The sequence below is a fragment of the Chaetodon auriga genome, chromosome 4, assembly GCF_051107435.1.
Source record: "Chaetodon auriga isolate fChaAug3 chromosome 4, fChaAug3.hap1, whole genome shotgun sequence".
Taxonomy (NCBI): Eukaryota; Metazoa; Chordata; class Actinopteri; order Chaetodontiformes; family Chaetodontidae; genus Chaetodon; species Chaetodon auriga.
The window spans coordinates 1350603-1459997 of NC_135077.1; the positions used below are offsets into that span (position 1 = coordinate 1350603).

The 109395-nt window shown below is 45.7% G+C and overlaps 4 protein-coding genes across 6 annotated transcripts in view; 1 reads left to right on the plus strand and 3 right to left on the minus strand.

Moving 5' to 3' along the window:
- rnf24 (ring finger protein 24) overlaps positions 1–954 on the minus strand; it is a 25605-nt gene extending 24651 nt beyond the window's left edge. For all 3 annotated transcript variants that reach the window (XR_013077086.1, XM_076728411.1, XM_076728412.1), the window contains exon 1: positions 501–954. The gene's annotated coding sequence lies outside the window, so the exon portion shown is untranslated. The remainder of the gene's footprint in view (positions 1–500) is intronic.
- A 14735-nt stretch (positions 955–15689) lies between these two features.
- On the plus strand, positions 15690–29977 carry smox (spermine oxidase). The gene is made up of 7 exons (XM_076729005.1): positions 15690–15811; positions 20859–21093; positions 22277–22503; positions 24035–24208; positions 25493–26225; positions 27261–27421; positions 29415–29977. Exons 2-7 carry the CDS (start codon positions 20886–20888, stop codon positions 29565–29567), a joined length of 1656 nt encoding a protein of 551 aa, XP_076585120.1. The 5' UTR covers positions 15690–15811; positions 20859–20885; the 3' UTR covers positions 29568–29977.
- A 7073-nt stretch (positions 29978–37050) lies between these two features.
- On the minus strand, positions 37051–83455 carry fbxo41 (F-box protein 41). The gene is made up of 14 exons (XM_076727994.1): positions 83323–83455; positions 72208–72974; positions 71025–71254; positions 57162–57369; positions 51315–51388; positions 47483–47871; positions 44591–44826; positions 44381–44496; positions 43721–43873; positions 43469–43564; positions 43253–43371; positions 42730–42888; positions 42505–42620; positions 37051–41077 (listed from the first exon to the last, which is right to left on the minus strand). Exons 2-14 carry the CDS (start codon positions 72754–72756, stop codon positions 41015–41017), a joined length of 2508 nt encoding a protein of 835 aa, XP_076584109.1. The 5' UTR covers positions 72757–72974; positions 83323–83455; the 3' UTR covers positions 37051–41014.
- Positions 83456–99065: 15610 nt separating this feature from the next.
- LOC143318856 (uncharacterized) lies at positions 99066–102487 on the minus strand. Its single transcript, XM_076727349.1, has 2 exons — positions 102116–102487; positions 99066–101859 (listed from the first exon to the last, which is right to left on the minus strand). Exons 1-2 carry the CDS (start codon positions 102270–102272, stop codon positions 100529–100531), a joined length of 1488 nt encoding a protein of 495 aa, XP_076583464.1. The 5' UTR covers positions 102273–102487; the 3' UTR covers positions 99066–100528.
- Positions 102488–109395: the final 6908 nt, after the last annotated feature.

The following is a 109395-nucleotide window of genomic DNA, read 5'->3' on the forward strand; positions in this document are numbered from 1 at the left end:
GCGATCGTCACGGTGATAGGACATCCCCGAGCCGCTGACTGCCGGACACTTCATGAGAGACAACCTCAATGGTTTCACACGACATGAATGCGAGCTGGCATCTTGGTGTTGAGGCACATTAGTTGGTGGTGCGGTTGTAGCTCCTCACAGGGCGGCAGATAACTGGGCGTAGGCTCGCTAACGTTAGCTAACTAGCAGCGTTAACGGCTAACCTTAGCTACACAGGACACAGCGTTACTTCACGTTATCGCTGAGCATCCTCAGACCAGATTAACTACGACAAATACGGTTAAATAGCGTCAACTCGGGGCAAAAACAGCAGCACATCCCGCTGAAAAGTCTTCCTGATATTACATAATGACTCTCATGCTAAACTAGTTAACGTTTAAGTGCTACAAACTGGAAATATGACATCGCTCGATGCCAAGTTCAGCACCGTGAACACAACAGTTAACGGCTAGCAGCTAACGTTAAGGGGTTAAAAAGGACCGTCCACTCACCAGCGACTCCCTCTGCCCCGTCAGTAGCTGTGACCTTCTGCTGTGTCTTTCTTCACAAACTCGGGGTGCTGGGAGGCTTTAAAGGGCGACAAACCGTCTCAAACTGTAAGCGAAGACAAAAAGTGCCTTATCTGAACACAGCCGAGCCGCTGCCGCAGAACGACCTCATCCCACAGCCCCCCGCCCGCGATGTTGGTGATGGTGGCGGTTGTGGTCAACGGGAACCTCGCTGGGAAACAGAGGCAAAAAACACGGCGATGTGTCAGGACTGTGGTGGATGAACGCAGCCTTGTCGCTGGTAGGGAGGGGGGGGTCCCGCGATGGGCTTCCTGGTCGTGATTTCCCACAAAAATCTGGCTCGGTAACGCTCGCTCGCAGCAGGGCTCGATCCCACCTCCTCCCTGTCCGCTCGGCACACACAGACCGATGCGTTCAATGCCGCTGGAGGTTTTGAGGACAGCGTGTACGAGGGGAGTGATGCTGGGAGAGAGGGAGGGGATGCTGCACATGGTCACGTAGCTTATTGCGAGGGATCCTGAAAAATAATGGTTCAAGTTGGAACCAATGCTGGTTCTTCAGCGGCGATGGGATGGAACCAGTTTATTCACCAGTCTCCCATTTGTCTCCAACAAAACTGCATAAATAACAATATGAAAGTGGGATGTATGCAGTTTTCCACAGAAAAATTAAGAGTTTTTAAAGAAGAAGGAAATACCATTGGCTAGAATATCACATATGATGATAATAATAAAATGTATTATTAAAGTAAATTTACTGCACTTGAGCTGCAGAGGACCAAACAGCCTACAGGCTACACTTAATTAGCTGCAGCATGTTTTTGACATTTTCTGTTGGTTTGTAGTTTGCTGTAATTTGGTGGAAGTTCTCTTCTTCGAGTTAAGGTAGCACCACGGTGGAAAAACACTATTGCAAGTAAAAGTACAGAAGCATTAGCTGCAAAATGTACTTAAAGGACCAAGAGTACTCATTACTGAGTGGTATATAGTTATTTAATTAGTTCATTAAGACTCATACATTCATGTGGATGCAGAATGTTATTGTTGTAACTGGTTGAGGTGGAGCTTTTAACTGCTTCATATGCTGTTGGTTTGTGTAATCTGATCCAAAAAACACATGAAAGCAAATGCTTATAAACCACTCACTAATTCATGATCCACAGATGCCCTTTAAATGTGGCTAACTGGAAAGTGAAATTGCAACTAAAGAGGTGTTAATAGTGAAAGTAGCTTAGATGTCACTCCTTTTAAGGACCATGTGAGGGTTAAAAATGCGCCGATCCGTGTTCTTTTAGGCACCAAGATAAAGATGAGTTTCTTCACATTAAGATCCACCAGTGGTTCTAAACTGAACTTTTATTTTTGAGGGTGGTTGTTGGGATAGCAGCAGTTTATTCATGCCTGCCTGCTGTAGTGAGCTGTGTGCTGCTGGTATTTCTCAATGACGACGACGATGATTCCTGCCTCTTTCAGTAAGAGGTGATGAAGCTGAGAAAGTCACACGAGGAGATAAAAACTCAGAGCTGCTCATGAAATGCTTTTGCATGCGATGGCTATTTTCAGGGTGCTGTGATTTTGTCAGTTACTGCTCAATGAAGGCAGTTTCCATTTGTTCTGAAAACAACAGTCTGAACTGAGATTGTTTCGGTCGGCAGTTTAGACTAATTTGTCATTTCCTTTTCCACTTTGGGACTAAAGCAGACGGTTTGAAGCTGCACATTCACCCCACAAAGCCTTTCTCCTAAACGAGGAGCATTCAGTGACTCTTCAGATTGGTAGAAAAACTATTGATTTTGTCCCAGTATCTCAGAGGTCAGGTATAAATTGCAATAAAACACTTATTAGTCAGTGTTTTAAAAGCCGTGATTCCAAACAAAAAGCTGCTGAGGAGTAGATCCACTGTATTCTACTCTGACATTAAGCCTCAAACAGCTCTCAGAAGTCCCAGATGAGAGGTGCACCTCCATCCAGAGGCCCATCAGGTGACATCTTGCCCTCATATATTACCTCTAGATTATCTTAGATTATCTTCATCCACTGAGTCCAAATTCAATTGAGCATCCAAACATGAAAATTTATGTCATCTTTGACAAACTGGAGGTGGACGAATCTGCTGTACATCACCATGAAGACCTCTTCTATGTGCAGTGTCATTTATCAGCTCATGGGTAACAAGATAAGCACAAACAGGCAGGAAGCTGAGAGAGGCAAGCTCACCGCTGATTTATCAACCGAGTGCTGCTCTCGTCTGGGCTGACGCTTCACTCTCCAGAAGTCAGGTAGGTCTGACATCGACATTTACACTGATGCATTTTATCAGTAAGTCTTAAAACGCTGAGCATGACAGATCTGTATTCACTCTGAATCATATTCCAGGTCTTGTTATCTGGTCATTCACGGGAAATCTTCTTGTCAGTTCTAACACATCTCGTTAAAATCACAAATGTCTGTAAAATAAGATAATCCTGTGCATCCTGTCACAAAGGCCAGGGTTTCCACACATCACCAGCAGCCCGGCGCCGACGTTTGAACATGTCGTTTTCCGTAGAAACGTTCAGTCAGCCTTCACATGGTTCCACATGATGTCAGCCACACTACTGGTTTTTATGACATCAAACATTTTCTCAGGAAGCTCACTGCCAACACACACACACACACACACACACACACACACACACAGGTTTCAGCACTTCCTCCTAAGAAATATGAATACCGTATCCAGGAAGCCACACTTTGGCCACCCAGCCCGGCACTTCACTTCCTTTGAAAGCAGTGGAGGAGCACGACCATTCCCCAGTGCACATCACTATGAACGCATGTCAATGAGGTGCAAATGACAGGGCCGCTTTGTGAGATGGGCGCAGAGTGGGAGTGCCATGTGACACCCCTGAATGGGCTGCCGGGGGTTGTCCGGGGGGGAAGGATGGCAGCATCCACAAAGGCCCATTGAAGGATGGCAGACTAGGTACAAGACTGGCACTGGTCCTCCTTCCCTTCCATGGGATGGCAGGAGGAGGCTGCTGCTTGGTACTGACTGAATGGAAGGATTATTTCAGAAGAATTGGAGAGAGGAGGTTTATTATCACCATGTTACACTTCCTTCAGTCTGCCGCTGCCATTATGTCCACTTCTGCACATACACTGCTGTCTTGTGTGAGTCTGTCCAGAATAGGCTGTTGTGTTTTCAGTAACACAGAAACATCATGAAGCGGCACAAAACGACACTTCTTACCCTGACAAATACTGTCATCTAATGAAGGTCAGACGGAGCAAAACTGATGACAGCGAGCGTTTTCACCAGCGCTTTCTATCGATCCCTAAAATGACAGCAGCGGAATCAGAATAAGTGTCGGCAGCTCCAACACTTTTCCCTCATGGGATCAAATAAGAATAGTTGTGTATTCACAGTTCTTTCAAGAACAATATGACATTTTCTCCATGAACCTTCATGGTCAGCCTAATGGGTTTGCACAGACTTTTAGGAGGAGAAGCTGTTAATTACAGTTAACACAGACTAATGTGTATCTGTCCACAGAGATGATTAGTGGTGGTTCAGGTTTACACCAGAGACTGATGACGAGTGAAAGCATTTGAAGTTTTAACTTCAGGAAATCAAATATTTTCACCAGCCTGTGTCCGATCCAGTCTGTACTCTTCGGAAAACAACAGCTTGAATTCAGAAGACGACTCATATTTCAGCAGCACTGTGTTCAGTTTACTCCTCAGGAGCGCTTACTGTAACAGCACTATAACCCAATCAGCTACCACAATACTGATCAATAGAAGAGATTATGCAATATACATCTATTAGCTATGATTGCCTTTACACACACACACACACACACACACACGCACGCACACACACACACACACACACACACACACACACACACACACACACACACACACTTCAGTGACATCCTCTTGTTTTTTGTGTAAGCTACTAAAACAAGATGACAAACCTAAAACATGTCTCTCATTTCCAGACATTAGACATATTTCATAGACCTCCTGTACTGTGTGATGAGAGACATAAGAAATGGTACCGTTTAATATCTGGACGGTGCATTCGCGCAATGGCACATTATTGCACTAATATCTATTTGCTCCCCTCTAGTGGTGATCATCGTGCATTACACCTTCAGAACACTCAGACAGGAGGACAAGATGATATAAAACACGAACAGTCTGTTAATGAGAAACCTTAAGACCTGATGATTAGTGGGCAGAAACGCTGCATTAGGTTTGAGTAGATGTTTACATCTGTACCTCAGATGTGTGTAGGAAGGTTTACATCATATTAATGTGGTATATTTCCAACAACACACCATTTAAAGAGCTGGAAATAGCTATAAAAGTTAGGTTTCATCTATAAAAGTTGTATTTTTGTTTCCTTCATGCCAAATAATTTCTTATATTATCATCTTTACCAAATCGGCTCCGTGTGTTTTGTTTTACAGTTAAGTTCCTATTTCATCTGTGCAGTTATCTGTTGAATAGCCGTGTGCTGCAGGGGGTGATCACACCTCGAGATCACTCCATTAGATGTTCTGGATTCCAGCACAGGCGCTGAGCTGGCCTGTGGAGGGCAGAGTGGAGCGTCTCTAGGCTGCTGTGGCGTCTCTGAGGAGACCTACTTCAGAGCTTTTACTGTATTACACATGACATGATTATGTTACAGCTGCTGAACCAGTGTGTTTGTGTCCAGGACTGTTCAAAATAGCATCTGAGCTTTGAGAATTTTTACTGGAGCAAGTAAAGGTACAGTGATGAAGGCTGATTCTGAAATGTCATTGTCTTTAAAAGCATGAAGAGTTTTAGGTCTCTGGTCTTCCTTTGAGTGCTGAGCCCATCACACCTCTCAGGTCCTCGGACCTGTTTGCTTCTAGAGGACTACAACAAAACATCAAGAGGTGAAACAAACTCGCCAATGACATGTCAGAAGTAAACCTGCTGCATGTTTTAGGATCACACAGAAGACACACATAGGCTGCGTGTCACTGACTTATCTGTGTTGCGATAAACAGAGCATTATTCTGCTGGTCGGTTATCAGACGCTTCACTCATGCTTCACCATCAGCGGCTCTCTGATGTGATGGACATACTGACGCACCTGAATGGCTTCCAGCTAACAACAAACAAATCCCGTTGGGCCAACGCTCCGTGCTAATCTGAAGCTAACTGAGCAGAGGGCAGTGAATAATGATGGTAAACTCAGAACGCTGAGCTTATTGAGCTTTTTCAGATTCACTGCAGGGACGTTAGGCTCCACACAGTGAATGCATATCACCCTCAACTACTTTGGCCTTTTCTTATATCATATGGGCAATCTTTATAATCACTTTAACAACATTGTGCTGGTTATTAAGTAATTTTAACACAGTCAGCATTCTCAGCTACAGATCAGCCACATACAGACTTTGTTCAGTGTTTACAAGCCTGCCAGCCTGGACTGAAGACGAGAGCGTCGTCCTCCAGTATGTGGCAGTGTCCTGCAGCCGGCGTGACATTTAGAATCAGCGAGGTTGTGCGGCTGCAGTGAATGTTTTGTAACAGGAGAGGTCCACGGTCACATGCCTCCCACTGAGACACACACATATCAGAGCGGCCTGTGATGAGGCGGCATATCCAGTGACAAACACAGGCGAGGTGGAGAAAGGAGCGCGTTTGCTGACCTCACATGGAGCCCAGCAGCAAATGACAAGCCGGTGAACAAAGTGGAGCGTTTAGCATGTAAAGGGCCAGATATTTGCTCGGGAGTTGGTAGAGACCAAAAACAGAGCTAGACAGACCTAATATTATATTATATTGATCAGTCGTCCAGAAACACGACTCAAATGAATGATAACGTTGCTCCGTATTTGCTGGATAACATGTTCATCACATAGACTTCATAAGGTGACAGCATGTCAGTGTTGTGTTTACAGTCAACGCTGATGGCCAGTGAAATGAATTCATGGTGCTTTAAATAATATTAGCAGGTTTTACTGACCTCAGGTCTGTAACATCCTGCTTTTCTTTGTCTGGGCTTTGGAGGTGTTGTCTGCACCTTGTCTAACTGCAGAAGGGCGCTGGTCTCTCATCCCTTTCCTGGACGTCTAAAATAACCTCCACATGTGCACAGGTCAGGTCAGAGGGTTATCGCTCACCTCGCGTTTGTGTCCTCACTGCAGGACCACCGGATGAGACACCCCAAAGGGACAATAATGTAATTATCATGCATCTTTTTTTTTCTTTTGTTCCTCCGGCCGTTGATAAGACAGGAAGCTGATATCATTATTTATCATCCTGCACCTCCCTCTTCATGTCTATCTTTGTCTGCTTCCTACCCACTAAAAGCTCAACGTTCATCTGTGGCCTCTTTTTCCTTTGCTGCTTCTATTTGAAGTCCTAACTCATCATACTTTCCCCTGTTAGCTGAGGAAATCAAGATGAGATTGAAATGAGGGGTGGGAGGGAGTCGACATGCTGCCGAGGCAGATCTAAGTATAATACAGTGTGCAGTGATTAGTGGGCAGTGAATACAGTGGGCAGTGAATACAGTGCGCAGCGAATACAGTGCGCAGCGAATACAGTGCGCAGTGAATACAATGCGCAGCGAATACAGTGCGCAGCGAATACAGTGCGCAGTGAATACAGTGCGCAGTGAATAAAGTGTGCAGTGAATACAGTGCACAGAGAATACAGCACGCAGTGAATACAGCGCGCAGGTAAACTTTGTCTATCAGCCAAGAGGAAGTTCAGTTTTTTACATTACTGTATTTAATATCCTGTTTATGAATGACATGATTCTTAACACAACTTGATGAAGACCTTCGTCCCTTTTGTGTTTAAAAGACGTCTGCTTCCTGGATTCTTGTCATCACTGTGATGTTGCCAGGCAACCAGCAGAGACTCAAGGAGGTCAGTGCACCCGGTGAAGAAATGCAGGAAGGAGGATTTTGTTACCTTTGGACAGAGCCAGGCTAGCTGTTTCCCTCCGTTTCCAGTGTTTGTGCTAAGCTAAGCTAGCTGGCAGCTGGCGGTAGCTTCATCGTTACTGTACAGTGTTATTGATACATTTCAAATAATGTTGAGCTGTTCCTTTAAAACTTGCATTTCAGTTCCTGTATAAACACTTCTGCAAAGAAAGAAAACAACGTTTTCCAGCCTGTGTAGTTTTAAAGCAGTGGTGGTGAACGTCTGGCCCGTGGGCCACATACAGCCCGTGAGACCGGCTGATCCTGGCCCATGAGGCAGTTCAGAAATACAAACATGCAGTTACTGTTTTCAGTGATAAAGGAAAAGAGCATTACATAGAAATCAAGTAGCGTTGATATTGCGTCCGTGCATCATGGAGACAACAAGCTAATCCGAACGAGCTGCAGGACAAATGTGCGGCTTTGGCTGAGACTGTGTGCTCAACAAGCAGCTTTCACATCCTGACAGGGACAGAGGTCTGCAGGCAAGCTTTGTGGTGAGCGAGCTAATGGCTACCAAGCTGAAACCTCATTCAGAAGGAGACTGTGAAGGAGCGCCTTGTTGTTGCTGCTGTGGAGCTGTTAGTACCAGACAAAGTCAAACTGTTCCAGAGTCCGTTTGTCTGGAATAATTCAGAGAGATAGTTGTGAGCAGCTCTTACAAAGACTCTGTTCTGCTCAAGACTGACTGACCCAAACCTGGAAAACCGGCTGAGAAAAGCATCGTCGTCGTCATCACGTCCATCTGATGTTAGAGGCTTCGCGAAAGAGACGCAGGTCCAGCCAACACACAGGTTAGCGTGATACGAGAGTTCATTTGTTTAGTATAGCCCATGAAGGATGTTAATCAGCAACTTTTCCGCTCAAGTTTCCTCCAGTTTTGAAATCATAAAGAAAACAGTTTTAATTATTTCCCCGACAGTAGCTGAAGCCCAGCGAGCGCACATGGAGAAGACAAACGTTCAAACATAATGCTGCTGCTGAGAGCTAAAAATAACATTTGTTGACTGGGATGAAAACCAAAAGGGTTGGACTTGAAGCGTCTCCTCTTTCTTCAGCATTTTTCTTTGTCCTGCTGGCAAATGTGCTTCCTCCATCAGACCAGACAGCACTAGTTTAACAAAATGTGCAAGAAGGGTTTCAACCTGTTCCGCTGATTCAGACACAGAAGTGGAAATGGACCAAGGCATCGAATATGCTGAGAGACACAAACACCCGACAGACAGACGAGACACTGACAAAGTGAACGAGTTTCAGTGATGATTGGTTTATTGATTGGATTTAGCCGTAAGTTTTTATGGTGGAACGTCCCTGAAAAGCTTAAAGACAAACAAAATGAAGAAAAGCTGGAAAAAGAAACTCATGCTCATGAGATGAAACAAAAGCAGGAACGAGTCTGTTACGAATAATAAGCAAAGAATCAAATTAGGACAACTCATTGAATTCTAAAGAATTAAATAAGGAACATCTTATTTTCTTTAGTTGTTGATTAATAACATTCAAATACATTTTCTATTTCTACTGTAGATTATAAAGACAGAAAGAGTCTCTTTGCAAAACGTATGAATTCGTTTTTTCTTCTCTTACCATTAACGCGTTCGATTGATCGTCTGTTTAATCAATTTGGATTTTCAGACTGATTCTGTTCCTTCAGACAGACACACACAAAGGTTTGTCGCTGAAATGAGGAAGTCGTCCTCCTTGTCTTGGAGGCAAAGACACTACTTGTCCTGCTAAATGAAGACATGAAATTGTAATTCACTGTTTCTCCCTCAAACTCCTTTTGTCTTATTCTCACACTGAAATCCCAGAAGAGATTTGCGTGTGTGCTGTGTAGACTCTTATAATCCTCCAGCTTGTGAGCCTTGTTATTCTCTTTGAAAGGGTGCAGCAATGTCTCTGAAACCACAGAGGAAATACAGTTTCTCAAACTGATCTTTATTTCTAAATATTTCTGGAAGTGTGATTTTTTGCTCGCTTGAGTTTGTCTTGCAATGATATTTGGGTGGAAAAGCAGATTTAGTCATTCATACAGACAATCTGCCCCCGTCACTGTTTGAATTAGCACAGGAGGACGTCTGACGGACGAGTGTCAAAGCGTGCGTGGACGTCACATTCATGCTAACAGTCAGTGTAAAGTACTGAGAACTGAGCGGTGGAGGCTGCTGTTGAGCTTTTTCTTTTTCACTAAAACATTTCAGAGCAGCAGCACAACGAGTCCAACTATTCACTCATAAACACAAGTCATATGATCCTCATACCAACAGCAATACATTTTATCCTCTTTTTTAATACAAGAAACAGAATTAAAAGGAAGGAGAATGTTTTCTGTGACTGTGTATGCACATTGTTACCACACAGCCTTACTTAAGATAAGCAGCTTTGTCCTTTGGGTCATTCTGTGAGAAAGGCAGCTTACTGGTTAACATGAGTGACCGAGGGAGCAGAGGAGGAGGAGGAGGAGGTGGGCAGCATCAGTTTCAGTGAAGGGGGAAGGATTTGGCCGAAACACTTTGTGACAGGGCTCCTTGTTACACTACAACAACAGAAAACTCAGACCTCTGGCCAAGACCTGTTGCGCAACCGGTGGTGTGATAGTGTACACAAAAGGGAGTGAAATAGAGGAAGGGGCAACAGGGACGAGGGGAGAAGGGAGCGAAGATAGTATCTGGGAGCGATAGTGAAATCCCTCGGGCGAGTGTTTGTTTTCTGTTTTCTTGAACTCAGCTACCTCACTTCCTCGCTGGTGATGAAATTCCTTCATATGTGACCGAGCTCAGATGTGGTTTCCATCCAGTGAAGCATCGACCTCCACATCAGGGAGGGCCTTTGGTGTGCTGTGAGGAATATACAATGAGTGACTTATCGTTAACATTTAACACTTTAATGGCTTACGTGTAAGTGACACAACAGCTTAGATTTTATTTAACAGCAAGAAAGACGCTGCTGAAGCCGTTCATGTAGTTTTCACTTAAACTGCTGATGGTAAAAGCTCATAATTCTAAACACTGAGTGGACATGTCCTCACAATAAACCTTACAGATAGTGAGTATTTTTATGCTGTTGCAAAGTTTTTAGACTCAAATTATAATAAATAAGACAACTTTCATATCGACACAAAACTGACCAAGACTTATCATGTCCTGTTAGCTTAGCGCACAGTGGGAGCTTCCAAAGACAAAGAGTGCATCATTAATTAAAGGGGCTATAATCAATATTTTTCTCAGAACAATGCACAAAATGATAACTTGAAAGTGGTCACTCGTAGTGATTTTGCTGTTTTCAGTGTAAAAGCCCCCAAATCCACTGAGCACTGCCCGTCCAGCACCGAGCGGTGGACAGGAACAGTTAGCTACTAGCTGGTGAAGATAATGGAGCATTTAGAAGTTACATAGCCAAATGTTTCCCTCGGGGTTTGGTAGAGACCAAAGAACAAAAGAAAGTGAATGTTGGATGTAAAATTCAGCCTGCGACTGAAACAACTCATGGAGCTAACGCTAGCCTACTTAGCTGGCTAGCTACAGCGGATAAAGGCAACAAAAGGCTAACTAAGGAGGGGCGGGGCTTAGCAACCAGTCAGTTAGACACACAACCTCAAACCTGTCTGATAACCATGACCTGGAGGGCTGAGAGGCTTCACACAGGAGGCCTGAATCGAGGGAACTGAACTTGGTTAGAAAGTGGAAAATGTTTCGCCTGCCATCCAGGGTGCTTCTTCAGTCCTGTCTTCAAGTTTCTACAACCTTAATATTTTCCAAATCTTGGCTAACGCACAGTTTCCAGCCCTTTGGAGAACAAGTGTCTGGGTTAGGGTGAAATCTGCCAGATCTGTTCTGACAACATGAAATTCAATTTGCAAAGGTTTTTAATTTGCTCCAGACAACATGTTTTCCTCTCGCATGAGTACGAATGCTCGCTGTCCAAAACGTCCTTCACTGAACTCTGCAGCTGACTCCCTGAAGCTCAAATGGATGTTCTTTCCCACTCACAGAGGACCTTGAAGTCTGACCAAAGTGAGTTACACTATAACAATAAACCTGCCATTACTGAGTGCGCTCTGATTGGTCCGTCACAGCGGTGGTGGAGGTAATGAGTCACCCTGCAGCATTCATGCAGGTCGCTGGTTGCTGGGGGATGGCTCGGGATCATGAAAGGCAGTTGCGGCCAGCTGACTGACTCCCCTCTTCACTGAGGTCCTTTGCATGTTCCATCTGACCCATCAATGAAAAGCCACTTTCTTCCCCCTCTGTGGTGCGTGGCTGTGCAGGAGAGCGAAAGGGAGGTGGGGAAGCACCGGACAATGCACCAACCCAACGCTGGCCAGACTCACAATGTGAGGTCTCTGTGCCGTGATGGACCAACAAACAGAGAGGCCTTTCTCATGGTCCAACTGCTCCACCAATCCCACGCCAGCATTCCTCCTGCAGACTAATTATGCAGCGGACACATGCATATTCACGTGCTAATCACGTCACCTCCGCTGGGAAACCCTGTGAAGTAGTTAAGATAGCAAAGGAACATGTGATCCCAGTGGACCAATACATAGAGAGGACACAACTGTCTTGTGATTGCATAATCCTGTCAATAAAAGACTGAGGCTGATTGTTTAATCAGTGTTGATGCATCTTGTTTCCTGCTGTGTGAGAACAGTATGGATCCATCTCATGTCTAAACAGTAATCTTATTAATATAAAAACACATCTTATTGCAGGAAAGTGTCAAATACGCAAACATATATATGATTTAAACATCTTGCTCTGCACTGTAACAGTTTACTCTCCTTGTTAATTCAGTTATGTTTTATTTTAACTATATTTCTTCGTCTTTTTTAATCCTATCTATGCTCTGTTTATTTTGCCTGATGTCTCTTTTACATCTTGTCTCAGTGTCTTTTCGTGTCCCACGAAAAGCACTCGACTGCTTTGTCTTGACATACAAAGTTATAGCCCACCAATTAATGTCGTGAACGTCAAACATGAGCGTAGAAAACTAAACCGTGGTATACGTTACTGATAGAAGTATTTAAGAGCGTGTTTTTGTGTTTGTTTTGTAGACATGTGTAGACACAGTTCATTCACTTGGATGAGCTCTAACAGCGGCTGCTGCAGTCGTTCCTACGCTGACAGCTGACCGTTTCACGTTTATTCCAAGCAACAGCTAAACTGAAGGTTTCTAGGGAAGCGGTGCAGTCTGCAATAAAGAGAGGAACTAACCAATGCAAGAATGATGATCAAGCTGACCTAAAGTAACCCTGAACACAGTAGCATCAGCACATCAGCACACGTATGCTGAAAATACAAAACCACTTGAACGAATCATAAATGAGCAGCAGAAGAATGAAAACTGCGGCCTCGCTCGGAGAGCCTGAACTTCGACATGAGCCAAACAATATTTGAGTTTTGCAGATAAGAAGTGGAAGAAAAGTGTTGTTTGACAGCGAATCAAACTTTAGATTCCACATCTAGAGTCTGAGTTCTCGTATGAGAAGACGCTGCTCGAGCAGTTCATTGACATGCATTAAACCTACAGTCAGTGGAGGTGGAGGAAGAGTGAGGGATGAGGACGCTTCATCTCTTTTAGTTGGTGACTTGTACGACATGAATGACCAACAGATTAAAGAGAATTAGTTCTCGGTGCTGCAGACTTTTCTCGCTGAACAGCCTTTTCCAACAGGACAGTGATGTGAAATAGGTCAAGTACTCAAGTTACGCTCAGTCATTTCCAAAGCTTGACTTTTACGATTGACAGATGTCCAACAGACGACTCTTAAACGAGGTTCGAGGTCCAGAGGAGATGCTTTCAGTTTGTTCAGAGTTAATCAGGTCAGATTAAAAGCTGAGGTGCGATCAGTGTGTTCGTCAGCAGACAGAGTCGAGGACTTTGTACTTCCTTGAAACTGTAGAGTATCATTTCATAATCCACGTGAAACAGTGACTGGAAATAACTTCAGAACCTGATACACTGAGACCACAGAGCAGGTTTGTCCAGGCCTACACCCTGAAGAGGAAGAAGAGGTTTTTCTATCGTTTATCTGTTCGATGTAAATTTGATCTCCCTGTAAGATTCTCTAAAGGCTGCTTCAAAGAACAGCCAGGATTTTAAGTAAAATTGTATTAATAGTGTTTTCATTTAAGTTGAAATATTGGCCAAAACAGTCAAATTCAAAGCTACAATAACTGATTTCTTTTGTTTTGTTGTGCTCACCCTCAGTTTGATGGTTTGTGTAAAGGTCTTTATTTTCTGAAACACCTTGTGCCATTTTCTGCTGATTATTCAAACGATTGTCTGACAAACATCCTTCTTTTAACAAAGCACAGACAAAAGCACAGAACAGGAAGGGAGGCAACCTGCAAGATGAACTTAAGCAATTATTGGCCCATACACGACATCCCGATGACATCCGAGAGGTGCGCCGCACCAGTGAATCACCCACGCGACTTCCTGTTGATTTATGGGTTCAGACCTGTAGACAAAACAGCTGGGGATGGCCTTTCGGGAAAGTTAAAGGGTCAACTCACCAAAACAAACGGCGCCTGCTTCCTGAGGGATTTCCTGCCCAACAGCATGAAACAAATCCACACAGGCACCATCATCCATTTCCAACACAGCGCCGTGTCATTGAGAAGACACCGTAAACACCGCTTTTCATCAGCCGCCATCTAAACAACTCCGAGTGTTTGCTGATTAATATATTGTTTGTTTTCATTAAGATTTTTCTGCTGTTTGGGTCGATGTGAGGTCGAGGCCGAGTCTGGGTCACAAGGACGGCTAAGGTCCCACCCAGCAGGACAGTGTCTACCGTGGTCTGTGAAATACGATGCCTCGCTATAGGTTCGGGAACCTCCAGCCTCCGGACACGACACCGTTTGATCCAGCTGCGGAGCCACGAATACAAAAACGCAATAACTTGTTTTCAGCGATAAATAACATAATAGCTGACTAACAGTGGTCCTTGAACGCAACACGCACATAGAGGTTGATATTACTTCAGTGCGTCATGGCGACTGTCCACAAAACAAAAGTACATGCAGAGTGTGGCGTTCCTGAGTTGCTCCTCCATCCTCCTCCCTCCCCCTCCATCCTCCTCCCTCCCCCTCCATCCTCCTCCATCCTCCTCCGTCCTCCTCCATCCTCCTCCCTCCCCCTCCATCCTCCTCCATCCTCCTCCGTCCTCCTCCCTCCTCCTCCGTCCTCCTCCTATACCTGAAGTACTCGATCTTTTACTTCAGTAAAAGCAGTAGTATTCCTGCATTCAAAATTTTACCTCAGCAGGTGCAACAGTCTGAGCATCAAAACACACTCAGAGTCCCCAAAGTAGAAGTACTCGTTATGTTGAACGGCCCGTTTCAGAATAATGTCCATGACAGTATTGGATTACTATTACATACGTTACATTACTGCGTTCATCACTTCTTGTGTTTTCCCTGGGGATCAATAAAGTTTTATTTTACACTATCATAACATTTCATCTATTATGTTTTGTGTTATGTATCAGAATTCACAGAGTAACTAAAGCTGTCTGTCTGAAGTCCTGCACTCAAACTGTTACTTAACTAAAAATACAAAAAGTATTAGCATCAAACTGTACATAAAGTAAAAGTACATATTACGCAGAATGTCCGATTTCAGAATAAAGTAAATTAAGCCCTAATTACTGGGTGATAAATAGTGAGTTAACATCCATTAAGTGTTGCAGCTGATAAAAGAGAAGCTGGTTTCAGCTGATTACTGAGTAATCTAAAAAAAAAAAAAAACCCAAAAAACCCCAAAAACATTAGTTTATATTTTGTATTAATAATCCAAATCTGCAAAGTAATCAGTAACTTAAGTTAGAAATAAATGTAGTGAATTAAGAAGTCGGTAGAGTAAAAACATGAAGTAGAATAAAATGCAGATACTCAAGTAAAATACAAGTACCTCAAGACTGCACAATATGTACACGTATACATGTACACGTATACAGTAAATGTACAGCGTGCTTTGACAGGGATGATGAAGGAGAAAGTGTGCAGCCTTTTTAACTGATGACATGTATGATTTTCATATAGACTGGGTGTTTCTTTATCCAGCGCACAGGGTGTGTGTGTGTGTGTGTGTGTGTGTGTGTGTGTGTGTGTGTGTGTGTGTGTGTGTGACAGCAGGCTTACTCAGTGGAGGGCTGGTCTTTGTCGTCATCCCCGCTCATATTTAATTAATGAGGAGGCAGCGGCCACGGAAAAACTGGCTGCTTCTGGTTTCCAGGCATAAATACAAAGCGGAGCCGGTCTGAGGGGAAAACGGCACAAAGGGACGCGGAGCACTCTGAGGTTTTACAGCTGAAGACCAGGAGAGTCAGGTAAGCTGCTGCCCCGCCGGATCACACTGAGCCGGTCCGGCGGTCGTCGCGGGCGGGTGATGTTCGGTGCGGTGGTGGGAAGTGTTGACCGCGCTGTATCGGTGCGTGTCGGTGGGAATCCGGTGAGATCAGCTCGTGAAGTGTGATTATCAGCGCGGCTCCATGAAAACAAACGTCAGCCAGCTGTTTGTGGCGATAAGACAAGTCAACGCGGCACGAAAACAACGTGAGACCGCAGCGCGTCAGATGCGACTTCCACTGATGTGCTGTCGGTCTGTGCCTGTGTGTGTGTGTGTGTGTGTGTGTGCGTGTGCGCGCGCGCGTACGTAACGGGACAAAGTGGATTTCTGTGTTCTCGCTTGATTTGTCCGCTTCGAAACGCGTCCAGGTGTTGTCTCGTCTCGGTCGCACGCCGCGCCTCACAGGTGAGTCGTCCGCGCGCGCAGTCAACTTGTTCGCTTTGTTTCAAACTGCTGCCACTTTGGCATCACAGCTTATACGTGGCAGCAAAGCTTCTATACAGCGCAGCTGTGCAGCCTGCAGCGCGCGGGGTGACGGACAGGATCTTCACCTCCTGAGCTTCTGCCTTCAGTCGCATCTCCTCTGCTCAAACTTTCATTTTCAGTCTTCATTCGTCTTTTGGCACCACTTTCAACTAATCCACCACTTCTAAAGTTCTAACTAGTAGACATATTAGTGATTAATCAATCAGTCTCTGATGCTTTATAGATCAGTTATGATCTCTTACTATAAAAAAGGCTGGAAAAAGTCCTTTAGCTGGAGCTAAACAAAGGTCATTAATAAATGCTTTTTGAGTCACAGAGTCTGATGTGAACCAGTCTGTCAGTCAGAAATAGATTTTGGTCCAATGACGTGTCCAACCAGAGTTTGTCCAATCTGCCTCATTAACTCCAAATATAACAAAGTGGTACCCATACTTTACACACCGAGGCTCTCAAGGATGTGGGGTTTCTGTTACAGAATATATACTTAAAGTAAAGTAATCTTCGTTTCTTTTATTTCTCTTTGTTCTGTGTTTTCTCTGCCATCATTCGCCTGCCGTCACACTTCTGATTGGCTGCATCGAGCTTGTTCTCTGTGTCTTTGGGAATCCTCAGGCCACTCTTTAACTGCACCAGGGGAACGTCCAGCGTGGTGTACGGTAGCACAGCGGTGTGTGTGGTGTGTGTGTGTGTGTGTGTGTGTGTGTGTGTGTGTGTGTGTGTGTGCGTCTCCACTCCATCATTTCAGCTTGGGAAAGCCAGAGCTGGGAGAGACGTGTGGAATGTCTGGCCCTCGGCACGAAGCCGATTTGTAGGGATATAGAAATGTTTGCTGCGATGCTAATGCTCACATGGGACTGAAGCAGGAAATGCAGATGTGAGTGTGGACACAGCTGGAAAAGAAATGTCCACAAATAAAGGAGAGAGCGAGGAGGAGAGGCGGGAGCTCGGGCTCAGTAATGGAAGATATTCCTGCTCTTGAGAAGGCCACTGGCAGACACTCTGTACTGTAGATTGCCATTTCTAGGTCAGTGGTAGCCCCCTCCCTCCCTCCCTCCCTCCCTCCCTCCCTCCTCCTCACTCCACCCCATCCTGAGCCGCCTATCCACCCAAGGCCAGCCCACACGTTAATCTGCGGTGGTGGTGTAAAGCGTGGAGTGGTGGCATGTGGCGACTGTATTAACCAGCTGTGCAATTACAAGCAACCAGGGAAGGATGCACGTCCTGCAGAGAGGCCGGCGGTCAGACACTGTCTGTCGATCAGATTCTACTCAACTCTCACCTTTTTACAGAATCAGGTGAATTCTGCTCTGAGGTGGGCTTTGTTTTATAGGTCAAGCCCGACATTAACAGATTAATCTGAAAAGCTCTCGGAGGGAGTCGTCCCATTAAAAGGATGTGAAATGTCACAGCTTAAACGTTTCCTCCATTTCCTGCACTGACTGAATTTGGCTTTGTAAAACAAACAGTAAAAGCTTAAATCTGTTTAGTCATCCTGTTTCTGGAAGCGGGGACGGGGATTTGGACACGACCTCACCTACTCCAGTGCACACAGAGAAGGGACGTACTGTAGTCTGAAGAGGTCAAAGCTGCAGCAGCACTTGGACATAAAGAAGACATTACAAACACACCTCAGTGGGTTTTATGTTTGTCCCCTTTCGATTGTTCTGTTTCTGAAAGATTTTTTGTCTGTAAATGTTTCTCCCAAATAGATTTCATCTCCAGGATAACACCTCGTTATTTCTACTCAGAGAAATGTGTCCGCGGCTGTTCTGACATTTGGCCTCGTCTGTAACAGTGCCTGCATGTGACTGACGCTGACGTGTGTTTGCTGCTGGTGGAAACATCTGTGTAACACTAACAGCTGGCTCCTGAAGGAAACACCGTCACACCACACAGATTTACATTTTGTACATTATCGTAATTATATAACTCCACAGAAAGTACGTAGCCTCTCATCAGAGGTGACCTGATGCGCTGCAGGATATAAAACTATGACTATTCATGTACTAATAGATGTACAATTGATCAAACATGGACGATGAACCTGATGAGATGTGCTCAGAGTTCACGTTGGACAGCGAGCGGGAACACGAGCTGCAGCTTTTAACTAAACACAACAGACAGAATATTTCACAGAAAACAGAAGAATGTGTTCGACCACCGCATCCTCCTGTGACCCTCCTCTCCACACAGTATGAAAGAGCAGCAGTCAGAGTACTGAAAGCCCTGAAATCACCCACTAAAAATAACTGTAATTCATACCATTTATTCTTCAACTAGCTGCTCATGAAGCACTGCAGGAAATAAACATGTGAGCCTCGATTCAAGACCACCAACTCAGTTAACCACCAATTAACAGCAGCCCAACAATCAGAGAAAGGCCCTTTGATGGACGCATTGTGTGACACTGCAAACAGGATTTATTGTCTGGTCTCTGTTATTTCAGGAGCTTCTTCTGTTTATATTGTTAGAAAAATAAAAAGCTGAAGCACCATCACTCAGTGTCTCCCTTTACTTCTCTCTGGAGCTCATGAATGAGTCTGTCCACGTTGACGCTGCACCGACGTCTCAGGTGGAAGTGAGCTTTAAGGCAGAGCCTTCATGAGACGAGTTTCAGGGAAGGAGATGGAAGTGACACTGAAACTTGGCTTTTTGTGGCTCTTACAGAGATGTAATTCAGTGTAATTCTGTGGTTTAGCAATGAGGTGTTGGGAAGTCTCCTAGAATTCTACAGTATGTGTGAGTGTGAGTGTACCCAAACCACAGCAGGATTAAGACAATAGAAACCACAAACACAGACAGCAGAGCTGAGACTCAGACAGACATACATTGTTTCCTCATATATATATTTTCACATATTCTAATTGAAACTCCCCATCAGTAGATCTTTGCCACGTCTGACCCACATTCAGTCCCAGGGTCGTCAGATCAGATGTGGTGTGTTGACCCGTCCAGATTAGCAGTCCTAATCCACATCTGAGTCTGAAACAGGATCTTCTAGAGGCTCGCTGTGTGGCTGGTTGCTTCCTCTCTGACTGTCTTTGTCAGCTCCTGTTGATCATGTGACTCCTCCAGCTGAGCGGTCAAGATCGACAACTTGCTGACGAGGCGGTTTCTCCAAAGATGAACCAAAGTTCAAACCAAGTGAACTTCTCTGACACGGCTCCGGCCAATCAGAGGATCTCATATGTGGAGAAAACAGGCCGATTTCAGATGGAGCTCTCTGTTAAGACAACATACATCCTCCATTCGGTTAACAGAGATGTCTTCTGACTCGACTCCCACTGTCTCACAGCTGTCCATACATTCACTGCAAGCAGCCTTTTGTGCTGGAACAACAGGGTCGCTTGTCTTTTGTGGTATTCTCCTCTCTGAATGTTAGTGTCCCTGAGTAATTTCGGCATAATTCGAGAAGTCTGGTTTTTGTTTGTGTGTAGTCTGTTCCCTGACGGCAGTAACAGGGTCGTGTCAGGCCCTCTGATTCAGCTTTATGATCAATAAACAGAGTCGTACCGCAGCATGTGCAGGAGGTACTCATGCCATGGAAAAAGACTTTAAATTAAGATAATCTGTCACAAATACAGCTGTAAATGTGGGTTATATGAGGGGAATGCTGATAACATATCAGCTGTGCAGGCAGCACTTCATTAGAAACAAGACGACTGAGCTCCAAAGAGGTCAAAGTATCTGTGCATTGGTCATTTTTTAAAGGACGTGTCCAGTCAAATGATCAAAAAAAGCATTTTTTTCACTTGTCTCGCGTGGTATCAAGTCATGGCAAGTTCTGAGATTTCTGCCTCTGAGATTTCTGCCTCTACCCCAGAACAATGGAGGTAAAGGGGATTAAGTTTGTGGGGCTCACAGCACTGAAATACTCCATTTAAACATTTAAACAGTATTTTCTCTGGAGCTTGTTCATGCAGCAGATTATCTTGCTCTCACAGGATATGGACAAGATCATTGCTATCACAAAATAGATCTAATATCACAAGTAATTATCACGTAAATAAAATATAACACATACAGGCATCCCAGGCAGTACGTTGATTCCCACTGGTGGGATATTATCGAACAAAATGTGTATCTTGTGGGTACAAGACTGAAAAAACAAGATCTTTCAGGACTTCTGTAGTTTGTGAACAGAATATTGTTTATTTCTCATTTCAGTGCTGTTCAAAAAATCCTTCATATTGAGTTTGATATTCATTAAAATCTTGACAGCCTTTGCCAACCAAAGGCGAACAGTCTGTGATCAGCAGGAGCGATCAGTCGCTGAAAATACCCAGTGGGGATGTGATACAGCAGCACATCGGAGGTAACATACCAGTGACTGGCATGCAACCCCGTATGACCCAGACAGCAGTGTTTGCACTCAGGAGTTAGCTACAAGGTGTATACAGAATATAGATTTCTTCAAGGTATGCTCTACGTCATTTATCGAGCAGAAAACCTTCTGTTTGAGCGTCTGTCGCCTGCTGACTCAGTGTTATAACGGTGTCATTTTTAACTTCTTCCGGTCCTTCTCTTCACTTTGTCCTCAGACTTAATCGAAGAGGAGCTTGGACGGCATGCAAAGTTGTGAAATTTCCTCAGACAGCACTGATGATCCTCTTAGTAGCGGCCTACGTACTCATCGGCAGCCTCGAATAGTAGTGATTGGTGCTGGCTTGGCCGGCCTTGCTGCAACTAAGATCCTACTGAAAAACGGCTTCACGGATGTCACTGTCCTAGAGGCATCAGACCACGTCGGCGGGAGAGTTCAAAGTGTGAAGCACGGTGAGAGGACGCACTTCTGTTTGCCTGTTCCTGGTTTAGAGAGGCCATGTTCTGCTCATTTTCAGCTCATACTTTTATTTTAGGTGCCTGCTAGAGTGTGTTTGCATGCTTTCATGTTCAAAAAACACATTTAAAGTCACAGCTCCACACATTAGAAACCATGCTCGTGTTTTTTCCTGTGGAAGCTTAGATGAGACCATCAATACCTCTGTGAATGCTAAATATGAGGCTGTGGCTAGCCTAGCTTAGCATAAAGACTGGAAGCAGGGGGAAACAGCTAGCCTCCAGGAAGTCCCTGTTAGCTAATTAATGACTCCCTGTAGAGCTACAGGTCACACAGCCTCTGTTTTTTGTGCAGATTAAACAAATGAGACATAACGTATTAATCAGATTAACTTTGAGGTGCAGAAACAGTGTCATCTAATCCGTAAGAGGCCTCTTTAATATTACACTGCATCTTAAAAAATGGTCCAATCAACTAGCCGTACACTCACGTAATCACCTTTGTCTCCTTATATAACCTAAATGAATCAGCTGCGTGTCTTTTTCCAAGAGACATCATGATTCTTTTCACTTGATCTGCTTGAACAAACACTGGTAGATTTCCCCAACAGAGTCTCTGAACTGCAGGTCTCACTCCAGAGAAAGTTGCCCTCCTCTGATTCCCATCATGCCAAATTCTTTCAACTGGCAAGAACAAACAAGCGCAGCATCTGCTCATGGCATGTGTGCATAACAGCGGTCACATGTAAAAACACACTCATCATACACTGTTGAATTTAAACCCATATGTCAGGACACGGATGGTCGCGCCTGTTATGTAAATGACGTGTTTGTGCTTAGATGTTGCTTTAACCGCGGCTGTTATGTAATCATAGGAGCGTTTAGCCAATTCTGTCTTTGCATTGGCCCAATTTATTATATAAATGAATGAATGAATGTGGAAACATATGCAGTGCATGAGGCCATCATCCTCAGGAAAATATTAGATTAATGGTACCCCAGTGGGCTCCATGTTAATTGAGCTGACCTCCTTCTTGAAGTGTGTGGTTATCTAACTCTCCAGTGTGATGGCGCCTTGACAAAGCAGACTCATGTTCAGTTCACTCAGAGCCGTGCAGCAGAGACGCTTTGTGTCAAACTCAAGCTGATCTGTGTTGTGTTTTTTCATTTTATTTTGTAGGAAAAGCAACTTTGGAGCTTGGAGCCACCTGGATCCATGGTGCCAATGGGAACCCAGTGTACCACCTGGCAGAGGACAACGGGCTGCTGGAGCACACCACCGACGAGGAGCGGAGCGTGGGACGCATCAGCCTGTACGCCAAGAATGGGGTGGCTCATTACCAGACCAACGGCGGGAAGAGGATCCCCAAAGACCTGGTGGAGGAGTTCAGTGACCTGTACAACGAGGTGAGGGGACACAGGTGACCACAGGTACACGTGTGACTTCACACCTGCACGCAGAAATGGATTAATGCATAGAGAGGAGCTCAGCCTGTCTAACATCAAACATTAAGATGTGTATGAAAGCTCTATGGAGCAGACACAGATACCAGGGCTGAGTCTTCATCTAGATGCTGAACTGTGTATAAAATGATGCACACGTACATCTAGAATGTTTCCATTTACCTGAATGCTGCAGCCTTGATGTGAACAATTGAATAAAGAGTATATAAGACAGTGTCAGTCAGAGTAGATAAGGATGATTTTAACAGCCTTAAAGCTGCTTAAAGGAAGGAAAAGGAGAGAACTTGATGTTGAGGTGCGTTATGAACTATCTCTTCAGCCATCAAAGTGTCTGAACATGCTGAGCGTCACTCAGAATGTCCACTTCTGTTCTCGGCTCTTTGCTCTGCTGTTGGAGCGACGTTGCTGCAGCATAAGTAGGTCACTGGAAACGCAGTGACAGAGGGAAGGTATCCACCATGTTTTCTTTTCATTAACCTTTGTACATCTGCGTTTTCGACGTGGCCTCAGGGTCCACATGACGCCCCCCTGTGATAAACATCCTTCAGGGAATTTCACACCTTCAGAGGACAGGGTGAGGTTCAGCATCCTGAAGACTGGAGATATTCTTGCTTTTGCTGCATTTAGCAGCCACGACAGTCATCTTCCTCCAGTGCTCTGGCAGTCTTTGTCTTCATTGTGCTTTCTTTGTATGCTGTGTAGATTTTGAAGCTCTCTGAGACAAACTTGTATCTTTGGGAGTCTGAATAAAATGCAGGCGTGGAGAGTGGAAGCCTCCATCTCCAGGACGTGTTTTTCAGTAGCTTATGTAACCAGGAGAGAAGATGAATGAGGCCGCGCTTCCAGGTCACCTCACCTTTATCCTTCTCTTTGATGTCATTCAGCGCCGACTGATGCGCTGCAGAGCGACGACGAGCACGTTAGCTCCCTCGTGTCCCGTCTGATGACACTGATGATCTTCATCATTTAAAGATGAGCTGGGTTCATCTAACTTTAACTGCAGCTGCTATGGAGCGTTAGCTTCATCAGATCTACACTGATTTTCATTTTCTGTTTCACTGAAATGTTTTTTTTTTTCATTGAATTCTTTGGTCATTTGGAAGAATTAAAAATGAACTGATTTTCTGACAACCGTCTAACTGCTCAGGTGATTCCATGCATTATCAACAGATGTGTTCAGCTGAGGCTCCACTGAAGCAAACACACTGCTGAGACTGAACACAGTAATTATTCTGCATGTTGTAAGTCAGATGTTGGGATTTTAGTCCAACTGCATGAAGTGAAAGTCCAGATTCTTACAGTTTATGTCTGACCTGATGGATGTTAATACTTCACTGGTGCTGTTTTGACCATTTTCACCATCTGAACCAATCGAGCACTGACCTGATCCTCCCTGAACTGGACTAAACAGGCTCCTTCCTCATTCCTCTTCCTCCTGATTGTCCTGCATCTCTGACCTTTCGCCCTCTCTCAGGTGTACGAGCTGACTCAGGAGTTCTTCCAGAATGGGAAGCCCGTTTGCGCCGAGAGCCAGAACAGCGTTGGCGTCTTTACTCGGGACGTGGTGCGCAAGAAGATCATGTTGGATCCTGATGATCCTGAGAGCACCAAGAAGCTCAAACTGTCCATGCTTCAACAGTACCTCAAGGTCTGTGTGTGTGTGTGTGTGTGTGTGTGTGTGTGTGTGTGTGTGTGTGTTTTCCTGTCAATTTACAGCAACGCTACGGCTACAGCAACTCTCCTCCTAACGTCCACACTGTAAGGACTGATTCACTGCTGGTGTTTGGCTGAGGCCCTGAGCTAACACAGGCTGATAATCAGTGAAAAAAATTCAGAAATGATCAAATCAGAAATCATGAAAATGTACTTTTGTTATAAACCTAAAAATCCTTTGGAATAAGATTGCACATATTGGCCTAATCTGCATGTATGCTGGCACAAATAACTTCAGTTAATTAGACAATAATCAATCATTGTCAATTAATCTCTTGACTTTTTTCTTTCTTTTTAGTCTTTTAGTTTATAAAATGTCAGAGAAGTTAGTTGGATGATGTCTTGTGTCTTAACGGTACATATGAAGCCACAGCCAGTAACTTATTAGCGTAGCTTAGCACAAAGACTGGAAACGGAGGGAAACAGTTAGCCTGGCTCAGTCGAACGGCTACAAAATCTGCCTAGCAGCACCTCTAGAAACCTTCTGATTAACATGTTATATCTAGTTTATTTAATCAGTTCTTTGCTGGTCACCTCACAACTGATCAGAGCAACAAAGCACATTTTCCCAAAATGTCCCAAAAGCATTTCTTTGAATGATTAATCTGTGATTGACGAATGAATTCATCATCAAGTCATTTTGGCAGAAATCACTCCATGTGTACAGTAAAGAAAACTAACTGAAAGGAATCAACAGAACGTGAGAGTTCGACCTTCCACACTGGAGCTTATGTTTTCCTTTCTTTTTGTCTGTTTGTCTGGAGGACGTCATAAAATCTCGCTCTTTGTGATGATTGTAGGCATGAAAACAAACAGTCCGCGGCCATTCAGTGCGTTCATGTCAGTGCTCTGTCAGTGCTGTAATCACTGGAGCTGCCATACGCTGCTGCCCACACACAAAGACACAGCACATGTTGTGAAATGCAGCACGGTGTCACGTTAGCCACCAGGTAACCACGCTGGCTCGCTCTTTAATAAGGAACATACTAACCAGTAGGTGTAGTGTGAATAGAGCATGTGTGTGCAAACATCCCAGCATATTTAAACCTGTTTAATCACGCTGATTTGTTCAGAACGAAACTGTAAAGATGAGTTGGTGACATTCCTACAGCATGAATTCGATGGGTGTAGAGAGGTGATTCAGAGTGCTGGATTTGGGATTAATGTTGTGGAGGTGGAAATGCAGCTGACTCTGTGCTCGTATGTTCTCGTGTTTCAGGTGGAGAGCTGTGAAAGCAGCTCTCCCAGTATGGACGAGGTGTCTCTGAGTGAGTTTGGCGAGTGGACGGAGATCCCTGGTGCACACTATGTCATTCCTGAAGGTTTCATGAAGGTCGTGCAGCTCCTGGCCCAGGACATCCCCTCCCGCACCATCTGCCTTAGCAAACCGGTCCGCTGCATCCACTGGAACTACTCAGCCCGGCACCGGGAGGTGATCGCCAAGAGCGGCGACAACAACCACAACGAAAACAACGACGGTTGCCAACCTCACGAGGACCCTCTGATCCTGGGCCACCCCATCTACGTCGAGTGCGAGGACGAGGAGTGGATCCCGGCCGACCACGTGATCGTGACCGCCTCCCTGGGCGTCCTGAAGGAGCACCACGAGACCATGTTCTCCCCGTCTCTGCCCGAGGACAAAGTGCTCGCCATCGAGAAGCTGGGCATCAGCACCACTGATAAGATATTCTTAGAGTTCGAGGAGCCCTTCTGGAGCCCGGAGTGCAACAGCATCCAGTTTGTGTGGGAGGACGAGGCTCAGCTAGAGCAGCTGGTCTACCCCGAGGAGCTGTGGTACAAGAAGATCTGCAGCTTCGACGTCCTGTACCCGCCCGAGCGCTACGGCTACATGCTGAGCGGCTGGATCTGCGGGCAGGAGGCGCTGTACATGGAGCGCTGCGATGACGAAACGGTGGCTGAGACCTGCACGGAGCTGCTGAGGCGCTTCACAGGTCAGGACGCGCTCATACGAGGAGATCATTTAATCATTATCTAACAAAAGGAGATCTCGACTTTGAGATCTTCTTTGAAAAGATAAGACCTCCTTTAGAAGTCTGATTTCTGATTTCTGTAGATTTTTACCACAGGCTGTCTTCAGCTCCATTCTAGTTAAGCTTTCACAAAGAATCAGTAATCTAAAACCAACACAGTATCCGTGGAATGCTGAGCGAGTCAGCGCAGTGACTCATACGAACCATGACTCGGGCTGGGTCATCCGTTTAGCTTCAGCTCTTACGTAAACAGAGTTTTTCATAACAAAAAGCTTGACAGATAATACAGCTGAATGACTCAGGTGGTTTGTGTGTCCACTGAGGAGCAGCTAACCGCCGCTAAAGACCCAAACGCTGAGCATTGGGCCTGAGAGACCAGGTGAACAGCCTTTCTGACCAATCCTCGCCAAACAATGACACAGGTGCTGTGTTTCCTCTGAAGCTCAGTCAGCGCTGCTGCTGCTCGTTATCTAAAACTCACCACTTCTTGTGTAACGGAGAAGTCCTCCCTGGACACAAGAGGACACAGCTGCCTGGGGGTGACAGCATTAAGTGCAAAAGGTTTGATGGCTGGAGGTTGACTCACCGCTTGGCAGCAGATTAGGGATGTGCACACAGAAATGGCTCAGATTATTACTCGGTGAAGTGATTGCCTCAGAAATAGGTCACAGAACAGGAACAGTGACTGTCACTGCGTGATGAGGTCAGTGGACTTCCTATAGACACAGACTGTAAATCACACACATGTACACACACACATGTACACACCACACGCTCTGCTCATTTAGGTCAGTGTGGTATAATCCGCTCAGCTGTTGCTTAATTACATATAGACTCGCTGGTGCCTCTCTGCTCACGAAAGGTCACGAGTTGATGAGCGTTGGCAGATCGGATGTCCCAGTGAAAGGCCTGGACTCACAGCCTCCATAGTTTTAACTGGTTTGATCTGTGCTCGACTGTCATGACGTTCCTCCGTCTCCGTCCGTCTGTCCACAGGGAACCCTGACATTCCAAAGCCCTGGCGCATCCTGCGCTCCTCGTGGGGCAGTAACCCCTACATCCGAGGCTCCTACTCCTTCACCAGGGTGGGATCCAGCGGCGAGGACTGCGAGAGGCTGGCCATGCCGCTGCCTTATGCCAACAGCACCAAGGCTTCGGTAAGACAACCACAGGACAGCACGGGGGGGGGGGACACGATAACTAAACATCTCTGCTGTATAATAAAATTTAATAGCCCTGAAAATAATTACTTAATGATGTCAGACTGTCATAAAAGTGTCTATAGTGCAACCTGATTCCAAAAAGTTGGCACGCTGTGAGAAACGTAAATGAAAACAAAATCAATCATTAACAATGAGTTTCCTGAAGTGTCTCTGAGTTCATGTGTTCATGGACTCAGAGACACTGAGTCAGGTGTTTCTTCATCATCTTCATCAGTCAGGTGTTCCACATCTCTCCCAGTGTCTGAAACGTGCTGCTGCATCACATCCACAATAAGACAGCAGCACACCACCACTGACCTGACCTCAGCCACAAAAAACACACATTCATGGGACTTAGTAACACACACACACACACACACACACACACACACACACACACACACGATATAGACAATAAACGAAAGCTAACGAAACACATGAAGTCTAAACACAACACAAAGTTCCAGCCTCTCAGTCAGACCAGAACCTTCTGGAGCAGGTTCAGGAGCTTTTAAGCACTTCAGTCCAGAGTCAGGTGCACCTCATTCAGCAATCAGACGTAGCACACCTGGGCAGGGCTGGAGAGGACAGCAGAGGAAAAGGGACAAACAGCACAGGAAACACACGCCATGACTTTTACAGAACATTTGATATATTGTCTCTGTGACGCTCTTACTGAGCGTGTGTCCAAAAGGATTAAAAATCATCACATTATTTATGTTTTACACAGTGTCTCAGTGTTTTCTGGGGTTGTACTTTGGCCACAGTTAGTAGAGCTGGTACTGCATTATTTTGTTGTGTGTTTCTGTTATTTTGTCCACCACACCGTGTCACAATCAGGCTGATTGCCAAGTGAGTTTTCACATGTAAGGGATTTGCCTCGGTGTCTGGTGCATAACAACAAACACTGAAAGAGGAGAGAAAAGCAAAGCTGAAGTACTGCAAAGATCAAGAGTCAGAAATTTAAAACAGGAAGATTTAAAGAAGTAAAAAAATATTAAAATATGTGAAGTTCTGTTTTAGAATGAGAAGAGCTGCAGAGTGTTGAGTGAAAACACTGCGAGCATTAAGGACAAACTTCTGTCCCAGCAAATAGAAATAATGTAAAAACTGAAAGTCAATCCCAAATAATCTTGTGTAATTTTAGAGCTGTGCAGTTTTCTGGTAATTTCCAGAGATGTTTACTGGAAAGAGCAATTCTGTGCAAACTCCACTGCGAGACAGTTCTGCCGGCTGTGGTTGAATTTCCTCGGAAAAGCAGCTCCATCAAACCTGTGTTGAATTTTCTGCTTGCCTGTAGACAAAATTCACATTTTGTTCCTGCTGTGTACTAAAAGTCAGAACTGTCTTCATTTTTCCTATAATTACTATCAAATGACAAAGTTCACTGTGGAAACATTTCTGAAGGATTTCTGGTCACATTTGAGCTCCTTCGTAGGAGAGCTGAGGAGAGGAAGGGACCTGTGGATTGGACCTTCGTGGCAGCCTGAATGTAAAAGCCAGTGTTTTCAGCGGCTGCACATTCGGTTGTTTACAATCACTGCACGCTCTCTGAGAGCATCTGGCCAATGCGGCGGTGTCATCACGACCGTGTCACCTCGCCGAGAACACACAGCTGGTGTCAGGAGGGTTATGAAGGCTGAGTCCAGGCCAGAAGTCTAGACCGTGAAACCTGATGCGCTCTGGGTGAAGGGGGTAAGAGGGCGGCGGGGGGTTGGTTTGTGTGCTCACTTGACACTGCTGAAGGAACAGCATGACCCCTCCGCCGAGGCCCTGTCAGCCCTCAGGAAAGAGCCCGGAGCCTCCTGCATGAGGAGCGCTAACGAGGGGGTCTGATGGAAATAGAAAGGAGGTCAAAGAGGCCAAAAACGTGCAGAGATGACAACAATGGATCACATGTTCAGTCTGCCTTTCTCCTCTAAAACTCCTCTCTGCTTGCCCCCCCCAGCCTCTACAGGTCCTGTTTGCCGGAGAGGCCACCCACCGAAAATACTATTCCACTACCCATGGTGCTTTGCTGTCCGGACAGAGAGAGGCCGCTCGCCTGACAGAGATGTACCAGGACTTGCACAGAGCTGAAACCACAAAGCCTAATATGTAAAATAAAGGAAACCTCTGACTAGTGAAAAAGAGAAACTGTTTATGCGTTTTAAGATTTTTATCTTGATGATTAAGTTATACTTAAAAGCGTAGCTCGGGCATTATTACACTGATAACAAATGGAGTATCGTTTCTATCGTACTGTAGATTCAAATCATGCTAAATTTTATTTCAGATGTACTGTTCAACAGTTGCCAATGGTGCCAATGGTCATTTCTTGTCTTTATCATTCTGTCATGATGTTTTTTTTATTTTGAAATCAGTAATTTAATGTTTATAATAACAGCATCTGTAATTTAACTTGTTTTTGTAAGTGCCTTCTGTACGTAACGTTATGTTATTTCAAAAATAATGGAAACACTAAATAAAAAATGAGAAAGTTTTAACAAAATAAAAGTTATTTCATCATCTAACAAGACAAGTTTCGTCTTCCTCATTCACTGAAATATCAGACACAGTGGGAGGAGCCTTCACATATCTCCTCTTCATCCACTCTTCATATTTTCCAGGACAGCACCGCAGGCCGGAGTCGTTTCCATACATCACCGTTCTGGTATCCTTTTAAATCTATGAGAGCGAAGCAGAAAGTCAGCGCACATGGAAAGAGAAGAAGAGGCTCCAGAGCCACAGCGCTGTGCCAAAGGGACAGATGGTGTCAGAACAGACCTCAACCCAGTCCTCGCTTCTGTTGGACAACAGTGTTAATCCTCTCCTTCAGCGACGGACACGATCAGGCTGAAAAGAACGAGGAAAGTTTTAATTAGCAGCAGAAAAAAGGCCAATTAGTTTTAAAATCCGGTTGTTTCAGTCCTTCCAATTAAATGGTGAGAACAAACTGAGTGTTCACAGCACTTTCCTCACATTAAGAGGACACGTGACTCTTTACCTGTTCTTAGTGAGCATGTTTTGGTCTCTCCATCCCATAATGCCTCTGTGAATCCACAAGAAGCATCAGTTCACTTCCTCCCGTCACATGTCAAAAGAGTCCATTTTCAGGACACCTGGACACCTGGACAGCTGGGCTCTGATTGGATGTCTGTTACTGACTGAGGCTGTGATGAAACGTGTTCGCTGCCTGTCAGCCTGCTGCCTCCTCACTTCCAAATACACACTCAGTGTACACCCCAGATCAAAGCAGCTAATGGAAATGACCGTGAGGATCGTGCAGATGGAGGGCAGGAAGTGATTTTCTGCATAGGAAGCACTTGAACACACTCCAAATGTTTATGTTCTACGCCATTAAAGGTCGCTCAGATCGATCAAACCGAGAAACCACAAGGAGCTTTTATTGAGTACCAAATGTTGTTGTTGCTGTTGTTAAAATGCAAGAAATTGACTGAAAACGCCAGAAAAAATGTCTTGTTAACTGTCTGTGGTCGGATAATGTTGGAAATGGTTGAACATTAACTATTGTTTTAAATCTATGATGGATTTAAAGTCACAGCTACAAGCAGCAGGACAAACACTTTGTTAAATTAGCGTTAACGGTTTCACATGAGACAGATGGACGTAAATAACGCACTCTGTCTTGTTCAGAGACCATCCTCGTCTTTAGAGGCGTTTCATTGGACCTTAGCGAGCCGTTAACGTAGCAAACGACCATAACGTCAACGTTCAGCACCGCGGCGCTGAACGTTTGCTGCTCGTTAATCCACAGGACGATCAAAACTATGAACCGTCAAAAACCAAACCACAGTCATCTGGAGCACTTTGGTACCGAGGTCGTGGATCAACCGCTAATAGAAAGTCGTTTGCCTCCAAACTTTAGTTTTCTCGAGCAGAACGACGTCTGAATGAGCAGATAGTTGTTTTATCTGCTGACTCAACAGCAGCAAAACCTTCAGCTCAGCTAAAAAATGGCTCCTCTTCATGACGTAAGAGTCACATCCAACACATGATCTGATTTTCTGTTCGCACCTTTCTCTCATCATTTCATCTAAACTAGCTCAGTCAGGTTTCACTTCCTGCCCTCCATCTGAGTTTAACATCATGTGACTGCAAACGACCGATACCCCACTCTGCTACTGCATCAAAGTGCAACTTGGCAGTTTAATGTAGAAGTGAGATATTTCTCTCCCAGATGTTTTGCAGTGCAAGAAGGAAGTAGCAGAAAATGGAAATACTCAACAAGTACCTCAAAACTACACTTAAGTACAATGCTTGAGTAAATGCAGTGACTGTCGCTCCACCACTGGAAAGCGTCCAGTGTGGCTTCAGTCAGACACCTTAATGGAATCGAGCCTTTGTCGAACTGTTCGGAGCGTCGTGGTTTTGTTTCTCTGGAGTCACAAAACGATCTTTCACATTTATTTTGAAGCCAACATTTTCACTAAAACCAGGAAATCACTGAAGCACTTTGAGGATTGAGAAGATGCACCTCATGTGATGTTCGTGTCCTCGGGGAAACAGCTGAAGTGCAGTGAGATGACCAAACAATTCAAAGCCAAAGAGACAGAACTGAGAGTTTTTCTGGATCTCAGCTTGTTGCCAGCTATAAATATCACAGAGCATCAGATACTTGGTGGATGAGAAGGAACAGAAAGGCCAAAGATTCAGTGTGAGAATGAGAGGCATCCAAAAACTGAATGCCAGCACGTCGAGGCAGCGCCAACACACTTTATTTTACTCATCTTCTGTAAAAAAAATCCACCGACAAAGAGACAAGCAGTGCTTTCTCTCTGATTTTGTGTTGAGCATGTTTGGAAAATGAAGCCTGACACACTTACTTTTCTCATGTGGGTTTGTATCTGCAGACCTGCACCTGTGAAAGTAACGATCGCAAAGATTGTCATTAAATGAAAGTCTGTTGAGTCACTGTCTGTCACTGACTGAGGTATCACAATGGTGACTGAGCCTGCGGGCCACTGGTCAAAGTACTGCAATATTTATATTTATATATTTGCAGTATTTATCTGAAGATTCTAAGAAAAAAGGCTGTTCCTGCTAATGCAAACCAAACATTTCCTGCTGCTGCAGCTTCACATTAAAAGTATTTAACTGGTGAAACACGAGTTGACTTCTGTCACAGGAAATGTTTGTCAGTGAGACGCTGACCGCTGTCGTTCATCAAAGATGCATCTACAAAATGAAACAATGTCCATTTTCAGCATATTTTCTGACAACAGATCAGTTTGAAGTATGAGCTGTTGGATGAAGAGCTGCAGGCTGCACACCTCCACCTTCACCGCGTGCAGCCTAAAATCAGATGAGCCAGGACGGAAATGTGAAGGACCACAGCTTTAACGAGCAGCCGCATCAGCCACCATCAAACCGAAGATCAGACACCTGCTGCAGATCAAACAGGAAACACGTGACAGAGTTCAACAGCAGCACAAACGCTGACCTCCATCATTCTTCAACATCAGGACATCAAGCTTCATGAAAGTCTGTGCAGAACTCATCCCAGCTGCAGCGTGAGCAGAGGTCTAATCAGCCACAGGTGAAAACACCTGTGTGGGTCTGCAGGACCTCCAAGCACATGTGTATCTGACACAATGAATCAATTACTGTGCATTCAACTGGACGGTAAAACACGAGGAGCACGACATGGAGCAGGTTAAGGAGACATTCATAAATGTATGTCAAACTGTTTTAAAATATCTGTATTTAGATACTTTATTCATCCCCAAGGGACATCAAATACAGTGAAGACTCTGAACACATGAGATCAGTATCAGACTTGCCCGTCATATCATGACCTGGATGACTGAGAGCCTTCACAAACAGACGTTAACAGAAATATTTGACTGTACAAATAAACTTACTCAACACGTCTGTCGTGTTTCAGCTGCTTGTTGAGAGCTTCAGCTCCTCATCCTCGAAGTGCCAAAAACAGGAGAGTCTGCCAACAGCTTCAGAGCTCATGTTACAGCTCAGGAGGATCTGCAGCTTCAGCAGAGGTTCCCTCATGCGCTCCGAGGACAGACATGAACACAGCGGTGTCTCCTTAGGACAGGACAGCGTTAACGCTCATTAATGGACAATTAGCTGGAGGAAAAACACATCAAACACACAGTTCAAATCCAGCAGACATCAAACAACACAAACATCCACTTTGAGTCCAACACTGACTCTGAATCCTGTGTTTGTCTCACTCTGCTGCATGTTTGTCCTCTTTACCAGCTGGTCCTCCAGCGTCTTCTGCCATTTAGTGTCTGGTGGATTATCACTGTGGTGGACTTTTTTTTTTTGCTCAGATCATCGGCATCAAGCTGCTGCTGCTGCTGCTGCTGCTGCTGCAAAAGAAACAGGATTGTCCTGTATTTACGAGCCAAAGAATCAGAACACTAACACAAAAAGCAGCACTATTAGTTTCCAGTTCCACCTTAACACTGGAGTCACTGTTGATATGAAGAGGAGCTGTAGAACATTTTCTTTAAGAGAGCTTAGAAATCAGCAGGGCTGGGGGTTGCTGTGCGGTGTGATTATGCATGCAAGGCTTTAAAAGTGCTTTCTGTGTGCAGTGTCCTCACCCTCCTCCTTCATTCAGACAGTTGGAAAGCAGGAAGGGAAACACGGGGACAAAGTTCTGGCAGGAGTCCCGGTCCGGCCGGGGAACACGAGAGGCTCCAGAGGACTTAACCATTCACATACAGCCGTCAGCAGAAGGTAAAGTCATCTGCTGTTTCTCCGGTGGAGTCAAACAGACGGAGCACAACGCAGTGATTTAAGGTATTTCTTTAAAGATAAATCCGGACTTGATCCTCGTCAGTTTATAAAACTTCTCATCAGAAAGTTGCACTCAAACGACCTGCGAAGACGTTAAAAACCTGAAGTACACTTATACAAAGTCCATGATACAGATTACAGGAGATATTAATATAAGTAACTCATCTAACTAATCATTTACACTTTACACATGAATCAATAATTTACTGTATTTTTCTGTTTCCCCAAATGAAAGAAACAAGCAAACAATCAAACTTAACTGTGGTCGTCTCTTTTCAGAAGGACTATTTGTTGAGATGAGTTCTGTGAAAAGAGTTTCTGTTATGAATTGCTTTTTATGTCATTTTTACAAATACATCTAAAGATATTTGTAGTTTTTTTACAGATATTTGTGGATTTTGGCAGATATGTAAATATCTGTCCAGCAGCACCCTGGACGTGAGCGCCAGAACAAACAAAGAGAAAACAGGTCACCTTGACAACCTGGTGTTTCGCATCACTGCTCTTATTATTTGAGCGCCGCGTCCTCCATTATTGTCCTTTGCTCTCAGGTGAGACTGAACACTCCGCGCTGCCGTGACGGAGCGAAACAAACCAACAGGATGGAAAGACAGACTGTAACACAGACGACGGAGGAAATTTCCATCATGTGAAGATATAAAGTTTACATTGTTTCTGTGGTGTGCGCCTTCAAAGTGTCTGTGCATACTTTTCATTATTGTGAACATTATTTTAACGTGTAAAGCTGCATTAATCAGTATCTGGCCACTAGAGGGCAGACTCCAAAACACGCCACAGGCACACAGCTCTGACGTTTGTGTACTAGCTTGTTACGGCTAACATGTTAGCAAACGATGTCTGAGTAACAAATCCACTGTTATAATGCCGCTCAAGCAGTTTTTCACTTTGCTTTTAACGTGTGCGCATCAACCACTTGCTAACTTTGCTGTTAGCCGTCTTGTGCTAAGCAGCTATCATAAAGTGAATTTAGCAGTAATGTCACGTCTGCCTGCAGTTGTTGATGGAAAATGGCGAGAAGACACAAAATAGACCTTTTTTAAGCCATATAGGTCAAACCCTAAAGCCATGCTGACCAATCAGAAGGATGAATAAAAGCTATCATCGGTAGGTTACCTGCAGCTAGAGGTCTGATCCTACTGTGCAGGCATGATCCACCTTCACCACAGCAGACCAGGTTGGACCGGGTCTCCTCCAAAACCAGCAACACTGGTGGCAGGATCTGTTGGACTGTGTAGGAACGAGCTCTGTAGAGCATTCTGACGCCTCTGTTCCTCAATAAAAAGTGGAAGAGTAACTGTTCATTTATGTGTGAGCATGCAGAAAGTCCTGTTAGCATAGTTAGCAGCATTTTGGTCACGTCCACCATTGCTCAGAATCACCTGATCACACACATCACTGTTTTCCCTGACCACAGGCAAGTCCTGGTACCGTGTGTGTGTGTGTGTGTGTGTGTGTGGACGAGGCGTGTCCTGGTACCGTGTGTGTGTGTGTGTGTGTGTGTGTGTGTGTGTGTGTGTGTGTGTGGACGAGGCGTGTCCTGGTACCGTGTGTGTGTGTGTGTGTGTGTGTGTGTGTGTGTGTGTGTGTGTGTGTGTGTGGACGAGGCGTGTCCTGGTACCGTGTGTGTGTGTGTGTGTGTGTGTGTGTGTGGACGAGGCGTGTCCTGGTACCGTGTGTGTGTGTGTGTGTGTGTGTGTGTGTGTGTGTGTGGACGAGGCGTGTCCTGGTACCGTGTGTGTGTGTGTGTGTGTGGACGAGGCGTGTCCTGGTACCGTGTGTGTGTGTGTGTGTGTGTGTGGACGAGGCGTGTCCTGGTACCGTGTGTGTGTGTGTGTGTGGACGAGGCGTGTCCTGGTACCGTGTGTGTGTGTGTGTGTGTGGACGAGGCGTGTCCTGGTACCGTGTGTGTGTGTGTGTGTGTGTGTGGACGAGGTGTGTCCTGGTACCGTGTGTGTGTGTGTGTGTGTGTGTGTGTGTGTGTGTGTGTGTGTGTGTGTGGGCGAGGCGTGTCCTGGTATCGTGTGTGTGTGTGTGTGTGTGGACGAGGTGTGTCCTGGTACCGTGTGTGTGTGTGTGTGTGTGTGTGTGTGTGTGTGTGTGTGGACGAGGCGTGTCCTGGTACCGTGTGTGTGTGGACGAGGCGTGTCCTGGTACCGTGTGTGTGTGTGTGTGGCCTCACGGCTTCCTGGAACACTGATGGACCTGATTCATCGTTAAGGAAGTTTGTGTCACCTGTGCTTTTCCTGCTAACACAAGTCAACATGTCTGACATGGAAAAACAACAGCAGGCTGGATGTCGTCGGCTCGTTTGTGACTAAAGCCGATGGAGTGGGTGCTTCAGTGTACAGCTGTACATACAGAGGCTTAATCAAAGAAACACTTTCCGACCTCCCTGTAGTTCTCTCATAGAGACAGTTTTGGTCTTACTTGCTTCTTTCTCTGAGATTTCTGCTGCCGCCCAAATACAGCGGAGGTGAATTAAATCTCATTTGTGGTGCTTACAGCATTCACAGCTTCACTGCATTCAGCTGCAGTGTGTAGGCTTCCTTTGTCCACATGTGATGTTTTTGGCCTTGTTGAACCTGAGCATTAGCACTGTGTCATGAGTGCAGAGGCTTCCTCAGAAGGTGCCGCACTGAAAAGAAATCAATTCAACGGCAGCATTTCTTTGAAGACACAAAGTCAGACCAGACGGACGTCAGTGTGAGCCGCTGCCACTGGAAAAAAAAAACTGAATGTGACCCTTTAAACATGATCTACAATTCTTTCTGAAAAGCGGTGGAAAGCACGACAAATACAATTTAAAGCAATTTTATTGATGACAACAAATGAGTGAAAATGAGTAGCAAAACATCTGCGTCTATTGCAGTCATCGTACAAGGCTGATCATCTTCTGGGAAAGTTTTTTCAGCAACAGAACCCAACACGGATGAAGTTCATGGATCAACTGACGTGTCAGTCGACGGCAGTCGAAGATGAAAAAGTACAAAGACAAACTGCACACTTAATTGCCCAGATAAGTGTTGAGGTAATGTGTAAAATACTATTCAGATGAATGGGCAGAGTACAATCATTCATACATAAAATATGTACAGAGAGGTACATGAACACTCAGACACCATTTTCAATTGCACAATGTGGTACATGGAGTAACTGCAACAGAGGAGGAGTAAAACTTAAAAAATCAGATCAAGAAATAAACACGTGAATGAAGAAGCACCTCGGTGTCTCTGCGATGCTTCAGCTTCGGAATGAAATAAATAAATGAGAAATGATTCTGCTTCGTATTTGGAGATGTGAGAATCATTAATCTGCATTTTCAGAGCACACAAGCTCTGCAACATCTTCAGCAGGTCCATTTTCACAACAAAGCCAATGTGCTGTTGGTATGAAGCTGAAATCCACAGTAACAATGCAAATCAAGCAAAGAGGAACAGATTCAAAGGTGAGCATAAGGTCATACTGGCAACGGACCGAAAAAGCACTTCAATGTAGTTGAATCAGTTTCAAACTTTGACTTCCCGACCGATGAGACACGAGAGATGGTGTTAGAGGAAAGAGGCTAACTGTTCACTCACAGAAGTTCATGTGTTCATCGCTGTTTTTCCAAAATTTTCTTTCCACCAAACCGAACATGTAAGCGAACAGATGGTTTCGCGCCACGACAGAAAACGCCGCCAGGCACAGAAACCGGCGCCGTCTCTGACGCGACCGACGACCGATGGGCCGATAAAAGTGTTCAGGAAAAAAAGTGCATCATATTTTGTCAAATACTGAGAGATAGCTGAACATTAAAAACAACACTCTTATAATAAACATCTGAAATATCTTTTTTTTTCTCACTAGTGCAACAACAGACTGGATCAAAGAAAGAGAAACGTTATTAACCTGCAGGCAATCAAAGCTCTTTAAACATCTAATAAGTTTCTTGTCACAGTAGCAGAACAGTTAAGAAGGCAACTTAATGATTGATGCTCGAACACAAACATGCCAACATTATACACATCGCTCTTTTTATAGAAATAAATAGCTGAATTATCATCTTTATCCTCTTCTTAAATAATTTCCATCTCTATATGACTCTGATGCACATTTAATATAAAGTATCTAATACACAACTGCAATTTCAACACTACTGTTATACATAATATAATTCTCTATATTTATCTTTCATTCAGCTTTGGAGAGAAAATGCTTACAGAATGAAGACTGTAAACTTCCACTGTTTGCACTCAGAAGTATAACCTTAATATTATAGAACATCAACTGTTGGCCTTTTTTTCTCCGTTTTGTTTTTCTATAAACAGTATGTACAGAGTTTAGCTGATAGCGAAGGCAGGATTGTCTAAAACTCAAAATCGACAAGTGCTTTGTGTTTTCTCTATTGTGTCAGTTTTACACCTTTCCCACAAACACGTTTCCCTCGATGAAAGCGAGCGGACGAGCGGCGGACGGTAATAATAATCTGTGCTGGAAGAACATGGAGAAACGGACGCCCACAGCTGTTCTCACACGTGACCTGGAACATCACCACGGCGAGATGCAGCTGCACAAATCCTCAGAAACACTTTTTGATAATGAAGCAGAGACCGAAAGCAGCAGCTCAGCTCTCCTCAGGTTCAGAATCAAAGAGGCCACGTGGCCAACGCCCGCCCGCCATTCCTGCAAACGGTCGCACGCTCCGCCCGCCAATGCTAAGGTGTGCTGCAGAGCGAGAGCGAGGCGCTCTGTGAGAAACGAGGCGTTCAGGCACAAACCTGTGAAGCAACCTGCAGACGTGATGTTCTGCCCGACGTGGGAATCATTTTTCAACCTGTTTCAAAACGGTGTGCACGATTCCTTTGAATCAATAACAGATTGTAAGCGTCTGACAGAGCTGCTGTTTAAAGGGGCGCTCCACTCATTTAGCATTTGCACTTTCATAACATTTGAGTCTGATTGAAAGAAAAACTGATGCGGCAGAGGCAGACAAAGCCTGACTTTTGGTCCCTACTCTGGGTCAAACTCCAAAAATTACCCTTCTTATATTCGTCTTTTCTGTTGACCCTCTGCAGCTTCGTCAGTGCATCTTAACACGTTTTTCACCAGCTTCTGATGCAGGTTTCTGTGCATAAATTTGTCGCGTCTGAGCCGAGATAAGCCTGATAACATCAGGAGGGTTGTTTCATTGACAAAGCTCCTCCTGAGCTACAGATTGAACATTAAACAGCTGAGCGGACCTCCTTTTGAACCACGAACTGGCCTCCCCTTCGAGCTCTCTGCAGCACAGAGAAGTGTGCAGCACGTACCGCCACAGTTAAGTATTGCTACTCATACTTCTTGAGAATTTCTGCAGCGTGTCCTAAACTAAACTGTAGCCGTGAGCTGCACCAGATCAAACTCCTAATTTGAAGGTGATGCTGAAGAACTGACCCCTTGGCTGCAGCACAGTGAAGGTGAAGCGTGTTTCATGCTGCAAAGAGGACAAAGTGTTGTGTCACACCAGCTGGCTGTTGGCTGTGCAAGTGCTTGAACAAACCAGCAGAGGGAGCCAGAGGACGTCAGCTGAGAAATAGAACTAAGGCTTGTTCAACACTGCTAGCGGGGATGGCACCGTTTAGTGTGGTAAATATGGAACTCACATGATACATACACACTGTCACACCTGTATTCACCTGGAGACCCTCAGTAGGAGCTGCTGCCACTCAAATCAAACTCCACTCAGTTAAGTTGCTTTAGATTTGAAGAGATTAAACGTCCGTCTCTCGCAGACCCTCCTCCCTCATTAATGGCACATTGGAGAAAACGCTCACTGGAATGAGGACAGACTGTTACAAACGGCACCAGAAACGCATTACGGATCATCGTCCGCCTGGAGACACCACAACCATCGAAAACACTGAGTCCAGGTGTGTGACACGTTGCTGTTGGCACGAGGAAGCAGAGGACGGTGGAGGAGGCTAAATGCATCGCTGCCATGCAGTGGCGAGAAGACTGTCAAGGTCTGTGTGTCACAGGAAGTGCTGTCCTTGCCGTCTCGGCTGCGCCTGGAGCTGGTGCAGCATGTGTCTGCTCTGGGTGGAAGCAGTAAGTGTTCAGCGTTGTGCAGGACAGGCGGGATGAAAAGCGTGTATTCAACCCTTCGCTTTCACGCTCACGCATACATAAAGCTCCTGTCTCAAAACTCTTAACCTTGCACTTCTGTGGAAAGTACGTATGCTCTATAATGTGCTGCTGCCCACGAGCCGTTGGGTGCTGAAGGCAGTCTCAAGTATGTGTCAAGCATTATGTGCATTCAGACAGTTAAATACAGCGCTGTCACCTGGCTCCAGGCTTTTCATGAAAAGAATCTGGCTCTGTGCGACGACACGGTCCATTTTTAGGTTGAAAGCAAAAGACGACTGAGAGAGCGGAATCTGACAGTTCTGTCGGGTTATTTGAGTCTGTAAAGTTTAAGAAAGGCCCTTCATGTGAGAGAGAGAGAGCCGCTGTTTGTCCAAATCAGCCTCCTGACTGGTTTTCAGTCATAACCAGCATGGAGGAGCTATTGGTTTCCCCTTACTGGAGCAGTGGATGAGTTTTTTTCTGTTTGAAGGTTGTTCTAGTGGAGTATGCACATCGAGCCTCGGCCCTGGTTCATCATGGCGATCTTCTGTTGTTTCTGTCGGTGCTGCAGACGCGTTCAACCCCATCGAGTGGGCTCAAAACAGCTGGGTCTTTTTGATTGACTGGAGCCAAGATGGCGTCTCTCCAAGACTCGAAGAATCTGCACAAAAGATGTTAGCAGAGGCTGTCGGCTTTCACGTGGAGGATTTTGGAGAAGCCGGGTCTCTTCTTCAGAGCCTGAAACAAAAAGGCAGGAGGGGAAATCAGACTCTCGTTTTCTCAAAGACAACGTCTACGATTCGTCTTTTATACATCCAATCAAAATGCTGCTTTTCCCCCGTCGTCTTCATGCCTTTAAGTGTTCTTCCATTAACGGTGTGTGTGTACAACGCCTGATGTATGAAAGCTATGAAAAACTGTAGGGCGCTGAGGTGCAGCGGGTGAAGGACGACTGTCACGCTTCACAAGCTTCACCTCTGCAGAACTGGCTTCAAAACACGGACGACTCAACACGACGGGAGAACTTTGGCTGCCTTCTCACAGCAAACTTAAAGAGGGAGGGATAAAAATAAACCACGGCTGTGCGCGGCTTTTGGAGAGGTTACCTAACTGCTGTGAGCAACCCCACCATCTTGAGTGTAATAACCAAGACGAACACACTGTAAACTGACTCATAGAAGCAAAACATAAATAAAACCTGGGATTTCACAGCTTTTCTATCTGTGTTTGTGTGCGGTCAGCTATAACAATGACCCGAGCCTCGCACAGCAAGCCTCCGCTCCAGTGAGTTAGCACCAGCGCATCCACAACCAGCCATCACCGGGACTTCAAGGATTGACTCATGCTTTAAATACTGTGTAGCTGAGATATAAATAGATGCATTTTATCCTCTGAACAACTATTGGCCAAGCTGTTAGTCATGTGCTTACAGTGGTGCAAAACTCCAAGGATGCGTTGGCTCAGAAAAAGAAACCACAAGAGAAAAACAGAATAACAGAAAGAGGCCTCCAATGAAACCAAGTCTTTAACCTTGTTAACATGCCCATGTGGTGTTTTTTATTAGCTACAAGACACATCATGAGTCAAATGTGCGGCCTGCACCACGGCTGAGCCTTCCTACCTTTGATCAGCAGTGGACCAATGACAGTCTCACAAACAGACAGAGTTCTGTACATAACGAAGGAACCAATCCCGTCAATGGAGCGAGGCGTGTCAGAGGAGAAGCAGGTGAAGCTACAGATCTGTGCTTTGAAAGCTGAGTTTCAGTATTTTCAGAGTGATGGCAGAGATTTCCATTCACTCTGGGGACACAGCGAGGACGAGCCAGCGTGTTGGACAGTTTGTTTTTCTCCTGTTTTCTGCTTAGTTCTGTCCAAACAAATCTGCAGCGTGATAGATAATGTTAGCCAACGTTAGCCGGCCAAGCTACATGATTACACGATGTTTAATGCTGACGGGACATTTTATACAGCTCGGGGGTGCTGATGAGGAAAGTTGGAGGGCTGGGTGGAGACGGAGGCGGAGGCTGCTTAGATCCATAGTTACTACATGAAGGCAAAGGTGGAGAGTTACATCTGAGCCGATGTGACGGGATTTTTGTCATGGAAAAACTTCTAAATATGACATTTTGATGAGTTACAGACGGGCTGTAACAGAGCTGTTACCTGTAGCTTGTTAACCATCTCATCAAACAGTTTCCTGGCTTCAGGACTGTTGGGGTCCTCAAAGTAGTCTTCGATACCGATCTGAACCACGATGGACTTCAGGTTGCGGCAAACACCTGCATGAGTGGAATTTAGGCAGCGTTAATGACCTGAGAGTCAACAGGAAGTCCTCGTAAAAACGTCGTCTTGGCCCGCTGCAGTCAGCGCAGCAGCGCTCACACTCACTGTTGAAGTGGAGCAGGGCTTTGGGCGTCACCGGTGTGGAGGTAAGCACCAGCATCTCCAGACCTTTCAGGCCCTCTCTGCAAACCTCTGCTGCCACCTCCTGGTTGATCTCGCTCACATGATCCAACTCCAGCACCTGCAGGCGCATGCAGTTCCTCGCTGGGGTTGACGGGGAGTGAATGGAGGTCAGGGATGCAGGGATGAGGAAGATGAGGAAGATGAGCATGGGAGCGTCGAGATGACAGCAGCAAAGGTTACACTTCTACAGAAATACATGGATCGGTTTACGTAAGCACGAAGAAAACGCTGGTTAAATGCGGCATCTGTGCTGCGAGTTTATGTCCTGATGTGACACGAAAGTTTTTTAATCATCTAACCGCCGTCTTTCTGCTCATATGACTGCAGTCAGGAATAAAAATGCAGCATGACGATCTGTGAATGCTTCATAAATATCATGAATAATACATTTTCCTGCTGTGGCCAAAATCACAGAGAGGAATTAACACATCTCAAAAATACTTACCTAGAGAGGCCAGGCCCTGAATGCCACATCCAGCCCCCCCCACACCGAGAGCGCGGAGGTGTGGCCAACACCGTCCAATCGTCTGCAGGCATCGGTTACTGAAGCGAGCAGGTTGTTGGCTGAAAGAGACAAATTATAGTCCATGAGCGTTGAGATCATAACAGAACATCTGGCATTAATCCAGCTTTACTGAGGCACAGTCTCTGTGTCTCTTACCATGGGTGTAGTGGCGCCACCTGTAGGGAGATGATGTCTCTACAACCTGCGCCGAGGGCCCAGATCACCTCCTGGCCAACTGGGTCTGTGGCACTCCTATAAGAGCGCACACAATTAGTGTTTCTATGACGTACACGTGATGCTGTGTGTGCAGCGTACAGCTGCACGATGCATTAAAGCAAAGACCCCTGGGTAAAATATGTGCATGATACAGTGGACAGGGAGGTGTGGGACGTGGGCGTCGCGGCGTACCTGTAGGTTACTGCCTGCAGAGCTCTGCAGTAGCAGCTGGCCAGCCAGAGGGAACGGTCGGTCAGCAGGTTGGGGCAGTGCGAAATCTTCAGTATCAGCAGGTTACTTCCTGTGGCCTTTAACAACGCCTCCAGACCTTCCTCCAGACAGCCACTTAGATGGAGACATAGCGGAAGGTCAACAAAAAAGAAAGGCAGACGGAGCAGAGGAAATTATTTTCTCCTGCCCTTCAGAGCAGCACTTCTACCATTTGTAGCACATAACAAAATGTTCCTGCACTGTTTGCAGCGATATATGCAGCAGCAGCGCGGCTGAGCTCTGCGTGCAGTCTGAGAGCAGCTTCCAGCGCTAATGTGCTCACCGTCAGACACAAACCACTCACATTAGTCCTACTTGTCTTCTTCAGGAAATGAAAATTGATACTGTGCACGCTGATCACAATCAAACAGCATGAAGATGTCATCATTCAGTCACTGCGCTCCTCTTGGTGGCTTCCACTCATCAATCACTGTTTGAGTCATGAAGGACGCAGCTCAGGTCAACAGTTTGCTGACGGAGGCAGAAAACACACACGATCCTCCAGAGACACTGTGTGTGTGTGTGTGTGTGTGTGTGTGTGTGTGTGTGTGTGTGTGTGTGTGCGTGTGCATGCGTGCTCACCGTGTGCTTTTCAGGTAGTCCTCCTTGGTTTCCTTCTTTCCTCGCTGTCTTGGTTTGAGGTTTTGCAGGATGAGGGAGTGCGTCTGAGTGCACCACTGAGACAGTATGCTCAGGAACTGAGGGACAGACATGGAGACAAACATGAAGACAACACGCATCGGACGCTACCGACCGCTGGCTGCGTACAGCGTCTAAACGTTCACCGTGCACCTTGGAAGAAATGCGAGCGTTCTCCAGGAGGACTCTGGTCCACACGGCCGGGTGACGGGCCACGAACTTCCAGTCGCGGCAGACCTCGGCGGCTCTCAGCAGGGTTTTGGTGTCCAGGTAGGTGAAGATACAGAAGAGAGCCGCGCGCATCTTCAGGATCTCCGGACTGATCACCTCGTTGGATTTGGACGGGCTCTTTTCGTGGCGGCATGGCTTGTAGACGCCGTCAGACCGACCTGTGGGGAGAAGAGCTGTCCTTTAACCCTTTCACACAGTGAGGGGGGGTCCAAGGTGAAACAAAGGGGCTAAGTCTGATCCTCAGAGCTTCTATATGGATAATACAGCTCCAGGATATTCTGCCTCCATTGAAGATCAGAAGTTCCTTCTAAAAATCATCACAATGACAGAGTGGACTCTTGACACAGATATTCACACTTTTCACAGCTTTCATGATGTCAGGACTGCATTTCATTCCCTTCTGACTGTTGAAAGACACCAGATCTTCATCAGGACTTTCATTTCCTCACATTTGTTGTATTTTTAATCCGACTCAGACTCAAACTGAGCAGAACACCCAGAAGCTCCTCAGCTGTGCCCCCGAATCCGCGTGTTTTTAGAACTGATTTAAGATCCTGCTCATTACTTTTACTCCGTGATTGATTACTCGTACTTCAAGTACTTCATGGTCTGGCCCCAGATTATACCTCTGAGGTGCTTTCTAATTATCACCTGCGTGCAGCCTGAGATCCTCGGGGAGGAACTTCCTGGTTGTGTCTGAAGCTTTTAGCACAGACTAAAGAGATTTCTGTTTTTTTTTTTATTATTATTATTTTAGTCCTTTTTCCTGATTTTGTTCTTGTTCTTTAAAATACATTTTTACTGTTTGATTGTTTTCATTACTTCTTAGTTTTGTTATCATTGATCAGCTGCTCCATAAATAACCTTTACCCTCTTTATCAATATATAAGCTGTGAACGTACATTTGGACTGAAGTTCACCTTATTTTACTTCTATAACTGAAGTAAATAAAAGTAAATGACCTTTAATATATTCTGTCACATGGTGGCGCCAACCTTCAACAAGACGCTAATTGAGACGACACTTTTTTTCTTCTTTCCATCTTTTCATGCTCTCTGTGGCGCTCTGTTGGCTGATACCACGCGTCCAATCCGAGCTCGTCTCAGTCCTCCCTGCGAGATTGCTCCTCGATGACTCATTTCATCTTTGGCCTTGGAAGGCGTCTGCTCGAAACCATCAGGGCTATGAACCATTACTTACACTCTCACTCGCTCTTCCTCTCTCTCTCTCTCTCTCACACACACACCACCTACGCTCAAGACTGCCAAATGAACTAAAAAAGCCGAGCTGTGTGCTTGCAGATACGTACCATCTGATCAAACCTGGCAGAGACTCTCCCAATAAGGAGGCCTACGTCACAGCGGAGGAGCGCCAGTAGCATGTTGAGCGCGACATGAGAAAAACCTCCGAGCTAACGGCCGTTATAGCAGTGGTGCTAATTTGTCATAGGGCTCTGGCCCAGTTTGGCTCCTTCCCATGATGCCTTGTTCCACCTGGTGTGTAAAAGAAACCCCACGTCAGGTGGAGAGAGCTGGAGGGCGGCAGCAGCGACTTTAAGGATCTTGGCAGGGTGGGAAGTTAACAGAGAGATGTACAATCTGTGGTTGGCGGTCTGACTTGGCTCCGTCGCAGAAGCAAAGCTTAGCATGAGACGAGGAGCTGAGATGATGCAGCAGGCAAACACAAATATGCTCGATGTCGACCAAACACGCAGTCACACAGAGACGAAGTACAGCGACGTACGACTCGGTTTACTCATCATCCACAGCAGACAGTCTGCAGACAAACACCGTAACGTGAAAAAGATTTATAACGGTGATCATACCAGGCTGCACGGACACGCCCTGAATCACACCTTCACCTCGACTGATGGTCAGAGAAGGACTTTCAAATCTAAGTCAAAAACCTCTGCTGTTCGTTCATTTCTTTCCTTCTATTATTAGATTATTATTTTTGTTTCTTAATTTACTGTTATTTTAATCTAATGTTGCTGTAGTTTAGTTCATTTGATTCTCCATCTTTAATAATTTCGACTGTATTAGCAGTTAGCAATGTTGCAGACGAGTGAACCTCTTACGTAAATAAAAAAAACCCATCGTATCATTAAGAATTAGATAATTAAAACAATAATAAAATTCAAACTGTGCCGTACGTTCACATGCAGTTTATCATTATGAAAACACATTTGGCTCTTTCATTTACTCCACTGTGATCACAGCGAGCTCAGTTATGTGCATCGTTCTGTGCTCATGGAAATGTTGGTGAAATTAAATGGATTATCTTTGCTGCTGGTTATTATGAGCTCAAAGCTGCTGTTCTGTTTGTGTCACTGCACCGACGAGCATCTCAAACCATTCTCACTTTTTGGATGGAGTGAATTTGTGCTGACTGACCTTTTCTTAGGCAGCTGATGATACTGCTAATTGGCATTTAGACTAACAAAGTTACTGAGTTACAGGTCAGAACATACAGATGTTTGAGTCAGAGGGCTGTGAAGCCGAGGACACAGGTGAGGAAAAACCTCCAGAGAAACATCTGATTCATTACGTCATCTCTCATGAAGCGTTGACACGGCTGTGTCACACACTGCAGCTGAACGTGCCGATCCTCAGAATGATCCTGCAGAAGGAGCCCGGTGACACAGCTCCGCCAACTTTACAGCGACTGCAGCTCAACCTGACCCAGATCCACATCAGGCACTGCTCCCCTGGGACTCATTTCAGGCCTTTATTCTGTGAATCCTGGCTCCCGTGTGTCAGAGCTGCAGGTCGGATGAGTGACATCTCTAAGAATACCTTCCCAGAGAGCCCTTACCTGTGCTGGGGCGGTATCCTGCCCGGCCGTGGTGCGGGTAGGGGGCGGCAGACTGCTGGACCTCGGCCACGGCTCTCCTCTCCTGTTCCCACATCTCCACCTCGGACTCGGTGGTCCGGGATCCCACGTCTGACACGTCTCCTTCCTCGCCTTCGGTGCTGTTCCTGTAAGGTCGCCGCTGCCAGTTCTGGATGGCCTGTTTACGGAGACCCCAGTTCCTCGATCCGCCGCCGCCACATCCGGGGGAGCGCTCGTAACCCCCCTCGCCCAGCCGGCACTGCATGTGATAGTACTGAGCCTCGGGACACTCCTCCATGGGATGCATCTCCACGCTGTCGCTGTCGTAACCTCCAGAGCCCTGCGAGACGGACTTGATCCGGCCTGACGCTCTGCAGCAAAAGAGAAGTTTTCCATAAACGACCACTGACAGATTACTTTTAAAAAGATGTGTTAGGTAGGAAGTTACAGCTGGTTAGCTTAGCTTAGCACAAAGACTGGAACAGGGGGAAACAGCTAGCCTGCACTTTTAAAACTCATTAGTTCCCATGTGAAAGACAGAAGTGTAAATATGACAGACTGTGCTTTTATCAGGGCTATTTAAAGAACTATTAGTCAGACAGGAAACAGAGCTGCTCTGAAACTTTGGAAACCAGTTTCACACTTGTTTTCTTCTCTCTCTCGATACGTAACGTGTTAATTAGTCATCTGTAGTTTATTTGTATAGCACCTCTTAACACGGCAATTCAACGTGTGTTACATAACACACAAAAGGCATTAAGACAAGATATAAAAGCCAGATGGATTTTAAAAGAGTAAAAGCAAACTGAAGATAAAAATAACGCAGATTAAACAGAAGAAAAGTCTTGTTATTATGCAGCACAACAAATGAATAAATAGTCCCAAATTTAATTGAATAATATGCAGTTTGTTTCACATTTGTGGTACATAAGAGCTCATCAGAGTCAGCCAGTGTTAATGCTAAGCTAAGCTAAGCTAAGCTAAGCTAAGGTAAGCTGAGCTAGTGAAACTCTATCTGACAAACAGATAAGAAAGCAGTAACGAGCGTCTCTCTGCTCCTTTAATGCACCATCAGCTCTGCTTTAACACGCAACATATCACAATCAGGCCAGAAGTGGGTGTTGAGGGGCTCCTGTGGTCTGCTGGAGTTATTTTTAATTGAGGAAAAACTGCACAGCCTCATGAAGATCACTTTCTGATTGTGTTGTGTCATTAATGCCACTCACACTTTTACCTCTTCACTGTTTCTCATACATTTACACCACAGCCGTCGCTGCGCTGACAATCAGACTTTATCTTTTTAATACTGATGATCATGTTTTCAGAGAGCTGAACGCTGTTTAATGGAAGATATTCCACTCGGCCCTCTAAACACACACAGTCCACCTGCTCTGAATCCTCAGGTGAGCCGTGCGTCTGCTGATTATTGGTTTCTGTACAGACTTCAGTCTTTTCAGCGCAGAGAAACATGCAGGTTCACTGAGGACAGCAGCAGAGTTGAATTCACCTCTGAAAGCCAGATGAAGCCAGTTTGCTGCTGTACGACTGACGGTGAACGAGGGCAGCTCTGCTACATGTGCACTTAACATAAGCTCCCAGCCAATACAAATAATGAGCAGTTACAAATATCAGCCTCTCAGAAAGTAGGACATTTCTCTCTGCTTTCTGCATTTCCTGCTTCTCTGCACTCCCTCCTCTTCCTCACAGCGGTCTGATGAGTGGAAGCATCTGCACAGTCCATCATTTTAGGAGCAAAATGAAAGAGAATGACAGATGATGCTGCAGGTAGCGTTCATCACTGCTGAGGAGGACGAGGAGGACGAGGAGGAAGCACAGAAGACCAGATTAGTGTTACGCCGCACATGTGAGCTGAGACGATGGAAAACCAAAACAGGGCTTTGTGTTCGTGGTTTCAACAACCTGAACTGGGTCAACGACACGACTGTGATTCATCACGCTCTCATGAGCTGGTTGTGAAGCAGTAACCTGATAAAAACTCATCAATAACAAGATTTCATCTCCAAGACGTGATGATATGAATTCATCCCAATCAGAGGAAGCTCATAGTTAACAGCTGCTGGTTAATGATTTCAGAGGATGAATCCAGAACGCAAAGCAGCATCAGAGAGTAAATAAACAACCCTGATCCCAAAAAGATCTCCTACTACACACAATCAGCTGTTTACCTGTGGAACGACCCAAACAGGTGTTTTTGGAGCGTTCCACATCTTTCCCAGTCTGAGAAACGTGCTGCTGCATCAGATTCACAATGAGCAGATTTTTACAGAAATCAGTGAAGTGATGAGGAAAAACATGAAATACACTGACTTTGAGCTGTTCTCAGGTCAGTTTTTTGGATTTAAATCAGCTCATTAAAGAGTGAAAGACACACGCTCAGTCCTGTTTCTGTTTGGATGAAACCAGCATGAAAAAGCGTCTTTACGCCTTTAAGAATCACAGTGATGATTTCCATTTCCATTAGAAGCTTTTAGGAAGGTTTTTTCTGCTGTTTGGAACCGAATGAGATCATAAACGAAACAGATTCACACAAGAGGAAAAGTCTCATATTTGGATGAGATATCAACACTGTGCCAATTTCTACGACACATGAAATACATAAAATATGAAATTAGTGACCATTACAGAAATAATCGATGTAAAAAAGAGCAACCTTTGAAGGAATTTGGCCTGAAACACACATTTAGACTCCTGATTGTTGCATAAATATCTGCTGACGTCAGCATCAATAAATCACTGAAACTGCTGCACGTTTGAGATTCTGACCTTCATGACACGCAGTGATGAAAATATTTTGATCGCTGATGACGAGATATTAATAACCAGAAGACAGAAGGCTCGTCGGGCCAGTGTGTGTGTGTGTGTGTGTGTGTGTGTGTGTGTGTGTGTGTGTGGACGGGCCTGATGAGTTCTGCGTGACGTCACGTCAGGAAACGCGTTCACACACCAACTGGGAGTGACGGTCGTGTTAGTCACTGCGGCTCAGCGTGTCTGAAGCCTCCAGCAGAGACCCAGAGATCCTTCAGTCTCACCTCACGCAGACGTCCGACCTGAACGTCACTGCGTCCGCTGAACGCCACACCGTCCAACACTGGACCAAACCACCTGCAGGACATCTGCTTTGAAGTGCTGCAGGGCTGCAAGCAATGATCACTTTCATACCAATCGATCGTTTATTCAATAATAATCACAAAATAGTGAAAAGGAGCCATCAGAAGCTCTCTGAGTCTGTAACAAAATAAATTCAATTTACTGTGAGAAAACAATGAGGAAAGCAGCAAATCCTTTCATTTGAAAGCAAATGTTCCGCAATGTTCTTTGATAAAAACTCAAAAAAGGTTGAGGACTGTTTCTCTGGATTTTTAATTTCAGCTGATGTGGTAAGGACAGACTCATAGGACAGGTTGTAACGCGGTCCGTCCTCTGTGTCTTAGTGGTTTTCTGGGGAGCTGTGAGGCGCTCAGGCCAGCGGTGGACGGTGGTTCAAAGCTCTGGGCTCCTGAGCTGCTGGAGGTCGGACAGATTGTGTTTCACGACTTCAGGTACGAAAGATGAGGAGCACCAAATTCACATGACAGTGAAGAGCCACAGAAAAGCAGCTTCCTGTCCAGGTAAAGAAACACAGGACGGACGGACAGACTGTCCTCCTCTAAGATAAAAGGATTCTGAACTGACGCACTCGTAATGCGGCAGTTAAAAGCTCATGTTTTCCTCTCTTTACCTCCGGAGGGTCGTGGACGTGAACCATAACCCTCCTGACGGTTTACATTTCAGAGGAGTGAAATCATCGACTTACCCCGTGCTGGGGGAGGAACGGCGGTCTGACACTTGGTACATGCCTCGTGTGCTCCCAGAGAGGCTGGAGTTCCTCTGCAGAGACACAAACATGCAAAGAGAAGAGTTATGAGCGACGTGACTGAGGACCGCCGAGCTTCCTTTGACATGTCCTCTGCCATCAGTTGGTTCCACATGAGACGTGTGAGGAAACACTCATTTTCTAAAATACACAAAACTAAAGCCTGAAACACAGTACTTCATTTTAAAGCAGCTGTCACGCTAAGCTAGCTCTGCTTCAGATATGAAACGGGCACAGAAGGCTGTTTAACAAATCAGCACTGAGCACAGTCAATAAGAAGGAGCCTACAGTATTTTGCTGTTATCGTGGGAAACGTGTCTGCGTGCATTTCACACTAAAGCTGCAGCAGCTCTGATGACAACAACAACAACAACACGAGAGATTTTCAAACTGAAGACGCTTTAATGTCTGCTTTAGCTTTACTGCCGACCTCACTGCAGCCGGCAGATTTGAGCATCCGGGCACAAATCAAGGACATCAGCAGACAAATCTTCCCCCGACAGTCAGAATAAATGACGATCAGTCAGAGACGACAGGCAAGAAGACGCCTGATCAGATTATTGGGATAATGTTGTCCTGAGGGTGGCACCAAAGAAAAGCCCGAGAGGTGAAAGTGAAAAGGAAAGTGTTCATTAATCGAATGAGTTCTTCTTATTCTATTCTACTAACACATCTTTCATCCTTATAAGTGAACATTTTGGACATATAAAGTGATGTTACAAGACTTTAATGGAAATCCAGTGACAGATATCTTGTCCAGTGACCCTTTGACCTCTTTGTGGTCTGATGTCAGTAGAAATCATCATGTGGGGCCACGAACAACCACAACAAACAGCACAGAAATCCTTACAGATCGATTTCATGAGTCCACAGTTCAGAATCTGTCCTCAGGGTGGCAGGACAGGAAGGGGTCTCAAACATAGAGGGCTCACCCTCTGTGGAGCGAGAAAACACACCGGAGCCAAACTACAGGAGGTCAGTACGGTGGCCCTGAGGGGTCAACACAAGAAAACACAAGCAAAGAAGAAGAAGAAACGAAGCAAGGACAGAAAACGCAGGAGACACAGACACGAGCTGCAAGCAGCTAAGACGAAAACGAAGCTAGAAAGTGATGAACAAACCCGACAACTGACAGGAGACAGCAGAGAGACGCGTGGGCGAAGGGAAAACAGGCGGGGAGAGGAGCACCGAGGCCGGCGGCCATCCGAGTTTCAGAGGGGTGTCACGGCCAGACGGGCTGCAGCTCCGCCCTGGATGTCACACATTCATCAAAAACTGCAGCAGCTGCGAGTTTGATAATATTTCAATTAACTGTTCAGCATGAAAACGTTCTTCTGGCCAGAAGACATCTCGGTCTTGTTGGACGGACAGATATTTCCATCTCTGGAGCGTCTCACTCTGACACACTCAAACCGCCAGCATCTCTCTGCCTCTGAAAATATTTGGCTGTAGCTCCGAAAGCAGGTGAGAATCAAGTGTGCTCGTCTGTGGGTGTGCAGCCTGACTCTCACTCTCTGTGCCTGAGAGCTAAATCCTCCCAGTCACTCTTTCATACAGCACTCCAGGCTGCATGTGCACTGAAGTATGCTGTGTCTGTGTGTGTGTGTGTGTGTGTGTGTGTGTGTGTGTGTGTGTGTGTGTGTGTGTGTGTGTGTGTGTGTGTGAAGCAGTGCCAGGTGGAACTCTGTGTACCAGACGTGCCACAGAGGGAAAACGTGCACAAACACAGACGCCGTCACTCCCTCTCTCTCTTTCTTTCTCCTCGGCTTCTTCTACTCGCTCAGCTTGTTTCTGGCCTCGTTCCAGTGAAAATGGACCACGGAGGAAACAGGAAAAACACCATTCATGGCTCTCATTCCCGGCCAGCCTGCAGTGACGGCACAACGGGGACAAATCTCCCAGAAATGGAGGGAAGAGAGCGCGCTCATCGGAAACTAAGACTCCAGTCTGGTGGTTTAAGATTGGTGCTAACTGGAGTTAAAAGGCCAAACGTGTATGAATTAAAGCTATCATCACGGTGCACACTCTGTGCTTCGGCTTGATTGAACTGCAGACGGAGCAGGAAACCAGTCATCCATCCCGTCTCTCGCTGTCAGTCCCAAAAACCTCTGCGGCTCTGAAACCCGTCCCCTAGGACACGAGGGCGACCTCGCTGATGCCGTGACAGAAAGACGGAGAGCGAGGTCGTGAGGGGGCGCGGCGGCTGGCTGACATCTCCGGGCTTCCCTTGACGGTGTAACACGGTGCCAACCAGCGTGTGATTCCACACTTGTACTTGTCAGGTCGATTATTCACAGTCCTACGAAGCTGCACGAGAACACAGACGTGAAGCCGAACGACGCTCAAACCCACTGAGAGTTTCTGAGTTCAGGCGGCGGCGGTTTACAGCCCAGATCCCACAAAGTCTGGACGCTGTGAGGAAACAAAACAAAAACAGGATCAATCATTTGCAGACAAACAGTTTTCTGAAGTGAGTCCATGTGTTCATCTCCTTCATCCTTCATGTGTTCACAAAGTGGTGATCCACTGAGCCTTTCCAGGACGCCCCTTTCATACCCAATCATGATCCTCTCACCTGTGACCAATCAGCCTGTTTACCTGTGGAATGTTCCAGGTGTTTTTGGAGCGTTCCACATCTTTCAGTCTGTGAAACGTGTTGCTGCATCAGATTCACAGTAAGAGATATTTACAGAAATCAATGAAGCTGATGAGGAAGAACATCAAATATATTGACTTTGACTGTTCTCAGGTCAGTTTGTGTCAGAGAGGATCAGATCAGACGATCGCTGCCTTATTTAAGTTCTGCACAGCGTCCTCACTGTTCTGGAATCAGCTTCAGAGGAAAAAGCGTATTTCTTCATCATTTCGCAGCAGGTTCCTCACAGCATCAGAAAAGAGGGATCAGCTGAATTATTCACGACACTGAGCGACACTGACTGACGGTGATCTGAGGAGGACGTTTTTACGGAGAATCTCTCCAATGGCTGAAAATGAAGCAGCTCGTTTGTCACGGCCGATCGGAGCCTCATCACATCTGATTCAACATCATGTCTTCAGCAAGAGCAGGAGCTGGTTTCCATGGCAGCACACGGATTTGAGCGTTAGAACAGGTCGCCTCTGTTTCCAAGAGGTGTTGGATAATAATTTGAATAAGTGACATTTTTCAGAGGAGAAAGTGTCTGCTCGTGCATTTTTAGCACTGAGTAAAAAGGCCACGCTGGAGAGCCGGAGACAAAGAGCTGCTCTCCGGTTTCCGGAGCACCAGGCGCCGTTTGATGCCAGCGACTGCGGTCAGGACGCCGTCCGCTGCAGAGCTTCAGTGTTCCCACATTCTGAAGGAATCAAGACTCCAGTTTCACTCCAAGGAGAAGTCATGACACACGGTGCTGCGGCGCGTGAGCGTCACGTGATTACACAACAAAATGCTGTGGATTCGCTCACTACATGGCCAAAAGTTTGTGGACACCCGTGTCACTTATGTACTGCTGGTCTGGAGCTGGTTTTCATGGTTTGGGCTCTTTAAGCGGCGTTTCCACCAAATCCTTGAACCTTGTACCCACATGTACCCAAACCCTGCATCTGTTTGGTGTTTCCAGCGCAGCGTCGTGATGCACGCGGCCCGTTAGCACGGCTTTGCCTGACCTCATTCATCTGGGAAACAACAGACGTGTGCTGAAGCATTTCTTTAACTAACTCACCTGTTCTGTACACCTCTTGCCTGACTGAAAACATCCTGCTCACCTTTTGTTCTGCTTTACTTTACTGCCACTCGCTATGCACACGCTACAACAAGAACACAGCGGAGGACAGTGCACGTTTTGTGTTCTGTCTTCTCTGTATGTGGTCGTTTATTACAAGGAGACGAGCTTTGTTTGAGGAAAGGCTGCAGGCAGCGACACGAGAGACTGCTGAGAGTTGAGGAAGTCTACATCAGAGCGCAGACGACACTGGACGCCGTCCTAACATGTAATGAAATGAACTGAACTGGTCTGCTGGTGGAAAGATCCTTCACTTTTCAAACATGACAGAGTCCAGTAGACAAATTAATTTCCCATTCTGGGGTAGAAGAACTTGACTGGTCTGCAAATAAAGGCTGACCTCGACCCCGTCGGCACATTTCAGACGCAACTGGAGTCAAATCCTGTCGAGCCAAATCGACGTGCCATCTCACTGAAGCTCTAAAAGTCCTTCTCAGGTGAGATACAGCAACTATTAATGACCAGCAAAAGGATGTGGGTGTCCACATACTTTAGGCCAGGAAGCGTTTTCAGCCAGTTTATCTAAGTTTGAGAGAATGAGTATTAAAATATCACGTTAGAAATCTGCTGAGCTCAATGAGAGAAACGCAGATTCTTTGCTCTAAAACCTCTGAGTCCAACACGCTTTAGAAACATGACTGTACAATCATTAAGTTCGCATTTCACATCCGAGCCTCGTAACTTTAAGTCACTGTTTAATTTGAAAACACTTGAGCGAGGTTTTAATTAAAGCCACGCTAATGCAGTCAACGAGAAGGTAATGACTGACTGATTCCTGGAACAGGAGGCACAACAAATGAGCTAAATGCCTCAAAGACCTCAAGCACACGCTGACAGAAACACTCCCTGATCTTCTGCTCTGCTGACAAACCCTGAGCTCGTGGGTTTAATCTCAAACCTCAGCTCAAACACGAAGCCATGGTTCACTTTGCCTCATCCAATCGCACAGCCTCGCCTCGTCCTGCACGTGTTTAGGTTTCCAGGTGATTCTAGTTTATTGAATTTCAGCTGTATGAAAACAGGAGGAAGTCCTCGACAGACATGCTCTTTATCTCCGATGAAGAGTCGACTTGTTTCTGGATCTTAAAGTCTATTAAGGGTTTGACCTGCGGTGCCTTACGGGGACATTGTTCAGTATATAATCGATGCTTATGAACTATTCAAAGCAAAAAGCTGCTGTGTCGAGGACTGTCAGCAGCAGGAAAAAGCACTCTGAGCAGGCTTGAAGTGGAGTCTTGGTGTTCAAACAAAAACTCCAAATACTTCTGAGAGAAGTGTTGAAATAATGTTCAGTTACTGTGACAAACAAATCTGTCGTCTAATTTATTATAACAAAGAAAACGGGTCAAAAACTGCTCACATGATCTGAAAAGTATGTTTTTATATCCTTTTATCTCTCTCATGGCGTTTTATGCAGTTCAACGTGATCAGGATCGATTAAAACGATGTGGCAGATGTCGTTACGTACGTTCAGCTGACGAGTTCGAGTATTACACTTCGTCGCTGACCAATCAAATCACAAGAAACACGCTGCGTAGCAGACCTGAACGATGTGACAGCCTGGCCAGGCTTCCAGCTTCTCGGTGCACTGCTGGACTAACTGCAGATCTACAGAGACCGCCTGAACCTGCACACGTTTGTAGTGTGCACAGTATCACAAAGGATGATGTTATTATGGTCTGTATCTTCGTTTCATACTTAAAACTGCTGCAGCTTGTTCATGTGAAACCAGTCACCTCACAGTATGACGAACAGCTGGTTCCCTGAACGCCCCAGTAAACAATCAACAGTGCAGAGCACAGAGCGTTCTTCACGGCACCCCTCAGATGAGAGTTACGCTACGTGGCCAAAAGTATGTGGACACCCAACACTGCACTGTGCTGTAAGTCAGTGTTGAACATCTCGTTCCAAATCCACGGGCATGAACCTGCTGCTGCAGCCGCCTCCGCTCCCTCTGGTTTCTGATGTCATGAGTTCTTCCACAGTAACCTGTGACCCGGCGAGAAGGCGCCGGTCACGGTATCCTCACCTGGCGTCCGTTGCCCTTTGAGGCCTGCAGGCTGCAGCGTCCCAGGCTGCCGTTGGGCGTGGTGCCGCAGCTGCTGATGATCTGCAGCTGCTTTTCAGCGCGGTCCGCTCGGTCCAGCAGCTCCTCGATGAACTGCTGCAGCCGCACTTTGGCGTTGGCTTCACGTGCCGCCGTCTCCTGGAGGAACTGGTCGATCTGGGCAACTTCCCTGCGGGCAGAGAGAGGAACGGCAACGTTAACGCTTCTAGCTTATTTGTACATCCGACAAAGCTGACAAAGTGTTAAAGAAATGGTCCTGATGTGACTGCAGGACTCTCATTCTGCCCTTTTTGCATGGCGACAGCGCACACAGAGGGCTGCTGACAGAGATAAATATGCTATACAAACACAAAGGGAGAGAGAGAGGAGAGGAACAGAGGGTGAGAGAGCAGCTGGATATTTATACAAGCGCAGGCACAGCAGGCCAAGTTCCCATCATTTTAAGGGACAGCGTGTTACTCAGATGCAGAAGCAAACAAACCAGGAATTCAGACAGTCAGCGTTCAGTGTTCGCGCCGTCTGCAGCCTGCTCGGCACACACACAGCGTTTCCAGCGTTCCCCGCCGTGATTTCCTTCAGTGTCATCTGATCCGATCGTCTGCTGATGGAAAGTCCTGAACATTGGCACGTGATTAGTCAGATCACATTAAGACAATGAGTTTAAGCTGGGATTATGAATTATATAAGCAGTCCCTGATGTCAATCAGCGTCTCTGCATTGATGGGAACTGGCTTTGACTTGGTCAAATTATCCTGAAGGAAAAAGTTCGACCAAAAAAGGAAGTCATTAGCGATCGTCGTTCTGAAAGCTGCCACAATGAAAAAACACAGAAAGTCAAAGAGACGCAGAGAAATTTCAGCTGACTAAGACTCGTCTCGTCTGTCCTCACTCGCTCTGCTCATCCTTTAAACCTGCACCGGCCCTCTACTGGCCACTGGGGGGCAGCAGAAACAAGTTGTGAACACATTACTGACATATTGTTTCTTAAAGGCAAAACCTTTCTTCATTAAAAGCTCTGAAACTGTTTCCACCTATGTTACATATTCTGTTGTGCACATTTTGTTCAAACCCAGAGAAATCTGTCATATTATTCACGGTTTCATTGGTTCGCCTGTCAGTGGCATCATATCACCTTCCAGGGAAACACGTGAAACAGGAAGTCTATGAACGCCTGTGAACGTGATTTCCACATGATTCACGTCAGATAGAATTTCACTGGCGATGCTGGTTTAACAATGAGGACAACAACTCCCATGATCCCCTGCTGCCTCGCAGTGTCATTAAGCTACATGTTCTGTTCCTGTTTTGATCGAGGGCGGCAGAAATCATCCAGCAGCAGCAGAGCAGCGTTAGCATTCGTTCGTTTGTGGCCACCTGATTAACTGAAGGCCAATCTTCACCCTCCTTTCAGCTCTGTTTCTGCTCTCTACCTCCTCCCGAGGGAAATATGTGGCTCTTCAGCTGCTTAATGCTCCACTGTGTTCAGCAGCTCGTCCCTCCCTGTCTCTGCCTGCCGAGCAGGCCGAGCACGGTGGGTTTTTAGAGCCTTTTCGCTGTAAACAGCTGCCTGCTGTGGCTGAAAACGACGCGATGAGATCGGCGAGAGCGAAGCGGAACAGTTAAACAGTGAGCTGAAACTTGCTGAGGGGAGCTGCAGCTTCAGGTGAAAAATGACTGTCATTATGTGAGAGCTTCGACTGCTTCGGTACGACCTGCAGTCCAGAACTCACAGACGTTCGCTCGGCCTGATGAATGAGAGCAGCCTTACATCTGAGGATCTGGAACGAGCTTTTCGGCTTGATACAGACTCACAGCTAATTGATTATCCAAACCGACTGACAAATTAACATCCAAACCTTTTCGTACCTGAATGTCTCACCCCCACCCGGCCAAACATCCCCATCCTCCTCCCACAGAACTTTTTCTTGCAGAGCTGTCCCCTCATGGGACTCCTATAATCCCCCGAAGCTGCAGACATCTTCCAGGCCTGCTCTGTTTTTTCTTTATGTCTCTGTTTGTGTCCTCGCAAACATCCTGAGCCTCCGCTGTCTGAACGACGCAGCCAGGAGAGCTTAACAAGACAATTCAGGCATCTGACCTTGACGAAGCCAAAGGAGCCATTAAAAGGTTCAGACCGTCACCGCAGGCAGGGGATGGGGACATAAAATCTGCGTCCTTCCAGCTTAAATAGGTTTGTCCTCATGAAATAAAGCAAGCTGCTCATCAGGACGGATACTTTATGTCCAACTAATGTCAAACATTCACTACTACTAACATTACAGATCCAGAATCCATCCCAAGGCACTAAGAGTGAGTTCTCTTGAAATGGGGGCATTCTCAGATAAAAATAGCCCGGCGTCTGGCACAGTTAACTTTTCTCATCCTCAGTACAAAAATATGACTCCAAAATTAGTCAAGGTGTTTGACCATCGGGGAGAAACGAAGCACATGTGCAATCGAATCTGTGAGCAAACAATCAGCAAATGAAGTGACTCAACTTCTCTTCTGGGATCGGTCCGCTTTGGAGTGTCTCCTGGTAATCGCACACGATGTGATATAACATGATTTTTATCTGCTTTGGCCACATACAGCTGGGTGTGAGAGGCTGTTCACTGTCTGTGAGACTAAACGTCTCACCGTGGAAATGGACACAAACTGTCTCAGCTCCAAGCTCTTCCACCCATCTCATCCTCCTCAAACCATAAACTCTGCTGTGAGCTCCTGGAAAAAGAAAGGGGGATTCTAAGGTCACGCCCACGCGTCGGACAGAGTGCATGAACAGGGACAAAGTGAAGGCTGCGAACACAACACTGACACATTAGCTCCTCGTCATGCAAACTTAGGAGCAAACAGTTGTTTATCTACAGACAGACAGAGAGGAACAAAGGTTTCAGACCACCTGGTGAACTCCAACATTCACTCTGCTTTTAGCTCTGCTTTGGTCTCCACCAGCTCCTGAGGGAAACATCCATCGCTGCAGGTCACCACACACGTTTCAACAGTGGACAGAGCTCCAGGTCTGAACACTGGAGCCAGTGCAGAAGAGCCTCTAGAGCAGGCTTAAGATAATGTTCACGGGTTGCAAAAAGACGTGTAAGCCTGAGAAAATGACCCACTTCTCATTTCATTTACTACCTCAGTAGTTTGCTAATTAGTTTCTGGTCTCAATCACTAGTTTGAGGTGTTTTCAATACAGCATGATGTAAATTTTGGTCCCATTTAGAGTAAAATACACAATGACACTTGGTTAGCGCGCGGCTAACTTGTTCTTCTCCCCAGCTCCACCCTCCCATCCAAATACGGTCACTTCTGGCTGCAGAAAACCAAAATGGCGACGGACACAAAGCCAAACTGGAGGTTTTAAAGCTCACTTTTAACCAAGTTAACGATGAGTTTACACTCTCTCTTTTCATGCTGAGCGCAGCTTTAAGCACTCACCGTCATCCACCTCACACTCATATCTGCACCTCTTGGGCATATATTTCTCTTTTTAATTCCTGGGAAGAGATCTAATTTGAGCCTCACTGTTTGTATATTTCCCGTTTATTTCTAACACAATATGTAAAGCACCTTGAATTTCCCTTGTGTGTGAAATGTGCTATACAAACAAACCTGCCTTGCCGAAAGGAAGGGAAGGAACGAGGGATGGTCGAACTTGGCACTGATGAGAAAATGATATGCTTTATGCAATATATGCACAGGATTAGCTTTAGTAAATAATCAGATTGAGATGGAGAATCTGCTGAAAACTCCAGTGATGAGGCTTGTGAGGCCTTGTGTACATCCAAAAAGATGCACTGACCACGAAGGAAGGCAGACACTGTGGTGACGTGCTCAGGTCAAAGTAACATGCATTAGCCACTGATTACATTCTGATTCATCCTACTGTATGTGATGCATTTCACAACTAATGAGCCCAAGTATCATTTATTTTGATTTAATGACGGAGGCTGTAGCTAATGTATGATTAAGCACCCCGAAGCGAAAGTTTTGCTCCAATTATTCAAGTAGATGAATGGAGAACAATGAGCTGAGCACTGTTTTCACTTCAGCCTCCCACATAATAACATATAGCTATCTGACTGCTGTTAGCAGAGCAGCTGTGCGAGGTCTGCATGCGCTGTGCGTTAGGCTGTTTGTGTTGTGGCTCGTGAGTTGTAATGCATCTGGAATTCGTCTTAATTATTCAACTGTATCAGATTTTTGTTGTTGCAGGAGACAGATCCCATGAGGAGGAACACGCTGCGAGCAACACAGGAAAGCCTTCGGTTCTGCACGGACGCAGCAGACCGCCCGGCAGCTCAGGCACTCATCCTCACAGAGAGGGAATCAGGAATCTGATCAAAAGACGGCGATAGATACGTTGGAGGGTGGGCGGGGGGGGGGGGGGGGGGGGGGGGGCGGAAAAAAATATATCTTCACTAGATCCCACGAGACACGCAGGGAGAAGAGCAGGAGAAAAAACAGAGGACTGGAGCTGATAAAGGCCCACGAAGACGAGGGAATGGAGAGAAAACACTGCAGAGGCGAAAGCAACAGACAGCTAAAGAAAATCTGCAGTCATGTGGAAGCAGAGAGCGCAGGAGCTTTGACGGGGGGGGGGGGGGGGGCTGCTTCCTGTTGTCAATCTTGATTTGAACACACACACTCGGATGTACACACCTCGCTGTGACGGCGTGACTCGCTCCGACACCTCGGAAATAAAGCCTCAAGGTGACAAACACGCCTGTTTATCCGGTAAACAACGCTGGGGGAGCTCGAAGGCAGACCGCCATCTTTTCTGGGTGATGAACACGCAGGTTGTTCGTTCGGGGCGCGATTGAGAGAAAATGGCTCACCGGTGGTTCCACGCTGGATCGACGGCGTCCTCCTAACACGGATTCATGATGGCGGGTGAGGGGAAACCATCCACCACCGTTTCCTGACAGCGCCTCTGCTTCCATCTCACACACACACTGAACATCCACACACACACACACTTCATGCTTTTTGCTTTCATGCTGATAGTTCAGTGAGAAGATTGACGCCATTCCTACATTTAGCTGGAGCGAGTAGCCGGTTAGCTTAGCTTAAAGACTGGATAAAAGCCTGGCTCTGTCCAAAGGTAACAACATCTACCTGCCAACACCTCCAAAGCTCATAAGAACAAGAATAACAGCTCATAAGTGCCAAATATTTATTTGAAGTAACTTAGAAACATGGTTGGCTTTGCACAGAATCACCTGAAGCACTTTATTTTTCAACATTAAATGTCCATTTTAGTACATCTTCTCTTTTCTTAAAGGAACCTTTAACAGAAATGTTTCTCATTCGGCTGAAAAAGCGAATGTCTCTGAACAGTTTCTCACTTCTGCTCTCCCACACGTCGGTCCTTTAAAATGCCTCTAACTCACACTCTGCTGGAAACACCATCAAAATCGGCTCCTCCCCACGGCCTGACAGAGCTTCATGGCATCTTTCAGCTCATCATTTCGCCGCCTGGCCCCCCAACTCGCTCTGCTCCCATCGCATCGTTTTCATCAAAAAAAGCTATAAAGGTCCGCTGTAGAGCACCAGCTGACAGACACTGGGAGCTGAACATAGTGGAGCACTCAGCAGCTAAAGAGTCAAATATTTCCCTCTGGATTTGGCAGAGACCAAAAATGGAGCTAAAAGTGAATATTGGACTTATTGGAAACTCATTGGAAAATGAACGATGAAGCTGCTCTGTAACTGCTGGACGTGAAAGCAGCCAAGTGGCCGAAAAATCAGCAGTTACAGGTTTAAATATGATCGTCGTCATATCGGGAGTTTCCATCATCCACCTGCTGGCTTCGCTCCACCAGCACCAGCGTCTCGACTCCCGGGGATCCTGTTTTATCTCCCAGCTTTGTATTGTTACACACTTCAGCTGATCTGTCCGGATTGAATTATATACGAGAGCTGAGTGCTGATGCAAACAATGCGCCTCGCTACATCTGAACATGAACAGTGATGCACAACAGCTGAGATACGATCAATACCTCTGATTAAAAAGAACAGTGCAGAGCGCTGCTACTGGTCGCGGCTGCTTCCACACATGACTCTGGAGTAAGTGGCTTGTTTGCCTGATGTGCATTTAACATGCGAAGCTCTTGGATATAAAGCTTAAATTCAGGGCTTGAGAAACTGTAAACAACAATCGAAGCTACGTTTTTATATCAAATGAATGAAAACGGGCTCCAACGTATTTCCTATGCTCCTGCCTGCTCTCAGAGGAATAATGACTAGCTAAGTCAGCCATGTTTCATTTCCCTCCCACTTCACTGCCATAACAAACAGTGGAGTGCAGCAAAGACATCCAGCTGTAGGAGACGTGATTAATAAGCAATGATCTTCTGAAGGATTCTGTTTAAATGTTAATTACAATCACTGGTCAGCCTCCTTTCACAGTTGTCATCATCTCTGGCCATTAATTCAAAATCATGCCTCATTAATATTTAAGAGCCGAGATGATTGACTGAAAGGGCCGCGTGAGGAAGATGAGGCTGCTGCATGAATACGAGCTTCCTGCGCCGTGACAAAGGACGGCGGCCGTGCGTCTGTCTGCTTTGACGCCCGAATCAAATAGTGTGTTTTTTTTCAGGCGGATTCAGCGAGATTCATTGTGTCATCATGTCATAATGTCACACATCTGTATGCATTACACACAAGCACACAAAGAGGAAGGCAGCGTGAGGAGGTGTGCAGAGAGCATGGCTCCATGAGAGGAGCTGTGACACAGGAAGGATGAAAGGCTGCAGAAAGGGAGGATGAAAGCCATGCAGGCTGAAATGGACTGTTTTCAAAAGCGTGACTGGTTTCCCAAGAAACCACTAATCCAGGTCTCGGCTCTGATCAGTCGGGGGAAAGTAAATATTTTATTGCGGCTCGACCGATTCTCTCAAAATCTAAACTCCAATTACAAATCACAGATGGCTGAGTCACCGAGATACAGCAGCGAGGCGCCGATGTGCCGCGTTTCAACACGCATGACAGAAATGGATTGATTACGGGAGAAAAGGCCACCTGAAATTCAGCTGTCAGACTTTCAGAAACAGAATGAATCTGTCCTCTAACGCCTCTTTACAGCGATGACAGCAACGGTTTGTGCTCCATTTTCTGAAAAACAGAAATTCAACTGAAAGATAACACCTCCAGAGTCAGGATTCAGTTAGTCTGTAAATATATTCAATGTCAGAAAATCTGGAAAAATGTCTATTTTAAGTTCCCAGAGGCCGTGGTGACGTCTTCTAATGGGTTGTTTGCAGTTATATGATGTTAAATTCAGATGGAGGGCAGGAAGTTGAAATTATGAGAGAAAGTTACAAACAGAAAATCAGAACATATGTTGGACGAGTCAGCAGATAAAACAACTATCTGCTCATTCAGACGTCGTTCTGCTCAAGAAAACTAAAGTTTGGAGGCAAACAACTTCCTGTTAGCGGTTGATCCACGACCTCGGTACCAAAGTGCTCCAGATGACTGTGGTTTGGTTTTTGAAGGTTCATAGTTTTTATCGTCCTGTGGATTAACGAGCAGCAAACGTTCAGCGCCGCGGTGCTACGTCCATCTGTCTCATGTGAAACCGTTAACGCTGATTTAACAAAGTGTTTGTCGTGTTGTAGCACAGACGGTAAACGTCTGTTTTCTGTCCATTTCTTGCATTTAAGAAACTTGAAGAAGAACTTAAGAACAAACAACATTTGTCGGTTTGATTGATTGGAGCGACCGTAACTGATGCAAAACATCGTCATTTTGAGCGTGTTAAAGTATTTCCTATGTGAAAAATCACTTCCTGCCCTCCATCTGCAGTTTGCGCCACAACGAAAGAGCGACGTGACGTCATCTGCAAACAACCTGTTGCTTTGTCGGACCAACGGCCCAAAACTCTGAGATATTTGGTTCACAGCGAGAAAAAAAATGGAGAGCAGAAAATCCGGTAACATGGTAACTGTTCCTGACCGTCGACCAGTGGATGATTAGGATCAACGTGTCAGACTTGAGTACCACAAACAGGATAAACAGGAATTTCAGGCGAACAGCCCTCATTCAGCTCTCCGACGGCTCGTCAGCTCAGAAACAGAGGAAGACTCCTGACAGCATTGTCTCAGTATCAGGATCCCGCTGAAGAGCCACACACACACTGACAGTAAACCCCAGCACATCCCCGAGCGCCTCACACTCCCACAATCAGAGTCTGTCAGCCAGCGGTGCAGCGCGCCGCGCTCACTTCAACCTTTCATGTCAGTCTTAACAAAACGAGAGCGAGGGGAGACGTGTCCACTGAAAGCGAAGCATCCGTCCAGCTTCCTGCGCGCTCACAGCGTTTCATCCAGCCTCAAGGACACACGTCAGTTTCCTCCATCTAATGACGGACGTGAGCAGCCCTCCGCTCAGAAATCCTGCTCTCACTGAGGGCTAACATCCACACTCTGCAATCTGGGTTATCTAGTACCATGTCGAACCCTTTCTCGTTATAAGCCACTTCATATCGCTGCTGGAAATCTGAATGCAGTGTGTTCATGCGTACGTTCAGTCCACGAAGAGCATAACTCTCTGAGTGGGTCTTATTAGAGCTCATATTGGCCATTATAGCCTTAATCCATCTGACTGCAGACATGCAATCATAGAAAATGAATAACGTTTCAGAGAGCACACATCAGGTAGTAATTGTACAGACTGGTACTGTGATACTTCGACATATTCTGAGGTACTTTTATAATATTTAAAGTAACATTTGAATCGAAACACAGAGCCTTGATTAAATCCATCTTTTTGTCCACATTCGTAGACGTGCTGCAGATCGTGGTCTTACTCCTGTCGTCAGAAAGCCGTCAGAGGTCCTGCCGTGCTAATGCTACATGCTCCTCTCTTTCAGACGCCGTCGTTAATGAGGCGACTTCGCTTTGCATTCAAGACGGCCGCCAAGTGAAAAACGAGCTGTTTTTTTAGGAGGACACAGTGACAGCGAGCGGCAGGACTCCTCGGTGCTCTGTGGTGCCTTCAGAGCCTTCAGCCTCCCTGTGCTGCACAGGGCACTGCTCTATCAGAGCTGGTTGTTGGAATAAATCAAGCCTGAGGGTTGAGGCCTCCTGCAGCAGCCGTGTGTGTGCTGAATATGATATGAAACCCTGACAGGAGCTTTCTCTGTGCCGCTCTCAGAGATCATCAACACCTGCTCCCTCTGCTGAAGCCCCTGCACTGTTTGCACAGCACATCACAACACAACACCCCCCACACAGCAAGGCTGAACCCTACAATGATCACCTTTCTGAGACAAAATGGAAGATTAGAGGCAAAACAAAGGAAGCATCTGATGCAACTAACCATTATTTCAATGATCTGTAACTTAGATTATTTTCTCAGTGAATCGATTTGGTTGTTCTGTGAAATGTCAGGAAAAAAAGTACTCAAAAAATGTCCTAAAGCCAAAGGTGATGTCTTCAAACATGTGGAGCACTGATTCATTCAAAGGAACTTTATTAGTCAGGTGGCTTGTTCAGGACAATTGAAAGCAGTTTTGACCTTCTTCAAGGTCTCAAATGGGTCTGGGGCGCATCCTGATTGGACAATTGGGACAACAGGTGGGAGATAATGACAGAGATAACTTTCCCAAGATCTCATAAAACTGAAAACCCCCAAAGAATACATGAAATAAAAAGGCTTACAGACTCAAAGGGAAAGCAGACCACAGACAGATTAGTGTCTTCAGTCCTCTGTATGTGATTTCTATGATTCATGTTTCGGTTAGTGTCTAATAATGCAGCACAGTGTTGTTTTATTTGGTACATATTTCTTTGTTCATTAATAGTCCTCCTTCTGTCCATTGCTTCATGTCTTGTACATATTATGGGCCTCCAACAAATCAGTGACTGGATGTTCCAAAATAAAACTAAAATCTTTGGACTCAAACAGGAACGATGAGAAGTGACATCAAAGACCAGGCCAGAAGACCATGAGTGGACTCAGACCTGAATTTTAACATGCACATTAAGAAATGTGTGCAAAATCAGCCTGGTACCACCTTAAGAACACACCGAGGGTTAAAGGACCGTCCGCCCTCCACAGAGGCCGTCCGCTTACTGTCCGCAGACTAAACATGGGGGAGCAGCGTTCAGTTTTCGTGCACCTGGAACGACCTCCCAGGTGTGCTCCAGCTCCCACTTCCTTTATTCCACCTTTATTTAACCTGCCTTATTTTCCTGTATCTTATTTTGTTGTTGAGAGGTGCGAATACCTTTACCTTAACATACCTGACAACACAGAATCCTGCATGATGTTTAAATGTTAAATTACTTCATGACTGTGTGTCATATCCTTCTTTAGGGTGACTTTCTAACATCTGTACAGAGACTACAGATGAAAAACAGCCTCTTGGTTCTCTGAGGCACATTCACAGCAGCGTTCATTTATGTGCATGCACCTGTTAAATAAATCTCAAACAATCACTGCTGTAATGTGTCTCAATGATGTCAAAAGATAAAGATAATAAAACTAAGAAAAGCAGCAAATCAGCATAACTGGGGAGCTGGGACACGGACAAGTTTGTCACTGTCTTAAATTATTAATTCATAATTCAAACAGTTGTCAAATATGAAGTTGCTGATGGTTTCAGGGCTGAAGGACTGGATCTCAAACACTGCACAGGTGGAAGTGACGCTGGATGAGCCGCCTGTTCACCTCACAGCAGCTTTTCCCACGAGAGCATGAAAGGAGCAGCGGCTGGCGGTGTGGCTGCTCCTGGAGCTCAGAGCTGCGTCCTCCTGCAGGAGCGCTGCGGGAGGCCGGCCGTCACCTCCATTTATGAGACGGATCACAGACTGAACTGTATTTAATGTCACAGACAAGATCACAGTTACTGAGAGAGATCTCTTCAAAATGATCTGCTGGACAGTAATAAGACAAACGGCACTTCAGCAACTGTGCTAATTTAACAGCGGCTGAATAAACCTCGCCGTGTCGTTAAGCAGCCATTAATAGCTGGAAAGACGAGGAAACTGTTCGACATATTTCTGTGACAGACACAGAATGAGGCTGTTTTCTGATGGGAGTGAATCTGCAGCAGACATGATGGAGATAACGTCCCACCATTTTTCGTTTCTCCTCAGGCTCCACTTTTCTGCTGATTACAGCTGCTCTCGTTTATTCCGGCTGCTATTAAAGCACTTAGCAGCCCCGCTTGAGGAGCTGTTGTTCATCCAGTTCTGACTGCAGTGTGCTGTGATGTGTATCTTCATGTGTTTTCTGACGGTTTCAGAGTGTTTTTCTGTGTTTGGTTGTTTGTGAATGAATTTTGCCACAAACTAAACACTGAGATTATAATGAAGTGTACCTGAGGCGCTCTCTACGCTTCACAATGATTTACAGCATTTTGAGTGCAGGATAAATCATCAGGCTGGTGTCATGTGTTTGTGCTCAGCGCTGCCAGCTCGTAGGAGTTTCCTCCGGTTGCATGGCAACGCACAGCGAGGTGACTCTGATTTTCAGCGTTTGACTCCGTGGATGTACGTCGTGACGCTCCTTGAAGGAGTTTCACAGGCTCTCCAGAGTCACTCGTCAGTATCAAAGGTTTCCACAAAGTCAGCTCGGTGTATGAGCGGCCATGTTTGAGCCGGCGAGCTGCTCCGTGTCTGAACCGCTGCTTAGTCATCATCTGAGCTCAACATTCAGCGACCGTGACGCTCTTTTTCCACCTCAGACGACTCCGTGTTTCAGGGTCTGAATGAGCTACTGTTTGACTGCCAGCTTCTCCTCAGAGAGACAGAGACAGAAAACCTGTGTGTGTGTGCGTGCGTGTGTGCGTGTGTGCGTGTGTGTGTGTGTGTGTGTGTGTGTGGGCAGGGAGTTTAAGAATATGACCCTCCCGGTCTGATGCTGGCAGGTTTGGGAAACATGGCTGCAGGGACTAAAGAGAAGAAAAGCAAACTTTCACTGCATCACAGAAGTTAACTTCTAGCATAAATCCAGCTGTCTTCAGCTGCTTGGCTTCTGGGGAATGATGGTGGGTATTGATCGAAGATAAGCAGCAGGTTAATGGATAATGAAAATGGCTCTTAAGCCTTTTCATACTGGAGAAAAAGCCCACAAACATCTGGCTTTTGTCTTCAGAGGGAAAGGGCACAAAGAGCATTCGTGCTCTGCAGTCGTCGGGTACTTAGCGGCTCCAGCTCGATCAGCAGCGATGGAAACATGAAGCAGAAGATACGATAAAGGGACCACGGCGGCGTTCTCGCTGGCCTCCATGCCGCGTTCCACTGTTAGCTGTTCTGGTGCGTTCGTGACGTCAAACATGAAACACCAAGAAAAAAAACAAGTCGCTAATTTTGGTGTAAAAGTGGTGTCAACTGCTGCTGAGCACTGAGTGCATGTCACACGTCGCACACGGTGTTCTTTACCTGTGTGACATTTGTTCGTTGGTAAATGGCACATTCTCACACACACACACACACACACACACACACACACACACACACAGTGCAGTGACATGCGCAGCTGTGTGTTGGCGGTGAGATTAGCGGCCTTGGAAAGCGTCTCTGCGTCTCTGACCTTCTGTTGACACTCAGGCCTGATAAAGGAGCCGAAGAGAAGCGATAAACACTGAGAGGAAGATAGAAAGACGAGGCCGGCCGTCCTGTCAGATAAAGACGTGGAGCGGACTTTAATATGATCCTTGAATGACATGTTAACAAAGACAGAAAGCAGAGAGCTCGTGTTGGTGTTTGCAGAGGCTTTCAAATGACTTCATCTTCTACATCTTTAAAACCTTCCTCTGACACCTTTACAAGGCTTTCAGAGAAACATCAAATCTCTTCCACTGCTTTTTCCAGACCTTTCTTTTCCCACTAGATTCTTCGCTTTCATAAACTCTTGTAGTTAATCACAAATAAGAAACTGTGCTCTTCGTGCATCCATGCATTTTTAAAAAACCTGATCAGTGAAAGAGGAAACAGGTAAAGCATCTGACTTGTCTTCAGTGGGAAACAGCACGCGTGTTTCTACCCTGTCGAAACTAAAGATAGCATCACCATAAATCACTCTGGGATTCATTTCAATCACAGCTCTGAAAATCAGAAACACAAAGCCTGGTCGCTCTTTGTGCCACATTGTGGGAGAGCTCCAAATTCATCACATTCAGAGCCAGCAGGAACTTGCATCACCACGCTGTGATTTCTGCCCAAGTGCTCCTTCTATTTCCAGCTAGCTCATGAAGCAACATGGCAGCTTCACGGAGGCGCGGGCCTGAGAGGGAGGCGGCCGGCCCAGCTGCTCCCGTCCCGCTCCCCATTGGGCATGAGCGGCTAAGCAGCCCTGGAGGGCGCTGGTGTATGGACACAGCAGCGGGACAGATGCTGACCACATCTGGTGGGCGGACACGCCGGAGAATTACACCATCAGCAGAGAGGCAGAGGTGAAGGAGAGGAGGCGTGAGTGTCTGTGTGGACGACAGTGTGTTTTATAAAAGCAGCAGAAAGGAAGGCTTCAGCGCTATCTGGACCGAGGCCAGCGGTGGAGAAACTGCTCATTCCACCACAGGCCGTGTGGAGCGTAACCTCAGAGTAAACAGAGAGGTGGATCGACCGGCAGGCTGACAACAAGCCACCGAACAGAGGAGGTGTGTGAGCGTTATTCTGTGGACACACAGGGAAAATCAGAGCTGCAGCTCAAGATTATCTTCATCATCGATTCAGGTCGGGTCGCTTGCTTTGTCCAGCAAACTATCAACAATATCAAACTTACTATCGCAGAAGACAACGAGCAGATTTTAGAGACCAAGATCAGCGAATGTGTTCCATTTGTAGCCTGATAAATTAAGAGGTCACTTACTGCTGCTTGTGACTGAGCTCCTCCTCCTTGTTCACCAGGTCCTGTTTGAGGCTGGCGAGCATCTCCACCGAGACGTCCACCTGCCGGGACAGCTCGGAGGCCTTGTCCTCCAGGTCTTGCTTCTCCTGGCTCAGCCGCTCGCTCTCCTGCTTGGCCCGCTCCAGCTCAGAGCTCTTCCTCTCCAGCTCCGCCTGAAGCCGGCCGACACGGGCCGCTATTTTCTGCTCCACCTGCAAAACGAGAGCGTTTGAGCTGCCTAACGTCCCGCCACGATCACAGCAGGGTATGGAGCATAACCGGGTACGCTAACGAGGTCATTCACTGAGCAATTAACACGTTAGTCAACAAAGATTTCCGTCAGCAAACGTCGTCACATGTCCATGTTTTGCGTGTACATCTTACATCATACGTGGTCTTACACTCATTTTGGTTTGACTGCAGCTCCAAACGTGTTCTTCCCACTTTAGCTCCACTGGACTGATTTTTAAGTGTAACTGATCAAATGTGGCGCACGGCTGTAACGAGCTGGCTCATTTTCTGTCTGCTGCTGAGCAGGTGAGGTTCATGTTCAGGGTCTTTTCTGTCAGGACCTCTGTGCTGTGCAGTGACCCACCTGCAGAAGTCAACACAGCGTTCAGAGCTTTCGAAGCTGCACAAACATTTCAGGAAATGCTGAAAATATCTGAAATGTGAAATGAAACGTGCACCACTGATGGATTAAGCACTGACTTTGAAGGCAATCGTCGGTGCTTCATTGGAATTTGGGATGCACTTATTAACCTACAACTACGTCATGAGCAGTTTCTCCTTCAACACGGAGAAGTTCCCTCTGATGAGTCAGCATTTTGCTCTCTTAAAGCAACGACGTGCAGAATCTCTATGTGATTTCAGCATCTTTCAAATCACTTGAGAGGATTTTGGTTTGTAGATAATCTCTGTGAAAACGTGTGTGTTGCTTTCATTGTGTTCATTCTCAGCGTCCCCTGGCTGGATCCTCGCGTCATGATTAGCATGCACTGTTTGCTCCAACCACCAGGGGGTGCTGAAGCGAGAAAAACATGAGCTAAGCTCAGTGAAATCATGTTTGAACTTTGAACTTTCACTTCGACCTTGTGCATACAGAACATAGCATCAGTCACATACAGAGTTTGTGTCCAGCTGCGTGTTAAACGTGTTCATTTACCTCTTCAGAAAGCTTCTCCAGCCTTTCGTCCAGCTCCAGCCGCTCAAACGCCCGCGCCTTCAGCCGGGCCAGGCCTTCCTCGTAGGCCGCCTCTACCGCGCTGGCCGCTACATTGGCGGCCACTGCTACAGCTGTGCTGGGGTTTCCGTGGGGACCCGGGTCTGCGGACGTCATGGCTTTCTTCATGAAAATCTCCCCCAGGGGAAACTCCACATTGGGGATATACCTGGCTGCAGTGTTGGAGTTGGCTGGGGTTAAACTCAGGTCGTCCGCGCAAGGAAGCTCACGGCACGGGAAGCGGCGCTCCTTCAAAGCTGAAGGCCGGAGGGGCTCGAAGGGGTCGTTGTTGTTGGCGGGTGTGAGGAGAGCTCCCTCGGCCACTAGAGGCAGCAGAGCAGCGGCATCACACACACTGTTGGATTTGGAGAGGACGTAGAGGGTCTCGTACGTGTGGTTGTACTCCAGGTGGGCGCGTAAGGACGACAGGCTTCGGAAGCGCTTGTGCTCCCCGCAGCGAGGACAGCGGTATGGAAGGTCCAGAGAGGCCATGCCGTGCAGTAACCGCCGGAGGAGAGGGGGCGCTCACGCGGCACAACAGTGGTGCCAGTATGAGGGCACGGAGGTCAAACGCCTGGCGGTTCCTCTCATGGTGAAAACAAGGCGACTACGGCAAGTCAGTAGGAGCAATGGGGGAGCCCAGCTCAGTCACATGACCGCACATGGTGGCAGCATTCACTTCATCTTTCATGGCTCCTCTGCCTGAGGTCCTAGAAACACAGCAAGAAAATCCACGTCAGTTTAAGTTTGTAACCTGTGAATTTACCCCAAGAGTCTCATTAAATATCCTGAATTTTCCTCCAACGAGGCCGAAAAGCAGAAAAAGTGGACAAGTGGCATGCAGTGTGCGCAGCTCTCACCCAGCAGTGAATAGAAATACTTCCTTAAATTAATGGCATCATATTATCATTCTGAGCTCCTGACACATCTTTGTGGAACGCGGTCAGTGTCAGTGACGCTGCAGTGATCGCAGCCGGCCGTCTGAAACGTGAAGCCTGTATTTGTTTAAGGGTTAAAAGGCAAACTGCTGTACTTGTACCCTGAAACACTCAGGAAGACTCGGGGAAGAGTGGGGAGAAGGAAATGGCTCCATTAGCGAGAGTGCTGTTAGCGCCAACATCCATCTTCCAGTCTGAGGCCCACGAGGTCAGCCGGACAATACGCCAAGTCCTTCACAAGAGCATCTGATAACTCAGTGTAACCATCCAGCCTTCGCCTCTGCAGCTCCTCGTCAGCTTTAAATGCTGCTTATACTTTTAATAATAGAAACTGAAGGAAGGCATGGGCCAATTATTTACACACCGATAATGAACAAAACACGCCTGGATAACTACAACGCTTGTGTTCAGACTGGTGTCTGGTGGCAGAAATATTTAAAAAATACTTAATCTTTTAAATCATCATATGAGTTATCATTTCTATCTGCAGCTTGGATGCTGAGCAGAGTCAAGCTGCTGCATGAACATTGCATCACTGTGTTTATCCAATTACCCAGCGCGTTATGCCCCCGGTGAAATAAAAATTAAGCATGCCAACCTCCGTTAATTCCCATCCATCAGGTCCTCTAATTAGAGCGCGATTCTCTGATCAAGACTGCGCTGAAAAATATTCAGCCAGATCTTCAGGTCTGCCTCACAAAACTGGTTTGTCGTCTTCACGTTACAGAATCTGAGAATCTGGTTTCAAACAGTAACTCCACGTCACACGTCACACGTCACACGTCACACATTATTTCATTGGACAGCAGCTTTCTACTGTGCTTCAAACAAAGCCACTTTGAGAACAGGTTCTTTCCATTTACACAGGAAGCGTTTTATCAGTACTGCTGTTATGTGAGATTTAATGTAAGAGAGTCACGTCTTGTCATGTGGCCTTGATTATTTCTAGCATGAACAGTTTGTCCATAAAGCTCCGTCACGTTTAGCGCTGGTCCGCCAAAGAACGAAGGTCCTAACAGCCGATCCTGTTGAATATTAAACACACCTCATCCAACAAGTTCTAACACTACTGTAATGTGCCTTTTTGAAAAAGATCAGCCACCCAGTGGGTATATTAAAGCCCTGAACTTGGATTGGCGTACAGCGTGGTCTGCATATCAAGTGCAGCCCTTGCAGCAGACTGGGCACAGTCTGCGTCTCAGCACGCACTATTTGGACTCTTAACTGCGGCGTTGTACAACAATCCAAGGCTGAAGCAGAACTTTCTGCAGCAGTGATTAACGAGAGGAGCGGTGGGCACAGACGCTGGCGGTGTAATCACAACTCACAGATGCGGGCCGTTCCTCACAGAGGGCTTATACACTGGAAATCCCCCGAAGTCACTGAGACTGTTATTAGACGTCTGGTGAGGCTGGAGCAGGGAGTGTGCTGGCAAGCCGTGCCCACTTATTAAAGAAGGAGGATCTCACAGAGGCAGTCACTACACTGCAGACAGCAGGCGTTCCCATCTGCTTAAGATTACTAAGAGAGGTATTTAACCAGGCAGGAAATGGAGGGAAGTGAGGCTGTTTGGTAGCCACATGTCACATCCTGCCAATGGAGCTCAGCTGAGACGTCCCTGAGGACTGCCTTTAATGTCGCGTTGTGATTAGTGAAGAGTGGACGTGTGTGGAGCACATAAGACGGCTTCCTTCATACCAGAACTAAGAGTCGTACACAAGCGTGCAGCATCTACTGCGTCAGCTGGTTATTGAGCTTTGGCGAGGAAGGCTGAAAGTGAGCAGATGGATAATCAATCATCTATTTGTTCTGTGAAATGTCAAAAAAAAAGCCACAACTTCCAAACGATTATCCAAATAATTGAAGTTATCGATTGACTAATGGATTATTTGACTTTTCATGACCAAAAACATCCTTATAAAAACATACAGCAGTCTGCAACAACCAATCAAAAGAGGAGACAGATCACAAACATCTGAGACAAAGACAGAATCAACGATGAAAACACGCATGAAATGAGACGAACAACATCCTGTGACACGATCTGCACACGGCAAATTAAGAATGGAAGCAGATTTAGTTGGAAGATGAGACGGAAAACGTGACATAAGATTTAAAGAAGGAGAGAAGTTTAAGTTCGGGATGGAGCGTGACGCGTCGTCCACAACATTAGGCGAGACCTGGTTTGATATGTGTGGACAGAAAATGGGACTGACACTGACTTCAGATGAACCTCCTTTAGAGAGCATCACCAAAGCAGCTGAATGCAGCATACAGCGGCCTTTTAGCTTAACTTAACTTAACTTAACTTAACTTAACTTAACGTTTTAAGAGCCAACTGACAAGCTGTGAGACTCAACACTGATCAGACATACAAGAGGTCCTTTAAGTAACAGCAGCTGGATGCCAAACAGGAAACTCTCAGTGCTTCTTTGTCACTCATGCACTGATCAGAAGCACATCTGCCACAAACCCGGGGCCCCACTTTGTGTCGTGGCTCTATTTTGGGACGCAAACATGAACAGAAAGTCTCTGTAATAGTGATTCTACAGAGCAGCCACCTGGTGCTGTGGTGAAGCAGCACACAGAGAGTGGCACAGAATTTAGTATTATGGTATTTAAAAACATCTTTAATGCTTTTAATGCATTATAATAAATACTGTGTTACGACTGATGTTAAATGCTGGATTTATCTTTGCTTGCATTCGATTGGACTGACTGGAAAACACAGTCATTAGTACAGATCTGAATACTGCTTCATACTGCAGCAGACCACATTCTTGACTGGCATGACAAGCCATTAGAAACATCACCCTAATTGGTTGTTTTATTTCAGTTTCTTGAGCAACCTTAATGCACAGACCTTTAATGGAAAGCTACTTTTTAAAGGCTCCCTGCCGGGAAACAATCTCATTTTCATTGTCTGTCAATCGCATGAAGCTTTCAGACGGTCAAACGAGGCATTAAAGTCAGTCCAGAACGAAGGAGAACCTGGGCTTCGATTTGATCATGGCTCCTTACAACAAGGTCATGAGTGAGAGCGAAGGTATCGGGACTGAAAGGCTCTTTATGCAACGCTGTTCACATGTTTACAGGGCAGAAAGTCGAGGGGTGTTTAAAGCCGGAGGCTGCCAACTCCCACAGTCCACTTCTGTGGTTCTGCACGTTAAGTCAGGAGGGAGTCACAGGAGAGTATCCTCAAACTGACAAAGAGGAGAAGACAAAGAAAGGTGACGACGAAGAGCTTAACAAACGGTAAAGAAGTCATGACAGCGGTGAAATAAGTTTCAAATCCTTTCAGCTCCATCGCACATTAAAGGCACCGTTAGCGGCGGTGTGCACGTGCATGAGGGTGCACGTGCATGAGGATGCACGTTCGAACGCAGTGATGCATCAACAAAGGCCACGAAGAAGAAGACTGACGAGCGAGCGAGCGCGATGTTAACGATGAAGGTTTCAAAGTCTTCCTCTGTAAATTGTTTATGAGGAAGGAAACACACTCAGCACATTTAATCAAGATTTCATTTAATGGTGAGTGAGACTGAACGGACCTCCTTTAACTTTCAGGATAATTGTACTGTGATCGTTTTACAAAATCCTGTTTCATCATTTGAAGGGAACTAAACGAGTTTCATCATTCTGACCTTTTCTATGATGTTTCATTTAGTTTTCCATTCTTTGATATTTACTGACACTGGAATGAGAAAGACATTGATCACCAGTCGCTGCTAATGCTGCTAACAGCTAAGCTAGCACCTTGCATGGCAGCTCCAGTGCTAACGGTGTGTGCTCTTAGTGAATGAGACTGACGTAGCTTCATAGTGTTGGTGGTGTGTGTCTTTATGTCTCACATTAATGTCACAGTATTGAATCTTCGGTGGAATAAGATGTTTTTTCATCTGAATTCAGTGCAGACACACATCCGTACGCTCCCTCTTCCCATGTTACTGCATGTTCTAATCTTAAGCACTCCAGGTATGTGGTCACTTGCTAACGGTTTGTGTACACAGCAGTATTTAAGCAGTTTTAATTAGGAGGTATGGGACGCTCCGGTGCAGCGCTGCTTACAAACACCCTGATTGTACCTGCTGTGCTGCTGCGTCCAGCACGGCAGCATTTTATCTGCTAAAGAGCAGAAGACAGAAGCTAACACCAGTAACATCTGTTTCAAACCACAAGCTCTGCAGATCCACGCTGCTAAATATTTTAATATTTCACTCCAACACTGAAGCTCAACCATCCCAGCGGGCGATCCCTCTCTGACTCAGCCTGTCCAAGGTCGTTGTCTTTTTAAGTGTCTTTCACTCCGTGCAGTCTTCGTCTTAAAGCCAAGTTTTCCTCACAGTCAAAACGTGGAAAGCACAGCTAACCTACCGGCTGTCTCCCAGTGCTCTATGTACTTGAATGCTGCGTGTAATCATTCGGCATTCTGAGATTCATTCCTGATTTATTAGATCGAAGCAGGTTTTAGTTCTCTGTAGTGTCCTTTGACAGTCTTGTCTAAAGGGGGACATTAAGTAAATTAACTTGGATGCTCTGCAGAGCTGCTAACACTATAAAAAAGATGTAGGTCGAACATCGTTGAGGTTTTGGTTTTAACGTTTCTCTTTGGTTCGAGTGCAGCTTGTTTCTTTAAATCGCTGTGAATACGGATGGTTTGGCCTTGTTTTCACAGACCACCGCTTACTGAATGGAAGGAGATGATTGCTGAAAATATTCCAGATAAGTTTGGCATTACTTGAACTAGATCAGTGCCGGCAGTGTCAGAGGCCCGAGGAGCGAATGACATGACTGTTACTGAAATGAAGAACAGTGTTAGCTCAGGCTCATCACTGAAGTCCCACTTTAATTAGCTGACTGGCATCAGCCGCTACATTCATGCTTCACAATCATTGGCTGCTGAGTGGCCATCAGCTGACTTGTAACGGCCAGTCGTGTTCATGCAGGTGTGCAGCGCGACACTTCTCACTGCTTCTCTGCTGATATGCTGATGCCATCACTGTTTACTGCTGCAGCTCCCTGCACGGCCCAAGCCTCCGTATGTGCTGTATTTCTGCCATTGCTGGTTTAACAAAGATCTAATGTCCATTTATGTTTGTTACGGGGTCGCTGATCAGATTCCTCCCTCAAAGAGAGTCTCCTCTAAACTGTGCTTACATTTAAAAACAACAAGGCTTTAACATCATCAGGCTCAGCTGACATTACCAGAAGCACCGAGGAACAATAACCCAGCTGCAAACTGATTTATCTCACACTCCTTACATGATCTGAAGATACTTTGGCCTACGCTGCAGTCACTGCAACAGAATCCTTAAACTCTGCACCATGTGCATAAAACATCAGCTAGCTCTCTCACTAATGACAGTCAACTCTAAAGGATGAACATCAACTGATCAAATTGGTCTGAATTCCTTCATAAATAATACAAGTCACCAGCTACCAGCAGAATGTGATTTTGCTTCAGCGGTTCAGCTCCGTAGCTCTACCTTGCAGCCAGGTGAGATTTGTTCCCTGTGCTTCCTGATAAAGATCTGTTTCGCTTGGAGGTGTGAGGAGGAGAGTGAGTCAAGGTGTATCACAACAGTCATTCCAATCCTCTGCAAAACTTCACCCAGAGATGCTGCAGCACTGAACTCCAATCAGCAGTTAGCTGTATGCTCCTGTACATAACACTGGAGGTGCTGTATGAGAGGTGTGACACGAGCATCGAACTACGCTTTGACAATGAGCCGTTTTCCCCGCCGGTGTTTCTCTGGTGGAAAATGTGCTCCACCCACTCCACATTTTTCACAGCCAATGAAATCATAAAGCCACATCCAGACAAACAAAACACCTGCAAGCGCTGTGACAGCAGCCAACATGGACGAGGTCCCTGCAGAGGTTTGACCCGGACAGGCCGCGCTGCAACATACAGGCTCCTTTACAGACTGAACAGAGGTTTAGTGAAGGCTCCTCACGCCGTCTACAGTCGGCTCTTACATAAGCATGTCAAAGTGAGATTCTTTGATGGCTCTCTGTCTCGTAGGCTCGTCATCTCCAGACATTTGATTCTGTGACGCTGTATTTCCAGGCAGCACTGTGATAAAACATGAGCTGAGAGTCACTCCTGTGCTTGTCGGTCATTTTCGGGCCTTAGCAGACACAATGATAGTCTAGCCACAACAAACAGCTCATGATGCAAAACTAAAATTATTCTCAACCGTAAGCCTCTGTTTTCAGACACAGCTCTGTGCACTGCTTGTTCACCACGAAACGGCAGAGAGGCACAGTTAGCGACTCACTGGTGACCATTTGGTGGAACATTTAACAGCGAGAGGGCTAGATCTTCCCCTCAGGAGCTGGTAGAGACCAAAGACAGAGCTAAAGAAGAGTTGACTCCAGCCAGCACCCACTGAAGCAGCATTAATAAAGCTAAAGCTGCACAGCTCACACTGCAGCGACACCACACGAGCGTCATTATTGGAGCCCGAGTCAGGACGAGGCTGAGATGGTGAGTGAGATGGATTGACTTGGACAGACTCATTCCCCGGCTCACCGCTGTCTGTCGCGGCTGTTCAGAGGAACAACTGTCCTCCAGTATACATCAGTCAACAATGCACACCAAGAGCATCCTGCTGTGATCACTTCCAGTGCGACGTGTGTTCTGCAACACCGTCATTGCCGTGATAAAAGTTTACACACATTACAAACAACGTGCTTTACTGTAGCTGTGATAACAGGCAGGTAGAAGGCCAGGCATGCACTCACAGAACTGGAGTTATCATCCAGTAACTACTGTTTCCCTCTCTATAACACTGAGGAAGCGGAGACTCAATGGATGAACTTGATGGAAACTCTGAGGTGATCTGTGCACACTAATCGTTTTACTGTCTCATTGGAAGCCAGTCTAAAACCAGAGCAGCAGCCTGGATGAGGGAACTGTTATTTTTTCTTGTTGTTTTCGTGTCGTCTCTCATAGCCACAGCTAACGTTAGCCTCACACTTTAAACTGCAGCACAAGCTCAGCTGGTTTGATGGTGTTGAGATGCCTGATCTTATCCTTTGTCTATGAGGCAGTTTACACCTTCCAAAACACACAGGCCCAAACTTTTAAGCATTTTTTCTTCTTGACATATGTCCCCTTAAAGAAGTCGAGTCACGCTTTGAGTGGATTATCCCTTTCATTTTGGTAACTGTGATATTATGCTGCCACTGTAAAAATCAAACCAAACACAGAAAAGACTGAGTGTTTAGCTCTCATTCAGTGACACTAATCGAAGCTGCTGCTGACTATGCAGGCAAGCCTCTCATATATGTTCACATTTGTCAGCTCCATCGAGGAATTTCGTATCCAATCAGAGCTGGAGAAGATACCGGGCTTCCTCCGTATCTCATATCCTCTTAAAAGAACACAAGTAAGCTCCTTATGTATGTACGTTAAGCCTCCTGTGCTAGCCAAAACAAGACTGGGGACGTAGCTTCTACAGAGGAGGTCTGTGGGAAATGATGCAGAAAATGGCCTCTGTGATTTGTGGCAGCGTTTCGCCGTCTCTGAGGTCTTCTTATACTCATTAATCCTGAGCCTGTGTTGGTATGATATTCAAGCTTCTGCTGGAGAAGTCAGACAATTAGTGCAGATTAATATTTGAACTGGGTGGACATATGCCGCTCAGCCTGTCCATCAGAAGGAATATGTTGTTATCTGATGGTTTGGAAACCTTAAAAACAATGAAGAAGAATTAGCGAACGTCACATGAGCACGATTCACACTTTAGTATTGTTCCACGATCAGTCACTGGCCGTCACGAGTGCTCGTACATGTCCTGAAGGAAGATTCCTGAGCCTGATCCTTGATCTGTGACTGATGGCTGGATGATCATCATTTTACTACAACAATAAGAGAGAAGCCCGGAGACGCCTGAGCCAGCTGTGCAGGGGCACACTCAGACTTCTTCTAACGAGAGTGAAAACCGAGACAGTCGTAAATTAATGATCAGCTTAAGGGAAAAACAGTCTGATCACATGAGAAAATGGACACTTACAGCATGAAACTAGACAATGATGAAGTTTGAAATTAGACACAGACCTGAAAGCTGGTTTGGATTTGTCAAGAGGAGAGAGCGCTTTTATTTTGAAGGGGAAGGCTGGTAACATATATATTTACTCAATATAATACATATTTTCTTTACGATTAATCGATGGACAGAAAATTAAGCAGAAACTAGTTTGATGTTTTTCGAAGAGGAAGAACTCAAACACTCTGGTTTGTTCTCCAGCGTGACGATTTTCTCTGTTTCATGTCTTTACATTATTCAATAAATGGTGAAAATAATCTGCAGTTTAATCAGTGAAGAAAATAAACCTTCAAACCAAAACATCCATGATCCTCCTGGAAAGTACTGACTGTGTATCCGAACCCTGATTTAGTCCGTTCATCTGACCTCAGGCCAGCTGTTTGTTCAGGAAACATTAGTGACTGTTTGTCTTCGAGAGTCATGTTTTCAGCAGGAGCTGATGGGCTCGGACTGAGGGACGGATTAATGAAGTCACAAAGTTTGGAAAGAAAACCACCGCATCGCTTGTTTTGGTGTTTCCAGAAACATGGAGTACGACCAGTCTGCCCTTTAAACGTGTACTTTAAATGACAAACATCAGGGATGATGGACACAAGAAAACAACAGCCTCACGATGAGGAGAAAAGTAAACACAACCTCTCTTACTGTCCCAAAACAGCACAGATACAACACTGTAAACAGACATTCATATGTTTTCAACAGCGGTGGATCTGTATCAGCTGTGGGATCATGGGTAATGAATATGGGATTCAGTGTAACAGCTCTCTGAGCCATGCACACACACACGTACTGAGCAGACACACATGCACACAGCAACATACCGACACAGCAGCAGGAACATGAGATGCTAAGCACAACAGACAGGAAATATTCTGCACCAGCATGAATTCCTGCCTCACATGTGATCAAACCATCTGCCTGCACCGACATTCACACGACTGCTCAAACCTGCACGAGCTCCATCTCAGACTGCACGAGGAGGCCGTGTGCTCTGCACAGCGGGGTCACAGGCGAGAAGCATGTGTGTGCGTGTTGTTTACTGCTGCAGTGCAGATACACAACTCTGAGCCGAAGATCAGCCGTGATCTTAACCAAATCAAAGCTGAGCTCATCCCATCACACATCTTCTGCTTCTCTTCCTGCTCTTCTGCACGGCTGCTCCAACTTTCCTCACATCTGATCCTACCAGCACAGCAGTCTTTGCTCAGGCCCACTGACTCTGAGTCAGATTCCTCATGCATTGTATTCACGTGACAGTCTCCCAAACTCCAGCAGCCCTGATGTTTGTCACCTCAGCAGCCGCTCAGGCAGAGTTTGAGGCGTCCCGTGGGAATTGTACTATTAGAGTGTGAATATTACTCAGTCATGATTCTCTGGGACACTTTCCTCTTCAGTCCAATCGCATGAAGGCGTCTGACTGCAGAGGATCATAAATCCGTGCATTTTAAGCTAAAATTGCATGTGCAAAAATGCCGCATTCATACAGTCCAATGAGCAGGCTACAGCTGCGTGTGCACTATCCAAACACACGTATTCAACTTGTAACAGAGCTCATCTCAACGCAGCCATAACAGGTACAATGTCCCCGCGCGTCCAGGCCGAACAGGCCGGCCAAAGTCTCCCCGCGGTCTGAGGAGCTGATCCGGGCTCTCGATGGACCACCGCCTGAGGATGTGACAGTAAACACTGACACATCCAGCCCAGGAAAACACCCGTGATCCTCATATCTGCACTGCACATGGATCAATCGCACGCAGCATATCATGTGGGTGTGGACGAGCGGCATCACCGAAATGTCATCAGAGAGCCACGAACGCCACCGTAACGCCTGAAAAGCACGGAGGGGCCCGGGGGCAGGTTAATGCACACCGATTCTCACGGCATGAAGCGGGTTTTGTGCTGTTTTTCAGCAGCACTGGCTCATCGCTGCACCGGACTCCCCGACGCTGCAGAAATGTGTTGCAGCGGCGTCAATGAAGCGATGATTGTAAACACGCACACGGCGACGCGACGCGGCCCGGAGAGCGCGGCTTCAAGCAAATCACACCAACGTTCGTCTCACTCACCTCCAAAGCTTCTCTCCATTTTTTTCTCCAGCTTCAACCGAGGAACCGCTCCAGCCTTCACTGACGTCACGCAGCCCGTCTCTGCAGCAGAGAGCGGCAGGCCTGCAGAGGACGACCGGGGAGGAGAGAGAGGGAGGGAGGGAGGGAGGAGGAGGAGGAGGAGGGAGGAGAGAGGCAGAGAGAGAGAGAGAGAGAGAGAGAGAGAGAGAGGAGGCCTGAAGAGATGCAAAAAAAAAAAAAAAAAACATTAACCGTAAAAAACACACACATGCCTCTCAGCCTCTGCTCAGGGAGAGGACGATGTACCTGTGAGGAGGCTGTGGAGACAGAGACAGACGGACAGAGAGACAGACAGACAGACAGGCTGACAGACAGACGGACAGAGAGACAGACAGGCTGACAGACAGACAGACAGAGAGACAGACAGAGAGACAGCATGCCCCATTCATCAGCTCAATATCACGAGCTGTTAAGACAGTTTTGGTCCTGCCAGCTGCTGCTTTGCTTTGTGACTCAATCTCCATCAAGTGAAGGAGGTGAGGGGGGTTAGAGAAGGGTCCATGTGTCATCCTGTTCCTCAGCCAGGCTTCATTTAAAGGGGACGAGAGGAGTCCTCCTGGACCAGCAGCTGTTTCTGGTCCTGGGGGGCCTCAGCAACATGAAAGGTGGTGAAGAAGGCGAATGCTAGTTTGTGTCGGAAGAACAAAGATTGGACACTTCAAAACAAGACGAGAAAACCTGCTGCGACTGTGGCTGCAAGTGACGATGATGATGATGATGATGATGATGATCATGATGAAGGCTAAAACATGGTGTAACAGTAGCACAAGTAGAGAGAGTGTCCTCAAGTCGGCTAACTCAGTCAGTGATGTCAGTTATTCTCATGAGCAGCCAGAAGCTCCTGCTCGCACCAGAGTGAGTCTGCAGCAGCAACACTGATCATCAGGTCACTGCTTCAAGTCGTTCAGCAGAAATTTGGGTTTTGTCTATTTTATACAAGCCTGGATGACGAAGTGGGCGCAGTGGGCGACTCCCCCAAAAACCCAGTGTTCACCGAGTGTCACACTGTTTTTGGTCATTTACTTACGAGAACATCAGCTGGTCCTTCCCTATCAGCTCAGATCACATGGTGCATTTTCCAGAGTAAAACAGCTGTGTTGCATCAAATAAACACAAACTGACTTTTTTATGGCTCTCTGAGCAAAATATCAGGAAGCTGTTATCTGTAGTGTGCTGTGAGCGCTGGACTTGATCACTTTAAGGAGGCAACAGGGGCCCAATCACAGATCTTTGCCCCAGGTCCCCAAAACAGGTGAATCCAGCCATGGTGCTATTGAAAAGTGAGTATCTTTGGGGTTTAGACTGTTAGTCACTGGAACATGTCCGTCACTATTTTCTGCTATTTAAAAGACCAAGAAATTAATGGATTAATCACCAAAATAATGGTGAGGACAGCCGACAGTGGAGATAGTTGTTCACTGCAGCCCAGGCTGTCGGAGAGGTGGAGCACTGAGGGCAAGTACTCAGTGGTGCAAATATAATCCAGCATAACAACTTTTTCAAGTCAGATTTCTTGAGTAAATTAGGCCAAATGAGGGAATTTCAGGTTTCTCCACAAGAAATGGATCTCATGGATCGCAGGGAAGGTTTAGAAGCTGGATTTGGACGTCCATCATCCACCGAGGAAACATTTCAAATCAATAGAGAAAAACAGGATTTTACAGAATATTTTGGGGGGCTCAAACGTGTCTCTGGGAGGGCAGGGTTGCACTGGGGACTTTGGACTCTTGACGTCTACAGTTAGTGTATTCTGGTTCACCTGCTATAGATTAATACCTCCTATTGCAGATTTCCAGTAACATGTTTCACAATCACTTTTCCAACTACGGTCATTAGTTCTAGTCATGAGAGCTGCCAAACAACCGGTCAGACGCGTCATCGGAGGCACATTTCCTCGTTGGTCCTTGACATCTCAAAGTGTGAGAACGCTGTGGCTCCTTGAACGCGGAGTGTCGGTGTGGCGGTCATAACTCTTGCAGCTAATCATACGTTAAGTTGCTGTGTGGCGACAGAGAGGAGAAGAAAATAGAAACGAGACGACACAACGACGAGCTGTGCTCCCTGTGCTTCAGTCTCCAGCTGATGTTTTGGTCTCATGCGTCACAGCCCGGGGACATTTCCTGTGCCAGTGATTAAAAATAGTTGTAGTGTAATAACAGCAATGACTATTTGCCCTTGTTGTGCACTTTGTAGCTTATATCACCTAAAATTCATCTCTGTCCTGCTGCTGTGTGACACAAATCCTCGATTTTAACAGGTCTCCTATAGACCCAGGTGTTCCTGAGGTGATGCCACGTTTAGCATTGAGCATGTGAAGCAAACAGGTCTCCTTAGTCGAGGCTGCAGAGTGCACCTGCATGGACGACTGAGCTGAGATTTAACAGAACAGCCAAGAATATTTTTCTATAATGAAGCAACAAACAAAGAAAGCAATGACGGTCACTGAACGGCAGTGAAATCCTGAGTCTCTCCTGTCTGAAGTGCTGTTAAACACGCATCACATACAGGTGTAACTCGGTCTGCTCAGGTACACGATTTGGATGAGCAGTCTCTTCTGAGGAGTGTTAAACTCTCTGATAACGGCTTACAGGGCGGGTCTGTTCAAATGAAGGAAGTCACCTCGACTTCTGAACGTTTCTGGGATGTGTTGATGTGGATCTACGTCAAGGCTGAAGACACAAGGTTCCTCTTTATGGAACAAAACACTCAGCTTTAACAAAATGAAGCTGAGGCCTCTGTGTGGATGAACAGGGTGAGGAATGATTTTAATGTAGCTTAGAAATAAATTCACACAAAACAAGAAAAGATGTGTGAGTGTGTGTGTGTGTGTGTGTGTGTGTGTGTGAGAGAGAGAGAGAGAGAGAGAGAGAGAGAGAGAGAGACTTGTAGGATCCCCATAAATCCCATTTAGGAGCTCAAGCACCACTCACTGGTCAAAGGAGAGAAGTGCACCGTGCACAGGCCGCCGCTGGAAAACACTGAGATCCAACGAGTCACAGTTCAGCTGAATATATTATTAGTCAACACTTCACATGTGAACACATTTACCAGTGAACATCAGAAACACGGGCCCTGCCGCCTCTCCAACGCTCCTCTGTGATGGATTACGAAGCAGCCTGCAGTCCAGGTCGTCATGTTTACTGTGTAACACACACGTTAGACTCATGGAGGACTCATTGGTGGCTTTGAACACACGGCTGTTTGTTGGAGGCACTTGTTCTTGAGCACGTTGTTCAGATTCAGTCTCAAACGAACAACGCAGACCAAACACGAAGCGACCATCAGTCATGTGATAAATTAGATCCAGTGAAAACTCTTTGCATCGTTTCCACTGAAACACGTCAGATTTACAGTTTCCAACATAAAGCCACAAACACAATGAAAGTCAGCAGACAAAACCCTTTTTACTGTGTGTTCTTCACCGGGATGCCAAACGGACTGCAGTGAAAAGCTGTTTTTGGGATGTAGTCTGAGTCCTTATTCCACGTCGAAAACGTATGAAGCCCCTTAATGTTGAAGCTGCAATTAAAAAGTCTCAGAATTCATTTAGTGCACTCAACTTTAGATTATTCTGAGCAAGTACACAGAACATTAAGGTGTCAAATGGGCCATAATTCATCACACTCCTGCGACTGTCAAATTATTCATGCCAAATGTCAACATTTTCCTCACTAATTCTCTCAGTAAAACCTGAAGGAGATGGAGATGCAGTGAGCTCTTTGAGGCCAGTCAGGATCCAGTCTGAACACACGCTGCTGTCATGTTCACCAGGGAGAGCTTTGTTCAAGGTCAGCACAGCACATAATAACAATAATAACAACAACAATAATGTTAATATTGTTTCATTAACAGTGATTAAGCATGCGAGGTTTGTTAAATGTTTTTGTGTGTTTTTGTTTTATAGTACAACAGCTGTAATGAAGCCCGATAACAGCACGAAGCCCCGCCAGCGGCGCCTTTTAGTCATTGTTTTGTTAATTGGAAAAATAATTGCAGAACACTGGTTCTGATCGAGCCGCTCAGATGACACTGTGAGCCCTCTCCGTGCAGCGGATTTTTACATATATGATTAATATTTAAATGCCAGGACAATGATCCCACATGTGGATGTACTCTCTGCTGTTTCCCTGAGATTTTCCTGCCTTTCACAGTAACAGCTGACACCTTCAGGCTGTTTCTAAAAAAAAATATATATAAGCCTTTTCATAATTAAAAAAAAAGTAAAACCCAAACCTGTTACATCAATCTCTACCCCTCTACGCCCTCTACATGCCGCACTCATCCAGTCATGACAGGGAAAGACTGACACACAAAGGCTTAAAAACTCTCTCCCTCAGGAGATTTTGATAGGATGAATATGATGCTGGGCCGTTTTCTCGTTCTCACGTCAAAAACCGTGGCAAATTTAGCCCGAACACCTTTATCCATCCCTCCTTATTCATATTTATGAGAAGTGACTGACAAACTCATTGTCTGGTAATTACAGTGTGGTGAACCTTCATTGTCTTTAGATTGGTGGAGACTGAGACATGCTGTGCTTTGGCTTGCTGCACTAATGCAAACCTCTTCCATGTAGATATTATTAGTCACTGTTTGCTTAGCAACCACAACACATGTCTGACATTTTTGTACAATGAAAATGTTTTGCCCAGAGTTTATCTTATTTTGGCTGCGAGGATTTCTAAAAGGCTGAAAAGGAGAAGAGGACTGAGAGGACGCAGGAAAGGTCTGTTGGTATAATCATCACATCGACGCTTCATGTCACGTTATTTAACGCTGCTGTCTTCAAGTGATGTCAACGTCTATTGTGACATCCAGGGAAGAGACAGACATGCAGAAGCACCTGTGAAGATCGCTGCTTTGAGTCATCATAGAGGCATCTGCAGTTCTATTTTTGGGACAATATTCACCCCCACCCTGGCAGTTATTAGTGTGTCCTCAAAGGAAATGAGCCTGTCCAGCTGACCTGAAGAAGGACTGAATTCAATAGGTCATGTTAGGCTGAATGATGCAGTCTTAAAAGCATCAATAAGCCGTGGCTGTATGATGCAGCAGCAACAATATGTCAAGAAAAAAGAAGAGGGAGAGAAAGCAGTTAAAGCTTTGAACAGCAGGGGGCACCAGCAATGTGCAGGGACGAGGTGACGAACATTAGAACAGTTACTGAGGAAATATTCTAGTAGTTTTTAGTCACCAGAACAAGGTCAAATCAAATATTAGAAATCTATTTTGTTGGATGGTTGTTCCCTTTTTGTCAGCCTGCTGAGTGTATTTTTATTTTCCTTCCATCCATATATGGATGGAAGGAAAATAATGGCTGAGAGCATCACGATGCTCAAAAATGATCAGTGGAATGTGGATATAGAAATCAAATCTCCTGCAAACTTTGAACAGAAATCCCAAAGCTCTGGCTCGCTGATCAGAGAGCACACAGAGTGCAGAATGGACCTGAGCGCCGTCCTCAAAGGACGAGGACATCTTGCTGCATCACTACGTCAAACAGGCCTTGGCCGTCTGTTAACACTTGGAGTAACACAGCAGGACGACATACAATCCTGTGGGAGCTCAGCCAATATCAATACATCACCTCAAGAGCCAATTATACTCATTAAAGGGGTAAAATGTGATCAAACCGCAGGCTGACGGCCTGAAAATCATTCTCACATTCACTGCACAACAAAGCAACCCAGCTGTAAGTGTGCAGTTTGTTATCAAGCTATGAAAAGGACTGTGCACAGACACCGCGGGCCAGAGGCCGGAGAGCCGGTGGACATCAAACATTTGGACATCACTTCAGGATGCATTCAAGTCATTTTGGCAAACAGTGCTGTTGTTACTTACAGTTGGCGCTTAACGGATTTATCAGTGTTCTGCAGAAATGTTAAGATGACAAAAAGGCAGAAGCTGAGGAATTATCATCACATTTCTTCACTTACACAAGTGTGTGTTTTCATGTTTGCATTTGTCTGAGGAGCACTGAACAGTTTCTATGGATGGCAGGAAAATAGATGTTTCATTGGCTGACTAATTGGATTAACTGGTAAAATTAAAATGCAACACGAGCAAATTAAGAAGTTTACAATGTGGACTTCTGTGATGCAGAAGTCCTGCAGACACAAACATATCACAGTCTGTTCTTCATGTTATACATCTTACATTCAGCTGACAGTTTCTGCAGGATGTCCAACAAACTGTCAGAGCTGAACTCGTTTAACATCCAGGTAGAGCGCCAGTTTAACTGGTGCGATGGACAGCAGCTTCCGTACAGGAGCAGGTATGTGGAGTAGGTTAATGTTGAGCACTGAGGCGTGATGAAGGCCAGAGTGCTGCAGCAGCTCGGTGCATGTGCACCGCTGCTCAAATGATTTCTGAATGGAAACTGATCCTGCTGACTGCAAAAACGCATTAATGTCCCGATGTGGTAGTAATACACAGGTCTTGTATCACAATGACAACGATTATCCAGATCTCTGCGTTCTTAGCTTGAGCCATGGATGTTGCCATAGTAACACGAGTATGTCTTATCAAGTGCGGCCCTTGTGATTTTTTCACTGCAACTTATTTCGGCTGTTCACTGTAGGTATGACAACAGGCTCTCGAGTTGTTGCATTCATTTCCATGTTAATAGAGTTAACAGCCATTGTGTGTTAGCTTAACCTTTGATCTCGCCTTGTCAAATTGTTGTCAGCTAATATTAAATTAGGCTCGTAATAGAGGCTTTTTATGTAAATGATGTGAAACGCTTCAAAACTATAAATAGGCATAATTCAGCTGAGAGCTAATGTGATGGTCTCTGTGATATCAAAACATTGTTGCTGCGCTTTAATGATCAGATTGTGAAAAGCCATTTATGCTGCAGGAGGCTCAGAGGTGCTCGTGCTGAATGTTGATCACTGATTTAAAGCTACGACGGCAAAGCGCGCGTGGAGCGGATTCTGCCCAAACTTTGGATTTCACATAATTCCCCTGATTTCACGTAATTCCCCCCATATTCTATGTAAAGAGTGAAATCAGTGGCTTAAAGCCCCGTGTCACCAGTCCGGAGCAACACTTTCATCTCTGCAGCATTTTGCTTGCATATCATCAGCACAAAGTGCAGATTTTATTTGAACTTGCTCGTCACTTTGTAGCTCCAACTCGTCGCACACTTGCGCTTCCTCCCTCGATGAAAATAATGAGGCCGTTTGATGTGAGACCACTATGGGCCGTAATGAGAGGAGTAGACTGTTCAGGACACATGAAAGCTCTTCAGTCCATTTGGACCACGAGCGGCCATTATGGCGCGGGACCGAGACACCATGGAGGTCTGCTGACTTTATGAAGGGGTACAGGATTTAATGATGGAGGCAACAGCTAAATCTGTCACCCTTTTAACTTCTCGTGCAAGGAGGGAGAAAATATTTCAGAGGTGTCAAACACAGGGAGACCTGCAGCATCGGAGGGCGCAGTGAACGGGCCATACGAAGAGAAACATGGCCACATTAAAAGAATCTGCCACATAAATTAAAGTCCTTGATTGTAGCAGCTCTGCGACTGTTTAAGTGATTGTTCAGCTTCAATCGTACTTCTGTGTTCGTTCATAATGATAATTTCTTTGAGGGTTATTCTTAGGTGGAAAAAAAACTGTTTTCACGACCCGCAAAGTGATGAGTCCATAAATTATCTGTTTCTCATCCAGAGGCAGGAAGCAGCACATCTACCTCTCATCATATCAATCTCCTCCTCCTTCACAAGACGCCGCTGTCGGTGGTGCCAGAAGAGACACAAACACAGAGAGTGGATGAGTAGGAGGAAGGGACAAGCCGATGGTGATGGAAGGATCAGCATCTCTTCATTTATCTGCAGGACGGTGGAGGAAGAGCCCCAGCGGAGACGGGGTTAATCTTTCTCCAGCCTAACTTCTGGGAAACACTGTGATTTGTCACCTCAGTAGTAAACCCCAGCGCCAAGAATCCAGTTAATGGTTAGACTCAGCATCCTGCCACTGGGATCCATTTTGGCTCCATAACAAAGGAAGGCCTGGACCGGGGGCCCTGTCGCTATCCGTCTCCCCAGCGATGGCAGTTCCTGATTAGTTAACAGTTAACGGACATGTGGAAGCATCAGTCCTGAGCGACGGGGAGTGTAAATGCACAGACACACAGACGGCGGGAGCCCAGTGCTGATGCTGTAAACATATCTTGTTAACAGGAAGCGGACCCTATGCCGCCACAGCATTGAGTGACAGGATCACAGCTGACTAACAACAACAGAGCAGGCTCGATTCTTCCTCCTCTCTGTCCTCACTTAGCGTTTGTGCTGCTAATTTCTCAAAGCTGAACGCAGCATCAGTCCCTTTATTTACTGTTTGCAGGAAACCTGTTTCAGGAGAATGATTTACGGGCAACAGGATGACACGATGTGCCCCTTTGGTTGAACTGGAGGATGTATTTTATCCCATTCTCCGGCACGCTACAGAGTAAATCACAATTAATCCCTGACTTTCTCCACTTTCAGCCATAACTGGCCATAACATGTCCTCTCCAGAGCTGCAGAAGCAATTAGAAAAACTACAGCCTGATTCACATGGTGAATTCACATGGCGGCTGCTTACAGGAGACTGTGGGCCTGCGCTGAGGAAGTGTTCTGATTTTTAAATGTGTACTGCTGGTCTGACTCATACATATGAAAGCCCCGATTTAAAGCGCAGAGAATCGCAGGAGGGGGACAAAACACGTCTCCGTAGGTCTCCGACACTCTATAGGTTTGAGATCAGAGACGGCTTCTGTCTGATACATGGTCGGGGGCTTTCAGGCTTGGGAAACACACTGTACCGTATACGCCCCTGTGTGACCCCAGCATGGCTCCTATACACTGAGACAGGCAGAGACGTCACCCTCTGCCCCCACCCCCCCGAAAGTGACGGTCCGTCAGCAGCTAAAAGCCACTGGGGGGGCACAGCCGGCCATTATGCACCTCAGAGGGGAAACAGTGAGGAAGAATGGGGGCGGGGGGGGGCTAACTAGAGACCCCCCCCCCCCTCCCGCAGCAAGTACACACTGGCAGTGCTGTAAGAAGTACTCAGATCCATTCAACAATGTCAAAATAATCCATTAGAGGTAAAAGCTGCAGTACAACAGTAATATCAGAAAACAAGAGTATTAGTACTCAGAGTATCCAAAGTGAAACAGATTGCAGCAGCATGGCCGCGGCCAGAGTCTGGACGAAGTGGAGGACAATCAGCAGCTAAAAGACAGCAAAAACCTCAAACTGCAAAGTAAAACTGTGTTATACTCAAGCAGAGTACAAGTTACAAAATGGTACACGCGTAGTATTTGAGTAAATGCACTTAGTTACTTCCTAGTACTGCAAGCAGGGCTGACTGAAGCAGAGAGTACTTTGGATTTGTATTCAGTGTTACATGATATACATTTACTCTAACACTGTACTTTAATAGAGTATATTTACTTCATGCTGCTTTATACTTCTGTACTGTACTGTTCTACTACATGTCGGAGGGAAATACTCTACTTTGTGTTCTACTGCAGACTCTGGATGATATGAATGTATTAAACTGCAGAATAAAGAATAAATAAAAACACTGGAGGTCAAAAACTGTAGTAGATTTACACATTTAAAGGAAAATGTAGAGGACTCATAGAACAAAGTACACCAGAACAGAACAGAACAGAAGAGAACAGAACAGAAGAGAACAGAACAGAACAGAACAGAACAGAACAGAACAGAACAGGAGAGAACAGAACAGAACAGAACAGAACAGAACAGAACAGAACAGAACAGAACAGGAGAGAACAGAACAGAACAGAACAGAACAGAACAGAACAGAACAGAACAGAACAGAACAGGAGAGAACAGAACAGAACAGAACAGAAGAGAACAGAACAGGAGAGAACAGAACAGAACAGAACAGAACAGAACAGAACAGAACAGAACAGAACAGAACAGGAGAGAATATAATATGACTGAATGGAATAAAACAAAACAGAAACAGACAGAATAGAGCAGAATCGCTGTCCTAATGTTAAATAAAAGAAGAAATAGAAGCTCTATGAAGAGCCTCAGTCTGACTCCATCTGTGTGATTTATGTCTCTCATGTTCAGGTCCAGAAAATAATGAGAATCTGTGTTCTCTGTTATTCTTTACTGAAAGCTCCAAACCCAACCACCACAATTCAGCAGCCATTAAAACAATTGTTGCGGCGGAGAGAGCGAGCCGCTAATGCTGAAGGAGCTACATTTTGCATACATTTCATGGCGCTCCGGAGAGCGGCGCTTGATTTGGGTGGTTAATTTAGATGCAGAATACATACTGTAGCTGGCGTCGAGGCTGGTGTGCACATGCAAATCGTCGCCCTGCGTGACGGGAGGGTGCACTGTATGAGCCGAGCGCGTTCAGCCCACTCATTTTTATACTACTAGTCTTTATGTCCCAGCCCAGCCTCCTCTCCCAGTCTCTGATTCCATCTTGGCAATGACAGACACGCACACACACACACACACACACACACACACACACACACACACACACAAACACATACTAATACACTTCACGCACACTCAATCGGCCTCCCTCACTCACTTCTTTCTCTGGCTGAAACACACATGCGCACACTTTCCTCAGACTTCGACACATTCTTTTTGCCTCTCTATGGGTGAGCCATCATTATCTAGAGAGAGTGCCAGTGTTTGGCCACAGTATGCCTTCTTCCCGGCGTTGAACTGAACAGCAGAGACATAGGCTGCTGGTAGTGACACAGCTGTCACAGACATGCCTCATTACTGCTGCTGCAAATGTCAAAGCACTAAAGTAATCACTCACGGCTCCACCGGACACATGGGCATAGCGTAATTTATTTTATGGGAAGAGGGGTTAACAGCTGTGTGTGTACGGTGATGTGGCATAGATGAGTGGATTTTACACATTTCTTTCATTTGAGATGCTCTGCGAGGCGGCTGCATGCCTGTGTGACAGCAGCTCTCTGGATGTATGCAACAAGTAAGAGCGTGATAGACGTTTTTCTACACAAGCACAAACTTCCTTCAGAGTCATTACTGTCAATCCGGGGTGCTTCCAGCTGTGTTCCCCTCATGGAGCTGATGATCTGCATGCACCTGAGTCTTATTTCCTGCCCGCATGTCAGAGTGTTTGTGCTGGCCGTTTCATTGTTAGCGGGTCATTCGCAGCTTTGTTCCAACAACAAAGTGATCGCCGCTGACATATATCCGACTGATCTGACTGATCAGTCACTGTTAGAGGAAGCTGTAGTACTCCGCCACCGGCTGATCAGGTTAACGGTTAACGTTTCGTCCTGTTGTCACGACAAGCTGCTGTCACAGCCGTCCAAACTGTCCTGGACCGCAGTCACAGTGCCATTGTTGTGATTGTTATATAAGCTGCAGCGTTTCAGTTTTCTGAAAATTCTAAACAAAGATGGAAGAAATAGTAAAGCTGAGAACATACTGTGTTATTAAGCACACACACCATCCCAAACAGCACGTCACCTTTGACCCCAGCAGAGCTCAGAGGTTCAGAGGCGCCGCTGTCGCCTCTGGCTGTGGAAACTGAGCGCTTCCCTTCAGCCTCCGAGGAGGACGGAGCCTCACCTGTGAGATCTGGATGAGGTTAAGATGAAATGAATTCTACGTTCTGCTGTCTTTTTTACCACCATCTTAAGCTTTTCCTGAGAATCTCTGCCCGACATCACACACGGTCTGATATGAATTTACATCCAAGACACCCGACAGCTCAGAGCTCATGTTTGATTTGTTGAGTTTCTGTCTGAGATGATGTTTGACACGTGTGCAGCACCATGTGCTCACTGCTCTCCTTTGTTTTCTAGTCTTGTAAGGTCATGTGGGCTGGTACCCTAAGGTGTACGACACTTGAATTATAAATATTCATACAATCATTCATGCATATTCATTCATTCACTGGTCGGGTCTGTGTTCTTATAGGAGCAGAACAGCTGGGCTTGAACATGTGATTTCAGTTTTTCCTTTAAACTCTAAAGGTTCAGTTTGTCTTTCATGAACGTATTTTAAAACTGAAAACTTTTCATTTTTAACATGAACCCACACTCACACATTATATCTATATCTAACATTCACATTCACTCTTATTCACTCTCCGTTTTTGGTCTCCACCAGCTGCTCGCTGCCTTTGTCTGCTGTTTGGTGATGGGCAGGTCTTGCACTGTGGGCTTTAAGAGCATTTTTGCTGAAATTCGCTGCCTGTTGTGACTGAACACTACACTAAGAGAGCAGTTAAGGTGAACTAAAACGTTAAAATTGCAGGTTGTAAAACCAAAACACTGAGCTGAAAGACGTTAGAATGCTGCACGGAGCTGAAGGCCACGAGTTCGTCCCTACAAACAGCCCCCATCATGTTATCATGTCATTAAAGATATATATGGTTCACATAACTTGATCATAGCAGCTTTAATTTATTTCAGCTTTACGTTATGTCATAAACTACCAATGAGCAGGCTGTTCCTAACCCGAGGCAATAAGCATCCAGCGCACTGGGACTTCAGACGGACATGGTGCTGAAGCTGTGGAATGAATTCTTCCACTGACCGTCCAGATTCCTAGAGGCTGCCACCGAGCGTGCGCTGCAGCACAGTGCTGCATTGTCAGGGCTCACAGCTGGAATGTTTCAAGGCCAGCTGTAAATTTTCCTGAGTAACTGAATTGCTATGAAGTCACTCAGGTGGCGGGGGTACGTTCACCGCTTTCCATTGATTTAGGTGAAGCATGTGCTGTGCGTCCTTTAAAGCAGTTACCATAGAGATGTTGTGTCCTGGACAAACGCGGTAGACTGGACTCCTTGACCCTAAAATTGACTCGTACTTCATGAAGGAGCGTGGACAAAGTTCTCTTCTCAGTCTTGTGCTTCGCCTGGTTAGCAATACAAATGAAGAATTTGGGAGCCAGAACAATGGAAAGAATTAGGCACTTTAAAATGTTTGCATAACGAGCTCCTTCTCGCCGCAATGGTTCTCTTCTTTTTAATCACCTGCGCTCTCCAGACCACCTACACCCTTCTTCATGATCAGATACAGGACCGACGGGCTGATGTATGATCCGAGGAATTAATCTGCTAAGGCTGATTGCCATTGCTGCCATGCGATTATGCACCTTGATTACTGAGCCCACCCCAAGGACCATGACGTGCCCCGGTGCACATTTTAAAGGTGCGCATAAAATTACGTGGTGATTACCCCACAATAGATCAATCCACCAGTGAATGAGGCTGTGTGGCCATATAGACCGTCTCAAGTAGGACTGTGATTATTAATAGGTACTTGAGGTGACCTGATACCTGAAGCTTGAACCCCTGAAACTGCCTCAGATCCTTCATATAAGCAAATAAATTCATTTTCATACATTCTGAAAGTCATTATTGGATTATTGTTGTAGAGGTAGAATTGTTTGGAGTTCAAGCATGGATAAAAGGGATGTCGGACCCTTCAGAGACGACTGGGGCTGCACTCGTCCCTCTTCAGACAGACTTCACATATTCAACGGCAGCACACATGTGGAAGGCCTTGACACTGAGGAGGGTGGCATGCTCCAGCATTCAGCCTATGTAATATAGATCTACTGGAGGTCAGCGGCTGCTTGCGTGCGATGCAAAAGAAATTAAAAAGTAGATTATCCGGAAAAAACAAACGTTTGTGTGCCAGTCAGAGGAGGGAGAGCTTAAGTAATAAACATGTTAGTACATATCATGCTGCAGTGACACTTATCCTCAGAATTTGGGCCCATCTAATCCTTCACTGTCATTTTTTAAGGATTTTTCTATTTAATCCTGAGCCAAAGTACTCATTTGGTACAGCAGATAAATAGTCCCATTGACTTATCCAGAAGCAATCCTACATCAAGCGATTAATTGGATGAGACAATGAAGAAGTGAAATGACGACGGTTGATGGTTTTCTCCCTGGTTACATGTGGACTATGTTAATCACACAGAGGCATTACCTTGGATAAACCCCCCCAATGCAACAGTCCTAATGTTAAAATATTTCCATAAGTAATATCCTCCTGGCAAGGATTTAATGGACTCGATGCGCTACCATTCACAGCAGAGGTCCACGTTCTGAGAAAGCATGGTTCTCAGTGGCGGTCATGTGCCCTCCCTGCACAATTACTTAATGGCTTCAGCAATTACGCACATCCACGGGAGTAAAAAACATAAATGTCAGTCAGAGGAAAAGAACTGATTTATGTCTTTTGTCTGTATCAAAGCATGAGTTAGGACGGCTTATGACACTGTAAGCGTGTTCCATAAAGACAACACAGCTGCAACCGTACGCGCACGCCGCAGATATATCAAGGACCGTTTTACAGTATGCAAATGTGAATGTGAGCTTCCAAATGCACAAATGCAGAAATTCCATCACTGGCCAGAGTTCAATAACTCTTCAGTCTTCAAGTGTCTGGATAATGGTCACTGTGACTGCACATCACTGCAATTCAAAACCTCAACTATCCATCACCGGACAGCGCTCGCCACTAAAACAACACGGATCGGGGAGAGCGCGTTGATGCGCGTTGGGCTCTGTGCTATTGTAAGTGATGATGACTGATGGACAGGAGAGGATGGGTACATACTATTCACAGTGCTCCATGTGGCAGCCTGCATTTTCACACTGCTACAGTATGTTTGTCAGTTACAGACGACGCAGGCACTTACGCACTGCCGTGGGCAAGCAGAGGGCTGTTCTGCCAGCCACTGCGTCACGGGCACATGCATGTCCTACGTACCACCGCGGAGTCCCTGGTAAGACATGGCTGCATGGTTTGCAATGACAGATTGTAAGGTCTTGGCACCCTGGAAGCATGCACAGAGCACAGAGCATCTTGAAATCCTCCCCCAAAACCTCTTGCATGTAGACTTTGCACTATAAACAAGTCATATTTGCTTACCCTAAACATTACTTGCACCGCGCTCACAGTGGTGGGATTTCATCACTTCACACAAAAATGCAACGCCATTTGGGTTTGTTCGCCGCAGTGACACACACATTGTACATGCCCTCTGTCACAAAAAGAAGCAACGGCTCGTACCGGGTCTTCCTTTCTCTCTTTTTTATTCTAGTGGAGAGGTTTCAAGGCACAGAGACCATTAACTGCATTCACAAGAATGCACAGGCGGTTTTGACAAGAGGAGACCATTCTTTGAGAGAAAAAAATACGTGATAATAGACCATAATAGCGTTCAGCAATTGAGTGGAAATTAATATCCTTTTATTGCAAAAATGGATGAGCGAATGAACAAAGGACTGAATGAACTGAGAGCATCAGATCATGTCATTGACATGGCAAGAAAATGTCCTGTTTAACAGGTTCCCTGCAGAAATTAGCATGACGCCCATGGTGCTCGTCTCCACATTTACAACACGAGAGAAGCGATCTTTGAAGTCGAGGGGATTCAGAATCACAGCACTGAGTAATAGAGTATTCACTTTAATGTGCTTGAGTCACAGGGCAGAACTGTGATGTCTAATGTTAGGGCTGCAGTGTGGTGCCACAGGTGGACTGTTAAAATGTATATTTTGGGAAGAGACACACTCATCTAAATGCTCTGACGGGGGTCCAAATGCTGTATGAGACAGATGGGCGAAGAGAGGATGGGAAGAAAGTCACTTTGATCATCTAAAGCATGCACAAGAAACTTGCTGCTTCCAGAAAATGTTTATTTTGTTCATAAACTTTTCATAAAAATAACAACATCGATATTAATTTAAAGTATTGTAGAAACTGTATATGTACAAAATCTTTACTTCAACAGTTAATATAACTTAAGGCGAGTTAAATGACTTTTTTGCAGTACCATGTTGGTGACAATCTCACCAAACTCTCAACACTGTTTTTTGTTTATTTGTTTGTTTTGTTTTTTTTATTTATTTATTTTTTTCTAAAGTGAACATGTCAGCATACAGTGTCTCCAGCAAAAGATACCAGGAGTCAAAACCCTTCATCACCAAGGTAAAGTCCACAGAAACTCGCAGCAATGTGTGCTACCTGATTACTCAAAAGCAATGTTTATATGATTTGCTAGTCATTTTCTAGCTCGGTTAAACATACTTCTGTACACACTGTAAAATCATTTTCGTCGAAAAGCCGTACCACAACTAGTTAACATACTGGTCCCTTTTAAATCCAGATCAGCAGTTCAATGAAATAACTCTTATCATACCAACAACGGGATGAAGTGCGAAAATGTTTCCGATATCAAATTGTAACATTTAAAATATTGTGTTACTAAACAATAGCCCTCGAAAACCAAGACATTATTAATGATTTAGAATACATTTCACCTCGATAAAGGACGCTCAAATGTGATAAATGTAAAATATACAGTTAGCTATAAAAATACAAAGAAGTACAGTAATACAAATATATTTATTTCCCATTTATGATATATCTTTCACAACTGTAATTATCCAAACAATTGTAACACAACACAAAGACCAATGACAAAAAACACTGACAGCCAAATGATAAGAAGTTAAACAAACACTAAATCTGATCAAAGATGGACAGCTTTATGGTCAGAGCCATAAATACGTTAGCCTACATTCATGTCAATGACTCTCACTGTGGAGTGAAGGAGTACCTTGACAGTGGTTGATATTCCAGTTAAAGGAAAAAAAACATTGACATAAACATGCATTTAAGAAACATAGTCCAAACCATTGCTCTAAGAATGCTAAAAGCAGAAAATAGGAATCTTAAATGGAGATATTAATAATCTGTAAGTGCAATCCATCCAGGCTCAGAGGCGGTGGAGCTGGAGCTGTCCAGATGAAGAGGTGCTGAACAGCAGTCATGCAATGCCGCAGCACAGAGGTTTGGCTGTACTGACAGTGACAGCAACAAGTCACTGTTGATCTGTTTACCGACTTTTACAACTTATGCATGTGTGCATAAAGTCAGCAGCATCAGCAGCAGGCAATAAGGCCGAAGCAGTCCTCTTTCTCCCTTCCTGCTCCTAAAAACACCGCAATATTCGCAAAACCTCTGCTGTCAGGCATTGGCTTGCCAGTCAAACCAACTCAGACATCAACTTGTAGTCAGCTGGCTTATCTTCCAAGACGGAAAGATCCTAATATTGTACGTGTGCACACAAAGCCTTGTCTTCAAATTCCCTCGGGAAGAGTGAATGGCCACGCGCCGGTGGTCACCTGTGGCTTTATTTCCATTTTCTCCTTCTGTTTCAGGTGTACGCGTCCGTGCCGTTTCCTCTCGTCGCTCCGGGCGAACCGTTTGCCGCAGACGTCGCAGGAAAACGGCTTCTCCCCGGTGTGAGTCCTGGTGTGGGTGGTAAGGTGATCGCTACGGCTGAAACTGCGCAAACAGATGCGGCACTGGAAAGGTTTGTGGCCCGTGTGGATGCGGATGTGCCGGTTGAGCTCATCCGAGCGAGAGAAGCGCCGGTCGCAGCTCTCCATGGGGCACACGAAGGGTTTCTCTTTGGCTGGGCCGTGAGAGGTGGCGGGGGTCTTTCTGGCCCTGGGGGGCTTCGTCGCGCGGGTGGTGTAACTTTGAGCAAAAGAATCTGGCAACAAGGAAGAGTACAGGATGGAGTCTATGGTGCTCGGTAAAGCTGGTGATGTGTATAAGGGATCACACTGGTTAGATGGCTGTGGAGGTTCGGGGAAGGGTTTCAGGTTAGAGGAGAGGCCCATGGGAGGCGGGGGGAGGTAATTATTGTACAGGGGGCTGGAGTAGCTCTGAGAGCAGGTGTCAGAGAAGCACGGTTCCTGTTTGATACCCCCCTCCACTTTAAACTCCATCTCTGGGTTGGCACAAATTGGGGGAAACGTGTCTAAAAGTTCCTTAACATCCATTTGCTGTTCCGGGGGGAAGTCGTTTGACATCGGGAAGGTTTCTGTCTGGAAACTCGTCTCCAAACAGTCTGGCTTGTTAAATGTTCCCCACTCGTAGCAGCTGCTTTCAAACTCATTCTTGACCACGACGGGGAAAGACGCGGCCTCCGACTTTGGTTCGTCCTTCTTCTGGTTCGGATCTCGGGAGGAGCAGAAGCTCAGCTGGGAAGTGGACGCGTCTTGGGCCTGGCTGCCGGCCTGATCATCAGCATACCTCGGGCACGTCTGGTCTGGGGAGTACACCGGGGGAGAGGGTCCGGAGCAGGTGTACGATTGCCTCTTGACGCCGGGGTCTCCAAAATTGCCATTGCTGCTGTCCATCGGCGCAGGCGACGGATAAGTTCCCCGACTGCTGCCGCTCTGTTGCACTTCTGAAAGTGGCAGTGTAGATATACCCACGATCTCAGTGATCATATTGAGGAGTGTTTCGGTGCTGCACGGCGCTCCCTGAGATGCCTCAACATAGAAACTGCCAGAGTAGGCGAGCGAGGAGGGGGTGTAGGTGTCTTTTGGGCACTCGCATGGGTTAAAAGCAAATTCCGAGTTGGAAGCTTCGGTTTTGAGGGTTGCAGGGGTTCCTTCTGTTGAATTAGACAGAGAGAAAACTTTGTCATCGCGACTGTTTTTATATTTGAGAAATCAGTGCAAATGAATCGAGGGAGAAAATCAGCGTTACATAAACACTCGTGCGTATTTTGGCACAGGAATGCCTCGATGAGACGCCTCGATTCACACGACTGCACGAAAAGAGTTTCCATTTCCTGCGGTGCTCACATTTAACACATTTAAATTCGCATGCATGCACATTTCATCGACTGTGCAAAGAGGCGAACTCACCGTGGCCAAACTGGGCAGGTACCCCCCGCTCTGCATCGACATACACCTCCTGGTTATCTTTCCGCACGCTGTTTTCCATTCCCAGGGAAGAACTGTTGCAATTCTCAAACTGCGGGTAAAAGGAATCTTTCGCATTCAAATCCATATTGTTCAACATAATGATGCACTTAGAAGTCCGTCTCTCCCAGGGAAAAAGGTAAAAGGGGAGAATGGAAAACAAATTATGCAGATGACTGTTTTCTTTCAACCCCCCTTTTGATGGTTTTCAACAAATGATCCAAAGTGGTCTGTGTCAAAAGGTGTAAAAAGCAATTAAAGGTATTCCTGTTCGTCTCTGCTCCTCGGTTGGTATTTGCTTGCTGTGGATTTCACATCAGCGACTTCCCCTCTCTCTCCTTATATACACTTTGGCAGCTCCCTCGGCCCTCCTCCCCATTCATCAGCTCCAGTGAGAGGATTCCCCGCTGCGTGTAAACTTCATGCCCATATATGGACAGAGGATGTGACGGAGTCCCCCCTCCCCAGTCCTCCCTCCTCCCGTGCTGGAGAGATGGAGTCTGACGTTGCAACAAGTGGCGACCAGTGTTGGGTGGTTAAACGTTGTAATGATGGTATTTTTCTCCACAATAACGATTTATCACTTCAATTAACAGAGCATCAGAGTGAAGCCGGCCGCACTGAACGAGCCGCTCCTCAGGCTCTCAGCCTTCAGCCAACACTGAGGGCGAAATCTCACACGGCGTGGCTGCCTCCATCATCCGCCGATTACTTCTGAGCGTCCTCTCATGGCATGAGGGATAAAACATGGTAGAAAAGTGGACAGCAGCGCTGTGACGGACTCCATCACTCACAGGAGGGATACTCCAGTTCATGGAGGTAAGCAGGAGGTAAGCCGCGCCTTCAAACAGGTGTCATGGGAAGGTATCGAGTAACGTGACGAGTGTACTCTCAATCTGAAGTACTACAGTGTTGGAAGTTAACAGCAGAGAAGACTAAGGTGAGAACAAGTGAATCAGAAATTATAATATAATAATTAAGACAATTTTATCAGCTTATTATAATATTTCAGGATATAAAATTCAGATTTATATATAACTGATTCATCAGATTTCCCATGAATGGCCCTGACTCACTGAGCTAACAGCTAATACTGAACATCACAAGTCAAAGACACGGTTTTGGAACCCAACCTTGCTTTAACTTTGAAAATGTATAATTTCATGTAATTTAGCATGAAAGTAAAGTGTTGTAGTCATTCTCTGACAGATTTTAGAGATATTGAGGCCTATGTTTGCTGTATGTCCAAAGGGAAAATCAATGGAACACATAACAGATAAAACATCAGGAAAAAAAAGGTCAGAATGAAATCAGTTTCAGGCTCTAATGTTTTTTTGTTTTTGTTTATTTCAATGTGTTCAATGTCCACTTCAGGTTCAAAATCAGAGACCAGAGCCGCACATGTCAGATAAATAAAGAGCTGTAACAGCAGTACTACACATTTCAAAGAGGTTTGGGCTGGCAGGTAGGACTACCTGTTCTCAGCAGACCTGACAGCCGACACTGTTGATCCGTCTGATTCAAGGACAGGCAAAAGCTGCTCAAGCAAATGTAAATCTAAAAGATGTAATGAATGAGACAAAATGTTTGAGTTTAAAGCAAAGAGCAAAACACTGAAGGACGATTAACTAAAGGACATGAAGCGAAGCTCAGACTCTGACAGATCATCTTTGCATACAAACACGAGGTGACTTCTTTATTTTAAGGACAAATAGGAGAAGGAGCTGCAGGATGCTGAACTCATTTTCGACTCCAGACTGCGTGGCCTACATGTTTTCCAGCAGTTCAACTGAACAACTCTTCCTGGCCGTCCACAGCTTAGATTTACTTTCATGAATTCGCTGCCTCTCGTGTGGTCCCTGGAAATTGTGGTCGCTCACACCATCAGGGCGAATAACAGCAAAGCCCAGCCTGAGCGAACCCTTGGCCTTTAAAAGCATTGAAGGGAGTCGATAACACCCCTGAGGTGTTCAGTGGTTGAACCCAACTGTTCACATGACATTTCAACCCCCAAAGCATTTTTTTTTCTGTTTCGCATCTGTTGCTGGGTGCACTCTGTGGTCACACTTCCTATTACAAAAAGTCGATACTCTTTCATAGGACGTGGCAGGCTGCAGCAGACCTCTGGCACCGGCTGGAGGTTCAGGACCGCGGACAGCGACGGTCCGGCATTCAGCCGTGTAATCACACATGAAGCGGCAGCATCAACGCTTTGCCTCTCACTTTACTCTCATTGGTTCCTCTGCTTCTCTATTCACGTGAATGCCTCTTTTTTCTTTTTTTTTCTTTTTGCATAAAATCAACCCAAGCAAGCCTCAGAGGATTATGGGAAATTCCAGGGCAATGTTTGTTTATTTATTTATTTATTTATTTATTTATTTATCTATTTTAAAGATGTGAGGCACACATAGCTCCTAAAACTCGAGATGTTACTGATGTACCCTGAGCTCATCCTGTGGTGGAGAGTAACTAACACTTCATATTTCTATTCCACTGCGTTTCTGAGGCTTTCTGTACTTGTTACTCCAGCATATTCACTTGGCAGCTGTAGTTAATTTTCAGATTGAGCTTGTACACACAGAACATCAGATTGTAAAATTTGCTGCATTTCCATAGATTCAAAAAACAAAGAATTTACAGAAAAGTTAAAATGAGCTCCACCTTGACAAGCTACAACATTAAAGTACTGCTTTGATATTCATGAAATATTATCACAATAAAACAACACTGACAGGAGCCATTTTGCATCATAATAAGTAGTTTTACTTTTGATGATTTAAGTCCAGTTTGTTGCTAATATTTCTGTATTTTTACTTCAGTAACATTTTCAACGAAGCCTGTTTTTCTCGTGTGGTATCTCTGCTGTTATTTGAGTAAATAATCTGAATACTTCACCCTCACTGTATCACTGCTGGTTCCCTCTTAAGCGGAGGTGAGACATTAAAAAAGCACATATATAAAGATATTTTGTGTTGTGAAAATGCTTTACGCCAACAGCCCTGTGACCCCTTGTGAGGGTATCGACCTTTATTTATTTATTTATTTATTTATGTATTTATTTATTTATTTATTCAGAGACCTATTATGAGGCTGCATGTGGCTGTACACAAGTGTTTCAAACCACAGCTGTATAAGATAAATGGTGATAGCAGAAAATCATTCCTTCACATCACTGCAGACAGCGTTTTATCAATAAGCACAGGATTTTCTTTTTTCACATTAATGAAAGGACTCTGTGAACTTCGGCCATTTGAATAGCATCTGAGCGCGCTTTGCTATGGACAAGATTAACCGAAGATAAAAAAAGCTTGTGGGCAACATGGAATAAAATATATTGTGTCTCCTGCAACACGAATGCAACAGGACTATTAGACATAATACACAGGCTGCTTATACTAGACTACTACTCAAATTTCATGTTATCTCCTTCAATACTGAGCGGTGGAAAATGTATCAAAGGATCTTTGAGTCGCTGCCCTGTCATCTTTTTAAGGTAGTGTATGATAATAGCGTATAAGCTCTTTCATTGCAGCGGTGACATTCTCCTGAACAAATGGTTTTCACCTCAGATGTGCACTCTAATTCCAGGCACAGAGATGTTTAGCTTTGAGGAACTGCCTCCAAGTAATCCAGAGTCTATTAAAACCAATCTGATCACACAGAGTTCAGATCACGGGATGCTGTTATGATAACTGCAGTGTGGCTAACCTCTCTCCTCCATAAAATGCCACAGCACAGGGACTAAGTAATGGATTTATGTAATGTTAGCACTTACTGACATTATAGCGCAGCGGTAACGCCATACTTGTGAAAGTTAAATGAAAGCCTTTGTTTTATTCCCTTGCATCTGAGCACTGTGAGACAAAATGCTCCTGTTTCTCAGGGAACGGTGTGCTCGCTTGATCAAGAACATAGAGCACAAAGTTGCCTCCATGTTTTAACAAGGATATTGACTTCAAAGGAGCTACAAAGTTCTGGCTATGGAAAGAAGATGAAACACGGCTTTAATGAAAGGACATCTTGGCACTTCTATTGAATAGGTCATTTCAGTAAAGCAAGGAAGACGCTTTAATATAGTCCTGACCTAAAACAGGCTCGTGTCGTTCTTTCTAATGTAGCCGTTCTATCTATCTATCTGTCTCTAATGTTATCTACAGTACATCTTAATGCATATTTAAACAAGCGTCTGCAGCCACGCTAGCAGCACTGTCAAGCTGTGCTTAAAGCTAAATGCTAACATCAGTATGCTAACATGCTTACAGTGCTAACATGCTGATGGTGAGCAGGTACAATGTTTACACCGTGTTCACCAGCTTAGCTTTGCATGCTAGCATACCAAAAATTGCTAATAAGCAATGCACACAAAGTACAGCTGAGGTTAATGGGAATGTCGGGATGTTAGTTTTGCAGGGATTTGATCAGAAAGCAAAGATTTGGACAAACTGGAAGTTTGACCTGATGGTGCTGCAGGAAAAGTCAGCGGATCATTAAAGTGTGGACAGTTTGTCCTAACGGCGGCATGAAGGTGTGCAGCATGTTTCATGGTAACCCGTCCCACATTCGCTGAGACGTTTCCCTCAAAACCACAGACGTGTATCTCATGATGGCGCTAGAGGACGAGAAGAGGATCAGCAAAGTCACTGGGATCCATCATCTGGGAACATGACGGTGTACAAACGATCTATACTGAAGGTGTTTGAGATATTTTGCAGAATAATTACAAAATATGACCTGTAGGTGGCGCTAAAGGCTGAGTCAGAGGATCACAAGTCATTTGGATTCATCAGGACTGTGAATGTCTGTAGAAAATCTCATCGCAATCAATCAACAGTCAGTAAAAGACAAAAGTGCAGACCTGTTGGTGCTGCTAGAGGAAAAGTCAGAGGCTAACCAAATCCCCTCCTCTGGGCGCCATGAACGTCTGCGCGGTAACTGCTCGATATTTTATATATTGTTATAATATTTCAATCTGGACCGAAGCGAATCGCAGTGACTGACAGACAAACCAACATTACCATCCCACGAGCTAAGTTGCTAGCATGGCTCAAATGCTCCTGTGCAGCAGCTAATTAGGCAGAAAATCCCACATGATGCAAATTACAGCAGTTTCGTCTCTACGTGCTCAAACACATCAACGTCCTGACAACTGCAGACGTTTCAAACTGTCCAACAGAAGGATTTTCAGTCTCTGACTGTGTGTGTGATGCCTATTATTTTCATAACTGAAGCGAAGCTTTGTGGCCCGGGGAAAGGTAAACACTGTTCTTTATGCTGTGTTCCATGTAACCCCCCCAGCCCGTGTTATTTTCAGGTTCTCTCCTGGACAGGCTGTGGGAGTTTTGCTTGCAGGTGGGTGCCTGATAGAGTTGAAGAGGCAGTGAGGAGTGACTGCCCTCTGAGATCGCTGCCTGCTAGATGAAGCACAGGGTGGACAGTCATGTCTGTTCTGTGTTTTCTTATTTTGACTCTCCGTATCACTCACCAGTGTTCAGCCGTGCTGTAATAAGACGGAGAGCTGCTATGCTGACAGCACTAAGCCCGTCTAACCAGTAACACAGACAAACCCAGCTGTCTCTTTCTGTATTGGCTTTAATGAAACACAATCACAAACACACAAAAATAAAAGCATCACTTAAGGAGACGCTGCACTCTGCTTCAGACAGAGCTGACACGTCTAAGGATGAAATCTACAAGCTGCAGCAAACTGAGCAGCAGTCAAGCTATTGACAAAAACCGAAGGCACATCGATGGATTGTACTACGTCTAATTTGGGTTGTGTCTGCGCCAGTTTTAGACTTCAGATTTTCCCCGCGAGCGTACCTCCAGTCTCAGCCGAGGACCAGAGGTGCCCAGAGGCCGTCGAGCAGTAACGAGGCAAATCACTTGTTATCATTCATGATTCTTATTCAGATCATCACTGAAAGCACTGATGTAAGCCAAATCAGATAAGTGGGTGACTTTCAACCATTATTGAAAATCAGTAGCCAGTTTGTGCTCGTCTATGGATTTTCAAAGGGAATTCTAAGTTTAGAGGACGGCACAGCTCCGGGGTTTTTTCTGTTTTCTCAGACTTTAACAATTTCATAACCCAGACAAACTTTTGTCTCTGTACGAACTGAAGTGTTACTTAGTGTGATTTAGCACCTCTAATTCTGACTTCAAAATGAAATATATCTCACTTGATGCACAGTAGCTCCACAAAGTCTCAATGCCTTGGCATTCTGTCAACCAACTATGCAACCCACACTGTTTGAGAGTAAATAATAGACGAACCTGATCCATACCAGGAAATCCACTGAGATGCAGAGGCTGCCATTGCTATTTGAAACAAAAAAGCACTTAAAACCTACCATGATCTGGAGAGGTTATGCAGGAAATACTGTACTGGATCTACAAGGCAAATGCAAAAAAGAGATTTTCAAATATAAGGTAGGCTCCAGCTTTGCCTGCATCCATATAGTAATGAAATGCATATTATACAGTACACACATTTACATTCAGCCTCAAGTGCTGCGTTGTACTTTTGACTAATGCCTTTTTAAGTTTCTGGACGCAAAGCAGATTTTTTTTGGAGCAATCCTACGAAAGCCAGGGTTGCAAAAGAGCTGGAGAAATCCATCTGCCTCCCCCAAATCACATTCTGACATGTCTCACAGTCAAATCTCCCCCCGAGGCGCTAGATGAGGGAACATCGTCAATCTAAACCTGGATACAATAGGGCCTGTAAGACACCGCAAAAATGGATTGGGAGTGTTAAAACCACAGAAACCTCTGCCGGAAACACGACTTTCTATAAATACAAGGTACTCGCCTCAGCTGCCAAGTTCGTTATTTTCTCTCCCTCTCTCTCTCTCTGTCATGTCGGGCTCTGAATAGTTATATATACTACATCATCATTCAAACACTGGGCAATTGAAAGAAAAATAGCACAAATAAGAAAAATAAAAGGAGCGGAAGCGTGGTTCTTCTTTTGAAGGAACATCTCTCTCCTGCTCTTCCTCTGAGAGTGGGAGTGGGTTAGGGAAGCCCGGTACCAGGCCCCGATGCTGCTGCTGCTGTTGGTGTGGCAGGTTTCCCGTGCGATCCAAAAATACTTTCGCACTCGCCCACTTTGGTCCCCAGCCGCCTGTACTCTTTGGTTCTACAACAGGGATGGGTGAGAATCATATTCAGCTCTCCAATCGTGATTGCGGAATGCCCCAGTGTTTCTTTAACCATGCCCC

What these genes read in the sequence shown, in the direction of transcription:
- LOC143318856 (XM_076727349.1), bottom strand. Translation starts at nt 102,272, where the DNA reads ATGTTGAACAATATGGATTTGAATGCGAAAGATTCCTTTTACCCGCAG. An exon ending in ACCTGCCCAGTTTGGCCACG is followed by an intron (nt 101,860 to 102,115) that starts GTGAGTTCGCCT and finishes CTAATTCAACAG; the next exon opens with AAGGAACCCCTGCAACCCTC.
- smox (XM_076729005.1), top strand. Translation starts at nt 20,886, where the DNA reads ATGCAAAGTTGTGAAATTTCCTCAGACAGCACTGATGATCCTCTTAGT. An exon ending in TCAGTGACCTGTACAACGAG is followed by an intron (nt 22,504 to 24,034) that starts GTGAGGGGACAC and finishes GCCCTCTCTCAG; the next exon opens with GTGTACGAGCTGACTCAGGA. An exon ending in GCTGCTGAGGCGCTTCACAG is followed by an intron (nt 26,226 to 27,260) that starts GTCAGGACGCGC and finishes GTCTGTCCACAG; the next exon opens with GGAACCCTGACATTCCAAAG.
- fbxo41 (XM_076727994.1), bottom strand. Translation starts at nt 72,756, where the DNA reads ATGGCCTCTCTGGACCTTCCATACCGCTGTCCTCGCTGCGGGGAGCAC. An exon ending in GAGCTCAGTCACAAGCAGCA is followed by an intron (nt 57,370 to 71,024) that starts GTAAGTGACCTC and finishes CTCTGCCCGCAG; the next exon opens with GGAAGTTGCCCAGATCGACC. An exon ending in AGGATACCGCCCCAGCACAG is followed by an intron (nt 44,827 to 47,482) that starts GTAAGGGCTCTC and finishes TTCTCCCCACAG; the next exon opens with GTCGGTCTGACGGCGTCTAC.